We start from the raw sequence: 105,099 nt of genomic DNA, 5'->3' as shown, positions 1-105,099 counted from the left end.
GAATGCGTGGCGATGAAAGTGATTGTGAATGTAACTATGTTTGATAAAGTTACCGTGGCAACAAGTATGTGTGGCGATTATAGAGATACGGAAACCTTGAAATGCAAAGAAACCAAGAACTAAATCTTCCAGATAGTCTACGCTTTGTCTCGATCGTAATCAATGTTGTGTCAAAAAAACATCGGTATCATAAATGTTTGTCATAATCCCTATAGGACGATACAGCTGCTGGTTTACTATCAGTTCATGACGGTACCATCCGTCTGGTGAACAGCGCTTTGGTAATGGGATGATTTATATAATACATTTTGTGTGTAAAATTTTATGTTTGTAAATATAGTTATTGTGACATAATTCAAATGATACAGTTTGTCTTTAAACCATTTAAAAATATATGCTATTGTACTAAGCCTCAAGTGGTAAAACCCTCCGATTATAATGGGTAGGCCCTTTTAATTTTTTTTGTTCGAAAAAAGTTTGAAAATTTTGACTTTCCAAACCGTTGTCCTCGAGCGACCTTGACAAAAATATGTGTTGTGCACTGAAACTTATATCGTTATAAAAATAAGGAGATATATGATATGACTGCTAATGAGACATCTATCCACAAGAGTTCAAAAGATGTGGATGTAAGCAACTTAACTGTCATACGTTGCTTGGGATGGACTATCAGGGCCCGAGAGGACTATTGGCAAAATAGCCCGTGCTTCGTAACTAGCATGATTAAACGATTTACTAGTATTTCATCTGTACATTTGCATTTCATGAAAATAAAAAATCTCCTCAATTAAAGGCAACAGTAGTTTACCGATGTTCAAATCTGTAAACCCGTAAAGAACCCTCAAAAATTTAAAACAAATAAAACATGAGGGAATCGCATGAACTCCAAACGGAGCAAGATGGGGTGCGTGTAGCAGCTGGCAAAAGGTAAAATAACAAAAATACCGAACTCCAAGGAAAATTCAAATCGGAAAGTCCCTTATCAAATGGCAAAATCAAAAGCTCAAACACATCAAACGAACGGAAAATAACTGTCATATTCCTGACTAGGTACGGGCATTTCCTTATGTAGAAAATGGTGGATTAAACCTGGTTTTATAGCTAGCTAAACCTCTCACTTGTATGACAGTCGCATAAAATTTCATTACATTGACAACAATGTGTTACAAAACAAACAGACATAATAGGAAAACATGTCAACAATAGGGGTACAACTTAAACAAAAACCAAATTCCTTCAGTCAATATTGGCTTTAGTTTTTGGCTGTTCTTTGATGCTCCTTTTGTTTTTATGATACACAACAGTTTATTATTTGACATTTAAATCTTGTCCTCGTTTGAAACTGATGTAACATATTATTTCATAATCATGTGGTGTGAGCACAGAAATGAACATTATACTTATTTTACTACCACTTGGTTGCTACTGCTAAAGGATTGTCAGTACCAAATGTACCATGCTTTCTGTACTAGCAATTGCATTTTGCTTGACATGTTCAGCTCTTCGTCAACAACGATTGCCACGTAGACGGCTTAAGGCTGTTTTGTTTAGCTCCCTTGATTTTATTGTCTCTAACGTATGATTTGTGGCTTCCAAACTTCTAGTCTCGGTCGTACCAGTGATAAAGTTTCTTCAATTAACATGTGTCGTGTGTCTGACATCAGTTTCTTGCATCACATCGAATGGATGATTCAGTGATAACTCATAAGAAAACGAGATGGGATTGGTCTGTTTTTTTCTCTTTATTTTGGCTTTGCATCATTGGAAGTGCGTTTAATCAATCTTTTGTTTTTGCATATATAAAACCAACTTTTTCAAGTCATTTATTGCTACAACATATAAATATTGATACAAAAGCATAAAGATAAAAATACAGGATTGAAAAATAGGAATACCGAAAAAGGCATGAGACACAAAAGATAATGTATATAAAACATAATTAATTGATGAAAAAGTACAATACTGTATAGCATTTATAAAATGCAAACGTAACATTGTTCTTCATATTTAATCAAACTATTTCGAAAAGAAACAGATTATCGCCAAATGTAGAAATTTACAAACGTGCAATTCAACTGAAATATTAATAGATAAATGAAAACAAGCTTCAATTCTTGGTTAATTTAGAAATTATATTTGTTTTTGTTTCAAAAATCAAAATGAAAAAACTTTTATTTGAAGACAAATATGAAATACAATTTGGTAAGAATTATTACAGAAAGGATTGTTACAGAAATGCTATCGCAAGTGAAATTTTAAGATAAATATTAAATATAATATAGTAAAAATTATTACAGTAAGGATTATTATAGAAATGCTATCGCAAGTAAGTGGTCTACAGAGTTCATCTTTGAGAAAGCATTCATGCTACATAAGGATTCGTATGTCCGTGTGTTGTCCTGTATAAAATTCTGAAAAAGTAAAACAAAATGACATCTGAATATTGTGTTGAGACAGACTGATGATTCCTAGCTGAGCAGACATTTATGTAGCCAGATTTTTTCCTGTTATTTTGCAACAATAAAATTGATCGAAGTTTAAATTTGTGCATCTTTTATTTTGGCGTTTCAACTGCAGAAGAATATACATAATTGAAAATTTTATTTCGACCTTTAGGTGTCTTTATTTATCTGTGTCGTTTGGTTGCTGCTTCAATACCTTTATCTCATATCTTCATATTATCAATGGAGGATGACACCAATTTTACAATAATCAAGCGTGTTATCCCCAGCTGTTTCTATACGATATCTTAGGAACCGGTACCGCTTATCAGATGCTTTTCAAATTTTGAAATGTTGTTACTGATGACATAATGGAAGTCAAGTTCGATGTTTACGATTTTCACTTTTGCCGTTCTGGAGATATTCTATATAATAAGAAATGAGAATCTACATCGCCTCCGTGCAATAACCTACAAATCGTTCAACCAATACTTTTTTTCAAATTTTAGTATGCTTCTACTGATGACAAAATGGAGATAAAATTTGAAAATGGAGATAGAGTTTGATATCGACGATTTTCATTTTTGCCGTTAGGAGTCATAGTCCTTGATTGATTGGAAAATAGCACTCAATGTCGATTGTGTGCGATAAGTTTAGAACTCTTTTCAAATATGTTTTTATGATACAATGGAGGTGAAGATTTTGATAACGTTAACATTAGCCGTTCAGGAGTTATGGCCGTTGATTGTCTTAACAATGACATTTGTAAATGAAAGAAAAATGATTTTTTCAGTTATTTTGACAGCATCTTGCTGTTACTTTAATTTGAGCCGTAACCAAGTAACAACATTACAAAATTATCAAACCTTATAAATGAAATGTTAATGGAAAAAAGTAAAATAGCAAAAATACCGAATTCCAAGGAAAAATTCCAAACGTAAAGTCCTTCATCAAATGGCAAAATCAAATTCTCAAACACATCAAATGAATGGAAAACAACTGACATATTCCTGACTTGGTACAAGCATTTTCTTTTATGTAGAAAATGGTGGATTGAACCTGGTTTTATAGCTAGCTAAACCTATCATTTGTATGGCAGTCGCGTAGAATTCCATTATTTTGACAATAATGTGTTAGCAAAACAAACAGACATAATAAGGTAAAATTGTAAAAAATTGGGGTACATATTACATATGTCTTAATTACTATTCTATATCATTATTAAGAAACATCCCATATCTATAATCTTAATCTAAAATGGGCGAACGTCTAATTTCCTTAAATAGGGCTCGATATGATTAATATAAATTAAAAACTATTGCATTATGAGAATGTTATGAAAATAATATATACATTTCGTGCGTCAAAAGCGCCTTTCTGGCTTTACCTTCAACCTAAACATTTGTAAATAAAATGTTCTTAATTAGATAATACTTAATTTGTGTTTCCTTTTACAAGTTCTGTGGTCATTGATCTTTTTAGAAATAATGTCCAATCAGAAAATTTATAATAATACTAACGATACCAATTTAACTGCACCAGATGCCTATTTCGACAATAAATGTCTCTTCGGTACGATGTTCGAGGCCAAAATATTTGAGAATCGAAAACTTATTAAAAAAATTGAAATTCCCATAAAACCAAAAAGGACAAAAAGTACAGCCAAAGCCGGACAAGAAATCAAAGTTTTGCATGCAGGAGATATATTCCTTAAATTGAAATAATTTCCAATTTTTTTATAGCAAAATTTTAATAACACAATATCCGTGTTTGCAGGTCAGTACCGAAGTACTTGGTACTGGCCTGGTGATACCCCCGGTGACTAACAGCCCACCAACAGAGGTAAAATAGCATTAACGGTACCAATTTTACTGCACCAGATAAGCATAAAAATAATTAAAAAATAGTAACGTTAATGTTATTGTTCAAACGACCAAAAAGTTGCTAATTAAAGGTAGAAAAGAAGACAGACACCTTTGGAGTTAAAATGAGCAGGTTTTAATATTGAAATTAAAGCACTATCTTTAAAACCAATTGAAGATCCCCTAATGTATGCGTAAGCCATACATGCGTTAGTAAGCACATGATGACCTTTTTGAGTTTCAAAATAAGCAAACTGCACATACAAATAATATGTATTAGAAGACCATGATAAATAGACTAGAAGGAGGAAACGGAGCAGTTGACCATTGTATAATGTGTCTGTATAACAATACCTTATCCTTCCCATGCCCTAAAGTCCATCTGTTTGATATTTCTCTCATTTGAACACGGTTTTCTGGAAATAAATAATGTTTTTAAATAACAATGTATCACTTATATTAGATACATAAATTACAGCGATTTAAACATAAATAAACGGAAATGAAATGAAATTACATTTTGTCTTTATCATATAGTATAATTAATCTCACTAACATAATTTTGATGGAAGAAATTCACAAGCATCCATTATTTGTTTTATGTTCAGATCCTGGACCGGTAACTGACAATTCATATCACAGGATTGCCATTCAGCAGTGCACTATGGATGCAGCAACATTCTCATTTGTGAAGTATGCTTTCAAATCACTTCAATGTTAAAACAGTTCCATCAGGATGATTTTATATAGTATTTTTTATGTGCATAAACAATAGCAATCGCGCACTTTGATTGATGGATATGACCGCTTACTTCAATATATCAGAAGTAGAAAACAGTGCAAACATGTGCATTATCAACATTTACTTCATTTTCAAACCGAAACAACCGAACTACGGGCCTCATTTGAATGTGGAAATTCTTGCGTTTGGTCCGACTTCCAACGTTGATCATCAAAATACTAACAAACCTTCTCCGCAAAATGAGGCATAAAAGGTAAAAACAATGGCTTAAAAGTCAAAATTGCATGTTGTTACGTTTTGTTTGTAAATCAGTTTAGGGTTGACTAATCGGATCCCTAATAGAACTACTAATATTTTTGACGATATGAATACGTTTTCCTGACCTATTATTTAATGAATGAAGCGGATTATGTAAAAGGTTAAGAGTCAAAAATTAATTTTATGGTTCAATAAATTCAAAATAAATAATAGCCATTCATTATAAATAAATTTCTATCAAAAATAAGGCTCAAAGAGCTTTTTATATTATTTATATTAACAATAACAACGTACACACATGTTGGCGTATGAATACACAACGTCAGAGTGCATGGGCGTGTCGCCATAAGAATTGACAACATTGAAAATAAAGGTAATACTTTTAACCAATCAGAAGACATGTACAGTAAATCCACCAAATTTATTTATTATGGAATTGAAATAAAATGTATTGCAAACATACCTTCCACCGTTGACATTTGCTGGATTAATAAGTGCTCTCTTATGTATTTCTGACAAACCTTGTACATTTTTACAAAGAATTCCAGCCAGTGTCACTTTTCTTATTTCCGTAAGCTTGCCTATAACACAGATTGATAGATATTGTGAGATAATGAGATAAATAATGACAAGATACAAAAAAACGATTTCATGCATCAGATGCGGATTTCGCTATCGATGATTTATTTTTTCCTCGGTAGTGCTAAATACGTAGCATAAGGAGTTTTTAAAAAATACAAAAAAGATGGCCATAAAACTGAAACACAATTAGAGATTAAAATATTTACGTTCTGAAATTCGTAATTTGATATGATATTTACACTAGGCAAACTATAAAAACAAAACAAAACCGGTTTTACTTTCAGCATCAGATCTGATGTCACCTTAACGTTTTCAGGACCGAATGGGTCCGTGTATATTTGCGTCGAATGTTGTCTAGTTAATAATAAAATTTTAATTTAGCAGTGTTGTGTTTTATAAACTATTGTTTTTATGTTTTTTTTTTTGCCTTGGCGTTCCAAATTTGTCTTCGACTTCAGTTTAAAATGCCCTTTTGTATCTTCCGCCTCTGGTTTTTTTATAGCATTTATTTCGTATACCACTGTTCATAAGTACTTACTTTCACTAAAACCCTCAGGTTCTGCTCTTTCATACCAAAATCTGTCGCCATTTTTTAAGTTTTTAAATTGTTCTCCAAGGATACAGGCAAATGTCTCTCCTACGTAGGTAAAATCCCCACCGCCGTTTAATGCTGTACTACGTAGTTCTAACATGCCACCAACGTATAAATCAATATCATGTACACTCCTACAAAAATTGTTTATATGTATATGTATATATATATATATATATATATACAAGTCTAAATTGAAAACAACGTTCAAACCTATGATTGCGTTGGATAAAAACCGCAATTTTTATACGTGTGCATGCAAAACAAATTTCTTGGTAGAGGGGTCTAAATACAGCACAAACAACATTTTCCAAAAGACCTAAAAAGTGAAAAAGTATATTTAAATAAAACGCATTTGACTATATATATATATATTTATATGTGTTTCAAAAATGATATTGATTATCAAACAGCAATTTTAACATTATCAAAGATTATTTCAGCATGATCATGATTTAAAAATATGGAAAGCCTCAGCTGTCATATATTAGAGATTTACAAAACGTTATGCTGAAGCTTAAAATGTAAAGTTAAGACAGCGTGATGTTGAATTGAGTCATCAAAATGCTAACTCTAAATTACAATATGCTAAGTTGAATCTGCGCAATGTTGACTTGCAATGACAAGTGCTTTAGTCGTGATAGTATAATATTAAGTCACGATGTTGTGATGATATGCCAAACACACGTAACGTTGGGTTTAAAGTACTTGATGTGAAGTTGACGTTGCATGATGTTAGCTTGCAGATGGATACTGCTCAGTCATCCACATCGACAGCTATGATAACAAATAAAATGAATAGCTAAAATGTATGGTGCTGACTTGATATTAATTAATGTTGAGCTGAGATAGTACGATGTTATATCATTGTGATATTACGATTGGTCTATCATGCAATCTGTTGATTTAAAACACCATGATGCACAGTTGAAAGTACATGATGTTAAGTTAAGATAACACGATGCTACACCACTATATTGAAACGAAAGGCTTACCATACAATTTGTTGACTTAAACCAACACGATGCAACGTGTTAAGCTAAGATGCTCACTTGAAACTACAGGACGTACAGTTGAAATTTTGTAATGTTAAGCTACGATAGCACGATGTTATATCATTATAATGTCACAGTAGGCTTATTATACAATTTGCTCATTTAAAACTACACAACGTACAGTTGAAAGTACGTGATGTTAAGTTAAGATGGCACGTTGTTATATCATTAGAATGTCACGATAGGCTTACCAAACGATATGCTCGTTTAAAACTACACGACGTACAGTTGAAAGTATGTGATGTTGAGCTATGATAGTAATATCTTATATCATAATGATATCACGATAGGCTTGCCATACAATATGATCATTTAAAACTACACGACGTACAGTTGAAAGTACGTGTTGTTCAGCTAAGACAGCACGATGTTATATCATTATAATGTCACGATAGGCTTATTACACAATTTTCTCATTTAAAATTACACCACGTATAGCTGAAAGTACGTGATGTTAAGCTAAGATAGCGCGTTGTTATATCATTAGAATGTCACGATAGGCTTGCCATACAATATGCTCAGTCAAAACTACACGGCGTACAGTTGAAAGTACGTGTTGTTGAGCTAAGATAGCACGATGTTATATCATTATGACGTCACGAGAGGCTTATCATACAATGTGTTGACTTGAAACTACACGATGTAAATTTGAAGAAGTTTGGTCTTGACTTGAAACAGTAAAATGTTAAGTTAAAAAAACAGAACGTAAAGTCAAAATAAAACAATGATAGGATGACGTGTACTTGTGCAGAATTGAAGATTTTTGGTGTTGACTTCGAATATAGTACAAATATTAAATCGTTTTATGTTAAATTGAAAGACAATAACGATGCGTAGAAGTACTGCAATTCTATGGAAAAGAATGAGGGACAAATCCCCAGGATTTTTTCCTCTTTATTTGCAAGTTGATGAATATTAATGAAATTTAACTCCGGAGTCAAAATGATATAAAAAGAAAGTTTTCCATAAATTCATAAAGCAAAACAATTACCCTTCGCTATATATTACACTTGAATACAGTTTTGCCTATATTTTACATGCTTTGTTTGGGGTTTTTTTTATGATTAAAACCCAACTTTTTTTTATGAACAATATTTAAGAAAATATTTATCTATGTGGTGTTTTAATATATACAACATAATATTGCGCTTATAAGACTTCGGTTATGACTGTGAGGGTCAAATTTACTCATATAAAATCACATCTATGTAAGAGTTAGCGGAGAATTTGTATTTACCACTCCCGTTTTCCACGAAATAAAACATAAGAATCTGGAGTCTTAATCTTAAAAAACAAAGATCAACTGATATGAAAAATAATACCATTAGCGTTGGACTGAGATGGTGAGAGATATATCAGAATGTGACCCCCTCCCCCCGGTTTTGTTAGAGGTATCTGAAATTTTGTATTTTCTTTTCCACGAAATAAAACAAAAGAATCTGGACTCAATCAAAAGCGATGCGATTACGATTTCCATAGAATGTCAGAGACAGTTTGTCGACTAGTTCGTTGATAATTCGGCTAGGCAAGTAAAGTATGTCTTGTAACAAAGCAGGGTTTATTCATATTCATATCACACTTACTTGTTCTCGTCCTGATATGCATGTAATATTTGCCACTGTACGTAAAACGCACCCCTTTTCCCCGAAATAAAACCAATAAATCTGGACTTAATCAAAACCGATGCTATTTGGATTTCCATAGATTGTCAGAGACGGTTTGTCAACTAGTTTGTTAGAAATTCGGCTAAGCAAGCAAAATATGTCTTGTACAGAGCAAAGATTTATTCATATTCATATCACACTTACATATTCTCGTCCTTATATGCATGTAATATTTGCCACTGTACACTAAATACAAATACATTTTCATCAATTCTTTTTTATGAAAGGAGCCTATTTTAAGCATGTTCATCGATTTGACACCCTGTAGTTCATGTTTTTTTTTGGGGGGGGAGTTCCTCGAAAATTATAACACATTCCTTCTTTATTTGCAAAATCGCCAAGTGACGGGTGCCACATATGAAACAGGATCTGCTTACCCTTCTGGAGCACCTGAGATCACCCCTTTTTTGAGAGTTTCGTGCTGCTCAGTTTTGTTTGGCTTTTGATCTTTTTTCTCTCGTTTATTTCGGCTGATGAGTTTTCGTCATGCCATTGTCAGTTTGGTTAAGATTTTTACTATCCCTTTTGTATCTTTCGCCTCCTTTTATCCATTTTTGTGTATTGTTTTTTTCGATTCTCCCCTCCCCCTGAACAGTATAATAGATAGATAAATGACCCTTTTCAACAAAAGGAGATCTACAAGTAACTCGACTTGACCGAAATTGTAATTTTCTTCCTCATTAGATATATTGTCCTTAGGGTAGATCGGGTGTCTTCCGCCATCTTAGGGAGCTACCATTTGATTTTTATTGGGGGGCTAGAATGAAATTTGAGAAAAAGGCAGGACAGGAGTTTTGAGTTAAAAAAAAGGCAGGATGAGCAACTTGGCAAAAAAAAAGGCAGGATGACAATTTGTGTAAAAAAAAGTCAGAATAAACTAATAAAAAAAAATGGAGGACCAATAGAGTGAAAAATAAAAAGGCAGGACAGAGATTACAACTAAAAAAAAGGCAGGACAAAATTTTTCGTCCTAGCCCAGTCTGTTTTCGACTTATGAGTTTGAAATCCTTTTGGCATATTTCGTCTCTAATGATGGAATGTGTAGGGACTTTATCTATTTCGTTTTGTAGACAGAAAACGAGTCTCGTGATCCCAATTTTTATTTTTATTTTCTAACATTGAGTTTTCCATGTATAGTTTATACAAAATCTGACAATACTGCATAACCTGTAGCTTGCAAAATGCTCTGTGGCCCAAACTTTTTATTATGTTTTTCAAAAAAGAATAAACTACATTTTTGCAAATAATTAAAAAAAAATCTATCGATTTTAATTTAGACCACACTCATGAAAACTATAAGAGAGAGAGAGAGAGAGAAAGAGAGAGAGAGAGCGAGAAAGAAAAACTGTTGACATAAAAAAAACATATCTACAAATTAATCAAAGCAATACCAAAATAATTCATGGACTTTAACAATTTTTACAGATTTCTGATTTTTTTCTTTTTCTTTGAAAACACATATAAATAGAGAGAAGCTGCAAAGAACCAAGAAAATCACTATGGACAAGAAAATAAGTGACGGAATTCATTAATTGGCTTCTTATTATAAGTTATAGGGGTCATTGTCCATCAATGACTTTACCAATTTAAAAAATAAAATATTCTCCGAGTGGATATATACATAAACCTGGGCACTATCTTACTTGGTGCTGGAAAAAATGGTTGGCACTGCTGTAAATGATGTATTTCTTTTTTTGAAATTTGACGATTTAGACTGGAGGCTCTAGGTCAAATTTCATTAGGTTTCATATAGACTTCATGTATAAGCGAAAAGTATACAACAGAATCTACCATACTTTATATTTGGGTTGGCCCCCCCTAGCAGTAGGATTCTTCCACCTATCAATTCTTTTTGTTTTATTTCGTGGAAAAGAAAATTCAAATTTTCAGATACCTCTAACAAGGCCGGGGGTGGGGGTCACATTCTCATATAGCTCTGACCCTCTCAGTCCAACGCTTTACCGTATTATTTGTCATATCAGTTGATCTTTGTTTTTTAAGATTAAAACTCCAGATGCTTATGTTTTATTTCGTGGAAAACGGGAGTGGTAAATACAAATTCTCCGCTAACTCTTACATAGATGTGATTTTATATGAGTAAAATTTGACCCTCACAGTCATAACCGAAGTCTTATAAGCGCAATATTATGTTGTATATATTAACACACAACATAGATAAATATTTTCTTAAATATTGTTCATAAAAAAAAAGTCTAGTTTTTAATCATAAAAAAAAATCCAAACAAAACATGTAAAATATAGGCAAATCTGTATTCAAGTACAAATATATAGCGAAGGGTAATTCTTTTTCTTTATGAATTTATGGAAAACTTTCTTTGTATATCATTTTGCCTCCGAACTTGCAAATGAAGAAAAAAAAATCCTGGGGATTTGTCCCTCATTCTTTTCCATAGAATTGCAGTTTCAATTCACATAATTCTGTAATGTTTTACGCATCGTTATTGTCTTTCAATTTAACATAAAACGATTTAATATTTGTACTATATTCGAAGTCAACACCAAAAATCTTCAATTTTGCACAAGTACACGTCATCCTATCATTGTTTTATTTTGACTTTACGTTCTGTTTTTTTAACTTAACATTTTACTGTTTCATGCAAGACCAAACTTCTTCAAATTTACATCGTGTAGTTTCAAGTCAACACATTGTATGATAAGCCTCTCGTGACGTCATAGTGATATAACATCGTGCTATCTGAGCTCAACAACACGTACTTTCAACTGTACGTTGTGTAGTTTTGACTGAGCATATTGTATGGCAAGCCTATCGTGATAATATTATGATATAACATCGTGCTATCATAGCTCAACATCACATACTTTCAACTGTACGTTGTGTAGTTTTAAATGAGCATATTGTATGGTAAGCCTATCGTGACATTCAATTGATATAACAACATGCTATCTTAACTTAACATCATCTAGTTTCAACTGAAAATTATGTAGTTTTAAATGAGCATATCGTGTGGTAAGCCTATCGTAACATTCTAATGATATAACAACGTGCTATCTTAGCTTAACATCACGTACTTTCAGCTGTACATGGTGTAATTTTAAATGAGAAAATTGTGTAATAAGCCTATTGTGACATTATAATGATATAACATCGTGCTGTCTGAGCTGAACAACACGTACTTTCAACTGTACGTCGTGTAGTTTTAAATGAGCATATTGTATGGCAAGCCTATCGTGATATTATTATGATATAAGATATTGCTATCATAGCTCAACATCACGTACTTTCAACTGTACGTCGTGTAGTTTTAAACGAGCATATCGTGTGGTAAGCCTATCGTGACATTCTAATGATATAACAACGTGCAATCTTAGCTTAAAATCACGTACTTTCAACCGTACGGTGTGTAGTTTTAAATGAGCAAATTGTATAATGAGCCTACTGTGACATTATAATGATATAACATCGTGCTATCGTAGCTTAACATTACAAAATTTCAACTGTACGTCCTGTAGTTTCAAGTGAGCATCTTAGCTTAACACGTTGCATCGTGTTGTTTTAAGTCAACAAATTGTATGGTAAGCCTTTCGTTTCAATATAGTGGTGTAGCATCGTGTTATCTTAACTCTACATCATGTACTTTCAACTGTGCATCATGGTGTTTTAAATCAACAGATTGCATGATAGACCAATCGTAATATCACAATGATATAACATCGTACTATCTCAGCTCAACATTAATTAATAACAAGTCAGCACCATACATTTTAGCTATTCATTTTATTTGTTATCATAGCTGTCGATGTAGATGACTGAGCAGTATCCATCTGCAAGCTAACATCATGCAACGTCAACTTCACATCATGTACTTTAAACCCAACGTTACGTGTGTTTGACATATCATCACAACATCGTGACTTATCATTATACTATCACGACTAAAGCACTTGTCATTGCAAGTCAACATTGCACAGATTCAACTTAGCATATTGTAATTTAGAGTTAGCATTTTGATGACTCGATTCAACATCACGCTGTCTTAACTTTACATTTTAAGCTTCAGCATAACGTTTTGTAAATCTCTAATATATGACAGCTGAGGCTTTCCATATAAAAATAAGGTGGAGTAGGAGTCATTTGATTACCACTACGTTGATGGTATAGGCCGTAGGTATTAACTTTTATCCTAAATGCATGCATAGGTAGTACAGGAACACAAGGAGGTATTCTATGTCCGAACAAATTCTGGTCTGTAAAAACAAGGTCACTTATTTGTCAGAAATTTGTAAAACCACGCATTTTGGCAGAACTGGCTTGCCATAATTCCCCAGCAAACCAATCAAATCTAATTTTCTTCCAGTCAATATTGATGAACTGATGTAACTACAAGGGTATAACTGAATGACAAAGAAACACAGTTTGGTCAATGTTCACATCTAAAGGTCATATCAAAATAGAAAAATAGACTGAAAATGACCATTTCTAGCTGGGATGTGTTCTGCAAACTTTAATTTAAACTATCAAATTAAAAAACATACCTACATGCAAATGCTGAATTAATGGTCTAAGATTTTTTTCAGACGTGTGCGCTTTTCTTGCAATCATGACATCTCAAAACAACTCACTATATACTAAGTCATAATGATTTGTAAAATTAATGGTTGAATACAAAAACAAAGCGGAAACTTACTTGTACATTTTCTGTAACAATCTCCTTGGTCTACCTTTTATATATTTCATGCTCGACCAATCGTCATTATCAACTGGAGCAGGAAGATTGCACCATTTTCGCCATTCTGTGTAAGATGGTAAACCATGGTCTCTTCCTCGTTGTATATTTAAACTTGTTAGATCTAACGCCGTGTCAAACAATTTGTTTCTAATAGCACCTGAAAATTGCCTGCAACAGAAAAGGCGTGCAAAATATGAGATTTAAGTAAATTTCAGAAACCATCACAGCTATATACGAGCATATAGCCCGAAATTAGACACCTGGTTTAGTTCATGTTTTTTTTATCGTATTTAATTTTTTTTGAACTCTACTGGAAAAAAATTGACATGACGATTACTAGATTGATCAGACTAAGTGCGATTATAATCAATAAACTGATTACACACGTGACGATCAGAGATGATCTATAGTGTTAAATTGCATATCGTTAGGAATTAACATCCGTGATTTGAAAAGCAACGAAAAAAAATGCCAAATGAATATTGTATTGTTAACTTAAGTTTGTAATTTAAAAGTGTCTAACATCTACTTATCATGTTTCATAACGTTTTAGGAATTTTGGATCCTCAATGCTCTTTAACTTCGTACTTTATTTATCCTTTTTAACTTTTTTGATTCGAGCGATACTGATGAGTTTTTTGAAGACAAAACTCGAGTATGGCGATCCTGGTATCTATGATGAGTTTATCGTGTACCGTAATGTTGTCATTTTATCGGTATTTTTAACATTGCCATATAAGCGGGAGGTTTGGCTAGCCATAAATCCAGGTTCAACCCACCAATTTTTCTTTAAATGTCCTGTACCAAGTCAGAAATATGGCAGTTGTTATCAATTAGTCCGTTTCCATGTATGTTAACGTTTGTTTTTGTTGCAGTTCAGTGTTTCTGTTCCGTTGTTTTCCTCTTATATTTCATGTGTTTCCATCGGTTTTGGTTTGTGACCCGGATTTGGTTTCACTTAATCGATTTATGACTATTGAACAGCGGTATACTATTGCTGCCTTTATTTATTGCTTAACGTCATATTTGGTTTTTTTAAAGGAAAGTAGTTCATCATCAGCAGTTGAATTGAGTTTATATGAATCAATAAAAGTTAGCTTTAGACTTACTCGTCAGCTTTAGCTCCTTGAACAGTTGTCATATATCGGACTAATTCCAATACCTTGGATCCAGCTTCATCAACCAACATGTGTGGATTTTTCAGAGTTATTTCCATGTTTGTTTCATCTGTGAGTGTACTGTAATCGGCTCCCATATGAGCTATCTGGCTTCGTATCTATTGATAAATTAACAATTTTGAATAATAATTATGAATATGTAGAAGGCGTCTTCCCTAATTGGGGATGGTTAGGAAATGTATAATTCAATAAGTTTTGGTTGAAAACGTTTCCAAAAAGTCTACACAGTTCTAATTCAAGTCAAGGTAGATTCAGGAAAGCCGCCGGAAGTTTATAATTATGAACGAATTCCAGTACCCATCATCAACTTCAAGCACAAAAATATTAACCTATAGATATAACGACGTGTGCTGTTTATTGAGAAGAATACTTAAAGGTTAAAGATATCTTATAACACTACCCATTCCTACTGGTCCATATACATATATGTCCTCATGTTTACTTTGATGTCTGAAATGTACTCCTATAATGGCAGATATGGTGTTACTTTATCCAGTTGCCCGCTCCTCCAACCCTTCCCTTTCCCGTTTATTCTCGAATTCATACTACTTTCCCGTCTTTTAACTTTTTTGAATGTTCTTCCTGTGTTCTTTTGATTTTCTTTAATATTGTTGCAGATATATACTTCTGATAAATAATGACTAGACAATGATCATAATATATATAGTTTGAGGTAAGAGATCATAAAGTATTAATTATATAAAACAAAAAAGGTGATATGGTATGAGACAACTATCCAAAGGACTTTAATGTAAGCAACTATAGATCACCGTTCTGCCTTAAACAGATACTGAGCAACACTCATACCGTATGGTGGGCTATAACAGACTCAGGCGTTAAAAAATGTGATAACCACGTTAAACGAGAAAACCTACTGCAGACTTGTTAGAGTGTTAGTTGACAAGTTTTGAATGTATGAAAACGAAATTTCTTAACGGACAAAACTTAAGAAAGGCATACAAATAATTGTCACATCGAAGACAAAATACTCAACAGTGCAAAAGCTACATAATCAGACAAAATCGGTCTGAAAAGCATTCGATATGGATACCAAAGACGATAAAAAAAACATTAAAATCTGAAGAATTATTCAAAAGTCTAGAATTTGAATTTATTTGCAGAAAAGTGAAAATGTCGTACACAATATCATACTTCGAAAGTTTGTAACAAACGGTATTGAACTGCTAAACAATTGCAGAGGTACATACAAAGAAGTTGGTTAAAGAAATTTGCGAAGGTACAAATATTAAACGTGTTCTAGCTCATACCTGACTATGTCCAAATCGCAAAGCAGCTGTAGCAAATCCAACTGTTATTCCGGGATCGACTGCATCGTTGTAACCATCGGAGAAGCCCGTAGACAACAGTCCTAGATCATATTTTGTTAGCACGTCATCAACAAACACATCTACGAAAAAGACCATAAATGTGATATGAGTATGCATTTATAAGTCATCCCTGCTGACCAAAAATCCTGGCAAAGCATATGACATTTAAGATTTTAACTAGATTGATCACCGGGTTTTGTACGGGTTTGACCAACACGACGGGTGACACATATGGAGTAGGATCTGCTTATCCTTATGGAGCACATGAGTTCACCCCCGGTTTAAAGTAGCGTTCGTGTTACTCAGTCTTTAATTTTTATGTTGTGTTTTGTGTACTGTTTTTTTACTTTTGATTTTTTTTCTTTTTTTGCCATGTCGCTGTCAGTTTATTTTCAACTTATGAGTTTGAATGTTCCTTTGATATCTTTCGCCTCTCATTTTTTCAACTGTCCTAGGTTTCTTTATTTACTAAAAAATGCAATAATATGTCTGACTTAATCATTCAGTATGCCAGACACGAGTTTCGTCTAATAATTTGAAAAGCGCACACTGCTCCAGCATGGTATATGAGTTACTCTCGTTTGATACAATGCGTTCGGTCCGAATGTTTTTTTTTGCATTTGCAACTTTGTGCTGGTTGTGTTCTTGTTAACTCAATTTGAACTTAATACTAGTACTTCATAATCGCCTTTATCAGAATATAATGGAATATGTGTTATACACCCAAAAAAAAAAATGTTACGCCACTGTTTTTATTAACACTATATAAAATCTACAAATACAATGAACAAAGGTTAGCTCACCTTGTCGACACAATTTCTTCTTCTAAATATAGGGAACAAATAATAGAATTATATACGTACTTTCTAACCATTCGTTGTATGTGATATGTTGAATAATAGCACCTATAATCTTCCTGGCTTCGTTGAACAACTTATCATCTGTCCATCCGGGTTGACGTGTCTTTAATTCATCAACTATGCGGTTATGCTCTTTCATAAACACCAAGTGCAAGGATCCAAGTCCAGGCTGAACATTTACTCTCACATCGCCTTCAAAAAGAAAAATTTAATTAGTTTGACGAATATGAAATAGAAATTTCAACAATGTAATGAAATGAAGGTATCAAATTCTGCTTTTTATGATTTCATTAAGATGTGGTGAATGTGCCAATACGCCACAACAACAGAAAAAAAAACCCAAAAGAGTTACATTTCGGTATTCAACGCCTATACTATAAACGTTTATACTATATATGTTGCTCTAACCAAAATCTTGCGTCCAGATTTAAGAAATGAAAGTTTTACAAGTAATTTTCTATTTAAAAGGCTGATAAGAGAAAGTAATGCAGTGGAATTAATCAATCAATTTAACGCTTATATAATATCATACCAGCTAACTGACAATAGTCATCTGAATCATCACCGCTTAAAGAGCAAATACTGTCCTCGGAGGAGTCTTCAGGAAGCAAATTTCCATTGGCTGCTTCTTTAACTTTCAACTTGCCTTGGTGATAAACATTCAGTCAATGAATTATTAATTACTTAGTAAGGCGATGTGAGAGTAATAAATACATGATTCATAATCAAGATACAAAAATTATGGATTGCATTGTATCATATTATCACTTTCAAGGAAATTCAAGAAGTTGTAACTAGGTATAAAGAGACATGTATAAAACTCTTGAAAATCATTAAAAACTCTGTGTCAAAAATTTTCATAGATATATTCTAAGGTTTTAAGTTACACAGATTATTATAATTCTGTTGCGCGTGAATGCTTAAAAAGCATTTATACAACTGAATTACAAACGCCATACTTATTCAAATAGTTATCACCCTTTAATATAAAAAAAAATATAGAGATGTGGTATGATTCCCAATGAGACAACTATCTACCTAAGTTCAAATGAAGTGGATGTAAGCAATTATAGGCAACCGTACGGCCTTCAATGAGAAAAATCCATACCGTATAGTCGGCTATAATAGGCCCCGACATGAAAAATATGAAACAATTCACTTGAGAAAAGTAACGGCCTAATTTATAACAAAACAGTTTACGAAAAAACATATGACAGACATGAACCAACGACAACCACTGAACTACAGGCTACTGACTCGGGACAGGCACATATAGAATGTGGCGGGGTCAATCATGTTTGAAGGAACAAACCCTCTCCAACCTGGAACAGTGGTGCAACGGTTCAACACAAGAAAAGACTATGCGAAACAATAAACGAAAAACAAATACGAGAAACAGCAAAAAAAGAATACCACTCAATTACAGGCTCCTGATTAGGGACAGGCATATATAGAATGTGGCGGGGTTATACAGTTTTGAAGGCGCCAACCATCCCCTAACCTGGGACAGTGGTGTAACAGTACGACATAAGAACACACTATAAAAATCAATTGAAAAGGGTTTAACTCATCAGATCGATACAAAGCAGAAAAACATCGAACAAAAACAGGCCGGACGTGGCAGGGTATTTATACATCCATCTAAACAAAAAAGACACAAAGTACAGATCTGCGAGTACTAGCTAGTTCAAAGCCAATAACAACTGATACAAATAAAATCACGTATCTAAGACTAAAATATCAATCAGTACACATCCAACATCTAATGGATTTAGTGTAAAGACGTCATTAACAGTCAGAGAAAAACATGACCTTGTGCATTGCCAAAATATAGGTAACGATAGATTGTAGTACAGTGAATGTGCTTATGTGTATAACAATAATATTTAGTGTGGTTTTAATTTACTGAAAACAAAATTTATATTTATACCAATATAAGCAATATTCAAAGATCTAATTACAGTGCTGAATTGATAACCTTTTAGAAACAGTGTATTTAAAGGATTGATAACTTTACCCGGATCGCATCTAAATTTCCGGGCTCGGTAAACAACATCACCATAAAAATTAGGATGTTCTATTCCGTTTGAAATAAGTTTTCTACAGAACAGGTACAGCCAAACTTCAAAACCAAATCTTTGTAATGTAAATCTCTGACTTTAATTTACTTTACTCCGGTCTTCCCCCTTAAAGTTGATTTCATAAAGTGACTGTCTATTATACGTGTTCATATCATAATGCGACCATTTTATTATAATAATTCATCATAGAGAATCTTCCATGTCCCCATAAACTGCTTAAACATGACCAAAAAGGATAAGTTAACACAAGTAATACCACATTTTAGTTTCTTTTTAAATCCTCATTTACAAAATATCAAATTTTCTTCAATATAGAAATAAGGAGATGTAGTATTATTGCCAATGAGACAACTATCCACCAAAGTTCAAATGAAATGGATGGAAGCAATTATGGGCAATTATAAGCAAAGTTCCTTTTCTTAACCTTCTGTTCGAATATGAAACAATTTAACATAAAAATTAATGAGTATATAGACGGTATATGTCTATCAGACTGCAATTAAACATTAAATCAAAATTTAAAATACGGTCTCTAACAATACATAAGTGTGTTTGTCCTATGTCATACTCTAAATTGCAATGAGAGCAACAGGGAAAAACTAAATTACTTAAAGGGGCATTAGCTACGAGATATAAAAATAATTAAATTATGATTTTTTTTTGGTTCAATCATTAATGAAAGTGAAATAGTGAAATGATAATTCGCTTTTAGCAGGCAGTTTAGTTCAATTTTGTCAAAATAAGCTAAGAAACATTGCTGATGAATTATTCACTTGCAAGTGAATAATTCGACTTCATTGAATCCGTATTCATGTGACCTTCAATTTAACCCCTTAGCTAGAGATTGGTTACGCATGTATTAGGCGTGTTCAGGCATCAAAAGGAAAAGAATGTCAACATTGAAAGTGAAACAAAGGTGAACCATTTCGTTGACTGATTTGATCCACAAAAAATCATTCTTATACAGGTAAAAACGATGATTAACTTATTTTTTAGCCTATAACATGAAATCAAACAGACCTAGAAAAATCCAATTGCACGTGGTCGCAATCTATTTATATCTATGTTCATGTTTATATCGGGTTATGTTACCGTCGGCAGTCATCGGAGGTCATCTCGATGGTTAATTATATGGCGTCTAGACTAAAATACACACGAAATGTTGATAAATATTATCGAGTCCATGCATTGTTAATTGTTTAATTCAGACTTATTGTAATTTGGATATACGTTTTAGTATGTTATATATTAAATCAAATATGAGAATTTGAGTCAAATCGGTGAACATGAATTTGACAGCTAATGCCCCTTTAATGGTCAATAAAACCCTTAATATTTAACGAAAAAAGTATTAACGAGATTTCCGTGAAATGCATATTAATATGCGGATTAGTAAACTACTTATTTCCACTCCCTACAACCGTTTAATCTGTAAGAAAAAATATTTAAATCTTGTTGTACTGTCTTTACTGTATTGGAAGATAAATTGCTTAACTTCAAATCAGAGTTTGGCTTATTCTCATTAGTAGAGAACACAAAGACAAATTTTGTCAGGAATCTTGGTTGTCGTTAGTAATAAAATCGCTGGTGTAAATATCTGATCTTTAATAGATAAAATATGATTTAATTTTTTATTCACAATTTGTATACGCTCGAGTTCATTTACAGATTAACAATAAGTATAAACACATCTTTTTTATGACACTATGTTGACGCAATTCTTGGTTTTATAATGTCATTTGGTTGCTGTCTAACCCTCATCTCTATATTTATATCATAAATTGGATGTAGACTACCTGCTGTAAATAATCAATGTAAGATAACAACAACAACAAAATTCAAATAACCTGCCCCCCTGGAGAGACGCATGTATTTCAATATCTAACTGACCACTGTTAGTATACAAAACATTTACGACAGATTGTGAAAAATCAGGAAATAGTTATTATAAGATGCTTACCACCTGCATCTCGCAGTGCTGCCACCTGACTTGTTGTACTGCCATAAACCATGCTACCATCTATGAATGATGTTATACCATTGGTCACTTGCTTTCCATCTATTCAATAATAAAACATTTTGATAAATTCCAAAAAAGCACCAGTAGTTTGGTTTGAGCAAAACACATCATACCTGCCAACTGTCACTATTTGCGGGGGATTTCCCCCATGGAGGCTCCCAAATGGAAATTTTGAATAAGCAATTTTATTCACAGTTTTAAACAAAACAATTAATTTTACAATGGTTATAGGCTTGTAAAAGTATGAAGAAGCCAAAAAACAACATTAAAAGACATTTCAAGGCCCCCATGAAGGTTTTGTAGGACTATAAGAGCCATCTTGCATGTAAAATCCCCATGGGCATTTTGAAAAGTTGGCAGGTATGACACATTAATGATCGTTTTGCACTTTTTATCCAATAGGATAAGAAACAATCATCGAGTTACCTCTTTCGGGGATAAAGAATCACATAAGGTTTTGATAGAAACTGATTTGAAAATAAATGTATCTTTTTGTCGTTCATTATTCCATGCATCGTGCATGAATTATACCTTTGACATTGACTAAAATCTTATGTTAGTGCTGATATATTTAACTTCGAATTTCATTATATGCCTTCAGTCTGTGCTTCATACTTTGGATAATGTTTGACTCACACCTTTCAACAAATAATAGTAAATGTATTTTTCAGTTCTCTAATCATTTCAATATTGTCACATAGGAAATTGAGCAAATTAACAACAAACGATCCAGTCCGACCTTCAGTATAGCAGCCATAACGAAACATAGTTTCCTATCGTATTGAGCAAATTAACATCACTTCACTCGAAAAAAGCACGCTGCGTTAACTTTAAGGAATTAAGCTAAAGCTAATATGTTTTAATAAATCAACAGAAAATGGTTTCATTTTGTCGCTTTCATTTTGTCGCAAAGTAAAAAAAGGAACAGATTCTACCACTGTTACATATGCAATATATTATTTCTCTACTATCGATAATTTATCAGAATAGAAAAAAAAACTCTTTTGGTTTAAATTAAATTGGAAAATTCAACCGTCTGGAATTGAGAAATATAGTAGCTCAATTCGCCAGAATCTAAAGGACTATGGGTAATCTGATTGTTCGTACACCAAAATGAAAATAACGTTACGTCATTGGTTCAATTTCCTTGTTTATAACGTTTTAAACCAATCACAACATTTTGGTGAACGCTTTTGAAAATATTACCCAGAATGCATTAGATTCTGAAACGGCGAATTGAAGCAGTAACAGCATCTATATGGTATGATCTATAAATATTCGATTGAACAAAAGCAGGCATCTGATTTAACATTAAAATATACATACCACCAAGTTCAAAGGCAGCCGCTGGAGCTGATCGCACGAATTCCATACATGTTATACCAAGTTCATCGTTAGCATCCACTGCTATAGCCATACATTCATCCCTGATAATATATTTTATACATATATTCACAAAATCTTCGAGGAACAGTTCAAAAAAGTTCTCCACAGTAAATTGTCCATATAAACCCCATTTATAGTATGCAAAATTTTATCTGATCAAGTTTGTGTGTTAACTTTTTAACTTTTCAAACTGTCTTTTAAAAAAAAATGCTTTACATTAACTCTTGGATAAGTATGTCCCAGATTAACTTTAGTGTTTTCAGTTGTGTGAACTATGTTTACGTATAGAAATAAAACTATTCCATGACTTCTCCCATTCGACATCGTTTGAATGTGAGAGATGTATTTAAAATACGCAGCCTCGTCCGGTAGGAATTTGGGACGTTGAATTTGATGCCAAATGTAGTATAATTGTTACGCTCTCTGAACGTTGAAAACCAATTGCAACAACTCTTTAGGGATCCGTAGATGTGCTCTTGCAATGTACAGTTCCTGTACCTATCCAACATGAAATCATTTCCAGTGGGAGTCGAAATTCCCGACCTTCATACTGGTCGACAGACTTTGCTGAACCTACTTACCGGATTTATTTATAATTTGTTTTGTCCTGACTATGCATGCAATATTTGCCACCGGACGTTAGTCAAACAACAATATATCAATCATTTTACAAAGTCATTAAATGATCAGAATGCTACCATTTGAAATACAAAGGGTTTTAAATCAAATTATTTACGAATTGATAGACAGTACCTTTCAACGGGATCATTGCCATCTACGCAGCATGATATTTCGGCGCCATCTTGACCTATAACAAAACAAATTTCAACATTAATGCAAAACTCCACCGTCGTGTTTTGAAACATAAGATATCATATTTAGAAACTAGTTAAAAGAAAGAGGTTAGTCAAAAGCTGCTTAAGTGTGGTTGGGTTTCTGCGGGCTAACTTTTTTCTAAATTTTGTTTGTAACAAATTAACACTGCCATTAAGATAATCCTCTCCAGGATTTCTATAAGAAACACGTCAGCAGTTTTTCTATTTTTACATCTTTAGTAATTTGTTTCATTTCTATGATTTTTGTGATCATAGCAGATCTTTGTTAGGTCTTTATTTGATTCATGATTTACTCCCAAGTTGTCAAGAATCGAAGCAATTCAGAGCTGGCCGTATTGTATGGGCAGTTTTCATATTTCTCAGTGATAAAACAGAATAATGAACGCATTCTTTGAAAAAGGTAGATTATCATGTTGAGTCTGTGTTAAAGAACAGAAACTTGATTTTTTTTTTATACTTCGAGGTAATTAACCATTTGCAGACTTTACTATGGTATTCTTGGGAAAAGGTGTAATGCTCGTCTCATCCCTCTTGAAAAAAGTGATCACATGATCGGCGGGAAGAGAGAGACACAAGCAATAACTCTGCAGAGTGTTTTAAATGACAGCAAATTAAATTAGTCTACCCAATATATCATTGCTTTACAGTGGCAGTCAAATTTTTTTTCTGCGTTTTCTTCAGCTGACTCTTCCCAGACCCTATCAATTCATTCTGTCAAATTTTCCTGTTTTCTGTTTAGCACTGCGCATTAAACAACAACAAAAAACCAACCAATCAACCAACCACTAAAACGTGTTTTGAAAGTTAAATACATGTTTTCCATTTATTCTATTACCATGTGTTTAAGAATACCATTAAAAGTGCATTTGCTGCATGCTTAAAGATCATCATACCTAGTTTATGTTGTATCTAGTTGTCAGTTGGAACCCTTATTTTTTTACGATCAATGCCGTTGAATGGGGACATATGGTTGAACCCCCCCCCCCTTTTTAAAAATGGCTAGACCCACCCCTGACGAGTATCGAAATTTACAACCACACACACTGACCTGTTAGCATAATTTGATCTGCGAATGATAATTTCAAACGAAGCGTAAGATTTCAGTCATTAGTTAGTTGCCTATCGTGATATACATTCGTAATTAACATTTCCCACTGGACGCAATTAATATTTAATTAACATTTCCCACTGGACGCAAGGACGTATAACTAACATATTACAGAACTAATATACGTCCTTGCTGGGCGTTAAACTATTGACAATCAATCGTAAAGGAAACGTTTAGTCGTTTTTTTTACTTACCTGTAATTTGTGGTGTGAGTACTATATCATGATCAATAAACTGTCCCCAGTTCATACTCATAAGGGTGTTGAAACTTTCATCAACATCAGTTTCTGAAGCGCTTGCAAAAACTGCATTACTCAATTCTCTTGGGTTAGGTAGGTCTTCTCCAGGAATTACACTTGTTCTGGGTGTGTCCACTACAAATGAATTATATAGACTTTCAGTAATAAACTCTATTCACCTGGCTAGGTTCTTCCCTCTATTTTGCTTTAATAACAGACTATCAAAGGCAGCTAGCACTAATAATCTTATGTATCGAAAAAACCTGAATTTGTACAGTTGTCAGTAATTATTGATTGCATGGAATATAAAAGGATCTGGATGGGTGTGATTTGCAGACTAAACAACGGATAAACATAAATGGATACGTCTTTTAAATCAAGTTATTAGTATGAATATTTGAGACGTCAAGGAGGATTCCAGGCCTTTCGATTATAAAACTTTACTCAGTACTCGGAGTACAAAATTTGTGCTCGAAACATCAAATCCAGTAATTTGAATGGTTAATTTCTGAGTCTGAGTACGATAATCGTACTCGCAAGTTTTATGATCGTAAGCCTAAACAATTTTATACGATAGGTACTCACCACCACTATTATCGTAAACTTCAGATATAAATCTAGGTTGTTGTTCAAATGCTGCTCCCCAATGAGGATTATTCAGGTTGTTACATTTGCCATCTATAGTTCTGTATGTATTCACATCTGTAATTTCGTTGCATTCGTCTGGTGTCGTCCTTTTCGACCTTGTAGATTGATATCTGAAATTAAAGATTTAATGATAATGACGTAAATAAAAACTTCACATCGATGATTTGATGAGTATGCAAAAACTCATCTTCCGCCTCATCCCTTTAATATGTTGTGCAGTCACCGCGATCAGTCAGAGTAATAATGTTCCCAAGACGCAACAGCAATTCTGAATTTGAACTTTATACATACAATATTTATCGAGATCACATTAATTTAAATTATTGAAAAATCGATTGTACCTCCTTAATATAGCTGGTGAAAATGTTTTGGTTATAAATGCTTTTTTAAACTATCTAAATGTTATCTCCTTATTTGATTTTTTTATCGATCCAGCAGATATCAACTTGTAATTAATGTTTGATCCTCGAGGAAACCGAGAGAAAAGGGGGGATTGGAGAGTCGCATGCTTTCCCTTGCTAAAAATGAATGTTATAAGTTCCAAAAAAATATGCATGGTATTATTTTTTTTTTCTCTCTTGAACTCGTCTTGAAATCCTTTCCTAGATAACAGATAAATAAAATGTCGAACGAGCTGTTGTTGATTGGTAAAAGGAACAGCAGTCGACCGATGTTCAAATCTCGGCAATCCATACGTTAAAAGGGGAATGACAAATTGGGCTTTCACACAATACACGAACAATACGATTCAAAAACTAGGCAGATAAATGAACTAACAGGGTACAAAATATAAACTCCTTACCCCTCTCCCCCCCAAAAAAAAATTGAATACAAAAAGAATATTATCAAATAATCTGGAAGGGTTAATCATATTCTGCTCTACATGCAACACTCGTCCGTATTGCCCAGTTGTCAAAGTTGACAATGGGTCTATTATGATAAAATGCAAAATAAAGAAAAGGACATGAAAAACGTAAGGAATTAAGATATAAAATTATTTGTGAAACGAAAATAGTAAAATATATTCCTGACTGAGAAGTTTGTGCTTTTGCAGGATTTCACTGGGCTTTCAAGGAATTCGTTGTGTTTTTTTTTTTTTATTTAAGAATCCACTTTATAGCTAACATAGGCTTTTAAGAAACTGTCTATATATTCAACTGATTATTACCTTTTCATTAAGTTGTTGCCATCTGCGAGTTCCTTGATAGTTTCTTTCCAACATTTTTTTATTTCTAGATCATCACTTAGTTTTTTTAATGTTTTTCTTCCAGTTCTAGAAAATAATAACAAAAACATAAAAGATATAGAACTGTAGTCTTTCTTTTGATAAATCCTCAGCTGCACATGTTTGAAGGTATTGAATAAATATTGCACATTGTTTTATAAGAACACATTAGTGATTTGAATCAGCTATTTTATTCTAAATTACTGTCCTGTCTTGAAGGTGCAAAAAGCGATCTTACATTTCGTCGACTTCGTTAAATTTAGGTTTAATAGAATTCGACAAAACTTGAACAGAGGTTCTTCATTATTAAAAAATAAGAATCTTTACAAAAAAATGGACAGAAGATTCTTCAAAGAAATAGGTCAACACATTTTATATTTCTGAGAAAAAAAAAACATAAATTTTCCCAAAGGTGGGGTGCAGCATATCCGGAATAAAGGGTGTAAAGATTGTTTCAATCGTTCCTGCTATTCCTATATTTTAAAAATGCATATTCCTTCTATTCCTTCAAACAAAGAACAATAGCTGTTATCAAAAGGTGAATTGTACACTTGATAAGCCCCAAAGATTGAAAAACACAAATAAGATTCGATGAGTGCATAGAACTGAACAGGACATAAACAGAACTGTAAAATCTCAGGTCAACTTGCCTAAGAAGAGGAAGTTGATACCTTAGAAAACAATATTAGGTATTTGGTCTAAATACTCACTTCTTTATTAAAGTTTTCTTGGCACAATTCAAAATATGACCAATCTTCTGAATTTCTTCGGACCGTTTACTTCTTTTGAACAGTCTGTTTCTTTTCCGTTTTGGCTTTCCATCAAGACCTGATAATGTAACATCAATTATGATTTTACAGAAAAGTTACTGACTTTAGATTTTGACGATTTTACACGAAGGTAAAAAACGCAAAACTAAACTTTTAGTTATTAATATTTTTTTATGCAAGAAAAGCATTTTTTAGACTGACTTATGTCGAACATTATGTCTAAAAAAGGTTAAATAAGGCAATTTCTTTACATTTCACAAACATTTTATTGAAAACAAAACATTATATTCGCAACTAACCCCAAGATATTTGGCTTTTTGTGTAACGTTATTTATTGTTTCTATGCTACAAAAATATCTACGTACGTAATCGTATACAGGGCTAATGGATAAGTCCTAGTTAAACACGTCGGATGTAGGATGCAAACTATAGAAAAGGCTTCCTTTCCGGAGCACCTGATATCACATTTGGTGTTTAGTTATTCGTAGATCTCTTTTCTTGTTTGTTTGTACATCTTATTGCTTCACTGGTTCGGTATCATATGCCTGTTGTTTTTACGAGTAATAATAATATAATCATACAGAGGTAACACCTACCCTCCATTTTAAACTGTTTCTGTCTTTCTCTGAACCGATTGAATTCTTCAATGCATGTTCCAAAGGCTTCTTTTACCAAAAGTTTGACATCTTCTCTCTTCTTCAATGCATTTTCTTTTTCTCTTTCTTCCAATAGTTCTTCAATTTCCTCAAGGGTTTCCAGTTCTTTTTCCGTCAATTTGTCGTTGTGTTTTCCAGCAGTACTTTGGTGACAAATTATAAGTAATACAGCGAATACCAATATTGATCGTAAACCCAACATATTGTCTAAAATGAAACATTAAATATTACATGCGTATTTAGAGTTAGTTAACAGAACTTTAACTTTCACATTACATATTTCAACAAAAGCGCGAACATTTTACTTCTTGATAGAACTAAGTAGAATATAACAATCAATAATTAGTGCCTGTCACCAGACGTTAATCACCCATCTATCCATCCATCCATCCATCCATCCATCCATTTATTCAATTAGAGACGATTTGTTTTATTGACATGGTAAAAATTTGAAATCTATTAAAACCCCTGGATTTTACTTATCCAAAAATATCTAAACTTCTTTTTTTACATCCATATATAATAGTAATGAAAATGACATTACGCACCATTAACTGATGTTAAAAGACATATTTATATGATTTTGAATCAAGGAGCATCTTTTTACACACAAATGAATTTTATCTCAAAGACAATATACTATACAGTTTAACTTCTTATACATGACTTTGATAAATATTCAAATTGCCATTATCTACCAAAATTGAAGCAGTTTTAAAATTGAGTACCAACAATTATTGAGCTTTCAATATTTTTAAATGTTTTTTTTTCTTACTTTTTTTTTCTTTAGTCTTGAAAAGCCGTTATTTGTTTAGTTTTTTATAAAATGTTTAACGTGACATTTGTCTGTTTATCTGCCTTTGAAACAAATCCTGCTAAAGGGGAAGAAGTATGATTGGGCCGTTTTTGGCCCTTTAAAAAAAAAAATATTGTAAATTTATCAAATGTATTATTCCGATATTACTTGACATTAATCTGTCAGATATCAGTAATTTTGTAGGTATGCATTTTGTCTAAGCCTTGAAACTTCTTGTATTACATGGAAAATGGTAAATAGATAATAATATTTTTGTGAAAATGAACAGAAAACAAATATGAAACACACAACAATACAATACAGTATTAACACGTGTGACAAAACTGTATGAGCCAACATAACGCATGAAACAGTAGTTTGTAAGCATGCATGCCAAATGTAGCATTAATTTGCAAGCATGTATATCAAATGTAACAGTAATTTTCAAGCATGCATGCCAAATGTAACAAATATTTACAAGCATGCATGCAAAATGTAGCACTAATTTGCAAACATTTTTCTTAAAAAGTTCATCGGAAGATACCAAGACCTTGTTGATAAATAGTCCGTATCAACTTCACAAATAATACATGATGGTCTTGATGTATAGATTCTAGGTACTGACGTTGTCTATCATCTTAATTACGTGTTATAGTGTTCTTTTATTTGTCTTTGTAAATTATTAACGTTTGCTGTTTGGTCCATTTTTGGTAATATCCTTTAGGCGTGGCTCGGTACTTGTACATCCCGCCATTGTGTTGTTGTGTTGTGGTAATTTTTTGTATTCTTGTGTTTCATTTTTGCGTATGTGCTTTGTCTATATGCAATTTTGTTTTTCTTTGTTGACATATTTGTTTGTTTTTATAGTGATTGGGATTATAACACAATGTTGACTGCTGTATCCCTATTTTGACATTTTAACCTATTATGTCTGTTTGTTTTGTTCACACATTTTTGTCAATATGATGGAATTTTATGCAACTGACATACAAGTGAGAGGTTTAGCTAGCTTTAAAACCAGGTTTAAACCACCATTTTCTACACAAGGAAATGCCTGTACCAAGTAAGGAATATAACAGTTGTTTTCCATTCTTTTGATGTGTTTGAGCTTTTGATTTTGCCAATTGTTAAGGGACTTTCCGTTTTGAATTTTCCTTGGAGTTCGGTATTTTTGTTGTTTACTTTTTTTTCAAGCATGCATGCCAAATGTAACAACTATTTTCAAGTATGCTTGCCAAATGCAGCAATAATTTTGCAAGCATGCATGCCAAATGTAGCAATAATTCGTAAGCATGCATGCCAAATGTAACAATAATTTTCAAGCATGCATGCCAAATGTAGCAATAATTTGCAAGCATGCATACCAATTGTAACAATAATTTGCAAGCATGCATGCCAAATGTAGCAATAATTTACAAGCATGCATGCCAAATGTAACAATAATTTTCAAGTATGCATGGCAACTTTTACCATTATTTGAAAGCATGCATGCCAAATTTAACCATTATTTTAAAGCATGCATGGCAAATTTAACCATTATTTAAAAGCACGCATGGCAAATGAAACATTCCTTATAAAAACTTACCTTCTCTTTAGCTAGAAGAGCCCAACACTGAAGATCTTTACCTGCTGTGTCCCTTTATACTGTCAAGTTCCACTCGAATTATCAAAAATCATAACCCTTGAGACATGAATTTCTTTCAATTTGTTTTATTTTAAGTAACCGTATTTAAAAGCATTCTTGTGTGTAGCCATTAGAAAGTATTTCTAAATTTACGTACGTCAAACATCAATTGACGTCTTGATGCTTACCAATAGTTACGTAGAATATATGAAAAAAAAGAATGTACTTAAAAATCACATTGCACAATTGCGGCTATAAATGTGCAAAGTAAGATAAAAGGAAAATATTTATAGTTTTACCATGCTTAACATAAAATTTTAAAATGTGCTCTAATCAGAAAATTGTCTATTATAGTTACATGTGTAAATATGTGCAGATTATAAAAAAGCAATATACGAGCTATATAAGTACAATCGGCTAAACGGACCTCAAAGAAGTTAAATGACATTAAAGAAAATATCAAGTATCACGATTTTGCAATAAAAAAAACTACCCATGAATTCATGATAATGTGAATATAACTTAATTATTTAAAAAAAAAACTTAACTAAAATTACATCTTTTAGCGCATTACTGGGCTATATATTACTGGACAATGGGCAATGTTTTTTCTGGACCATGTAACACTGGACAATGTAATACTGGACAATGTATTACTGGACAATGTATTACTGGACAATGTAATACGTAAACTGGGCAATATATTACTGGACAATGTATTGCTGGACAATGTATTACTTGACAATGTATTACTGGACAATGTATTACTTGAGAATGTAATACTAGTACTATACAATGTATTACTGGATTATGTACTTATCTTTCTGTGTTGAAGTGTTACACTACTATTTCAGATTAGGGTGAAGGTTGGCGCCTGTTAAAACGTTTTAAAAACCCGCTGCATTTGTTTGCACCTGTCCTAAGTTAGGAACCCGTTTCAGTGGTTGTTGTTTTTTAATGTGGTTCTTTTAAAAGTGTTTCTCGTTTCTCTTTTTTTATATATATTAGACCGTTCGTTTTCCTGTTTGAACTGTTTTACACTAGTTATTTTGGGGCCCTTTATAGCTTGCTGTTCGGTGTGAGCCAAGGCTCCGTGTTGAAAGCCGTACTTTGACCTATAATTGTTTACTTTTTACACATTGCGACTTGGATGGAGAGTTGTCTCATTGGCACTCATACCACATCTTCTATTTCTATTGAGCGAGATTTCGCCAATAATTCACCATTAACAATTAAAAGAATTAATATATAAAACATTGATAAACTTTTAACCAGAATCCAAATGACTTGAGCAACTATAGGTATCCGAACGGCCTTCAACAATGACCAGAAATTATGATATTGACTGTTGGGATAAACATTGCTCTCTTTAAGATATAATAAATACAGTAAACCCTATCTTAGGTTAATTGTCATCCGGTGAGCTCTTATATGAGAAAATAGCTTTTAGAATTTCATAAACTTTAATTGTAGAAATAAATTGTTCTGTTCCCATATAAAATGGTAAACAAGTTCATATACAAGATTTCAAAAAAAAGAAGCTTTCTATCAGAGATTATAGAGCATTAAGAGAGCCCGAACTGAGAATGTTTAAATCAGTAATACCCTAAATCCTTCTCCACCCTTCCTTAATCATCCCCATCATCGTTATCACCAAAGTTTAGTGCATTTACATGGATACGTATTGAGCTTTTAATGATTGTGCAAGTTTCACTTTTAGCTACGTGCATTTTTCCTTTTGTCTTTTGGTTTCACATAAAAATGTTACTTTATTTAGAATAAAACTGAAAATACACATAAAAAATCAAAACTAGTGCAGTAATATCTAAAATTTGGTATTGTCTGTTTAGTCATAGAACTGTTTTATATATATCGTATGCGAAATACAATTTTTGACACGATTTAAAATGTCAGCGAACAAAATATCAATTTGAACATTATATATTACATTTTTATCTTTTATACAGTAATTTTAATGTCTGATATGACGACAGATTTACCTTTTCGACTTAGATCACTGATAATTAAAAGCTAAACTATTTTATTATCCTGGAAAACAAACAAACTTGTTTTCGTTCTTGTTTCAAATTCAGTAAAAGGTACAAAATATTCTGTTAAGGCCTAATCAAGAACTTACTCAACTGGAAGAAGTCAAAAGTCGAAAAGAAATTCGATTTCCATATTTACAACAGGTATTTCAACAACAACAACAACTTAAAAACGGTAAAAAGAAATGAAATGTAATTCTCAATATATATAATGTAAGGACAGCAGCTAATTTTGGTCCGCTCTGATCGAGCCCTTTCTAGTATGTAGTTCTATTTCATTTCACGATATAAGAAAATATTCTTGTCGTTTTTTCAAAATCAGTTTCTAAATGCGAAATACAAAATCACTTGTTTTCAGGACAACATTTTGGTCAAAAGATGGTAAAATTATCAAGCTCTTAACAACAACATTTAAAAAAAGCACCATGGGTGCATGAGATGAGTTGCGATCGGTCTGAATTTAAAGCAGAAGGATTTTTGTTTCGGATACGAGGAAGACCGTAAAGTCAATGGATGGAAAACTAAAAAAAATGCCCACATTTCAGTCAATTAACTGCTGTGGTTAAATTTGACCTTTGACCTATGACCTAGTGATATTTAAATCAGTAAGGACATTTGACAACCCAAGGCACAAATAACGATAAAGATTTATAATTAAAAAAACATTGTCACGAAATAAAACTTGTTTTTCAAACAACATTTCAGTCTCAGACTTTACAGGTAATATGACCTTTACCTTTGACGTACTTAACATCGGTCTCGGAAGTCTCTAAGTTTGGAGGATCTTGAATATTGACCCTTTTACTTAAACAAATCAATTTGGGAGTTCTTCATCTCATAGGGCTTTGTCAAGTTTGGTAAAAGTATAATATACGACTTATAGATGTAACATCCGGAAACTAAATTTTCCTTAAATTTCAGTCCACCAATAGCTGTTTTGAACTTTACCTTTGATCAATTGACCTCAAATTAAAAGGGTTTTTCTCACTCATTCTGACATAATAAGACCATGTTTGGTAAAGATATTGTTTAAGGCTCATATGATTTTGTCCGGAAACCTTAAATGTTGACATCTTGACGCAATGACGACTTTCTTTATGTCAAAATCCAAGGTCGAATTGCCGGATTAAACTAGTTTACCAATGTTAACCTAATCTTCTGTCCCGCAAGCAGTCAGGAAAAAATCACTTTATTTGAATATGCGATTTATCAGAAAGACTTAAATGCTTTTTTTTTATTTGAGCGGATAACTAGATTCTGAATACTAGTATATTTTCTCTATAATTTGTCTGTACGTTTTTCGTCGAATTAAGCAGATTTATTTTAGAAAAGGAAGAATATTTCAAGTGAAAACTATAAACCATGAGTCGAAGACAGACAAACAATCAATGAGAAAATATAGAGAACAAAGACGATTAAATCCAAAGAGCACTAAACAGATTCAACAACATGAACCCCAACAAAAATCGGAAGTGAACACAGGTGCTCCAGAAAGGTAAGAAGTTATTGATCCATTTGTTGCACCCTCCATTTGTTGCACTGTCTTATTGTCCATGGCAAGTAAACAGTCGTTGAAAATCATATGCGAAGTAAGTGGATGGGATTTTGACTTCGAAAAATTGAACACATCCTTTGTAATCTGTGGCAAAACTATTGTTTAACTGTCACCAAATCATGCTGGCGTTTGTAACAAAAAAACTCATTGAAGATACCAATCTTATAATTTGTTACACCAGGACTTCCGAAGAGTTGAGTTCAATTTTACCATGTAGAACACATTATTCAGAAGGTTTCTTGTAAGGAGCAACTCTACGCGAAGGAATTTATGCTTGGAAACGCAAGCCTTTAAATACCATTACTACCTGGAGGTTTATACTCCATATGCGTGTTCTGCTTGATTATTGCTACATAAAAAGATTAAGGATGTTTGCTCCTCTTGTTTTTGAATTTTTGTCAGATATTCGGAATCCTCTTGTTTTATCTATGTAGTGCCATTAAAAATTTTGCCCACTAAGCCCTACTTTTCTTTTCATAATTTTATAACATATAGTTTAAAAAGCCATATTTGAAAATCTTGTAAAATCCTTGTTATTTTTTCATAGTTTTTGATAGAAAAACAGTGCCAATGTTAATAGTATGAAAAATCTAGAGAGAATCATTTCCCGCCCAATTTTCAACGGCTTATATCTCAAAAACAAGCACACGGACCCTTCATTTTTTTCTGCTTTTTTAGTTCCGTTATTTATATACTATCAATTTATATCAGTCTTTTAAAAAGCTTGTTATTTTGAAACAGAGTAGCGAACATCCTTAAAGTCATCTTTTTGTCGTAAAGTTCAGTTTTCAAACAACGATAACTGTCAATTATTTTATGTGAATCAAAATAACTGTATTTGTCTTTATTTAAAGTTAAATGGAATGGATTCGGAAAAAAAATCAACGAATTTCGAGCTATTCTACGGAAGTGTATTAGCGCCACACATATTTTTTTTTATATTTCTTCCTATGTTTGCGAAATAACACAAACCTTTCTTATTTAAGTATTAAGGGAATCAGCTGTTATAAATGGAGGAAGCTGCATTTTTTAAAATGTATCGCCCTTTGTACAAGTAAAATGCTTGAGTGTTTAGCACATGTCATGGCATAATAATGAAGAGGAGAATACGGGTATTTATATATATATTACAAAGAAAATTGAGTAGATTGAAGTTATACCGAAAAAAATAAAAAAATCAATCCTGTTAATGTAGCCGAATAAAATATACTTCCTTTGAAATTTAAAACCTCATGATTTTTTTATTAAAGAATCTTTATCATATACTGAGATTTCAACAAACGATTTCTTACATCAACACTCAATTTTTTCGACTAAATAATTCATTTTAAAGCCGAAAGATAATTTTGTCTATTTTACTTGATAATTTCACAATTGTATGAAATTTTTGTTGCTCTTCTCTACTTTGCCTCTTCCAGTAAATCAAAATTATCAAAACCGTGGCCTTTCAATTAAAATTTTCCTATACCATATCTATTTTCACGTTAAATTTATATAATTTTCTGATACAAAAATCTTTCTTAATTTGTGTATAATTGTGATACAAGTATTCCCTTATTCCTATGTATATTTATTATAATGATTTTGCCTTGCGTTCATGGTCCTTCTCTTAACTAAATCCCAACCAAATTTTACTGGCAGACGAACATGCGATATTTACAAAACACTGTTTTCAAATTATTTAATAAACATAAAATGTAAATTCAATGTAAAAGTTTTTGATTATAAAATATTCAAAACTTAATGAATAATTAATATCAAAATGTTTGCTTTATTTCGCAAAGGTTGGCGTTATAACGCAAAGGTTTGCGTTATTTCGCAAAAGTTTGCGTTATAACACAAAGGTTTGCGTTATAACGCATAGGTTTGCGTTATTTCGCAAAGGTTTGCGTTATGACGCAAACATAGGAAGAAATATAAAAAAAAATTGTGTGGCGCTAATACGCTTCCGTACTATTCAGTGAAATGACATATTTTTTAGAAGACCTTGTATGAAATATGTCTATCTATCTACATTTTCACGGTATGCCAAATGCATTTTGCACGAGACTTAGATACAGATAGAAATGCGAGATTGCACAGCATTTCTGTCCTGTTTTGTACCGAGTACATGTAAAATGTTATTCATATACAGACACAATGTATGCATACATTGGTAGATATTCAACCATTGTCGCTACGTCTACAATATCGTGGGCGTAGCTAGAATTGCCCAATAGTTAAGATTGAGAATATATATTCTGTTTATGCAGCAACAATGGAAAGGTTTAAATAGAATAAATAAACGAATATATAGTAGTTGTCGTTTGTTTATGTCGTTCATACGTGTTTCTCGTTTCTCGTTTTTATATAGATTAGACCGTTGGTTTTTCCGTTTGAATGGTTTTACACTAGTAATTTTTTGGGGCCCTTTATAGCTTGCTGTTCGGTGTGAGCCAATGCTCCGTGTCGAAGGCCGTACCTTGACCTATAATGGTTTACTTTTATAAATTGTAACTTGGATGGAGAGTTGTCTCATTGGCACTCATACCACATCTTCATATATCTATATAAATAATTTTAACCACAAGCGAGTAATGTTAAAAGTTTTACAATCTTTATGCATACGTCATAAATGAATAACCAAAAATGTATTGCGACGTAATAAATAAAAAAAATAGGTCAGTGACAGTATTAAGCATTTTGATTGCTCAATTTGTACAGTTGTACTATGATTTTATCCATCAATCTGTAGTTTGGGTTTTTATTTTATTAAGATGCCATCAAACTCAATGAATCAAAGCAATACAATGTGTGCTTATCCAATGGTATCCGAATATAACAACCCTATTTCCGGATGGCGGATGAGAGATTGCTCTAAGATAAACTCTTTTGAAAATATGTGCCTATTCCTTAGTTATTGAAAACGCATTTATAATGCTGTAGATAATCATAGTTTAGTGCAAACATAAAAATAAGAAGATGTGGTATGAGACAATTCTCCTCCTGAGACCAAATGACATAGAAGTTTACAACTATGGGTCACCGAACGGGCTTCAACAATGAGAAAACCCATACCGCATAGTCAGCTATAAAAGGCCCCGAAATGATAAATGTAAAACAATTCAAACGAGAAAACTAACGGCTTGATTTATGTACAAATCAATGAACGAAAAACAAATATAATATACAGCAACTAACGACAACCACTGAATTACAGGCTCCGGACTTGGGACAGGCACATACAGAATGTGGTGGGGGTAATTTTCATAATAAGTTTTTATTTCTTTTGTTTAAAATGAGTTAAAAGTATAAGGGATAACAGGAGTAAACATAGGTACCACATTTCTGTAAATACATTTGAACTTTTTATCTGCTCAAATATTTGTTTTTATATTCGGACAAACAAAATCTGGGTTTCGAACTAAATTATGAACTCTGCTCGAACAATTATCAAGAACTACGTCATTTTATTACTATATATATAATTTCGATGCGAATGATTGAATATGTAGATGTTGATTTAAAAAAAACAACTCTGTTTTTAAAAATGTAAATGTCCATTTTGAAATAACTTGACAAATTCCAAAAACTACATGACGTGCGTCATTTTTTGATAAGTAACATTTACAGTTTTTAAAGTTACAGAATAATAGTAGAATAATTCTATTGATGGAATACGAAATATTTATAAAACATTTTTAAAGGGATTTTTTTTTTCATCGGTTAAAATTGACTTTTAGTGTTCTTGAATGAAAATTCAGAAAAGCGCGTCGGACACATACAAGAGGGGCCTGATGGGGGGGGTCTCATCACGATTCACGAGTTGATTTTTTTGTCAATCACGATTCACAGAAAATAAATTTCCATGATCACAGATCACGATAATATAAAAAAAAAAAAAATCTGTAGAAAAACGGATCACGATAGCGAAAATGCGCCGATCACGAAGAACGAAAATAACCCATCAGGCCCCTCATACAATTTATAAAGATTTATTTCCATTTTACAGTTAATTACTTTCACACTAGCAAACGCTATGTCAATATTTTGGCCCTTTGAATTAGAAAATTGAATTGAATTATAAATCTATCAAATAGTATCATTCATTTGTCTGTCCAAGGGCAACAATTATATAATTAAAATCTTTTGGTTCTTTTAAACGTTTCATAAATATCTTACAAGTGATCACTTACAATGTTATTTTCCATAAATATTTTCGAGGGCATAACTCCTGTCAAAATAGTTGATCGTCTCTGATCATCGCACTCTTCAAGAAATGTACATTTGTAGGTGGGAGAGTGATTAATAATAATATTATAATAATAATATTCTTTATTCCAAGAGGGTAACCCAATTATTTTCATTGAATCAATGATTACAATGCAATGTTCAATAATTATATTTCAAAGGGACATAATTCCTGTAAAAATAGTTCATCGGCGCTGATTTTCGAAATGTTCCATGACATTACTAATATTACCCTTAATTTGATATAAATTTCATAAAATTCTGACAAGAAATGTAGGCTTGAGGGCGCTTGCAATTGTAATTTTCTATAAAATTCACACTTCCAATGGACATAACTTCTGAAAAATAACTGACCAGGGCTAATTTTCAAACTCGTCCCAGACTTACTGATATAAACCTTTGATGTAAATTTCATAACAATGCTACTTAAAATGTAGCTTAAGAGCACTTAAAATTCAATTTTCAATATGATTTATATTTCCTAAGGGCACGACTTCTTTAAAATATGAGAGGATCAGTGATTTTAGAGCTCGACCGAGACTTCTGATGTTAACCTTTGATATCAATTTCGTTAAAAGCTGGCAAGAATTGTTCATATAAGAGCGCTCACAAGACTGAACTGACTCTAATTATATCGTATTCATTTATAAATAAAATTTTAACGTAATTTTTAAAGGATAATTGCAGAATTTTAACAAATTTGAACAATATATCAAACAGTGGGTTGCACTAACACTTAGCGCCCCCAAAAATCTGGGTTTGAACTTAATAATGAAATCGATCTTTCAGATTTGATGGGGGTGGTTTGCACTACACGTTTCGCATAAAAATATCATGGTTTTAACTCAATTATCATGAACTATTTCAGATTTAAGCATAAGATTTATGTGTAAGGACACCAGTTAAATGTATTATTTCGTTGCAATTGGTTAATCATAGGAATAATTATTAACGATATTTATACATTTACAAAAGATTGACTTTTAATATTTCGAGCTAAATAATATACAAGAGATTTCTTTATTTGAATACCCTTTACGTCATCGTGTTTTCAAATGAACTAATTTTAGATCTCTTATATACGAATATTGTGGTTAGATATTACACAGCTACTTTTGCATAAATTATGTACTTTTAGTACTAAAATACCATAATTTTACAGTACTAACTTTGTAAAATAAATTTGAAGTACCAATTTTGAACTTTTTTAGTGTAGTAATATACAGATACGATAAATAATTTTAAAAAATGAGGCTGGAGAAACCAAAGACACATTAAAAAATCACAAGTCAAAGAGAAACTGACAATGCCATATGGCAAAAAAACGAAAAATGTCGAAAGGATAAAAAAAATCCACAAAACGCCAAATAAAAAGCTAAAGACTGAACAACTAAACACGAACCCAACCGAAAACCGGGGATGCCATGATCTCAGATAACGGAAAGGGTAGCAGATCCTGCTCCATATGTAACACCACCCGTGTTACTTCTATACATTACGTTACATTAATGTATGATTTATCTCGCATTGTGGTTGCAACAATTGAAATATATCCGTGATCATCTGTGGTACAGATGTTCCACCACAACGGTCAACCAACTCGTGATGGCGTCCGTAAATATTTGTCTTTTAGTTTAGAATAGGGAATACTAGTGTAAAGAGAAGAGAAATGAAATATGTTTATACTATTGCAAGAGAAAAAAAGACTAAGATTGTATGTACTTGAACATATCTGATCATTTCTCTGGAATTATTTAGTATCAACACCTGATTCACACCCTAGTAGCGAAGGAAGATATATAACTAGAATGCACGCGTTGTCGTGATAAGCAAACCCCCACTCGTAATTTTAAGTATATATATATATATATAGTGAAAACAGGCAGTATGTGTCCGACAGATCCAAAAAGCTTACACGTTTCAAAACATCACTGACAAGATACTGGTCAAATAAGAAGTCATCATGTTCAGAAATTTTTTTAAAAACAGTGTGATGAAGATATTTGTTTTCATTGAACCTGTTGAAAAATTATAAGTATCGGCAAACAAGAAGTAAGTGTCCGACAGGTCCAAAAAAAAAAACATTCACACGTTTTTCTCTCTTCTGTCAAGCTACTAGCCTAATATGAATTAAGTCATCCTGTTCAGTGACGAAATTACTTGTTTTGACTCAACAATTTCAATATAGTCTCCACGTTTAGAGTGGGGTATAAAAAAATATATATTTTTTTTTTTCTTTAGAACTATATTTTGATAGAAAATTTCACGTATTATACTTATGTACTGAACCTGTACAACATAGTCACTGTATATATTATCTGTACTACACAATAAAAGTACAAAATTAGTGATTTAAACATTTAGTAAAGTTTATAAATATACTGTACTGAAATAGTACAATAATGTTGAAGTACCAACACAGTACTGTTTAATTTAAGCACATTTTCAGTAATTCAGTAAGTTTTAAAAATTACATATGGAAAAGTGGCTGTGTAGAATGAAAAAAAAAGTATTAACAAAAATACCAAACTCCAAGGTGAATTCAAAAAGAGGGAAGTCCATAAAAACCGACAAAATCAAACGTCAGACTGTATCAACCAACGAAACAAATAGAAAAAAGGCATATTCCTGACTTGATACAGGCATTTTCCGAAAAAATTTGTAAGATCATGATATGAATGATAATTACAAATAATCCTCGACTCTTTAACTCTATGTTAGAGTGGCAAAAATAAGAAACCCTCAAACCGTGTTGCCTGACAGTGTGTAAATTCAGTATGAAGAAAAATTAATTTATCAGGTTTAAACGACCCGTAAAATATACATAATTATTTGTACATAGATCAAATGTACCATCGTGTCCTTAAACTCTTTTTATACGCCCGTTTACGGGACATATTATGGTATACCGTTGACCGTCTGTCCGTCCGTCCGTCCGTCCGTCCGTCCGTCCGTCCGTCCGTCCGTCCGTCGTCAACATGTCGGACATTAATTCAAAAACGCTTTAACCAATATGCATGAAACTTTGGTGAATTGTTTTTATCTATTGAAGTGAGCTCCCTTTCGTTTTTTATAAATTTCAGATTTACCATTTCCGAGTTTTGGTGTTTTATTCATTAAAAAAGGGGGGATTTTCCTGTTTTCGGACAATAACTCAAAAATAATTTCACCAATTTGCATGAAACTTTTGTGAATTGTTCATATCTATTGACGTGAGCTCCCTTTCATTTTTTGTAAATTTCGAATTTACCGTTTCTGAGTTTTGGGGTTTTATTCATTAAAAAAGGGGGGGTTTCCAGTTTTCAGACAATAGCTCAAAAACAATTTCACCAATTTGCAAGAAACTTTGGTGAATTGTTTATTTGCTATCGACATGAGCTCCCTTTTGATTTTTATAAATTTCAGACTATACGTTTCTGATTTATGGGGTTTTATTCATTACAAAAAGGGGGATTTTCCAGTTTTTGGACAATAACTCAAAAATGCTTTTAACATTTTTTATGAAACTTAAATTGGTAAATTGTTTATATCTTTTTTTGTAAGCTCCCTTTTGATTTCTATAAATTTTAGATTTTATGTTTCCGAGTTATTAGATTATATTTGTTTGTAGTCATAAGATTTTATTTGTTTATAGTCATAAGATTTTATTTGTTTATAGTCTGACAACAGATTTACTAAGTATTACACAACAGCACAGTGTATTGCACAACAGCAAGAAATCTTTCATATAACCAATTTCAAGTTCTTTGACTACATTTATTCAGTGAGAAACCTATAATATATCAAATATTTAATTACAATCCAAATTCAGACCTGTATCCAGCTTGAATATTGTGTCCATTTTTGCCCAAACTGTTCAGGGTTGGACCTCTGCGGGCGTATCCAGCTGCGCTCAGCGAGGCAGTTTTTTTTAAACGTGTCACGATTTAAAAAGTTTAACTTTTAAAAGTTGCCAAGGTTAAAAGAAAATATCGAAGTATATTGAGATCGGCAATTATATCTATGCAATTAAACGAAAGTATTAACCACGTGGGTCAATAAAATCTTAACTTAATTATGTTTCAAATTTTAATTTTATTTTTAGGTATTTAAAATATCTTATCTTGGAAATGAATAACAAAAAGTCCATTAAATATTGCCAACCAATGCATATAATTCCTATTAGTAATAAATCATAACAGAAGGTCAAACGTTCAAACGCGTAAATATAATTAAACTGAAGGACAAAAACAATATTCCTACATTGTAAGCAAGGGAAATATGAAATTAATTTTTACTCGCTACGAAACATGAGAAAATCAGGCGAGTCTCGTTTCTCGCCCTGTTTCTACAGCTCGTACAAATAAGTTATATATTTTCCTACAATGTAAGAATATTCGACCCCAGGTATTATATACATAACCTTACGGAATTTTTTGTCCTGAGTGCTCTTCGACTGCGTACTTTATTTGGTCTTTTTAAAATGTTTTAATCGAGCGTCACTGATGAGTCTTTTGTAAACGAAACGCGCGTCTTGCGAACACAATTGTTAACCTTGTCAACCTGTTATCTATGATGACTTTATTATATATTGAAACGCCATAGGTGTATACATGAATGGCAAGTGTATATAGGATCAATTCATTATTTATCAGTTTAATCACAAATATACAGTTAGAATTTTGAAAAGGAATTAAAATTGAAAAGAAAGTTTTAAGTCATATTACTGTGTTTCAGAATTCTTCATTTTTAAATAATCCGCAGTAGAGCAATCAAAAACTTGAAAAGTGAATTTAAGTCACAAGGACAGATAGACTCGTGCACAGTGGCAGACATAACGATACCCCAAGACTCACGTTCTTCAGCAAGATTAATATAGATGAGAAAAAAAGATATCAAAAGAGATGCGAAGGATACCAAAGGTACATTCAAACTCGAAAGTCGAAAATAAACTGACAAAGACATGGCTAAAAAAGAAAAAAAGACAAACAGACAAACAACAGTACACATGCAAAGGGACAAACAAAAACCCTCAGTGATATTATGAAGATTTTTTTACCTGGCTTGAACATCAAAGAAAGAATGGTTTGATACTTCAGCAAGCAGATACATTTAAATATCGTTGTGTCCATACATGTGTCATAATTAAAATAACATTTGATCTTTCAATGTTTTCAAAGTATAATGAAAATATCGAATGTACTTTTTAAATATATTTTGATATAATTAATGGATCGGCAATTATAACTTTCAAATTAATCTCAAACTATTTCCAAATAAATATTAATGTTTAATGTTTGAACGCTATTTTGTAAAATATTTGAAAACCTGTGTAGGGAGCGAAATGACACAAAATCCATTAAATTCTTTTTTATATGTATATATATTTCGCATAATTAACAAAAAAATCGAATATAAATAAGTATGTTAACTTATTTAAAAATTATTGAATGCTGGACATTTATTTTTTTTTAAGTGAGAAAATATTGTTTCGAAAAATAATATGCGACCATATTTAAGGCTAAAATATTAATGCTAAATTAAAATTCGAATATTGTATGTACAACAACGGATAATCACATCGCTGGTAAATGTATATGCAAACTTTTAAAACCACGAATAGGTAAAGGCAAACTAATAAACACTGGGAACATATTCAAATTGTAACACGTAATGTATTTAGAACAGCTCCAATTTTAAAGTCGACAAAATATGTTTTGAAAATAAACTCTTTACCATAAAATAAAAGTTAAGTGCAAACTTCAAAACAATTATTTTTTATCAAAGTTGTAAAAAACTATCCTTTAGGTGACATCTGACATTTTACCACACATTTTAATTCAACAATACAATTAACACCTTTATTAACTTAATTTAGTCTATTGTTGCCGATTGCTACCAAATGCAATCAGCTGACCCGGTCTTTAAAGATCGATGTAGCATGTGGTGCATTTGATTTGCGCGCTAAAATCATTACGTCTGCGCGCAGCTTTTGATTACATTTGCGCGCATTCTTTTTCAGGTAAATACTGGTAGATTATACTTATTTATTATATACTTAGTAGTAAATACAGATAAATTGTATATGTAATACAATCATTGGCAAGCGCGCTGTATCAGCCACCCGTGATGATATCGATATCAGCACGGTTGCAAAGGCTTTATCACACCTTTAATCTGTATGACGTCACGTCATCGATTGCAGTTACTGTTGCAAAGGCTTTATCAAACCCCTAATCTGTATGACGTCATGTCAAACCTATAATCTGTATGACGTCATTTCAAACCTCCTTATCAGTATGACGTCATGTCATATAAAAAACATTTACGTGAGGTATATGTATATAATAAAGTGTATATGATATGGCTTTTTCAATATCACACACCGTATCAACCCTCAACCAATATAATCCCTCGAGCAGAGCTCTTGGGATTATATTGGTGTCTCGGGTTGATACGGATGTGATATTGAAAAAGCCATATGATATGATCTGATATTCTCTATTTATTTATCAAACTATTATTTTCGAGCAGGATAAGTCCGTTTTATTGTGCACAAGCGCTTAGTCCTGGAAATGTAAACAGATATTAAAAATGTAAAACACATAGTAAATCTAAAGATTAAAAGTACTGATTTTACATGTCGTAACTTGCACAAAAATACATGGATGTGCTGAATACAATCATCATGGAATGATTCCGGGCCGTTTGTAGTACGCCTGGATTCTGCTGACGGCATAGTGATGCCCAAACACGTTGAGGAAATATGAAATCTGGTAAAATACCTTTGCAATTATTTACAGTGCATCGCCTTGAAATATTCCGGACTTTAATGTTCTGTCGATACGAATAGTAAATCCATCGTACACAAATGATTCCCCCCCTGCCCTGACGCAACTTTACAAACTTATTTAAATCATTTGTTTAATCGCTATTCGGTAAAATTATGAAACAGAATGCTATTTACTCTGAAATATTTGCAATTAAAGTATATGTATGTCTTAAGCTATTACGGATTTTCTCATGATCACTGTATATTTTTTTAGAATTCAATATGAAAAATATAGTTTTAATTTACAAATAGAACATGTTCAAAAATTCATATTAACTATACTCATATTTATTATCAGTTATCTTTATTTTACCTGTGTTACCTTTAAAATGAATGCGCGCAAACGTAAAAAAAATTAATCCCCAAAATGCGCGGAAATGTAATGCGCCCGGTCGTTGATACAAATAAGAACTAAAAACTGAATGGGTTTATGAATACACATGCTACGGGCGCATTACGGTTTCTTCCCGATTGTCCTACTTTTTGAAATTACAGGTAAAAAAGTAATGAAATTTTGTGGGACAATCGGGAATATGTTTGTGGGATAATTCGCCACAACGACCTCACAGCCTTAACCATTCGGAAAGAGTGTCTACGTCATCTTTTTCGCCATTAGCCCATTGCCTGGCACAATATCAGTATTTTGAAGTTATGTTTCTAATTGATGGATTTAGGCTCAAATTATTTCGGGCTATTGGATAACACATTTCGCAAAGAAAGTTTTATGCCCTCTTATGGCAGTCAGTGCCCCCCTCCCCCTTATAAAAAGTTCTGGATCCGCCACTGCAAGGAGTAGAGTTGAAAATATTCATCATATTCACCGAGCTACAGGAAGGACTCGAAAGAATACCTTTACCATCAATTGTGTTCCTGCATACGGAGTCGTAATCATGTAAACTCATATTTCAACGATTTACCTTAAAAGAGCCTGAGTGAACACAATGTATCTACTTGAATATAGCGAACATAAGACATACTTATTCAATGGAAATAAATATTCCTCATTAATTCAAATCACATCAGTGCAAGAGTTCTATGTTTGACATAAAAAAAGGTTGATGGTTACAAATTAATGTGTCAGTAATAACCAAAAGCATATTTCTATATGCTATTTTTGACGTTACAGAATTCGATCTCAGATGGTTTGCCAAAGCGCAGTAAAAGCGATATGACTTGAAGAGCAGGATAGCGTTATTCTAGTTACTGTAGAATCTCTATGTGTACTATACATATGTGGATATCTATTTTTCTTTTTTTCTTTTTGGGCTGCTTGTTTGTTATCTATATCAACCACACTTGCAATAAAATGCATTAGTATTAAAAAAAAAACATACTATAGATTCTTTATCTACGTATTCTTTAAGAACTTAAATAGTTCTCGTTTAACTTCCTTTTTTTTTATCTCATTGTTTGTATTGTATTATGAAAAATTATTGATGTTGTAATGTTTATGCCCTTTGGGGCCCATAATTGGAAATAAAAATATCTTATCTTATCTTATCTTATCTATCTATGATTTCTCTGCCCTGTTTTGTTAAACCGTTATCTAGTCATCGTATGCCTTCATGTCCCTCTTTTTGTTCTATTTTGTTTGTTTCAGCTTTTTACCTTTTTGTCCTCTGTGTATCATTTTTAATATTTAACTTTGGCTTCAGACTTCTTACCGTCCTTGCACTGATGTTGCTTTGGACTATGCTCTTTCATGATGTTGCTTTTGACTATGCTCTTTCATGATGTTGCTTTGGACTATGCTCTTTCATGATGTTGCTTTGGACTATGCTCTTTCATGATGTAGCTTTGGACTATGCTCTTTCATGATGTAGCTTTGGACTATGCTCTTTCATGATGTAGCTTTGGACTATGCTCTTTCATGATGTAGCTTTGGACTATGCTCTTTTATGATGTAGCTTTGGACTATGCTCTTTCATGATGTTGCTTTGGACTATGCTCTTTCATGATGTTGCTTTGGACTATGCTCTTTCATGATGTTGCTTTGTACTATGCTCTTTCATGATGTAGCTTTGGACTATGCTCTTTCATGATGTTGCTTTGGACTATGCTCTTTCATGATGTTGCTTTGGACTTTGCTCTTTCATGATGTTTTCATTCATGTCACTACCAAAGTCTACTGACCGAATACCATCACATTACTAGACGTTCATAATTACAGCGGTATGAATGTGAGAGACGTCTTTTCCTCTCTCTCTCTCTTGTTTATTAAAAAAAGGTATGAAACAAACAGGTTTTTTTTAATATTTATTGCGACAGAAAACATGTACAAAAATCAAAGCTTGAAATTACAGAAAGTTTTTGAAAAAACAATAGCTGATTGTTTCCATTAAATCGCTTTTGCCTTTTCGAAGATTGTCAAACCAGGTCTGAAAAATAAAATAATACAAAATATAAACACATAGATATGCACATGTATTCGATTACTAATACATTCACGATTATAAACAGATCGACATCTCAGTATGAGCCATATAGACGTATTGGTCCTTGGAATAAACTTATTCTTCAAGCAAATCAATTTAAGTAAGTAGTAAGACATATTGACCTTATAGCTCGTCATGTATTTAGGTATGTATACATCCTTCGTTTTCAAAACGTTAGGTTAGAACGTGAATTACTGATGAAAGTAAATCAATAATTTATGGACGGAATGAAGATATTTGTTTTGTTCATTTGACAAACCTAGTTCTATTCTAACCCTAAAAAAGCAAAATATGACATTATTGTTCTATTTAATAGGAAATTCCTAGAAGGTAGTTGCTATATTCATAAGTGACAGAGGGGCCTCGGTGGGCGAGTGGTCTAAGTAGTTACTACTGTAATCACTAGCCAGTCAACACTGAGGTTGTGAGTTCGAACCCCGCTTGTGCGGGTGCACTCGACTCCAATCTTAATTGACTAGGATTGTCAGTTTTCCTATCGAAGGTCGGTGGTTTCTCCGTGCACTCCGTCTTCCTCCACCAATAAAAAACTGGCCGCCACGAAATAGCCCAAAAGCGGTGCTAAAAAGTGGCGTTAAAACACCAAAAATCAAAAAATCAAAATCATAAGTGACAGTAATTGGGCCTCGTACCCATTTAATTGTAGACAAAAACAAATCATTATTCTAGTAACCCGTTGATCGTTGTTTATACATGTACTTGGAGTTAAAGTCCGAGTCTGTTGAGCTAAAACTAATTTTTTTTTGTAACCCTTTTTATTTAAAAACGAATATTTCAAAAAGATGTTTCTGTTCAAAATTATTTGAGAGAAAAATCTTAATTTCTGACGTTAACTTGTACTGGACCAATAGATTGTGCCTTAACGTCAAATTAAACCGGCAAAATCTTACGATAAAACATAAATACTACAAGATTGTAGAGAGACTGTTCAATTGGTAGTTCTAGGAATATGTTAATGTAAAGAGAAAAAAGTTTGTTCTAGTTTTTAACATTTGGATTTTATGTACAGTCATGTCATCATCATAACACCTTTGTAAGATTAGTTTTACCATTTATATTTCATGTACAAGTCAGCATAACGAATTTGTAAGGTTGAGAACTTTACGCACCACAAAGCAAATGAAAGAACGTAATAAAACTTAATAATTAATCATACTTTCTTTCTACAATGTATTATTATGCCCACACGTTAAAGTCCATTTGAGGATTTCTCCTTTCATTACTGCAGTCGTCCCTGAAATATAATTCAAACAGTGTCAATATTTATGTTGCAGTCACACATACGATATACGGTCATAATATCGTTGACCGGTTATTATTCATGAGATACAATTTTTCATGGATTTCTTGGTTAAAGGTTGAGCAAGGATTTCAAGTGTAAATTTCTATAGAGATGTATGCAGAATTTTTTACATCCACGAAATAAAGTATTCACGAAAATACAATTAAATTCAATCCCCGAAAATTGACACCCAAAAATTCATGAATCCATAGTACACATAACAGGGTTGGTCAGTAGATGTTTTTTATTTCACAAGTACACCTGAATTAATAGGTTACAATTGCTAAATATAAATATCGATGTGCAATCTGGTAATTGGTCAGCAACCTCGTTCTGATGACATTATACAGAACACACGTCACTTCCGTTATCGGTTTTAGCGCCAAAAGTTATGTAACGGTAGCATTGTAGAACTAGAACCTTGCATCATGTGTAATTTTAACCACACACACCTGATGATTTTTTTTCTTTCTTTTTCGTTTCTGGTTTCATGAATTTCAATTCTCTTAAAGTATATCGCTGTACTTTTACAGATAGAAACGTAAATTAATGTAAAATGTATTCCCTCCGAATAAAAATGATGACTGTTCGTTTATTTGCATAGTCATATGAATCAGATTTAATTTTGTACTTGAAAATACCAAGTAAGACAAAATGTCACAATTTTTCCGTAAAAAATACGTTACGTTTATGTTGTGTTTTTGAGCAACAGTGCAATTCTTAAATGCATGGACCCAAAAGGAAGTCCACACCAGTGTTTAACACTTATTATATTTTCAGTAAATGTTTGAAATACAATAAATTAAGAGTAATAATCGATAAAAACAAACCTCCTTTAAGGTTAATAGCAAGGGAGCACATTAGTGTTCTCATATTGTTATATAACGATGAAACATACCTGTTTGTCTGTCTTCTTAAAGCATTTCTTTGAATTTCTGTTAAGTTGTCTACATTTTTGCAAAAGACACTGGCAAGGGTCACTTTTCTGATTTCCTGAAGCTTTTCTATAATCAAAACATTATTATTCGAATGTATCTTTTATGAAAATCTTGTAATTGTTTCAAATGTATGCATACCGTGTTTACGATAAAAGACATTGTATATGTCTCATTGTCTTATATCCCCTATCTCTTGATATTTATATCGTTACACCAAGATGTCGTTAAATGAAATCGATTCGAATACCCTGCATTTATCATGCTTTTCAATAACATATGGTCAAGTCGCTGAAAGACCCCCTCCTAAATTATTGAAAGTTATCATTCTATATTGACAATTATATCTTGGTGTAAATTATATATGTACCCATTTGGGCTAACGGCCTCGAGGTGTGTCTAATACATATGTACTCCATACAGTCAGATAAAATTGAAGAAATATGTGATGAAAGGGCGATAATTCAACAACTATCAATAAACCCCGACGAAAAATGAATTTCCATATATTTTATTGTGTAAACATTATATTCAGTGCACGACATCAGTCGTTATATAAGTATTCGGTAAACGGGTAGTTGATGAGTGATGACGCATATCACGGTAAAAAAATGCTCACATAAAGCTTGCTACCTAATTTCATGATGGTCTGATTTGTAGTTCCCAAGAGGAATGTGAATAAAATTTCATAGGGACTGATTGACTGACAAACACAGATTATTTATCAAAGCTTTGCTTATACCATTTTAAACAAAAATGAAATCTTCGAACGCATCTATTGAGTAAATAAAATCCTACTTTGGTATGGACTAAACAGACAGACATTGACTCAAAGAGAAACGTACCGAGCAAGAAAAATGAATACTCAGATTCAGATCATACCAAGTTTCAGATTTGTTATTAAATCTTTGATATTTTCATTTCGAATCAAAATCCTAATCAAATGGATAACATTTTCTATGTACATATATGTAGTTAATAGTCAATATATCTGATTAAGTAAAGACATGGTTCAGATTACATCTGATTTTTTCGACAAAAGAAATTGTGTGTATACTAGTAACTTATCCTGTCTTTGTCAATTCTAGTAGCTAGACTGGCTTTGAAAATTGTATTTGCCATTTAAGGAGAAGTAGATTGGTTTTAATGATGCATTACGATCGTCAATTGTCTTTATGACTGTGAAGAAGCTTTTTGCCACTATTTTGTTGACGAAATTATTAGCCTCACTTCGCTCGGCTCTATTTTGTCGCCACGCTGAGCTCGGCAACCAGTTCTGCCTAACTAAAATAATATGCTTAGTTACGGCCTTGGTTGGCCTAAAATTTGTGTGGTTTGGGCTCCCCAAATTTTTACATCCTGACTTTAATCCGAGACATTTGTCATGGACTCTTTTTGTGCTGTCATATGTTTTAAATTTCAGATTGATCGTACAGAATAAGTCCGTTTAAATTAACCACTGACTATAGAAAATGTCTTCTATGCGTTAATCGTAGAGATCACGCGTGAACTTGGATATGTCCAACAAACAAAAGGAAAAAAAGAAACAAACGAGCAAACGAAACAAAAACAAATTTTGTGAAACAACAACAAGATGAGAAGAGATAGACATTAGGCAATATTATGCAAGTTTAATGAAAAAGAGTTGCACTTAAACTAAAATAAACTGTTTTCATATATACAGACCTTGACTAAATCCCTCTGGTTCTGCTCGTTCATACCAGAATCGGTCAGCTTGTTTAAGATACTGAAATTGTTTACCAAGTATGCAAGCAAACGTTTCTCCAACATATGCGGCATCGCCAGCTAAGCGCTGTTCCAACATACCTCCAACATACAAATCAATATCGTATACACTTCTGCAAACAATAAAGAAATCATTTGTTGATTTCGAAAAAAAATTGTTATAACTGCAATTACTAGTAAAGTTTTGATAGAATGACATGTTCAATCCATCTGATAATCATATACACTGGAGTTGACACAAGAGTTTTGTAACTATTGTTGTTTTTATTCTTTATTTTCTACGGTTTACCTTTTCAGATACCTAAGTCCTTTAAAATATTTTTCTTAATATAACGTTTCCTGCTGAACAATATTCAATATATGCCAAATGGGTATCTATCTAAAATAAAATACTTTTCTTACTGAAATCGATGCGCTCATGTTCGACAAAGCGGAATATAATCTTGAGGTATTTCTAAGCTGGCTTTTGACAACGTGATATTTTGTGACGCTGAAATCATCGGTATTCGTGTATTTCGTATACGATTTGTAGTAACGACAGGGGGGGGGGGGGGGGGGGTGTAATAAATGTTTTTTAAACTAAATTATCAAATTTCTCGTTTTTACAAATTTCTGAATTAGTTTTTATTATCAGGAGCGCCTCGCCAGTAAACTTGAGACCATATTTACAATTTTGTAAAATAAAAGACCAAAAGGGCGGTCGAGAAAGTGAATAAACATATAAAGGTTAAGGTATACAAATACATACGCATATAAGTTCCTTAAATCCCGAAGTCCGCCTCTAATATATGTCATTTCTGACCAAGCATCACCGGAGGACGGAACACTAAGACCACACGATTTCCGCCATTCTGTGTAAGAAGGTAGGCCATGATCTCTTCCTCTTTGTATGTTTAAACTCGTCAGATCTAATAGAGTGTTAAACAATTTATTTCTGATCGAACCAGAAAATTGTCTGAAAAATACAATAGATATACAAGTTGATGTTAAAAACATATCTAAACTGATCCGTAAATTAAATGACAGTCTTTCTAAATGTAATGCGTATACGACTACATACTTTGAATATACTTAAGCATACAAAATGTTATCCGATAAGTTTCTATGTTCGAAGAAAATTTCAGTCCAAACAACGCAAAAGCATATGACTGAACATCCGAGGGTCGCTGTAATAGCTTTCAGCAATAGACATAGAATTATATCAGTACTCTATAGATGAATAATGAATAAATTAATGGTGAACAGTTAGGAAAAAGGCTGATATTTCACATCGGACTAGTATAATGGAAAAAGCTAAACAATGACACAAATATCAGAATTATTCAAAATGCACTTCAATTTACAGATAAATTGGAAAGTAAAGGAAAGAAAAAAAAACAGCATCTTGACTGTTTTGAGGGTAATTATATAAAAAAAAATATAATTAAGTGACAAGGCGAAAAAAACATTTAAATTACTAGACTCACGGTCCTAAAAGTTGATAACGGAAAACATATGCTTGTGTTAACATTTTATCCCTTTCTAAAGTAAGCACAATAAACATGCAAATAAAAATAGAGCTGCTGACCAAATATGAATTCATTCTGTTTAGTACTAGTATTATGGGAAAATAATTTGGGTATAATTACTTCGGCGAGTTTGTTCTGGTTTATCTGGTAAAATAAGAATATGTGATGTGAATGTCTATGACACAACTATCCACCTGAGATTAATCAACCGCAGATGTGTTATTCTGGAAAATGATTTCGCTCTCACCAGTGCTAGAGACCCTCTTGAACTTTCAGTGAACTGTGAACGGTTGTTCAATGTTGAAGGCCTCACAGTGTTCCTTTGCTATCCTTTTTTTTCAAGTATGCGTAGTGAAATTAAGTACGAGCGTTAGCGAGTTCACAAATAAGAAACACCAAATCCTACAATTTCATTGGTCGAGAGCACTTTGCTATATTCTAAATACACCATATCATTTCTTTTCCATTTTAATGTTACCTGAAAATTTTTATCGTACAAAGAAATTCAATTATATCTAATCTTAACTTAATTCATATACCTATCTGCACTAGAGGCCTGAATAGTGGTCATATATCTAACTAAATCTAATATCTTGGAACCTGCCTCATTGACTAACATATGTGGATTTGTCATAGTTAGTTCCATATTTGTTTCCTCTGAAGTGGTTGCGTAGTTTTCTCCCATATATGCTATTTTATTAGGAATCTGTCAAATATTGTTATATTATAGGAATAATTTCATTACAAATAAAAATGCATGATGAACATGCAGTAACTGAACTTCAAACAAGCGGAAAGATAGCCTAAACCAGATGTGACACAAAAAAATAATATTTTCCTTCTTCTTTAACTTCGTAATTGGTTTAGCCACCCAACTGTTTTGATTTGGCCTCACTGTAAGAACAATGTAGTCGAAGCGCACGTCTGGCTTACTTCATAACAAGCTTGGTTATCTTAACTAACAGTTTTTAAATGTTAACAATGCTAAAGTAGTGGCAATAGAAGTTTACCGATATTCAAGTCTCATATATACATTAAGAAAAAACAAGTAAAGAAAAACAAAACCCAAAAACTGAGGGAGTCACTGGAACTTCAAAACAAAAAGCGTCGAAAGAATTAGAACAATATCCTAGGACCTTCTTGGTAATAAACTAAAATTGCTTACCAGTTTTTATTGAATTTTGATTTGCCATAACTAACACGACAGGTGCCCATTGTTTTTCTCTAACTTTTTTTCTCTGGGTACCAGTCTAATGTTTAAGCAACTCTTACCTGAGAATGTCCGAATCGCAAAGCAGCAGTGGCAAATCCCACTCTAATTCCGGGGTTGATTGTATCGTCATAATCCAATGAGTTGCCCGATGTCAATAATTGTAAATTGTAGTCGGCAATGGTTTGGTCATTAAAAACATCTATCAAGGAAAACGTATAAAAATTAACCTAAGCTCCCGTATTCTTATTTTCAACTGATTGCAAATAAATATGAAAGTAACTATATATATGCTGATCAAGAGAAACATAGAATTTTAATATTGAGACCTCGACTTATTATATCCTAGGAAGTGAACTTAAATAACAAAATGGCGCCTCAACGGGTGATGTTATGTGTTTGTGTTCAATACGAACCATGTATAGGCACGGCAATGTCATTTTTATTTTGTTGATGAAAACTTTTAGATGTGATACAGTCACAAAACAAATTAATTTTAAAGTAAATTCAAATGATTCTTACTAAAATTAATTTCGTAATGATAAAACAATGGAGATCGGGAACATTTCGCTGAATGAAATTAATTTGTGAGATTGTAGTATACGAACAATGATAATTATTTCAATTCACTTAAACGATATCTATGATTTCTTAATAATTCCAGAGCTCAACGTTTTTTTTATTAACTAAAACAAATTGCAACACTACTAAATCATCATGTGATCCCTCAATAGTATGAAGATTATATTTTGAAAGTTTCAACGATAAAAGATTTTTTGAAGTGAAACATTTAGAAATGACAAAAATTGTTCACAATTTAAAACAAAATTATTTGAAGTACAATAATTACGGTAACCATGTAAGTGAACGGCCATTAACATTTTAAAGGAGGTTTGTTCCTCAAAAGAATCTTACTTTTTACTTAGTTTTTTTTTTTTACATTTTAACGTTTTTGCTTCTTCAATTGTTTTAGCAGTAAAATAGGTTGTGCTTTATGGTCTTTTCATAAGACTGACTTTTTGACTTGTGAACTTCTTAAAGTATTTTTCTTTTAAATGATATGATTTTTTTTACGTTCAAACTTACTTTCAAGCCATTCATTATATGTTATGTGTTGTATAAGAGCATTAACAATCTTTCTGGCTTCGTTGAATAATTCATCATCTGTCCAAGTTGGCTGAGCAGCCTCAAGTTCGTCAACAATACGATTATGCTCTCGAACAAACAATGTATGTAACAATCCAAGTCCTGGTTGTACATTTACCCTTACATCACCTAAATAAAAGTTTCTGGTATGAAAAGCTATGTATCGCATTTGCCCAATAAAATAATTCCATTTTTCTAATAATTTATACAATTGATTACACATGTATGGAAAAGAAAATTCTATATAAATCTTTATTTCAAGTGTAGTCGGAACCGATGCTCTATAAAAGCGAAATGATAAAGCTTGATTCTATAGAACTTTAACTTAAATTTCATTTTAATTCAATTCGGTTACAGACTTAATATATACGTTTATGATCTTTTTTAGAAAGAGTCGTTATCCTTTATTTTCTAAATGGGAAAGTCGAAAACAACATATGTTACTAAATAAAATGTACAGCTACCTTATTGTAGTATAAGTTGTATATTAAGTTGGTACATAGCACTACAGAGTGATAATTCTGTAAAAATAAGTTGAACGTTTTAATCACGTTCTATTGTTAAGGAAACAATAATCTTCTCAATGATCAAAATTTGTGTTTGTCAAACTGCTATATGATCCATTGTAATTTTTCCGATAAAGTTTGTGGTTCAATTTTTTGAATTTTTATATTTTTGTCAAAGGGTCAAAGTAAATATTTTGTAAAAATTTTATGAAAATTAAACGAGCCAAATAAATTTTAGTCAAAGTGTTTGGTACCACCTTAATCATATTATAATTCTCCTTGAAAACTATCATGATCTTTTTTAGAATTGTGTATTCCATTGCTGAATCTTTTAAACTTTTTTTAGTGTTTATCATATTTCGTAAAAGGATGCACCATATATCGTACCAGCATTTTGACAATAGTCATCGTCTGGATCATCGCCAGTCAGAGAACATATGGCGTCTGAAGACCTGTCCTTTGGCAGCAAGTCCCCACCTGATTCTGATCTTACTTTCATTTTTCCTATAATAAAAAAATAATAACAAAGCTGATTAAGGTCATATAGTTCGATGTTAAATAATACTTTCGTTGTTCAAGTAAGATATTTTACATTTCAAATTGTTCTATTCGTTTACTCTAAATAGATATGAATAAATGTACACAAAATACTCTCTATGGTGAACAACTACATAAGATACTTTTGAAGGTCCGAACCTAGCTCGCAGGATATTCTTATGAGACTGGAGTGAAACGTAATGCATTTACTATCATTTGGGTTGGTAACGCTTCTGGTGGACTATAGGTCACAGAGTGTACAATTCGCTCATTAAACGCGGATGCTTAATAGGCTATACTACTTAGATATATTAATCCCGGTCTAAATATAATGTTTAAATAGGTGCCTTACTTTGACAAAACGCACAAGATCCATTTTTTTCAAGTGAAACATTGTCAAATTGTAATTTCAACAAGATAATACACTTTTGTTAGGATAAATATGTTTGAAATGCATATTTTAACTGTTATCCACAGAACCAGCATGTGTTACCAGAATAATATTCATCAAGTAGGCTCGTGACCAAAGGTAAGAAAAGTCAGATGATACAAAACGTTGAAGCATGAAAAAAGATAACATAGTCAAGCACGCCTTCAACCTTATGGAGAATAAAATGAAGTTGAAAAAAACACATCTTATGGATTTCCCCCCCCCCCAAAAAAAACAAACAAAAAAACATACAAAACAATTTCAGAACACATTCCATGATGGTTTAATTCATTTAGTAACACATATACACTTTATATGGATTTAATACTTACCTCCCTTGCGAGTCTTCAGTGCTATAAGTTCATCCTCTGAACTGCCATAAACCATGCTTGCATCAATAAACGATGTTATTTCATTGGTGAGTTGATTACCTATATAAGATACGAAGTAAAGGTCAATTCTAACAAGACGTATTTTCACACATCAAGGAGACATCTAATTTATATATTTACACATTTAAAACTATTTCTTTAAATATGTGTTATTTGAAAAGTCGAATTGAGAAAAAAAAATGACGTAAAGGCAAATTGCAAGGGTAGTGTATTGAGGAGCCAGTCTTTTGTAGACGAAACGCGCACGCGTCTGGCATACACAATTATTAGCCTGGTATCTTCCATCAGCTTTTTTTCTACAGAAAAAATAGATTATATATGCTTGATATAAGTATACCTTTCTTATAAGTTGATTTCGATCATTCTTGTTTTGAAATTACTCGTGTACAGAAGCGGGGATTGGTGTGTACTGATGGTGTCATAAGAGTTTACGTCTTATTTACTGGTCAAAATTACTTTGATCAATATTTCGGAGTTCTGCTAATTGATTTTAATTGACGTGGAATGTGATTTTTTAAGATATATCTACGCTCATTACAATATGAAACATTGAGAACTTACTGGAAGATTTACCGAAGATTTGTATTTCAAATTTTATAATCTAAGTAGAGGGTATATATTATATATGAATTATGATTTCAGCGATTGTATGGATATTTCTTATTTTTAATTTAAAAAATGAAGGCGACAGTTACTGTAGTTTACCGATGTTTAAGGTGGTACCAAACACTTTGACTAAATTTTTTTTTGGCTCGTTTGATATTCATAGAATTTTGACAAAATATTTACTTTGACCCTTTGACAAAAATATGAAAATTTCAAAAAACTTGAACTACACACTTTATCGGATAAATTTCATTGGATATATAGCAGTTTGACAAACACTAATTTTGATCATTGAGAAGCTTAATATTCCCTTAACAATAGAACGTGATTAAAACATTCAACTGATTTTTACAGAGTTATCTCCCTGTAGTGTTATGTACCACCTTAAATGAAAGCAAAACGCGTACCATTAAGGCTCAAATCTGGTGCTGGAGCTGATCTCACGAATTCCATACACGTTATGTTTAAGTCAACATCAGCTTCCATTTCTATCGCCAAACATTCATCCCTGTTTACAAAACAAAAATTAGAATGTTCAGAATATTAAGATATGAAAATAAAACTGTTAGAAATCATTTTTAATTATCAACTCTGCTATTTTGTTTCAATAGAGATTGTTTGTGGCCTCTTCATTTATGTACTATTTGTTTGTATCTTGGAACAGAATTTTAAATGAAAATGTAACAAAATTTCAGATCGAGGGTTATTACCCCTACCACTATCGATCACATGAATACTAAAAAAGACCAGGATGCCAAATAAAAAAACGAGAAAGCAACAAAAAAAAACCATGCCAATGACAATATTTTCGCATAACTCCAAATCTTTTCAAAAAGTCCTCATTTTAAAAACTTAAATAAAATATTAAGAATAAGATATGAGTAACAGCTTATTCAAATTGTATTTACCTAAGCATGCAAAAATGAGTGTTGTAAATGAAATATCATTGTTAGAACGTTTGTTGTAATTTTATCGAACAATATTTTCCGAAAGGACTTTGTTTTATTTCATTATTTTATAAAGTTTAATGAGTTAGTGAAAAAAAAATGGCAGGTATTTTCTTAAATATCAACATATACTTAATATACTTTGTTGTATTGAACTGAAGAAATTTAAAATATGCCTACTGCTATAATTTTTATCCAACATTTTTTTCCTGTTAAAAAGATAATACAGCAATTGACAGAAAGGGGAAAAGCAAAAACCATTGGAAAAATATTACCTAACGATGGGATCCTTGTTATCTGTACAACAAGCAATATCTGCACCATCTTCACCTAAAAAAGTATAGTTGAAAACAATCATATCGAAAAATCGTGAAACAGATGTATAGAGACACACATACGTTCATTTTTATCTATAAAGAAGTCACTCCTAACTATCCTACTACCTGTCGATACATTTATTTTTGGCATTGCACAAGTCATGTCTTCTTTGACTGTTCATGACGTTAAAATACTAAATCCCTGGGATGTATTTTAGTTGATTTTAGTCTCTGATGCATGATTTTTTATTATTAATTGTTTTGGCTTTTAACTAGCTGTCAGTAACTGCGAGTACTCTCAAATCGTACTTTCTTTTTAATTTGACCTGTTGATACTATTTGTAATGCTTTTTTGTTATTTAATGTTAACATGGATCTTGTCTATATACCAGCTTTGATTATTTGGTATTTAATTACTACAAATTTTCACTTCTTCGTACTATGAACATCAAAATTATTTCATTTTTCCTTAGATGCTGTTCTTGGACCTGTACAGGAAGTTTTATCTAGCACTAATTGTATATTTTTATTGTTAATATTCACCCGATATGTACCAAGTGTTAGATTAGTTTTATTGATATTAAAGAAATTTCTTGGTATTCCTAAACGGAAGATTTTATACACACAGAAGAAGAAGTATACTTAACAACAAAATTATTTTCATTTACCTGTGTATAATATGACGCAGGTTTCTTCAAAAGTGATGATTTTCTATAAATTGTTTGAAATTTCACAGTGATATCATACTTTAACTTTGTTTAAACCTGTTTATTTACTTTTGACTTTAATTATTTATCCCTTGTAATTTTTTATTAACTGTGTATTTGCATTCAGGTGTCACAGGGCAAATTTATTCGTTCATTGTGTGTTAATTTACGTTTTTTGATTGAGTTAAGCCTTCCAATTGATATTTTATAGTGTGTTTTTCTATGTTGTGATGTTATACTATTGTTTCAGAAAAGGGAGAAGGTTTGGTTCCATTAAAACGTTTAATCCCGCTGCAAATGTTTGCACCTGTCCTAAGTCAGGAATCTGATTACAGTAGTTGTCGTCTGTTTATGTAGTTCATACGTGTTTCTCGTTTCTCGTTTTTATATAGATTATACCGTTGGTTTTTCCGTTTGAATGGTTTAACACTAGTAATTTTTTGGGGCCCTTTATAGCTTGCTGTTCGGTGTAAGCCAATGCTCCGTGTTGAAGGCCGTACCTTGACCTATAATGGTTTACTTTTATAAATTGTAACTTGGATGGAGAGTTGTCTCATTGGCACTAATACCACATCTTCCTATATCTATTGTATTATGTGACATGGCATGAGTTAATACAGTTTGTTATTTTTTCACTTCACAATCGTTCAAAATAGATTTAACATGATAATACAAAAGTACATGCTTTAATTGTATTTTTCAAAGGGAACGAAGTTCTTACACCCACACACATTCTTTTATTCATTGTAAGATTTTCAAATTTACTTCTCATTCCAGCACACTAATTCATTGAACACACACACACACACAAACGCATACACATATATATCTATCTATAATATTTAACTTCTACTTCGAAAATGTTAACAGTTTACATTCGGAAAAATTATCTTTAAGGAAAACCATTAGTCAAAAGGTAAGGCATTAATTAAGCGACTTCCATCGTAAAACCTACCCTATTTATAAGAGGCATAGGAAGAAATAGGTCATGTCAAACCAATAACTTCTAATATTTGCCATAAAGTAAATATCTTTTGGTTGAGTGAAATTTTATATCTTTTACTATTTGATCGCAAAAACAGTTTTCACTGATTTTGATATTTTCCCCAAATGACGCATATCTTTAAATTGTATTTTTGTTGTTGTAAAACAGACGTGGCTGCATGCAAATAACTAGAAGTTATTAAAAAAAAAGCATTCTTTTCTGATATATCTTCCATTATCGAATGTTGGTTGTTATTTGAATGTGGCTTATTTGAAAATCATGTAAATTGAGATGTTTAAGAGTTTCTGAGAGAGAAAAGTGTCTTTGTGAAATAATAACTGGTCAAAATCTTCCGTATTGAAGGGCTTAAATTGGTCTTTTATAAAATTCGATAATTCAGACTGAAATTGTCATCCTTTTCCAAATTTGCAATGAATGAAATTCATATGACATTCTGTGCTTAAAAAAATGTTCACGAATAACGCACAAAATACATAATACAAAGAAAAAATACTTCGTCTTACTCTTACTTTGAAGGACCAAAGAATTGAATGTTGTAACATGTGATGAATTACCATGTACATGATCTTAAAAGATAGGTACAAGTTCACTTAATAAACACATACCTGAAAATGTTGGTGTGAGTACAATATCGTGATCAATAAACTGTCCCCAGTTCATGCTCATCAATGTGTTGAAAGGTTCCAGAGGAGTTTCGCCATCTGCACTAGTTGCAGCAAATACTGCATTACTAAGTGCCCTTGGACCTGGCAGTTCTTCATTCGGAACAACGCTGGTTCTAGGTTCATCCACTACAAAAAATATATCCAAATGTTGAGAAGCTTAACTAATGAATGACTGATTTTTAATTAATATAGAATATTTCACTGTTTACAAATAGGGCTTAAAACGTTACGTGTAAAACAAACGCTTTTATCTATTAGGTATTACTCAGATTTCACAATTTACTCGTTACGTGTAAAACGATTTTATCTATTCAATATTATTCTTCATAATTTACTCACCACCATCGCTGTACACTTCAGTTATAAATCTAGGTTGTGTGGTTAAAGCTGCTCCCCAGTCAGGATTATTTTTGTTATTACATGTACCATCTAAAGTTCTGTATTGGTCAACATCAGAAATTGCTTGGCATTCACTAGTTGTCGTTCGTTTTCCTCTACTTGTAAAGTATCTGAAATATCGAGAATAGAGTTGTACGTTGACATGAAAATGTTTACAACTCTTGGTAACACGACGGTGCCACATGCGGAGCAGGATCTGCTTACCCATCCGGAGTACCTGAGATCACCCCAGGTTAATGTGGGGATCGTGTTGCTCTGTCTTTAGTTTTCTTTATTGTGTTTTGTTTATTGTTGTTTGTCTTTTAGTCTTTGTCTTTTTTTGCCTTGGGTTGTCAGTTTATTTTCGACTTCTGAGTTTTCGGTATCTTTCGCCCCTCTTTTTTGTCTTTGGTGGATAATTGTTTCATTGGCAATATTAGCAAATCTCCATATATATTTATACCGTTTATATTAAATTGATTAGGGACGAATTATTTTTATATATAGTTTAGGTTCTTATTTGTCGCTGTAAGCCGTGTTGTATTCACTTATCCGTGTACCGCTGACCAACATATTGCATTGAAACAGAAAGTAAACCAAAGAAGACTTACATAACGATCCATATGATTATTCAATCGCCACACAACTAACTAGTTCAAAGGTGATTTAAACAACACATCTTTATAGCATATACTTTATTTTTACGTGCTATATAATAATAAAGTCATATACTTTAGAGCTATACGGATGTTGACAGAAGCAATATGTTGTTCGTTGTTGTTTGTCGGTGCTTGTACGTCCGGTATTGTTGGTTGGTGTGGTTTGTTGTGTTGTCCTGCTTTTTTTTGTAATTCCTGTTATCTTCTTCAAGTATTACCATGATAATTTCGAGTCTTATTAACCAATAATTTGAACTCTTGTTTATTTTTTCTTGTTCGTTTTGCCAAAATATAGTAATCTAAATAATGAGCATGTAGTTCAGTGGTTGTCGTTGGTCGTGTCCGTCATATTTGTTTTTCTTAAATTGATTTGTTATAAATAAGATCGTAAGTTTTCTCAATTGAATTGGTTCGTATTTTTCATATTGGTGCCTTTTAAAGCCGACTAAACGGTATGTTTTTTTTCATTGTTGAAGGCCGTACGGTTGCGTATAATTGATTAGATCCACTTCATTTGAACTTTGGTGGATAGTTGTTTCATTGGCCATCATACCACATCTTTTTTTTTATATTTAAAAATATAATACCGATTCGATTACATATGGTATCATCTATGGAATTCGGATTATTATAGTGAAATGTCATAGATTATTATTACGTTTTTACCTCTCCTTGTTGCCTCCGATGATTTGATCTGTTATAGAATCCCAAGCATTGGTGAATTCTGGATCCTCACTGAGTTCTTTTAATGTCAAATCGGTTCTATAAGAAAACAGGTAAATAGACATCTTTAACCAAAGTATTTGAGTACATTGAAAAGAGATGGATTGATTGATAGATAGATAAGTTAACTGCTTAACAAATTATCCTGATTGTGTCTTAATACTCACGGGCAAAGATGGACCCTGAATGTGACTCGCAAGTGGAATGTGACTCGTAATTTCAATATGCATGTCGTAACTAATCACACACAAATTTAACCATACACATTTTGTGTGTGTTGTCCCATTTCAAGAAGCTGTAGTTAAATGATTGTCCTAAGTAAATGTGACATAAACTGTCTGTAATTAATGTTTTACGTTTGAGTTTTGTCGTTAATCAGGTCGGTGTTTTTTTCGATTATTTTTTTTTCACATAATGTTATTTTGGGGTCTTTTACGGCTGGCTATAAGGTACGAGATATGCATATTGTTAAAGGTCGTACTTTGACCTATGGTTGCTTAAATCAACGTCATTTTGATTCTGGTAGATATTTGTCTTATTGGCAATTATACTTCATCTCCTTATTTTATACTGGTTCATTGCAGTTCAAAACAATGGCGACAAGAAAGTAAAACTGATACAAATTTGAGTCTTTATCGCATGAATACACCACCATTACCAACATCATACGTGAGTTGGCGAGCGTTTTGACAAATAGTTTATATTTATGAAAATATAGCATTACAGCGAAAATAAAAATCCAATGGGACAGACATTTTAAAGCACCAAAACCAGTATAATTTCATGTAACTTCGATAAAATGCATTAGTTGGAAATTAATGGATAATTAAGGATACTCATAACAATCGCCTTGGACGAACACTAGATTGTCGTAAACTGTGTAGGGTCTCTGTTTTGAGATTTTTTAATTTATAATATCATTTAAATACTCACAGCTTCACAAGGTTCCTTTTAGCACAGATAGTCAAAAACCCTAGTTTCTGGCGTTCCATGGATTCTGGGGTGATCTTGAATAGTCTGTTACGTTTGCCTTGCTTCCTTTGTCCATCAACACCTAATGATATAGTAATACTAGGAACTTTAGATATTTGCGTTTTAACCAAGATCAAGTTCAGAGCATATGCATTTTTATGTCGATCAGATCTGTTAAAAGTATTTTAATAATAAAAACTATCTTATTTGTGTTATTGAAACACTCCAAATGGATTTAAATATCATGTGATCTCAGCATCTAAAAATCTTCTATTATTATATTAACTAGTATATGCTTTTGAAAATACATATGTTTGTTTACTGTGCGATTTTTTGTTTATTTGTTTATTCCGCATTGGATAGAGGTATAGAGGGGGTGGTTGAGATCTCACAAAACATGTTTTACTCCGCCACATTTAAGCGCCTGTCCCAATTCAGGAACCTAAAGCCTTTGTTAGCAGTGTATGTTTTTTTTTAATTTTGGTTCATTTGTATGTATCGGAGTTTATATATAGATGCTTAATTCTACGTCATTTGGACTCTTGGTGTTGGTTGTCTCATTGGCAATCAAACCGCATCTCCTTATTTTATATAACTATGAATTAACGTCATATGAGTTTTCTCAAAGCGTTAAACATCCGTTTGATATTTGTCAGTAAAGAACAAAGTATAAGCACAACTAATACAATTACTACATGCAATATGAGATATATTTAGAAATAACTTCATAGAAAAAAAGTTACTTAAAACGTGTTTAGTATGATTGGGTTGCTGTCATTGTCTCTCTTGTAATGCGAATAATATAATCAATGGAATAAATTATCTTTAAGAAAGACCAGATGGTCGTTTGAATCATGAGAATAGATTTTATACTGCTAAATTCCTTTGAACTGAAATAAATTAAGAATTGAATGTTCCTTTTTATGATTAAATGGTTTGTAAAAGCTTTGACCGAAGCACATTTTGAATGAAGCGCGGATGAGCTTCATATAAAAAATGTGCGCACGATCAACGCTTCTACAACCCTATAAATTTTTTTAAAATCAGCCAATCAAAATAAAACAAACAAGTAATGTTATTATGAGAAAACGAAGATTCTGCTGTATTTATAAACATTGGTGTAAAGTGTCAATACAACAAAACGCGGATTTCTTTCTAGTCGTTTCTAAAATGAAAGAGCTATTATCGTTCAAAGAATTCATTATAAATGACGGCAGAAGCCTTATAATTTTTTTCCATGTGTTCATTTCTTATGGAATTGTTATTTCTTTGCTATATTAAGTTTGGTTTTGCTTTTGTTTTATGTCACAAACTAATTATGTTTATATGACAATAAAGATATTATTATAAATAATAAAAGTCTCCGCCGACCCGTGATCTTTATATACTTTTTTGTATAAAATGGGTCAACTTTACAGATATATCACCGATAATTTACAAAAGAAGCAAGCTTATATCGATTACTGGTATGTAAGATGATTTTAAGATACTCATAGAAGGTTGTTGATTACATCTGCTATACGTTTTAACTGAAAGAATTTGATTGTAATCGAAATTTGAAATTTTACAGTGACGAGGACCACAACGTTAAAAATGAATCGTGATGTTGCCCTGTAATTCAAAGCTACAAAATATAGTTAATTATTCACAGGAAATATTTAACCTTTATTTTTGAACTCCTTTTGCTTTTTTTTAAATGACTCGAATTTTTCTAAACAGTTTGTAAAAGCTGTTTCCACTACTGCAGTAGCATCTTCCTTTTTCATCAACTGTTTTTCTTTCTCTCTTTCCTCCAATAGGTCCACTATGTCCTCTAGTGTTTCTATCTTTTTCTTTGTTAGACTTCCTTCATGTTTAGATAGTCCTTCGCTTTGATAAAAAATTACCAGAAGTACAATGACAACCCCAATTTTACTTGTTACCGACATCTTGTCTGAAAACACAATGCCACACAATTTTATTAATTATTCATAATAAATGTCATGGATTCCCAGCAAGAACATTGATAAATGTCATTGCATCTCAGCAAGAACATTGGTTCTGTCTAAGATAAACAAACGAATAAAAGGATCCGGACATAACGTATAAACGTATAAAAAACAACACGAGCTTACCAAAAACGACATATACAAAAACACAGTATATTTAAAACAATAGGGCTCAAAACATCAACTTCAAACCATACGACTATAATTTGTGTATACCAGTAAATGACTAAGTCAGGGATTTCGCTACCACAAATTACTTAAAATCTTTAAAAATTCTTTCATTGATAAAATGATTTGGGTTGGAATTGTAGAAATCATATTACATGTACAAATGGAATATCACATCCTGATTTTTACGACAATGTTGTTTATAGAGTCCGTAATATAAGATACGATCAATGTAAACATATTGATCCCTTGAATAAACGTATTCTTTGAATATTGTCTTTAACTGTACTAACATTGACTTTGTTATCAGTGAGTTAAAACATAACCAAATATGTATACAATGAACAATTATGGTCTAACATTCTGTTGATTTAGCAATTTTTTGAAAGTTTTACTTTTGTCATACAGTTCATGATGTCTTTAAACTTAAAATATGTAGGATGTGTACCAATTGATACTTTAATCTGGGAAACATGATTTTTTTGTTAGTTGTAATTGGCTTTTAGGACTACCTTTGGGTAACTGTGAGTACTTTTAGATTGGTACGTGATTTCTGTTGTTGTTTTTGTGCCTTGTTCCGATCTATTCAGTTTAGACCTTTCCCACAGATTTTTATAGTTTGTTCTTTTGTTGAGGTCCTAGGTTGGGAGAGGGAGTGCGCATCATTCTATATGAGCCTGTCCCAATCCAGGAGGCTGCATTTCAGTGGTTGTTGATGAAAATTTCATACAGCTTCTCACATGTTCAGGTCAATATGCATCCATGGCTTTTAATTTTTGGATTTGAGCGTTCCTGATGAAGGTTAGTCCGGAAAATCAAATTTATAAAGTACTATTTTCATTGACAGAAAAAAAAGACACATATTTAAAGAGTGATTATTTCAATAGAAGTCTCATGCATGTAAGCTCAGCTTTATAGAAAGATGGGAATGAATATAAATAGTATTGCACGAACTCATATTAAAGACGAGCTGCGTTGAAAGGTAAACCTTCCCTTGCTATACATCATGCATCTGTCGTCACACCAGTCCACAACGACATATAGTCCCAAAGCAAGAAATATCACAAAACCAGTTATAATGTCAGATTGATATGGGGAACATAAGGGTTCCCTGACAGAGTCGAAATGTTTCTCGTGAGTTGATGAATGGAGACACTCTAAGAGTCAATTTTGGCGACCATAGAAATTGTTATGTCATTCGTTCATAGTTCATACTCATACATTGCAATGTTGTCAGACGAGTTCATAGGGGTATATTCGTGTTGATGAAATCACCATTATGAGAACACATTGTGGCTTATTAAGTTTACTGAGACACAAGAGAGTAAGAGACTTGAGGGCAGATGCATATCACTAGTAGCAAGATTTCAGTCTGAAACGGTCATTTTGGTCTGATCAAGTCTGAATCAACTGAATTTACCGCTAGGGAAAAACGTTAAGACTTTTTAAGACACTCAGACGCTGTTCAGATATGTCGTGTTCAGTCCGTTCATTCATGTCAAGATAAACAAGACAGAAGGCTCTAGCTGTTAAACAAGATATGTTAAGACGGTTTTAGACGAATTCAGACCAAACATAAAAAGTAATGTTCAAAATTTTCAGATCGGGTTAAGATCCGTTTAGTGTGTCAGAATGATATTAGGAGTTACGCCCCTTCATGTGGATGATACATTTTAATTATAAAAAAAATACAATATAAATGCTAGAATGAAAAACGTATATTTTTAATAATTAAACATAAAATCATTGGTTGACTTTTTATTTCTGTTGGTCTTTTTTTAAGAGATTAGTGATTTTGTTTTGTTGAGGAAATAACTTATTCGCCTATAACTGTTTATGATTTTATTTTATTTTTTATTTTCTGATGTTAATTTATGTATTTATCTACTTATTCTTTGAAAAGAAGTAATTGCAAATTTTAAACATAACATTATCAAAAGAGTGAAAACACCTTATAAATTTCATGCGTCTGAAGCACGTTTCTGGATTTAACTTCATCGGGAACGATCAACGTAAATACAAATATGTTTTATGTCAGATAATTTATATCGTTAATTTCGTTATCTTTCGATACTTTCCTCTAAAACTTAATAATTACTTCGTGGCATTTAGTAATCATTCCCCGTGCGTGCTATTCTTTTTATATTTGGACAACCGTCTTCTTTTTTTTTTTGCTTTTTTTTCGTAGTGATGCGTAGTCACCAAGGCCGCATCAGGGAACCATGTCTCCGAGTGCAGTTAATATTCTGAAAACTGCACTTAGACCGTGACGAGACAATAAAACTATAAATAACATACCATCGGAAAGAAGAAGATGTTGATGGGAGGGGGCGGGGAGGAGGTTACAGAATAGAGAATGAGTGGCAATAAATATAAAGAATAGTGAAAATGGATAAAAAAAATAAAGAATAGAGAATAATAAGGTGCTTGAATATAAAGAATTGATAATAATAGACAAAAAGTTTAAAGAATAGAGAAAATCGGCATAAAAAATTAAAGAATAAAGAAATAAAGGACCCCCTCCAGATCCTCATAGAAGTTTTCGTTAAAACAATACAACCTAATTTAAGTTCAGCATCGAGTATATATCCTTGTAAATGCGTTAATCCTTTCTTTCATTTTAATAACAATTTTATTTAATATAAAATAATTATGTATGTATTTGTTTATTCAAGTTGCACTATAGCAAATAATTCTTCTTCGTCTTTTTCTTCCTATAATAGTAATAAATGTATTCGTTATTTAATATTTTCTGTCAATTAAGATTGAATTCGATGGCACGTGCCACTAATCAAAAATGATCCTTAAACTATCAAAAACTTGGCTATTACAATGGCTATTTCACAATTACATCATATGTACACCTGTCATGGTATCATAGCTCCGTTCATGTATGTGTAATTTAAGGTTCTGACACATTTTATAATAGCTTCTTTCTGAACACTTCTGACGACATTGTTAAAACTGCACGAACATATCACAAAACCGCAAATTTAGTGGTTAAAAAATAAACGATAATGACAAAAAAATAATTAAAAACTAAAAACAAAACAAAATTCTGTTGGAAGTAGCATATATTTACATGTATAAATTGTCTAGTGCTTTTATTACAGCGGTATACTTGTTTTATACACAGACCATATTCTGATCATATTCTATGCTAAGATATTGACAAGTCAGAAGTAAATATGTTAAAAGTCGTTTTAAATCAATTCATTTCACAGCTGAGGCAAATGTTCCTTCCCATTGTTGAATGGAGGTTAAATAAATGTGAACAATAAAAAAGATGTATATTTCTTAGGCATGGAGCTAGGCATTTCTGAAGTATCTTTGATAGCATTTTTTTCCTATCAAAAATGTATGCTGGTATATATGTAACTCTAGGTGTTTACCTAAAATGTTATGTATATGTAAAAGTTTAAGATTTTTTTTTTTTGATATTTGCCAAAAAAAAAAACATTATCCGGAAAACCATATAATGGCGTTTTGTCCTTTAATTCTGTTTTTGTGATTTTCTAACCTACCTTCTAATTGATACGTTAATCCAAACAGTGCAAGTGTGTAATGCAAACATGCAAAATTCGGCTTTGGTGTATCATGTTAAAACAATACCCATAAATTATGATAATTTTCAATAATTTTAGATAAGATTATGCAAGGAAATGTGTTATTGTTTTCTATTTATCTAGCAAAATTGTATCTTTTTTTACACAAAGATGTCGATAAATAAATTTGATACCCTGCATTTATCATGCATTTCAATTGCATATTGTCAAATTGTTAAAAGATCTCCTCCTTAACAGGGAATCCGTTAGTATTGAAAGTCCCTGTCCTAAATTATTGAATTTGTCATTCTGCATTGACAATATTCAATTTATCTTGGTGTAAGTAATACGCACTCATTCGGGCTAACGCCCTTAATGTGTATCTAATACATATTATTTTCTCCCTCGTTTCACCCCTCCGATAATAAAGTTTTTTCTTAACTAGATATCGTAGAAAAACCAAACACAGTATAGGGTTGTGCGTTCGCTACAAGATCGCCTTGAATTTAACATGTTCAACATAAATATATACAATCAGCCATGCAAAAAGGCATAACATTTGTGTCAACTAATTCTGCCTCTTTAAAGGTCAAATGAAAGTTAGTCATTTCACTCTACTATGGAATGAAATGAACGAGAGAACTTTTGACGTGGTATAGTTATAATATAACTGTTCTTTATACTTAATATACTGAGTTTGTACTGCTAGCCGAAAAATCCACTTTGCTCTCTGGATGTCTCTTGGTTTTTGTTTTTGTTTTTGGTTTGTTTGCTATATTATTGACGTAAATAAAACCAACAACTCCTTTTATTCAGATATATAATTTGAGTTCTGTAAATTTCTAGACGTACGTAAGAATGAAAGACGAAAATGCAGGTTTCATAAATGGTCATCAAAGAGCGACACAATTAAAAACAAATAAAAATATAGTTATTACAGCTACAGTCATTTTTTTTTTCTCTATTAAAACATATTTGATACTTTTTGCGCTATTGTCATATATCAAAAAAAATCTAACATTTCCATAAGCTTTCTGTGATTTCCCCGATTCACCATTATGATGTCATGCCACTTGCTATATGGATTCAGAAAACAAATTTACGAAATCTATGACCACACAATTGTAACTGTTCCTATCTTTATTAACAAAATTTAGTGTAAATATTTACAACTATAAAAATTAGTAACAGTGGTGGTCTATTCTGCCCGGAAAACAATGCGGACTAAATCTGTGTACAGTGCACGTGGCGGATCCAGTCTTTTTAAATGGGGGTTCCCAACCAAGGATAAAGGGAGGGGATCCAACCGTATGTCCTTATTAACAATAGGGGGTCCAAAATCCAATTTTCATTGTATATGGATCTATATGCAAGTATATATATACAATGTATACCAGACATTTCTCTGACTGTTTTTTCTTCTTTTTTTTTTAATAAATCCGTTGGTTGTGTACTGATTGATACTTCAGTCTTGGAGAACAAGATTTATTTCAGTACTATAGTTGTAATTAGCTTTGAGCAAACTTCCAGTAATTGCAAATACCCTTATTTCCCTGCTTTGTGTCTATTGTCTTAATGTAAGTTTTTTTTTGTGTGTCTCGTACCGATCTTTTGAGTTAATCTAATTGCAATTGATTTGTGCAGGTTGTTCTAATATTGTTCTGTTACACCACTGTCCCAGCCTCGGGGAGGGTTAAGCGCTCACAAACATGTTATTGTACTGTTACACCACTGTCCCAGGTTAGGGGGCTGGTTGGGCCGGATCCCGCTAACATGTTTAACACCGCCACATTCTGTATGTATGCTCTGTCCAAAGTCAAAGTCAAATGTAATTCAGTGGTTGTCGTTTTTTGCTGTGTTACATATTTGTTTTTCGTTCATTTTTTTTTGTACATTAATTTGACCGTTAGTTTTCTCGTTTGAATTGTTTTACATTTGTGATTTCGGGGCCTTTTATAGCTGACTATGCGGTATGGGCTTTGCTTATTGTTAAATGCCGTACGGTGACCTATAGCTGTTAATTGCTGTGTCATTTGGTCTCTTCTGGAGGGTTGTCTCATTGGCAATCTTCGTTTTTATATCAACCCTGCCATATTCTGTGTGTGTCTATCCCAAGTCAGGAGCCTGTAGTTTAGTTGTTGTCGTTGGTTCATGTCTCGACTCATATTTGATATTTTGTAAATTATTTTGTTATATATAATTAGGCCGTAAGTTTTCTCGTTTGAATTGTTTCGCACACTTTTCACGTCGGGCCTTTTGACAGTATCGGGTTTTGTCATTGTTGAAGGCCTTAATTACGGTTGTCTATAATTGCTTACATCCACTTCATATTTGAACTCCGGTGGATAGTTGCCTCATTAGCAATCATACATTTCTTCGTTTTTATTTATTTACCTGACTTTTAAACTCGTGTTTTGAACCGAGTCCTGAGCATGCATGACATATTTGTCACTGGGCGTTAATAATTAGCAACAAACAATCAACCAATTAAACTTGTGTTAAATAAGAAGAAAAACCATTTGATATTCATTCATTTAGTGGGGTGGGCTGGTAATTAAGAGCTGAAAAATATGCATAATAAGCGAAAGATTAAAAATGTTAATAATGCCCTCTATAAATTTAAACTGACCACCACGGAATAGCCCAACTTAGTGTTGAAAGTAGCGTTAAACACCAATCAATCAAAATCCCTTCCCTAGAATATCAAATAGTCGTCCCTTAACATTTTTTGTCCGTGTAGTTCTTATATTTATCCAGCTTATCGTCATACAAGGATGTCCTATTAAGACTGTCATACCATAAAAACGTTTATAACACAGCTCACATTCCAATATATCTGCATTCATAAATTTATTAATGTCATTTAGACTAAACGACGCCATGTTTGTTATGTGCCTCTGCCGTTTAAACTACCTATCAAAAACGAAGAGGTGGAAGAGGGCCAGAAGATCTTCCCTATGCAAAAAAACAGAAATGGACCTCTTCTGGCTCACTACCGAAGAACAAAAAAACACGCCCCTGTTTCTTGTTGAAGACTGATTTACCCGGTACGTCTAAACACCACCTAGGCCGCCTTGGTGCACTAAGCTCTGAAAACTGCACTAAGCCCATGATGGAACAGTCATATAAGTACCAAGGTCATTCAGTATGATAATGTTGTAAATAAAGAGCATATATTTAAATTTTGGTGTAAATGTATTTAGAAATGAAAGAGTTATAAACATTTTACATGGCACGCGCCGACTTTTGTATAATGTGTCCAGTTATCATAGTGTTGATTGAATCCACCGAAGCTTGACGAGTTCATATAAACCAATACCAATATCTTTATTCCCATAACCATTGCAGATACATAGGTACAGAGAGAATGCAAAATATGTACATGAATATGCATCTATTTACAAAACATATATACAATACAGTGGTTTCCAAATAATATACATTTTAGCTAGGAGGACCCACATGTTTATTTATACACTTTGTAAACTTACATAATCTTTTTAGCTCTGAATTTTTGTTTAATTTGCTCATCAATTTTCTAAACTTTAGTGTATTAACATAAGCCAAATAGTACTTATCAAGGTATAATTTTCTACTGTCGTTAAAAAATGGACATTCTAGCAGATAATGAAATTCGTCTCCAATGCTACCAATATTACAAAGATGACATTTTCTATCATTTCTATTAACATTATTCCACCTCCCTGTCTCTATTGAGAGTCTGTAGTTTGTGGTTCTATATCTACACAAAATAATACTTTCGTGCATATCCAACATATCAAAATATTTTTTTTCAAAATTTAATTCTAACTTAAAAATTCTATAATCTACTGATTATGTAGACTCTTGAAATTGTGTATTCCACAACTGTTTGTATTGGTCTTGTAATCGCAACTTTAGTGCATTTTTTAATCATATATCATTACCAAAACATTGAGAAATCCAAATATTTGAAAAACCACATTCATCCAATATATTTTTAACTTCACTCACAAAAAATGTACATACATTATTAACAGTAAATAGTGTTTTTAATAGTGTATATGCGATAGAAGATAACTTAGTCTCTTTAGCAGATACTAATTTACACCAATAAGATACTATTTTTAATTTAAAGGATATCTACCAAGTTCTCCGTATACCATATAGCTAGGTGTGGAATTTTCAGTTTCAAAAGAAGTTTACAGAATTTCTGATGGATTCTTTCTATAATTTCAACATCACCATGCCCCCAAATTTCACATCCATACAAAAGTATGGGTTTCACAACTTTATAGAAAAGATCTAAGTGACACTGAGTGGAAAGATTATGTATGCGGCCTGATTTCAACACCTTAAACATAGCTTGTGTGGCTTTTTCTGCTAGGTGTTTCTGTGCTATTTTAGTATTACCAGTTCTAGATAATAATATGCCCAAATAGTTAAATTCTTTTAATATTTTCAATGTCAGTGCCGTCTATAGCTATATAAAAATGTAAATTTGACGGCATTCTGCCTCTAGAAAAAATCATCATTTTAGTTAACTTTAAGCTTCCAAATATTACAGTATTCACTGAAAGAATCCAGCCGTTTCTGTAAATCATCAGCACTTTCTGCCAATAGTACTATGTCGTCTGAACTAAGGATATGAATGGAAAGGTTAAATATGCACCAAGATCGTAAATTAAGATTGATTATTATAATGTAAAAAAATATGTTCAAAGTTGGTTCGAAAATCTTAAGAGATTTAAAAGTTATCATAAAAAAGAAGATGTGGTATGATTGCCAATGATACAACTCTCCACAAGAGACCAAATGACACAGAAATTAACAACTATAGGTCACCGTACGGCCTTCAACAATGAGCAAAGTCCATACCGCACAGTCAGCTATAAAAGGCCCCGAAATGACAATGTAAAACAATTCAAACGAGAAAACTAACGGCCTAATTTATGTACAAAAAATGAACAAAAAACAAATATGTAACACATAAACAAACAACAACCACTGAATTACAGGCTCCTGACTTGGGACAGGCACATACATAAAGAATGTGGAGTTAAACATGTTAGCGGGATCCCAACCCTCCCCCTAACCTGGGACAGTGGTGTAACAGTACAACATAAGAACGAACTATAAAAATCAGTTGAAAGAGGCTTAACTCATCAGATGGATAAAAATACAAATACTACAAATACAAGTTAACATTTTTACGGGGCACGCGCTCTTCTTGTGTAATGTCTGATCACCTTGAAAATTGATCCAACCAATCTTTAACTGGTAAATTATGTTTCCTTGTTGCTAAGTAGTAATGATAAAAGGGCTGTTGATCTTTTCTTTGATGCTTTGTTAGAAAAAATATATTTGGAAAAAGTGATTGTTTAATTGCGCTAGTTGAAATAAAAACAGTGAAACAATAGAAATTGGCTTTTACTCAAAGACATATCTGATTTACCTATGGCGTTTTTGTCGTTTGGTTGCTGTCAAATTGAAGTTTATTCCACATCTCCTATAGTTTGAGTTCTGTTTGATTACTTTTTATTACCGTCTCCTCGGAGACGGTATTAAGAGTTGAACGATGGACAGTCTGCGGGCTGAAGGCTTTCTTACTACCTAATTGGAAGATATTACTTACGCTGTCATAATTAAATTTCGTTCATTGGTTGGGACAATTCAAACCTAGTAAATGTCTTTTAATCCCGTAGAGTGTCGGATCTGAACTCTTTATTTTAGTAAATAGATTTGCCTGGTTACCAATCATGCATATCGGTACACAGGTAACACTTATCTATAAATAGCCAAATCTCCTAAAGATTTGTAAACACACACGTGATTATTTCATGTTACGTACATTTTATACGTGAAAACATAAGAAAACTTTTAGGAAAATGCCTTTTTCTTAGGTTATATTTATTTATACTCAGTAAGATTTGATTTGATTTGATTTTTGGTGTTTTAACGCCACTTTGAAGCACCGCTTTTGGGCTATTTCGTGGCGGCCAGTTTTTATTGGTGGAGGAAGCCGGAGCGCCGGGAGAAAACCACCGACCTTCGATAGGAAAACTGACAATCCTAGCCAATTAAGATTGGAGTCGAGTGCACCCGCACGAGCGGGGTTCGAACTCACAACCTCAGTGTTGACTGGCTAGTGATTACAGTAGTAACTACTTAGACCACTCGGCCACCGAGGCCCCCTACTCGGTAAGATAATCTAAAGGCAACACAAACATTTTAAAACGGAGATATCAAATAATTTCTGTTCGATTAATATTAATTTACACAAGAATTTTTATCTCAGGGGGCGGGGGCGGCGGCGGCGGCACTTCGACCTTTCTATGGCAGAGGTGAGCAGCTGAGACATCCAATACCCCACTCTTTATATATATATATATATATATATATATATATATATATATATATGAACAAGTCTAAATTGAAAACAACGTTCAAACCTATGATTGCGTTGGATAAAAACCGCAATTTTTATACGTGTGCATGCAAAACAAATTTCTTGGTAGAGGGGTCTAAATACAGCACAAACAACATTTTCCAAAAGACCAAATGAGTGAAAAAGTATATTTTAACAAAACGCATTTGACTAGCAGGTCGAACAACTGATGTTCTTAAACCCTGTTGACTGCCATTGGCGATTGACAAATAAACGGATCACAAGATGTAACAATTAGATCTTATCATTAATTTATTACCAAACAGCAAACAATAAACTTGCGGAAAAGATGGTATACCGCAAACATGAGGTGCAAACATTTGTACACCATATCCGGATTTCGACAATTAATGTCTCTTCAGCGATGTTAGGAATCGAAACGGTATTTGGAAGGCCATATAATTTACCTCAATTTAGGATAGACTCTTGAATTTTGAAAGAGTCAAAATAGGATGAACGGATCATATAAGTCCGAAGGCAAATATAATACAAGCCCAAACGAAAAAATATAAACAAGTCTAAATTGAAAACAACGTTCAAACCCATGATTGCGTTGGATAAAAACCGCAATTTTTATACGTGTGCATGCAAAACAAATTTCTTGGTAGAGGGGTCTAAATACAGCACAAACAACATTTTCCAAAAGACCAAATGAGTGAAAAAGTATATTTTAACAAAACGCATTTGACTAGCAGGTCGAACAACTGATGTTCTTAAACCCTGTTGACTGCCATTGGCGATTGACAAATAAACGGATCACAAGATGTAACAATTAGATCTTATCATTAATTTATTACCAAACAGCAAACAATAAACTTGCGGAAAAGATGGTATACCGCAAACATGAGGTGCAAACATTTGTACACCATATCCGGATTTCGACAATTAATGTCTCTTCAGCGATGTTAGGAATCGAAACGGTATTTGGAAGGCCATATAATTTACCTCAATTTAGGATAGACTCTTGAATTTTGAAAGAGTCAAAATAGGATGAACGGATCATATAAGTCCGAAGGCAAATATAATACAAGCCCAAACGAAAAAATATAAACAAGTCTAAATTGAAAACAACGTTCAAACCCATGATTGCGTTGGATAAAAACCGCAATTTTTATACGTGTGCATGCAAAACAAATTTCTTGGTAGAGGGGTCTAAATACAGCACAAACAACATTTTCCAAAAGACCAAATGAGTGAAAAAGTATATTTTAACAAAAAGCATTTGACTATATATATTGAATGATAAAAGAACATACATGCAGTTACCCTAGCTATCATATATTTTTTACAATACGTATATATACCTGCCGTGACATAGCTATCATTGTTACGTTATTTCATGGGGAGATACTAGTAAATAGATTTGACAAATATCTTAAACATTTACGAAAGTGATTTTAGAGACATATATACACAATCTCTGGTGATTTTAATTGCATCTGTAAAAAAATATCGACATCTGATTAGTTTCAGATTCAATCATCAACCTTGTCTTATATTTCACCTAAATTTCTCGACCTCATGCAATTTCATGAAGCTTCAAACAGTGACCTTTCCCAGCGACTCATCCATTCCACTCATTACATAATAAGTGCCCCCACACACACCCCAAGATCGTTTGGCTGAGTTGGATGTTGTCTAGATCTACCTAGCTAGCTCTTCCTAGCAAGATATAGCAGAGGTTGAAGAACAGAAGACTAAAAATATATCTAAAAGGGAATATAAGAAGAGCAAAAAACTACTCTCAGACGATGTATGCTAACATATTTTAAGCAATGTTTAATTTCTATGAATGATTTTAAAGGAGATGTGAAGTATACATAATTAATTTAGACAGCAACCCAATTAAGCAACAAACAAAACGTGACAATTTACTTCTAAAGTTCAATCTACGGTCTTCTTCAATGGACATGTCATTACAACATTTTAAAGTTTTTTATCCTCCCAAGTCTAACTATAATATATAGAATAGTTGTGAATATGTGAGCCAAAATTAGTTCCTGTGAAAAAAGTTCCAGTGGAACAAATATCACAGGAAATATATTCTGGGAGAACTTTTTTCACAGATAATTTCTATATGATTTGTTCCATCTCTATAAAATAAGTTCAACAATTTACCTGGTGAAATAAGTTCTGGGTTTGTGAAATTTGTTCCTTACCTAGTGAAATAAGTTCAAGGTTTGTGAGATTTGTTCCTTACCTGGTGAAATAAGTTCCTTGTCTGTGAAATATGTTCCACTGGTTATACAAGTTATCTTTTATACTGAGCATTGTTATCAGTGAGCTTAAAGTTATAATTCAAGTTCATTATAAAAACATGTATTATATTGATAATGTAATAAATAAAAGGTGTAAACATCCAATATGGATTCTGTGGAGTATAGCAAAATGTTTAATTACATTATGCATACAAAAATATCCAAATGACAATAATTTAATGAGGCAGATAAGCGAAGAATAAGAAAAATCCGTCAGAAATTTTTTATAGATCAATCATTTATTTATGAATATTGCAATTCAACATATGTTACTTCATATCAGAATTTGTAGATAAACTGTTATCACAGAAATATGTCTCATCCTTTTGTAATTTTGATTATGCAAATGTTGAAATTAAAATAGCATACTTTAACATGTTTCATAAGTTATGCAAATATTCAAAGTCAATGAACCATGACTGAGGTTCATGGCTAAACAATTTCCATGTAAATGAGATTTGCCAAAGCTAATACAACTGCATACCAAATACCATTGAATTATTATAAGTCGTTCCCTTTAAACAATCCTAAACACAAACATTAACTTATAAACTATGTAAAAGTTTCAAAGTCAATGAACCATGAAGAGGGGGTGAGGCTATATAATATCCATGGAAACGATATTTGCAAATGCCAATAAATTTGCATACCAAATATCGTTTACTTAACATTAGCAGTTCATCTTAAACTGATCTAATCACAAACTAATACATGTAAACTAAGCAAAAGTTTCTTAGTCGATAGACAATGACTGAGGGGGCGGGGCCAAATATTCTCCATGGTAATGAGATGTGCTAATGCTTATACAACTGAATACCAATTAACATTTGCCTACCCTAAATGGTTCCCCTTGAACTGACCTAATCACAAACTAATACATGTTAACTTAGCAAAATTCTCAAAGTCAATAGACCATGACTAAGGGAGCCAAATAATCTCCATGGAAATAAGATATGCCAATGCTTATACAACTGCATACCAAATATCATTGACCTACCACTAGTGGTTCCCCATAAACTGACCTAATCACAAACTAATACATGTAAAGTAAGCAAAAGTTTCAAAGTCAATAGACCATGACTGAGGGGACAGGGCCAAATAATCTCCATGGAAATGAGATGTGCCAATGCTAATACAACTGCATACCAAATATGATTGACCTACCACTTGTGGTTCGCCATAAACTAGACCTAATCACAAACTAATACATTGTTGACGACGCCGCCGCCGCCGCCGACGCCGGAAACAGCATACCTATGTCTCGCTTTTTGACTCCGTCAAGGCGAGACAAAAAATGAAATAGTGTTTTTTAAATATTTATCGCAGTTGTTAATAATAGTTGTGCATTTGTTTTTTAATCATATTATCTACGTACAATATATATGCTGACTTAATTTGAATTTCTCAAAGATTTACCTTATTTTGAACGTTGTCGTGTTGTTTAAAGACTTCAATGTTGAATATTAAACTTGTCAGGTACAACTATAGAATGTTTTGCTTGATATAAAGTTAATGCATCATGTTAATCTATAACACCCGGAACTTATTTAACATTTAGTAAAAAAATTAGTTCCGGAACAAATTTTACAGTGCTGGAACATATTTTCTTAAAATATATATTCCGGGTAAAAATTTTCTGTGATATAAATTCCGGTGGAACATATTTCCTATGAAATAAGTTCCAGCGGAACAAATGTCACGCCGGAACATTTTTTTTGTTACAAAAAATAATCTTAATAGCAAAAAATAATTCAGATATTACTTGGAACTATGAGCAGGGTCAGGAACAAACTTCTAATGTTTGTTTTGAGGTTTATTGACTATTTATACTAGACATGCTAAATGAGAGAAAGAGAAAGAAAAGAAAATTATAAATTTAAAAGACGAAAATACTGTTGGCACTTTAAAAGATTATTCTTAATTGTATGTTTTCTACAAGAATTGTAAAAACAAGTATAAACATACATATACTATGATCATAAAACAAAAAGACATTTATATGTCAACATACGAACGGTCTCCCACAAAAGATAATGTCAATCCAGTATGTCAAGCTTTTAAGGGTAAGTATGATAAGGGCCTTATTCGTCACCCAACATTAAATGGTATAGTAAATAAATATGAAGATATGTACAAGTAAAACAATAACAAAAGATACAGTATCAAGCTGTATGCTTGATTAAGTTTTGGTCAAATTTGTTGATTCTCTTATGTTGATGGCCTCATAGTGAACTTAAAGTAGCTTTGCAGAACTTATCACCTTCTTTATAACCAACGACGTCTATTATGATTTGAAAAAAAATGGCGGCGAAACTACTTTGTTTTCAGGCGCTTACAATAGGTCTTATATAACAAATTACCCGTCTCACGACTCTGAGTATTTTTCATCAAAAAATAAAATCAAGAAGTCCAATAAAACCAAATAATCTGAAAAAAGAAACATTTAATTGTTAAGGATACTCATTATTCAAATATAGAAAAAGAGGCGTGGGGCATTCCACATTGCAGTCCAACTACAATGAATAGACAAAATCTTCATCGACAACAAAAATAACCATACATATATGTGAAGCTTTACATTTTAAGGATCATTTTTGAAAAGATGTGAGATACCGTTGGAAATATATTAATTGTGTTCTTATATGTTTAAATTTTACTACGTTTCACTCTCTATCAGGCATGGGGCGAATTACATTGCAATGTAATGCATTATATTACAATTACTTTGACCAAACCATGCATTATATTACAATTACAATTACATGCATTTATCAAAGTAATGCATTATATTACAATTACTTTTGCAAAGTAATGCCTTGAATTACACATTACATTTGAAAATTTTATTAGTGAATAGAAAAATTAAACATTTTGAAAAACAACTACATTTCACAAAAGATTATAGCATATGCAGTAACTGTTCCATGAATTGAATATAAGTATACATGTAAAAAGTCTATTTAATTTGACTTTTACAATTTTTAATTATTTTAACTTAATGTTGACTTTACTTTTATAAAAATATTTTTTGTTGTTTTTCTTTAAATTTTAAACGAAATATTTAATTACTGTGAATTACTTCCCTAATTATAAAATAAACATAGACCTTAATTAAAATTAACATATTCTTAATTAATCAAGAAATCTTAAATTTGGTTTAGTTAAAACTCCAACAATATGTTAAAGATGTAGTATGTGAAAAAAGTAATGACATGTAATGCCATGTAATGCATGAAATTACACAACTTTTTGCTAAAGTAATGCATTATATTACAATTACATGTAATGCACAAATTGCTGCATTACACATTACATGCAATTACTTGGAAAAATGTAATGCATTACCATGCATTACAATTACAAATTTGCATTACCCCATGCCTGCTCTCTACACTTTTCGATGCCTATTATGAACGAAAAACTTTCAGGTGGAAGCGGCCATACTTTTCTAACACAAATAAACAAGCAAACAACCAAAGAAAAAGCCAACGAACAACTCCGATATCTGTTTGAAAAAAAATAATCGATAAAAAGACATTACCCCCAATTTCCAGTTTTAATACTTTCCCCCCAAAAAAATTGGTAAATCTAAAAAAAGGTATAAGCCTTTTATAATTTTTGTTATCTACTACAATTTACATACAATTTTGAACGAATTGAACTACAAAGAGAAAACATTTTCCACTTTCATCAGCTATGAGACGGCTAGCTTTTTAGAAAAGCTATTACTTGTTCAGTTTATAAGAATTCATAATTGAAAGGGTTATTTGCATGAGTATAGATCAATTGCTTTTCTTTCACCCAAGCCATGCATATACTCAGAGGACAAAAAGGATAAAAAAAACTTGAACACAAGTACAGTATAAGTAAACTTTTTGAAAATAAAATAGTTCCCTACTTTACCATCTTACTATTCTATGACGTATTAGGACCTAAATTAAATAAATTTTTTTGCAAAGTTTTAAAATATCCAGTTACCTTTAAAGAATAATGATAAGATCCGAAATAAGGTAACTTTAAACTGTGAAGGAAAACATGTATATATGATGAATCGTTCTAAACCCCAACCCTTTTACATAAGTCTTATAAAATAACCTTCTCATTATAAATTCTGATGTACGTATAGCACCTTTAACTAACAATTATAAGAAAGTTTAATTTAAGACCACTTAAATTCTAAATTCTTATTTGTAAATATATCCAGTTCTTACTTAACTTATTCTTACACTTCAGCACATTATGAATATTATTTTTAAAATTTTATGATGACAATCCTATGAATTAGTTATAATATTAATTATTTAGTAATTATTATTGCCTAAATTCAGTCATCTGTACATAATTAAATGTTTCCTTATGTTCTAAGGTGTATATAGTTGCTACAATTATACCCTATGGGTAATGCTCCACAATTAATGGAGGAATATACAAGAAACTGAACTGAACTGAACTGATTAATCGTAGCATGGAAGTACTATATTCAATATAGTACTTCCATGGTCTTAATATCCATCCAATGCATAGTAATATTTCTTTTTCATCACTTTTTTTATTCTTAAATATAAGCGTTGTCTATTTCTATCTGACAAGCACACACATGGACTTTTTCATTTGTATAGAAAGTCCCTGGCCAACAATAGCAACAACGTCCTTTTGATGATCAATTCATTATAAAAAAAACTACTAAACTCTCTAAACTAAACTATGTGGACAGTGGGTCATCGCACACAGGTTTGTTTAACAAGACAGCTGATTGGATAAATGTGATAGATTGTCACGCCTACATTAAACTGTTGTCCAATCAAATGCCAGCAGAAACCTGTCAATAAAAAGGTTATTGCAAGCGTGGATAAGTTAGAGATTTGATTGTGTATTCGATATTTGAACAAAAAGTTAGATAATCACTATTCGTTTAGAATTAAATTGCGAAGAAAGTGTTCGTGTAACAATCCTCCCCTTTTCCCGTTTTCGCCTTCTAATTTTTACACTTTCTTTTTTAACAGAAAAGTATTAAATATGAGCGTACTGCAAGTTTCTGAATTTTACAAGCATTCTATATAGCGACTTGTGATTTCGGGGAACGTCATATTTTCAAGATTTCACAGACCTCTGAAAAAGTTAGAACATACAAGTTTCATCTACCATTTGCAGAAAAAACAATACCAAATTATATTTGTAAATTGGAAGAGATTAAGAATTATAGTTTAATATCCGTACTAAAAATCGTCTGAAATATAACAAAACATATTTCTCTCTGCCTGAATGCAATGGAAAGCAAATTTTCATTTTATTCTTCATCTATTTGCAAAAGACGAAGAATTCTCCTTAAAACTGTAAATTATTAAACAGGCATACTAACTTTAAAGGATAAAATACAAGTTTGTACTACCATCCAAGGAAATAAGTGTTCCATAAAGTAACTAATCCTTAATTCACAACCGTCAAAACTCAGGACTCATTTTTGATATTTACCTGAGAGATCATAAAGGACATACATCTACCAAGAACTTATTATAACCAAAATGGCAAAAATGAAACAATATCTATTTTTTTTTTGGTAGACGAGTAGCAAATTGAATAAGGAAATGTTATTGAAAGAGAATTAAGATATATGATAATTTTTCCAAGCAAAGTGGCAAAAACATGCATATATAGAGTTACGTAGGTGCAAAACAAAACTATATATTAATAGTCAATTTCGACTATTTAATAAAGGATTATAGGTCGAACACGACACACGATTCTTGATTTCCAATGTACATGATTTAAAACCGTGTTTTTTCTTCTACAGATTGCATTTTGAAGAACACATGCTTGGCCATGATCGTTGAATGTTCAGCGTACAATATTACATAATATTCAGGATGATTTCAACGAAAAGCAAACGAAAAAGATTTATTTTTTAAAATCCGAGCATTCCTTAAATTCAACATTTAAAACCGTTTTGTTTTACGCAAAACATATAAAATTGAGAATGACTGATGTACTTTTTATTCTCTCTAACAATTAGGATTGGTAGTCCCGACAGCTTTCTCTCCATTAGTAAGGGAGGTCCTGGGTAAGGGAGGTCCTATTCTTAACAGTAAGCGAACACTGAAAAGTCACAGGACAAAAAGTCACAGGACAGGAAGTGACAATTGTTTAAGTATGTAAGAGAAATATCTTGAAAAATTACTTTGTATTACATATATTCTTTTTACAGTTTATGAAATTGTTCATTAGCCTTGGTAAATGAAGATTTATTAAATTTTAATCATGCAAATGATATAATATTTCTTAGCACCATGAAGCTGTTTAGGTACCAATCCACTTTGATAGTTTGTTTACTAAACAATTATTTGTTCATTTAATACATTTGTTTACAGAGTTGGTTTATATATACAATAGTTCAAGATACATACAAAATATATTTTTTTAAATAAGTAGTTTCTCTTTTTCAAAGAAAATAGTCTCAGAAACTGAATTGTGACCTTTCGTCTGTGACCTTTTGTCCACAAGCACGCATTATTTATGAGTAAAGTTGGAACAAAGGTCAATTTGGCTCTGATTCACAACAATTGTTCTCTTGTTAACATGACCTTTTTTGTCGACACGCGCTCGCCGTATCAGGCTAGAACAAACCAATGCATATCAATGTCACATGTGTCTTTTCCTCGACTGAATGTTATAACAATATTAATATTGAATACAATTGTAACGTAATGAATTGCATTTGATCCTAGTCCTAAGTTTAATTTTTGGTTGAATCAGTTGAACATCTAAGTGATCATCGATGTGTAATATTTGACACTGGACATTATTTTAGGAGCGATGCAATACAAATAATGTATTTCTATCAATCATTTACTTCAGTTAAAGACTTTTGAATGTAACAATATGGTACAAATCGATTTGATTTACTGAATTGCATATTTCTTTTTATCGAAATGAAAATATTATAAACTGCTCCCGGTTAATATAAATAAGAAGATGTGGTATGTGTGCCAAATAATCATCTCCATCCAAGTTACAAAGTATAAAACAATTATAGATTAAAAATACGGCCTCAACACGGAGCTTTGGCTCACACCGAACAGCAAGCTATAAGGGTCCCCAAAATGACTAGTGTAAAACAATTCAAAATGGAAAAACAAAGGTATAATCTATAAGTACAGTCATTTCGCTACTTTATTCTATAGCTTTTTGGTCAATTTTGAAAAAGCAAGTAAGCATCTCACTGTTTTTTAAATGAGAAGTAACGCTGGTGTTATAAAAAAAATCTGATACGAAACAGAAATATAAACCGTACACAAGATTTTATCAATCGTTGTTTGATATTTTTCTATATGATTTATTCTTGTATTAGTTCTTGCTAAAAAAAACTTGATGATAAAAAAAAATCAAGAGAGGTATCGAAATCGGTCTTTATAGGTACCTAATGGTAAATATAAACTGTCAACTAAATTCTTAAAATATTCTTTATTCTTGTTGCATTTTTTTTTGAAAAAATAATGTTTTATTTGTCAATGTAATAATTTTACCCGGTAAATCCTTATATAAGATAAAACATGGAACTTTATTCATTTTACGTCCATAGATAAAACATCATAAGCGTTGCATGGGTAATTATTTAGATAGTTTATGACAACCCGTTTCGGTTGACTGCTTAGATAATCCGTTTATTGAAATGTAAATAACTTTCACCAAGCAACTGTCATCTATATAATATTTAAAAATTTAAAGTAAATTAGATACTTAGAATATATTTTTCTTGACAAATTTTATATGGATCAGAACTATTATTTTACATTAGAAACAAAAAATGTTTAAGAAAATTTCAGAACATCTTTGGGATATATTACTTATCATTATATCTTTACGGGCGGAATGAATAAATACAGGACTACTTTATGTCAGAAAGCACGACTGCAAAGTTTTAATGACTAACACATTTCCCGGTTAAGACAATTAATCTTTTCTTATATAACCAATTAAATGTTAAAAATTCTATCGGGAAAAAATGAATTGTACATTTGCATACGTTATTTAATGAAATAGATATACAGTATTACATTAAAAGACCACAAAAGAATATCCTCCTAGCTATGCCGATTTTATTCATAAAGGGGAGTAACCCCTGATAAACACAGATAAAGTGTCGCTCGTTTTATTTAAAATATTTAAAATCTTAACACGACTGAACACGATCTTACAGCAACTAAACAGATTTTTTACCTTTGGTCTTATTTTATCTGAACGTGATCTAATCAAGTCTTATTTGAACGCTAGAAGAATCTATCTTGTTTATCTTGACCCGACTGATCTGACTGAACACGATATATCGGAATAGAGTCTGAAAGTCTAAACCGGTCTTAACGTTTTTCCCTAGCAGTAAATCAAGGCGATTAAGACTTGATCAGACCAAAATGGCCGTTTCAGACTTAAATCTTGCTACTAGTGATATCATTGCGTATATATATATATTTATTTTGTCTTACATATTTGCCGGCAACAGTCTTATTCAAATAGATCTTTGTCGTTACTATAATTGCTGTTTATATTTTATTGCTGCAAAAGCTAAGAGTAAAATTGTCTTTGCAGATCAAGTTTGTCAATATATAAAAGTTCTGCAAACATTCTACTCAAAATTAAATTTTAAAATAAGATCATCAGATGGATAAAAATACAAATACTACAAATACAAGTTAACATTTTTACGGGGCACGCGCTCTTCTTGTGTAATGTCTGATCACCTTGAAAATTGATCCAACCAATCTTTAACTGGTAAATTATGTTTCCTTGTTGCTAAGTAGTAATGATAAAAGGGCTGTTGATCTTTTCTTTGATGCTTTGTTAGAAAAAATATATTTGGAAAAAGTGATTGTTTAATTGCGCTAGTTGAAATAAAAACAGTGAAACAATAGAAATTGGCTTTTACTCAAAGACATATCTGATTTACCTATGGCGTTTTTGTCGTTTGGTTGCTGTCAAATTGAAGTTTATTCCACATCTCCTATAGTTTGAGTTCTGTTTGATTACTTTTTATTACCGTCTCCTCGGAGACGGTATTAAGAGTTGAACGATGGACAGTCTGCGGGCTGAAGGCTTTCTTACTACCTAATTGGAAGATATTACTTACGCTGTCATAATTAAATTTCGTTCATTGGTTGGGACAATTAAAACCTAGTAAATGTCTTTTAATCCCGTAGAGTGTCGGATCTGAACTCTTTATTTTAGTAAATAGATTTGCCTGGTTACCAATCATGCATATCGGTACACAGGTAACACTTATCTATAAATAGCCAAATCTCCTGAAGATTTGTAAACACACACGTGATTATTTCATGTTACGTACATTTTATACGTGAAAACATAAGAAAACTTTTAGGAAAATGCCTTTTTCTTAGGTTATATTTATTTATACTCAGTAAGATTTGATTTGATTTGATTTTTGGTGTTTTAACGCCACTTTGAAGCACCGCTTTTGGGCTATTTCGTGGCGGCCAGTTTTTATTGGTGGAGGAAGCCGGAGCGCCGGGAGAAAACCACCGACCTTCGATAGGAAAACTGACAATCCTAGTCAATTAAGATTGGAGTCGAGTGCACCCGCACGAGCGGGGTTCGAACTCACAACCTCAGTGTTGACTGGCTAGTGATTACAGTAGTAACTACTTAGACCACTCGGCCACCGAGGCCCCCTACTCAGTAAGATAATCTAAAGGCAACACAAACATTTTAAAACGGAGATATCAAATAATTTCTGTTCGATTAATATTAATTTACACAAGAATTTTTATCTCAGGGGGCGGGGGCGGCGGCGGCGGCACTTCGACCTTTCTATGGCAGAGGTGAGCAGCTGAGACATCCAATACCCCTCTCTATATATATATATATATATATATGAACAAGTCTAAATTGAAAACAACGTTCAAACCTATGATTGCGTTGGATAAAAACCGCAATTTTTATACGTGTGCATGCAAAACAAATTTCTTGGTAGAGGGGTCTAAATACAGCACAAACAACATTTTCCAAAAGACCAAATGAGTGAAAAAGTATATTTTAACAAAACGCATTTGACTAGCAGGTCGAACAACTGATGTTCTTAAACCCTGCTGACTGCCATTGGCGATTGACAAATAAACGGATCACAAGATGTAACAATTAGATCTTATCATTAATTTATTACCAAACAGAAAACAATAAACTTGCGGAAAAGATGGTATACCGCAAACATGAGGTGCAAACATTTGTACACCATATCCGGATTTCGACAATTAATGTCTCTTCAGCGATGTTAGGAATCGAAACGGTATTTGGAAGGCCATATAATTTACCTCAATTTAGGATAGACTCTTGAATTTTGAAAGAGTCAAAATAGGATGAACGGATCATATAAGTCCGAAGGCAAATATAATACAAGCCCAAACGAAAAAATATAAACAAGTCTAAATTGAAAACAACGTTCAAACCCATGATTGCGTTGGATAAAAACCGCAATTTTTATACGTGTGCATGCAAAACAAATTTCTTGGTAGAGGGGTCTAAATACAGCACAAACAACATTTTCCAAAAGACCAAATGAGTGAAAAAGTATATTTTAACAAAACGCATTTGACTATATATATTGAATGATAAAAGAACATACATGCAGTTACCCTAGCTATCATATATTTTTTACAATACGTATATATACCTGCCGTGACATAGCTATCATTGTTACGTTATTTCATGGGGAGATACTAGTAAATAGATTTGACAAATATCTTAAACATTTACGAAAGTGATTTTAGAGACATATATACACAATCTCTGGTGATTTTAATTGCATCTGTAAAAAAATATCGACATCTGATTAGTTTCAGATTCAATCATCAACCTTGTCTTATATTTCACCTAAATTTCTCGACCTCATGCAATTTCATGAAGCTTCAAACAGTGACCTATCCCAGCGACTCATCCATTCCACTCATTACATAATAAGTGCCCCCACACACACCCCAAGATCGTTTGGCTGAGTTGGATGTTGTCTAGATCTACCTAGCTAGCTCTTCCTAGCAAGATATAGCAGAGGTTGAAGAACAGAAGACTAAAAATATATCTAAAAGGGAATATAAGAAGAGCAAAAAACTACTCTCAGACGATGTATGCTAACATATTTTAAGCAATGTTTAATTTCTATGAATGATTTTAAAGGAGATGTGAAGTATACATAATTAATTTAGACAGCAACCAAATTAAGCAACAAACAAAACGTGACAATTTACTTCTAAAGTTCAATCTACGGTCTTCTTCAATGGACATGTCATTACAACATTTTAAAGTTTTTTATCCTCCCAAGTCTAACTATAATATATAGAATAGTTGTGAATATGTGAGCCAAAATTAGTTCCTGTGAAAAAAGTTCCAGTGGAACAAATATCACAGGAAATATATTCTGGGAGAACTTTTTTCACAGATAATTTCTATATGATTTGTTCCATCTCTATAAAATAAGTTCAACAATTTACCTGGTGAAATAAGTTCTGGGTTTGTGAAATTTGTTCCTTACCTAGTGAAATAAGTTCAAGGTTTGTGAGATTTGTTCCTTACCTGGTGAAATAAGTTCCTTGTCTGTGAAATATGTTCCACTGGTTATACAAGTTATCTTTTATACTGAGCATTGTTATCAGTGAGCTTAAAGTTATAATTCAAGTTCATTATAAAAACATGTATTATATTGATAATGTAATAAATAAAAGGTGTAAACATCCAATATGGATTCTGTGGAGTATAGCAAAATGTTTAATTACATTATGCATACAAAAATATCCAAATGACAATAATTTAATGAGGCAGATAAGCGAAGAATAAGAAAAATCCGTCAGAAATTTTTTATAGATCAATCATTTATTTATGAATATTGCAATTCAACATATGTTACTTCATATCAGAATTTGTAGATAAACTGTTATCACAGAAATATGTCTCATCCTTTTGTAATTTTGATTATGCAAATGTTGAAATTAAAATAGCATACTTTAACATGTTTCATAAGTTATGCAAATATTCAAAGTCAATGAACCATGACTGAGGTACATGGCTAAACAATTTCCATGTAAATGAGATGTGCCAAAGCTAATACAACTGCATACCAAATACCACTGAACTATTATAAGTCGTTCCCTTTAAACAAACCTAAACACAAACATTAACTTATAAACTATGTAAAAGTTTCAAAGTCAATGAACCATGAAGAGGGGGTGAGGCTATATAATATCCATGGAAACGATATTTGCAAATGCCAATAAATTTGCATACCAAATATCGTTTACTTAACATTAGCAGTTCATCTTAAACTGATCTAATCACAAACTAATACATGTAAACTAAGCAAAAGTTTCTTAGTCGATAGACAATGACTGAGAGGGCGGGGCCAAATATTCTCCATGGTAATGAGATGTGCTAATGCTTATACAACTGAATACCAATTAACATTTGCCTACCCTAAATGGTTCCCCTTGAACTGACCTAATCACAAACTAATACATGTTAACTTAGCAAAATTCTCAAAGTCAATAGACCATGACTAAGGGAGCCAAATAATCTCCATGGAAATAAGATATGCCAATGCTTATACAACTGCATACCAAATATCATTGACCTACCACTAGTGGTTCCCCATAAACTGACCTAATCACAAACTAATACATGTAAAGTAAGCAAAAGTTTCAAAGTCAATAGACCATGACTGAGGGGACAGGGCCAAATAATCTCCATGGAAATGAGATGTGCCAATGCTAATACAACTGCATACCAAATATGATTGACCTACCACTTGTGGTTCGCCATAAACTAGACCTAATCACAAACTAATACATTGTTGACGACGCCGCCGCCGCCGACGCCGGAAACAGCATACCTATGTCTCGCTTTTTGACTCCGTCAAGGCGAGACAAAAAATGAAATAGTGTTTTTTAAATATTTATCGCAGTTGTTAATAATAGTTGTGCATTTGTTTTTTAATCATATTATCTACGTACAATATATATGCTGACTTAATTTGAATTTCTCAAAGATTTACCTTATTTTGAACGTTGTCGTGTTGTTTAAAGACTTCAATGTTGAATATTAAACTTGTCAGGTACAACTATAGAATGTTTTGCTTGATATAAAGTTAATGCATCATGTTAATCTATAACACCCGGAACTTATTTAACATTTAGTAAAAAAATTAGTTCCGGAACAAATTTTACAGTGCTGGAACATATTTTCTTAAAATATATATTCCGGGTAAAAATTTTCTGTGATATAAATTCCGGTGGAACATATTTCCTATGAAATAAGTTCCAGCGGAACAAATGTCACGCCGGAACATTTTTTTTGTTACAAAAAATAATCTTAATAGCAAAAAATAATTCAGATATTACTTGGAACTATGAGCAGGGTCAGGAACAAACTTCTAATGTTTGTTTTGAGGTTTATTGACTATTTATACTAGACATGCTAAATGAGAGAAAGAGAAAGAAAAGAAAATTATAAATTTAAAAGACGAAAATACTGTTGGCACTTTAAAAGATTATTCTTAATTGTATGTTTTCTACAAGAATTGTAAAAACAAGTATAAACATACATATACTATGATCATAAAACAAAAAGACATTTATATGTCAACATACGAACGGTCTCCCACAAAAGATAATGTCAATCCAGTATGTCAAGCTTTTAAGGGTAAGTATGATAAGGGCCTTATTCGTCACCCAACATTAAATGGTATAGTAAATAAATATGAAGATATGTACAAGTAAAACAATAACAAAAGATACAGTATCAAGCTGTATGCTTGATTGAGTTTTGGTCAAATTTGTTGATTCTCTTATGTTGATGGCCTCATAGTGAACTTAAAGTAGCTTTGCAGAACTTATCACCTTCTTTATAACCAACGACGTCTATTATGATTTGAAAAAAAATGGCGGCGAAACTACTTTGTTTTCAGGCGCTTACAATAGGTCTTATATAACAAATTACCCGTCTCACGACTCTGAGTATTTTTCATCAAAAAATAAAATCAAGAAGTCCAATAAAACCAAATAATCTGAAAAAAGAAACATTTAATTGTTAAGGATACTCATTATTCAAATATAGAAAAAGAGGCGTGGGGCATTCCACATTGCAGTCCAACTACAATGAATAGACAAAATCTTCATCGACAACAAAAATAACCATGCATATATGTGAAGCTTTACATTTTAAGGATCATTTTTGAACAGATGTGAGATACCGTTGGAAATATATTAATTGTGTTATTATATGTTTAAATTTTACTACGTTTCACTCTCTATCAGGCATGGGGCGAATTACATTGCAATGTAATGCATTATATTACAATTACTTTGACCAAACCATGCATTATATTACAATTACAATTACATGCATTTATCAAAGTAATGCATTATATTACAATTACTTTTGCAAAGTAATGCCTTGAATTACACATTACATTTGAAAATTTTATTAGTGAATAGAAAAATTAAACATTTTGAAAAACAACTACATTTCACAAAAGATTATAGCATATGCAGTAACTGTTCCATGAATTGAATATAAGTATACATGTAAAAAGTCTATTTAATTTGACTTTTACAATTTTTAATTATTTTAACTTAATGTTGACTTTACTTTTATAAAAATATTTTTTGTTGTTTTTCTTTAAATTTTAAACGAAATATTTAATTACTGTGAATTACTTCCCTAATTATAAAATAAACATAGACCTTAATTAAAATTAACATATTCTTAATTAATCAAGAAATCTTAAATTTGGTTTAGTTAAAACTCCAACAATATGTTAAAGATGTAGTATGTGAAAAAAGTAATGACATGTAATGCCATGTAATGCATGAAATTACACAACTTTTTGCTAAAGTAATGCATTATATTACAATTACATGTAATGCACAAATTGCTGCATTACACATTACATGCAATTACTTGGAAAAATGTAATGCATTACCATGCATTACAATTACAAATTTGCATTACCCCATGCCTGCTCTCTACACTTTTCGATGCCTATTATGAACGAAAAACTTTCAGGTGGAAGCGGCCATACTTTTCTAACACAAATAAACAAGCAAACAACCAAAGAAAAAGCCAACGAACAACTCCGATATCTGTTTGAAAAAAAATAATCGATAAAAAGACATTACCCCCAATTTCCAGTTTTAATACTTTCCCCCCAAAAAAATTGGTAAATCTAAAAAAAGGTATAAGCCTTTTATAATTTTTGTTATCTACTACAATTTACATACAATTTTGAACGAATTGAACTACAAAGAGAAAACATTTTCCACTTTCATCAGCTATGAGACGGCTAGCTTTTTAGAAAAGCTATTACTTGTTCAGTTTATAAGAATTCATAATTGAAAGGGTTATTTGCATGAGTATAGATCAATTGCTTTTCTTTCACCCAAGCCATGCATATACTCAGAGGACAAAAAGGATAAAAAAACTTGAACACAAGTACAGTATAAGTAAACTTTTTGAAAATAAAATAGTTCCCTACTTTACCATCTTACTATTTTATGACGTATTAGGACCTAAATTAAATAAATTTTTTTGCAAAGTTTTAAAATATCCAGTTACCTTTAAAGAATAATGATAAGATCCGAAATAAGGTAACTTTAAACTGTGAAGGAAAACATGTATATATGATGAATCGTTCTAAACCCCAACCCTTTTACATAAGTCTTATAAAATAACCTTCTCATTATAAATTCTGATGTACGTATAGCACCTTTAACTAACAATTATAAGAAAGTTTAATTTAAGACCACTTAAATTCTAAATTCTTATTTGTAAATATATCCAGTTCTTACTTAACTTATTCTTACACTTCAGCACATTATGAATATTATTTTTAAAATTTTATGATGACAATCCTATGAATTAGTTATAATATTAATTATTTAGTAATTATTATTGCCTAAATTCAGTCATCTGTACATAATTAAATGTTTCCTTATGTTCTAAGGTGTATATAGTTGCTACAATTATACCCTATGGGTAATGCTCCACAATTAATGGAGGAATATACAAGAAACTGAACTGAACTGAACTGATTAATCGTAGCATGGAAGTACTATATTCAATATAGTACTTCCATGGTCTTAATATCCATCCAATGCATAGTAATATTTCTTTTTCATCACTTTTTTTATTCTTAAATATAAGCGTTGTCTATTTCTATCTGACAAGCACACACATGGACTTTTTCATTTGTATAGAAAGTCCCTGGCCAACAATAGCAACAACGTCCTTTTGATGATCAATTCATTATAAAAAAAACTACTAAACTCTCTAAACTAAACTATGTGGACAGTGGGTCATCGCACACAGGTTTGTTTAACAAGACAGCTGATTGGATAAATGTGATAGATTGTCACGCCTACATTAAACTGTTGTCCAATCAAATGCCAGCAGAAACCTGTCAATAAAAAGGTTATTGCAAGCGTGGATAAGTTAGAGATTTGATTGTGTATTCGATATTTGAACAAAAAGTTAGATAATCACTATTCGTTTAGAATTAAATTGCGAAGAAAGTGTTCGTGTAACAACCCTCCCCTTTTCCCGTTTTCGCCTTCTAATTTTTACACTTTCTTTTTTAACAGAAAAGTATTAAATATGAGCGTACTGCAAGTTTCTGAATTTTACAAGCATTCTATATAGCGACTTGTGATTTCGGGGAACGTCATATTTTCAAGATTTCACAGACCTCTGAAAAAGTTAGAACATACAAGTTTCATCTACCATTTGCAGAAAAAACAATACCAAATTATATTTGTAAATTGGAAGAGATTAAGAATTATAGTTTAATATCCGTACTAAAAATCGTCTGAAATATAACAAAACATATTTCTCTCTGCCTGAATGCAATCGAAAGCAAATTTTCATTGTATTCTTCATCTATTTGCAAAAGACGAAGAATTCTCCTTAAAACTGTAAATTATTAAACAGGCATACTAACTTTAAAGGATAAAATACAAGTTTGTACTACCATCCAAGGAAATAAGTGTTCCATAAAGTAACTAATCCTTAATTCACAACCGTCAAAACTCAGGACTCATTTTTGATATTTACCTGAGAGATCATAAAGGACATACATCTACCAAGAACTTATTATAACCAAAATGGCAAAAATGAAACAATATCTATTTTTTTTTTGGTAGACGAGTAGCAAATTGAATAAGGAAATGTTATTGAAAGAGAATTAAGATATATGATAATTTTTCCAAGCAAAGTGGCAAAAACATGCATATATAGAGTTACGTAGGTGCAAAACAAAACTATATATTAATAGTCAATTTCGACTATTTAATAAAGGATTATAGGTCGAACACGACACACGATTCTTGATTTCCAATGTACATGATTTAAAACCGTGTTTTTTCTTCTACAGATTGCATTTTGAAGAACACATGCTTGGCCATGATCGTTGAATGTTCAGCGTACAATATTACATAATATTCAGGATGATTTCAACGAAAAGCAAACGAAAAAGATTTATTTTTTAAAATCCGAGCATTCCTTAAATTCAACATTTAAAACCGTTTTGTTTTACGCAAAACATATAAAATTGAGAATGACTGATGTACTTTTTATTCTCTCTAACAATTAGGATTGGTAGTCCCGACAGCTTTCTCTCCATTAGTAAGGGAGGTCCTGGGTAAGGGAGGTCCTATTCTTAACAGTAAGCGAACACTGAAAAGTCACAGGACAAAAAGTCACAGGACAGGAAGTGACAATTGTTTAAGTATGTAAGAGAAATATCTTGAAAAATTACTTTGTATTACATATATTCTTTTTACAGTTTATGAAATTGTTCATTAGCCTTGGTAAATGAAGATTTATTAAATTTTAATCATGCAAATGATATAATATTTCTTAGCACCATGAAGCTGTTTAGGTACCAATCCACTTTGATAGTTTGTTTACTAAACAATTATTTGTTCATTTAATACATTTGTTTACAGAGTTGGTTTATATATACAATAGTTCAAGATACATACAAAATATATTTTTTTAAATAAGTAGTTTCTCTTTTTCAAAGAAAATAGTCTCAGAAACTGAATTGTGACCTTTCGTCTGTGACCTTTTGTCCACAAGCACGCATTATTTATGAGTAAAGTTGGAACAAAGGTCAATTTGGCTCTGATTCACAACAATTGTTCTCTTGTTAACATGACCTTTTTTGTCGACACGCGCTCGCCGTATCAGGCTAGAACAAACCAATGCATATCAATGTCACATGTGTCTTTTCCTCGACTGAATGTTATAACAATATTAATATTGAATACAATTGTAACGTAATGAATTGCATTTGATCCTAGTCCTAAGTTTAATTTTTGGTTGAATCAGTTGAACATCTAAGTGATCATCGATGTGTAATATTTGACACTGGACATTATTTTAGGAGCGATGCAATACAAATAATGTATTTCTATCAATCATTTACTTCAGTTAAAGACTTTTGAATGTAACAATATGGTACAAATCGATTTGATTTACTGAATTGCATATTTCTTTTTATCGAAATGAAAATATTATAAACTGCTCCCGGTTAATATAAATAAGAAGATGTGGTATGTGTGCCAAATAATCATCTCCATCCAAGTTACAAAGTATAAAACAATTATAGATTAAAAATACGGCCTCAACACGGAGCTTTGGCTCACACCGAACAGCAAGCTATAAGGGTCCCCAAAATGACTAGTGTAAAACAATTCAAAATGGAAAAACAAAGGTATAATCTATAAGTACAGTCATTTCGCTACGTTATTCTATAGCTTTTTGGTCAATTTCGAAAAAGCAAGTAAGCATCTCACTGTTTTTTAAATGAGAAGTAACGCTGGTGTTATAAAAAAAATCTGATACGAAACAGAAATATAAACCGTACACAAGATTTTATCAATCGTTGTTTGATATTTTTCTATATGATTTATTCTTGTATTAGTTCTTGCTAAAAAAAACTTGATGATAAAAAAAAATCAAGAGAGGTATCGAAATCGGTCTTTATAGGTACCTAATGGTAAATATAAACTGTCAACTAAATTCTTAAAATATTCTTTATTCTTGTTGCATTTTTTTTGAAAAAATAATGTTTTATTTGTCAATGTAATAATTTTACCCGGTAAATCCTTATATAAGATAAAACATGGAACTTTATTCATTTTACGTCCATAGATAAAACATCATAAGCGTTGCATGGGTAATTATTTAGATAGTTTATGACAACCCGTTTCGGTTGACTGCTTAGATAATCCGTTTATTGAAATGTAAATAACTTTCACCAAGCAACTGTCATCTATATAATATTTAAAAATTTAAAGTAAATTAGATACTTAGAATATATTTTTCTTGACAAATTTTATATGGATCAGAACTATTATTTTACATTAGAAACAAAAAATGTTTAAGAAAATTTCAGAACATCTTTGGGATATATTACTTATCATTATATCTTTACGGGCGGAATGAATAAATACAGGACTACTTTATGTCAGAAAGCACGACTGCAAAGTTTTAATGACTAACACATTTCCCGGTTAAGACAATTAATCTTTTCTTATATAACCAATTAAATGTTAAAAATTCTATCGGGAAAAAATGAATTGTACATTTGCATACGTTATTTAATGAAATAGATATACAGTATTACATTAAAAGACCACAAAAGAATATCCTCCTAGCTATGCCGATTTTATTCATAAAGGGGAGTAACCCCTGATAAACACAGATAAAGTGTCGCTCGTTTTATTTAAAATATTTAAAATCTTAACACGACTGAACACGATCTTACAGCAACTAAACAGATTTTTTACCTTTGGTCTTATTTTATCTGAACGTGATCTAATCAAGTCTTATTTGAACGCTAGAAGAATCTGTCTTGTTTATCTTGACCCGACTGATCTGACTGAACACGATATATCGGAACAGAGTCTGAAAGTCTAAACCGGTCTTAACGTTTTTCCCTAGCAGTAAATCAAGACGATTAAGACTTGATCAGACCAAAATGACCGTTTCAGACTTAAATCTTGCTACTAGTGATACTGCAAAATAACAAAAAAACTGTTTAGAATATTTTTTGCTAGTATTTTTTCAAAACGTAAGCAACAATAGTTGGTACGGTTGAAAATTAATTTGGACTGGCACCATTTGTATTAGTTGTCAAATTACAAAGGCATTTTGGTTATTTTTATGCGATGGCCGGTACGTATATATTGTCATCTAATTCTTTTTATATCGATAACTTTACACAACAGTTTAAATAAAATAAAAAAAGGATTTCGGTGTCAAAGAGAACAAAAAACTTGAAACTGCTTACCTTGTAACTTACACCAAAGAGTGGTATTGCCTTAAACAGATTATTTCATCAACATACATTTATATAGGGTTTCGCTTGAATTAAGATCACGATATCACTTTAAAGCCTTTTCTTTTTTCCATAATAATATTTATAGATCGACCCGGTTAATGTTCTATTATGTTATTATAAACAAGTTTGTTAAATACCCTTTAACTCGTTTGAGACGTTATAATGCATACTAGGACAGTGTCAAAACTTATATCGACCACGCAGAGCAAATTTATTGTAAAGATTTTGCTATTTCGTGATGTTCTGTATCTCCGTGGGTGTGGTATCAAAAATAATCGCCTATATATATATAAAGACAAACTCACTACGAAGACAACGAGTACATTTTGTGTTTGTCTCTACCAAGTCGGAAGACTGTTAGTTAGTGTTTGTCGTTGGTTGTTGACTATGTGATATGGGACGTCTTAAACTTGCAGTGAGGTGAGCGTTTGTTTGCTCCGTGTTGAAGGCCTCACTGTGACTGTGAGATGAAGAACAGCAATAAGAGCGCCTGTTCCTTTGCTTTTTGTGTGTGCATGTACTGATTTTGTGTCATGGATGGATACCCAATATCCTTTGTTTTTCTATTATGCATATTAGATTTTCGTTTACTGTTTTTTGTACATACAATGTTGGTTTTCTAGTTTGAAAATACATCCAAATTTAAATGTTTGTCCTCTTTCATGGTATTTCTGTAGCATCAAATGTAAATAAAATAGAAAAAAAATCAGGAGAGGGCACTGAGATTTATATACAACGACTACCTTTCAAATTATGATACATTGATGGGTGTAGCTCAGATGCCCTCCCTTTAGACGCATGCGAACGATGGTGTTAGAGACTTTTAAAAATCATCGGCATAGCTCCTCCAAGTCAGAAAGATCGTGTCCCTGTCGCCGGGGATTTTTTCCATATGACTTTACAAGTAATTCGTGAGTGCCCAATAATATAGATATATATGAAATGATATTTACAAATAGTATAAATATACCATTGAGCAATAGTATTCATAAGAATAAACCAGTTATAAACGAAATATTAGAACCGAATCTTAAAACTAAGAAATAGAAAAACAAACCTGTCAATATATAGCTAATGGCACAGGATCCAACGCCTGAATACAGACTACAGGTATGAAAAGATACAGGTTAGAAGGGATTTTTTTGCGATAACTAGAAAACATGCAGGTAAAAGGGGTGCTTAATAAAATGTCAAGTGTCAATGTGATATGACAATGAATATGACATATAGAATATGATATGAGTACTTGTATTACATATAATAACATTAACAATAATATACATAAAGAAATATTTCATGCGGTGACATCACTATAAGATAAAACACAAAATTTAATTTTATATATGTTAATGTCTGGAAATTCCATCCATTAGAACAGCTGCTTTTGGAAAAAAAATTGGTATGCGGTACCCATATTATGTGTCTGTTGTAGATGAAAAAAATGTTTTAATTTTTCTTACCTTTATTGTTTTTTTTAAAAACATGTACCAGCAAATTATAATGCGTTGAGATTTTTATTATTAGACAATATGTTTACAAAATATGCCTGCCATCTGATTTCTGTTTTAAACTTTGCAAGAATTGTTTTACTGTTGATGTATGTGTTTTTAATGTCGGAAAAAACCTCTTTCAATGTTGTACAAAATTAATCTTTATTTTACATTGTCTTTTAATGTTTTTCCACACACCTGTCTCCATGCTTTAGTTTTATGTGTTGGCTGGTCATATATGACATTGTATTTCCATGATTATCCTCGCACTGTTTCAATTCATTTTGTGTGTGTTGTTTGGTCATATATACCATTGTCTTCTATGTTTGTCTATGCATCTGTCTCAAGGCTTTTTTTATGTGTCAGATGGTCGTATATGACATTGGCTTTCCATGTTTGTCAACGCAACTATCTCGATGCTTTTGTTTTATACGTTGGCTTGTCGTGTTTGACATTATTTGTCGTTGTTTGTCCATGCACCTATTTCAATGCAATTGTTTTATTTATATTTGTTGGTCGTATTTGGTAATGTCTTTCCATGCTTGTCCATGCACCAGTCTCAGTGCTTTTGATGATTTTTGCTAGTGTTTTTCGTTCAGATTTTGGTATTTGTAAGTTACCTTTTGCAATATAATTTATGAATATAAAAAAAAAATTATTATTGTGTATATTCTTACTAATTTGATTCGTTTAGTTCAACGATATGTTCAAAGGTAGACTGAAAACAGTAGATAGAAAAGCTATTATTATTATTTTAGAATATCGGAAACAATCTTAACAACCAATCAAATGAATTGCTGCTATATTTCTGTCTTAATGACAATAATAATATAAACATTGTAGCCTTTGTATGAGGTCAATACTAGGATATATCGACATCAAGAAGTATATCGTCCTCGGACTTCGTCCTCAGTCAATATACTTCTATTAGGTCGATATATCCTCTAGCGACCTCATACAAAGGCTATAGTTGTATTATATATAATAAAGATATAGCGAAAGGTAACAATATTAGCAAGATGGTCTGTGAGAGGAAATACCTGCACAAATATATATAAATATATATATACAACAAATCTAAATTGAAAACAACGTTCAAACCTATGATTGCGTTGGATAAAAATCGCAATTTTTATACGTGTGCATGCAAAACAAATTTCTTGTTAGAGGGGTCTAAATACAGCACAAACAACATTTGACAAAAGACCAAAAAAGTGAAAAAGTATATTTTAACAAAACGCATTTGACTAGCAGGTCGAACAACGGATGTTCTTAAACCCTGCTGACTGCCATGGCGATTGCCAAATAAACGGATCACAGATGTAACACAATGGATCTTAATAATATTAATTTAATACCAAACAGAAAACAATAAACTTGCGAAAAAGATGGTATACCGCAAACATGAGGTGCAAAAATTTGTACACCATATCCGGATTTCGACAATTAATGTCTCTTCAGTGATGTTAGGAATCGAAACGGTTATTGGAAGGCCACATAATTTACCTCAATTTAGGATAGACTCTTGAATTTTGAGGAGTCAAAATAGGATGAACGGATCATATAAACCCGAAGGCAAATATAATACAAGCCCAAACGGAAAAATATAAACAAGTCTAAATTGAAAACAACGTTCAAACCTATGATTGCGTTGGATAAAAATCGCAATTTTTATACGTGTGCATGCAAAACAAAGGAGTAGGTCCGGTAAGGGCCGATTTTGGCCTCAAATTTCAGGTTCATATGACGAAGGATTTTGGACACTTTTTGAACACTAAAGTGTCTATTTCAGTTGATTCTATTAGTTTATGTGAAAGATTTTAACTGATTTAGTCATTAAAAACGCTCTGATTCAAGCTTAAATATGAAAAATATATCAAATATGCCAAAAATGTCCCTTTTCAGATGTTTTTTGTCAAAAATGAAAGTGGCCGCATCCGTGTTTATCCTCAACCTTTATATATGTTATGTATTATCATTAAATACAACTTACATTTCAATATTAAGAATGAACACAAATGCGGCCACTTTCATTTTAGACGGAAACCGTCTAAAATTTAACTAAAATGCTAAAATTGTGAAGATTTCAGTAATTTAGCCTGACTAAAGGATGCTAGTGCCCGAAATATGTGCATTGTATTGTAAAAAAACAGCCTATATTTATGTAGCAGAAGCATTCTTCTTACCAATAAATAACTTAAAGTTTACATTTTAACAATTTTGTAAAACTGCTATATTTTGGGGCCAAAAAGGGGTCTTACTGGACCTACTCCTTTCTTGTTAGAGGGGTCTAAATACAGCACAAACAACATTTTCCAAAAGACCAAAAAAGTGAAAAAGTATATTTTAACAAAACGCATTTGACTAGCAGGTCGAACAACGGATGTTCTTAAACCCTGCTGACTGCCATGGCGATTGCCAAATAAACGGATATATATAGATTGCCTAACAATGTAATTTTAACACACTATTTAGTATGTAAATATAAGAATGTTTAAAATATTTACAAAATGATGAAAATAAACGCAATATTTCGCTAGACTAACTAGCTTTATCAAGCGTGCATCTATCCAGGTGAAATCGGATGTAGATGATAAGAAACTTTTGCAGCTCAATGTATATGTTGCACTTGAATTTAGCTGCCTTGAAAATAATACATAATTTGGATGAAGTTCAAGATTTTTACAAAATTGGTAGTTGAAGTTAGCAACGTCCATTGGCCAATATTACAGGATAAAAAGGACGATGCTGTGTACTAAATTATTCTTTATCTTTCCTGTGAAAGATAAAGAATAATTTAGTACACAGCATCGTCCTTTGAAAGATAAAGAATAATTTAGTACACAGCATCGTCCTTTTTATCCTGTAATATTGGCCAATGGACGTTGCTAACTTCAACTACCAATTTTGTAAAAATCTTGAACTTCATCCAAATTATGTATTATTTTCAAGGCAGCTAAATTCAAGTGCAACATATACATTGAGCTGCAAAAGTTTCTTATCATCTACATCCGATTTCACCTGGATAGATGCACGCTTGATAAAGCTAGTTAGTCTAGCGAAATATTGCGTTTATTTTCATCATTTTGTAAATATTTTAAACATTCTTATATTTACATACTAAATAGTGTGTTAAAATTACATTGTTAGGCAATCTATAATTTTATTTGTGTAATTGAATTAATCTCTGTACTGATTAATCCACACTCCCATAGATTTGTATGTCAAGTGCTGCTATTTATAGGCACTTATATATATATTCTATTATGGTTGTTGCCTGTTATCTATTTACCTGCTTGAAGAGATATTATTGAATCACACTGAACGTTGTTTTATATGAATAAGTGATACGAAAAATACGTCAATTTGGTTGGCCTATCCTGCAATTTGTTACGTAATTGCGATATTTCCATTGGCTGTTCGTTCGGTAAATGATGACTTTCAAAGGCAACGGATATTTCCGAGCTATTCAATAATATACATAACACTCGTAACTTTTACTTGAATATTTAATTTTTTCGTCAAATTTATTCCAATCTGCAGCGTACAGAAATTTTGAAAACGTCTGATATGTTAACAATTAATAATTAGTTTCAATAATTATAACAACCTCGTCACTTTTGCTCGTTTTTAGCTCACCTAGATCTACAAATACGTCAAATTCTGCCGAAATAGATAGTAGAGTCTTTAAAGGAGTGATTGCCTTTGAATGACAATTTTTTCACCTTTTTTTGTGTTTTTGACAAAAACTTAAGGAGATACAGAGAAACTGTAAACAGAAAAAATGACAAACAATACAAGATAAAAAAAAGAGATTTCTGTCATGAATTCTATTTTAGTTCACAATATTATAGAGTGTCCATTATTTAAGATGCACATAGGCCTAAGTGAGCGACACAGGCTCTTTAGAAATTCTAGTTTTATTACATTGATATTAGATAATTCGACTTGATATAGAGCGATATCAAATTCTCACTCCTTATGAAACCTTTTAATATGACTACTTAGTTCTCACTCCTTATGAAACCTTTTAATATGACTACTTAGTTCTCACTCCTTATGAAACCTTTTAATATGACTACTTAGTTCTCACTCCTTATGAAACCTTTGAATATGAATTCTTAGTTCTCACTCCTTATGAAACCTTCGAATATGACTACTTAGTTCTCACTCCTTATGAAACCTTTGAATATGACTACTTCATTTTCACTCCTTATAAAACCTTTGAATATGACTACTTAGTTCTCACTCCTTATAAAAACTTTGAATATGGTTACTAAATTCTCACTACTTATAAAAACTTTGAATATGACTACTTAATTCTCACTCCTTATAAAAACTTTGAATATGACAACTTAGCTCTCACTCCTTATGAAACCTTTGAATATGACTACTTTGTTCT

General features: G+C 32.0%; 2 protein-coding genes across 2 annotated transcripts; both read right to left on the bottom strand.

The window, feature by feature from the left end:
* Positions 1-1,822: 1,822 nt before the first annotated feature.
* On the bottom strand, positions 1,823-30,710 carry LOC127729614 (peroxidasin homolog pxn-2-like). The gene is made up of 18 exons (XM_052237460.1): positions 30,622-30,710; positions 28,181-28,447; positions 27,525-27,642; positions 26,758-26,862; positions 25,527-25,699; positions 24,897-25,076; positions 23,512-23,566; positions 22,699-22,799; positions 21,313-21,411; positions 17,804-17,917; positions 17,275-17,463; positions 16,352-16,491; positions 15,015-15,181; positions 13,864-14,073; positions 6,424-6,611; positions 5,767-5,884; positions 4,658-4,719; positions 1,823-2,411 (listed from the first exon to the last, which is right to left on the bottom strand). Exons 2-17 carry the CDS (start codon positions 28,440-28,442, stop codon positions 4,659-4,661), a joined length of 2,280 nt encoding a protein of 759 aa, XP_052093420.1. The 5' UTR covers positions 28,443-28,447; positions 30,622-30,710; the 3' UTR covers positions 1,823-2,411; position 4,658.
* A 16,826-nt stretch (positions 30,711-47,536) lies between these two features.
* LOC127729616 (peroxidase-like) lies at positions 47,537-78,685 on the bottom strand. The gene is made up of 18 exons (XM_052237465.1): positions 78,676-78,685; positions 66,093-66,362; positions 64,391-64,511; positions 63,401-63,496; positions 62,037-62,206; positions 61,638-61,823; positions 59,278-59,332; positions 58,463-58,563; positions 57,390-57,488; positions 56,478-56,594; positions 55,525-55,713; positions 54,501-54,640; positions 53,768-53,934; positions 52,469-52,675; positions 51,661-51,833; positions 49,938-50,043; positions 48,914-48,991; positions 47,537-47,682 (listed from the first exon to the last, which is right to left on the bottom strand). Exons 2-17 carry the CDS (start codon positions 66,355-66,357, stop codon positions 48,934-48,936), a joined length of 2,250 nt encoding a protein of 749 aa, XP_052093425.1. The 5' UTR covers positions 66,358-66,362; positions 78,676-78,685; the 3' UTR covers positions 47,537-47,682; positions 48,914-48,933.
* Positions 78,686-105,099: the final 26,414 nt, after the last annotated feature.

The sequence above is a fragment of the Mytilus californianus genome, unplaced genomic scaffold (assembly GCF_021869535.1).
Source record: "Mytilus californianus isolate M0D057914Y unplaced genomic scaffold, xbMytCali1.0.p SCAF_2, whole genome shotgun sequence".
NCBI lineage: Eukaryota > Metazoa > Mollusca > Bivalvia > Mytilida > Mytilidae > Mytilus > Mytilus californianus.
Note: the sequence above shows the minus strand (reverse complement) of the source record. Positions and strands in the feature narration are given on the sequence as shown.

Excerpts from the sequence above, each read along its gene's own strand:
- LOC127729614 (XM_052237460.1), bottom strand. The coding sequence starts at position 28,442 with ATGTTGGGTTTACGATCAATATTGGTATTCGCTGTATTACTTATAATT. Across the intron at positions 17,464-17,803 it reads TGACTATTGTCAGTTAGCTG|GCGATGTGAGAGTAAATGTT; the intron begins GTATGATATTAT and ends TTCTTTTTGAAG. Across the intron at positions 15,182-16,351 it reads TGCGATTTGGACATAGTCAG|ATACGAAGCCAGATAGCTCA; the intron begins GTATGAGCTAGA and ends ATTTATCAATAG.
- LOC127729616 (XM_052237465.1), bottom strand. The coding sequence starts at position 66,357 with ATGTCGGTAACAAGTAAAATTGGGGTTGTCATTGTACTTCTGGTAATT. Across the intron at positions 55,714-56,477 it reads TGACTATTGTCAAAATGCTG|GTGATGTAAGGGTAAATGTA; the intron begins GTACGATATATG and ends ACTTTTATTTAG. Across the intron at positions 52,676-53,767 it reads CAGGCCTCTAGTGCAGATAG|ACAATTTTCTGGTTCGATCA; the intron begins GTATATGAATTA and ends TGTATTTTTCAG.